Raw genomic sequence first — 144,179 nt, 5'->3', positions numbered from 1 at the left:
CTATCTATAAGACAAAAAGGCCACCAACAGATTTGGAAAAGGTCTTTACCAATTCTAAATCAGATAGGGTACTAATATCCAATATATATATATATATATATATATATATATATATATATATATATATATATATATATATAAAGAACTCAAGAAGATGGACTCCAGAAAATCGAATAACCCCATTAAAAAATGGGGCTGAGAGCTAAAAAAAGAATTCTCACCTGAGGAATACCGAATGGCTGAGAAGCACCTGAAAAAAATGTTCAGCATCCTTAATCATCAGGGAAATGCAAATCAAAACAACCCTGAGATTCCACCTCACACCAGTCAGAATGGCTAAGGTAAAAAAAAAAAAAATCAGGTGACAGCAGATGCTGTCAAGAATGTGGAGAAAGAGGAACACTCCTCCATTGTTGGTGGAATTGCAAGCTTATACAACCACTCTGGAAATCAGTCTGGCAGTTCTTCAGAAAATTGGATATAGTACGATGGGAGGATCCCGCAATACCCCTCCTGGGCATATATCCAGAAGATGTTCCAACTGGTAAGAAGGACACATGCTCCACTATATTCATAGCTGCCTTATTTATAATAGCCAGAAGCTGGAAAGAACCCAGATGACACTCAACAGAGGAATGGATACAAAAAATGTGGTACATTTACACAATGGAGTACTACTCAGCTATTAAAAAAATGAATTTATGTAAATCCTAGGCAAATGGATGGACCAGGAGGGCATCATCCAGAGTGAGGTAACCCAATCACAAAAGAACTCACATGATATGTACTCACTGATAAGTGGATATTAGCCCATAAACTTAGAATACCCAAAATACAAAATACAATTTGCAAAACACATGAAACTCAAGAAGAATGAAGACCAAAACGTGGACAATTTTCCCCTTCTTAGAAGTGGGAACAAAACACCCATGGAAGGACTTACAGAGACAAAGTTTGGAGCTGACATGAAAGGATGGACCATCTAGAGACTGCTATATCCAGGGATCCATCCCATAATCAGCTTCCAAATGCTGACACCATTGCATACACCAGCAAGATTTTGCTGAAAGGACCCTGATATAGCTGTCTCTTGTGAGGCTATGCTGGGGCCTAGCAAACACAGAAGTGGATATTCACAGTCAGCTATTGGATGGAACACAGGGCCCCCAAAGGAGGAGCTAGAGAAAGCACCCAAGGAGCTAAAGATGTCTGCAACCCTACACGTGGAACAACAATATGATCTAACCGGTACCCATGGAGCTCATGTCTCTAGCTGCATATGAATCAGAAGATGGCCTAGTTGGCCATCATTGGGAAGAGAAGCCACTTGGTCTTGCAAACTTTATATGTCTCAGTATGGGGGAACGCCAAGGCCAAGAAGTGGGGTGGGTGGGTAAGGGAAGTGGGGTGGGAGGTGGATCTGGGGGACTTTTGGGATAGCATTTAAAATGTAAATGAAGAAAATATCTAATTAAAAAATTAAAAAAAAAAGATTTTGTAGAACGACTTCTGAGTTGCCGTGTAAGGGGAGGCTGGGTTGTTGTAGACAGAAGCCAAACAAGTGGAGGAGAATTAGGAGATTTCTTTTTTGGAGAACCAGCACTTCCTTGAGTGGAATTTGAAGAAGAGAATGTTGTCATCAGATAGTGAAGGAACAGGCCACTATTTTTGTTGTTGTTGTTTTCTTCTTCTGTTTGCTCCCCAACCCAACCATTCCTGCTTCCTGGACCTGGCATTCCCCTGTACTGGGGCATATGATCTTCGCAATACCAAGGGTCTCTCCTGTATTGATGGCCAACTAGGCCATCTTCAAGTGCTTCTCAGCCATTAGAGATTCCTCTGTTGTAAATTCTCTGTTTAGCTCTGTACCATATTTTTTGGGATAGCATTTGAATGTAAATGAAGAAAATATCTAATAAAAATGCCTTAAAAAGAAATGTTCAACATCCTAAGTCAATAGAGAAATGCAAATCAAAGTGGCTCTGAAATTTCATCATACACCTGTCAGAATGGCTAAGATAAAATCTCAAGTGATTGTTCATGCTGAAGAGGATGTGGAACAAAGGGAACACTCTTCAATTTCAGGTGTGGGGGAAAACTTGTGCAATCACTCTGGAAATCAATTTGCTGGTTTCTCAGAAACGTCAAGACCTAGCTATTCCACCCCTGGGTATATACACAAAAGATATCCCACTACAAACAAGGACACTTGCTCAACTATGTATATTGCAGCTCTATTCATAATATCCAGGAACTGGAAACAACCTGGATGATCCTCTTCTGAACAACGGATAAAGAAAATGTGGTATATCTAACACAATGGAATACTACTCAGCTATTAAAACAGGGATATTATGAAATTTGCAGGCATACAGATGGAATTAGAAAATAAATCCTGTGTAAGTTAACTAAACACCAGAAAGTCACACATAGTATGTACTCACTTATAAGTGTGTATTAGCCACAAAATACAGAATAGCTACAATCCAGTACTCAAAGAAGCTACGTAACATGGAGGGCCTAAGGGAGGATTTTGAATCGTTCTCAGAATAGGAAATAAAATAGATATTGGATAGTATATTGAAGGTTATATCTTTCTCCTCATACTGGTCCCACACTCTTAATACCGGGCCACCAAATACTAGGGAGTATCCAGTACAAACTCTCACCACTATTGATTAACCACACGTTGCTCACTCTTGGAGACTAAACCAAATAAGCTTTTCCTCCTTAAGGATTATGTTTACTTTGTCCACAGTAGTTTGGAACTAACTAGTAGAAATTATGTTTTACCCTACAGATGTATGAGAAAATCTTTCCACTACTCCCACTCATTCTCTTTTCCTGCTCCCCTTCTTCCTCACAGTTCTCAGAGAAAAAGCTGATAATTAGCCCACATATTTATCGGGAGAAATCAACAAGTTGAATTTGAGGAAATATGACCTCGTCACCAATTCAATTTTAATATTACACTGTCTTACCAATTTTCTATAAATTGCAGAATTAGCACTTTGTTATTGTATGCAAGAATATGTATCAAACTGTGATAGTTTGTATATGCTCAGCCCAAGAAGTGGCACTATTAGAATGTGTGGCTCTGTTGTAGTGTGTCACTGTGGGTGTGGGCTTTAAGAACCTCACCCTAGCTGCCTGGCAGCCAGTATTCTGCTAGCCATCTTCAAATGAAGATGTAAAACTCTCAGCTCCTCCTGTACCATGACTGCCTGGATGTTGCTATGCTAATGCCTTGATCATACTGGGTGAATCTCTGAACTTATAAGCAAGCCCCAATTAAATGTTGTCCTTATAAGAATTGCCTTGGTCATGGTATCTGTTCACATCAGTAATACCCTAACTAAGACAGAAATTTGTACCTGCGACTAGTGTATTGCTGTGATAGGTCTGACCATGTGTTTGTTTGGAAGAATAGGGACTTGGGGACTTTGGATTTAGAAAGTCATCGAATATTTAACATGGGGATTAATGAACTATCCTAGTAGGAATATGGAAGACTTTGTTGCTGTGAGTGATCTGAACTATGCAGACCTGGCCTAAGAGGTTTCAGTGGAAAAGAACTTCAGTATGTGGCCTAGAGACAGTTTTTGTGGTATTTTGAAAAAGATTGTGGCTACTTTTCGCCATTGTTTGAAGAGTCTGAGACTAAGGTGAAGAGACTCAGATTAAATGCATTGACAAACGAAGTCTCAGAACCACCCATCATAAACTTTGTTCTCTGGTTAAATTTCATAAAGAACATTTTAAACAAGTATAGCAAACTGAGAAAAGTAAAATGTAAAATATATGGTTTGAGTATTAAAGGGGCATCAGGAAGTTAATTGGAAAGTAACTCTGAGTCAATGGGAAGCCATTGTGAAGGTGCAGCCTCAGTTGCAGTTGATGGCCCAGGACTGAAGGGGTCATACAAAGGAGTTGAAGCTTGGCCCCATAAAGAGAGCAGATAAGAGACTACTGGTGAAGCTAGTTGCAGTAGAAGAATCCAGTATATTGGAGATGCCAGTACCATTGGATAGATCACCAAGAACAGCAGTGGCAGTAAAGTTGATCAACCTGGGCTTAGACTGCTACAGAGGGAAGAGCTGGAGAAATGACCCCAACCCTTTGGCAGAGCCCAGAACATCATGTATGGATCACAGACATTGAAACAGGAAGCTGTAACATTGAAGTTGCCTTGGAGACCCCAAGATGTTCAAGATTCCAGAGCCATCAAGCCATTGACTTTCTGCTGAGGAAATCTGCTAGTAGGGAGTGAAACCAGCCCAGGAGAAAGAAGTTTATTGCAGTCAACAAAGATGAAAAAGGAGTTGGAGATCTGAAGACTGCTTTGACATCAGCCATGGAGATGTAGAGTCTGGAGTGTGCCCAGATGACCTCCTGTCTTGCTTTGGGGATTACAGATATGTGATTGTATGAATCTCAGAAAAGACTTTTAACTTTTAACATTGTTCAGACTATTATAGACTCTGGGGACTTTAGAAGTTGGACTAAATGTATTTTGAATTGTGCTATGTTTAGGTATGGCTCTTATAGACTAATATGTTTGGATAAACCTATGGGGTTCAAGAAGTGGAATGTGATGGTTTCTATATGCTCAGTCAATGGATTGGCATTATTAGAAGGTGTAGCCCTGTTGTAGAAAGTCACTGTGGGTATGGGCTTTAAGACCCTCACCCTAGTTGCTTGGCACCCACTATTCTGCTAGCAGCCTTCAGATGAAGATGTAGAACTTTCAGCTCCTGCACCATGCCTGCCTGGATGTTTCTAAGCTACCATCTTGAGGATAATGGATTGTACCTCTGAACCTGCAAGCCAGTCCCAATTAGACACTGTCCTTATAAGAATTGCCTTGGTCATGGTATGTTTTCACAGCAGTAAAACCCTAACTAAGACACAAACATTTCATTATTTTGGGATATACTGATAGAAGCAAGGATCAACAGAAATCAACTCCAAAAATAACTATCTCTCTAAAAGTAATATGTTCAGTAGTTTATTTTGACCACCTAGAACCCATCTTATAAAGATTCTAAAACCTTCCAAAAGAGTGTCATAATCTAGAAAAAGCATACATAAAGCATAAGCATGACGAGGTAATTTCATATAAAAGAAATGGGACCCGAGATCCCACACATTGGGCACACACTCTATGACATAAATGTCTCAGACTAACTTCGTCACCTCTTACACTAAGACCCATTAGTAGCACCATGTTCTCATAATCAATTTTCAAGCACAAGGCCTTCTGGCAGATACTTAGTCAATTCATACCTTTTTTATGTAGCCAGCAATAGCTCATGTTTATCTCATAATGTAAAATGTTTTTATTCTAATGCAAAACACCTCCAAAATCATGATTATTTTACATTACCCCAAGATTCAATTATGAAATCTCCAATACTGAATGCTCTGTACGTCTTAGCCATGAACATAATAAAATGAATCTATACATGATACTAGTCATGGAGAGTGTTACAGACCCTTTACTCTGGTAGCCTCATAGAGTGGCTTAGCTATTTCAGCAAAGCTGGGGATCCAGAGTATTCAGAAACCACCTGATGCCAAGAATTCTCACACTAGGCATTGAGTCTTTGTCAGGATGTCTAGGATGGTACCCTTACAGACTTGGGGCAGGGTTCTTTGCCCCCAACCCTTGAATTGAACCCTAAGTAGATTACTTCAGTTATGCAAAAATGTGTTCTTTCAGTTGAGACTCTATATCCCAATCATAGTGTAATTTTTAAGAGGACTTTAGTTGCCTTCATGTGAGAGTCTGTATCAGTGGCAGTCAGAAAAAAATCATTTACATATTGAAGTAAATATGGGGCATGGCCTGTCAATACTCACATAAGTCCTGATGGAGAGCTTTGTCAAAGATGGTGGGCAAGTTCTTAAATCCTTGCAGAAGTCTTGTCCAGATTAGCTGTACAGTGAACCTGTTTTCCATATCTTGCTACTTGAAGGTGAAAAGTGGTTGGCTGTTTTATCTAGGGGAATATTAAAGAAGGTGCCATTTAAGTCCAAGTCTTTGTAAATTTGCCTGTTGGGTGGTGTATTAGTCAGGGTTCTCTAGAGTCACAGAACTTATGGATAGTCTCTAGATAGTAAAGGAATTTATTGATGACTTACAGTCGGCAGCCCAATTCCTAACAATAGTTCAGTCGCAGCTGTGAATGGAAGTCCAAGGATCTAGCAGTTACTTAGTCTCACGCAGCAAGCAGGCAAAGGAGCAAGAGCAAGAGGTAGACTCCCTTCTTCCAATGTCCTTATATTGTCTCCAGAAGGTGTCGCCCAGATTAAAGGTGTGTTCCACCACAGCTTTAATCCCAGATGAAAGGTATAGCCCAGATTAAAGTTGTGTTCCTTAAACTCGGAGATTCAATCTTCTGGAATCCATAGCCACTATGGCTCAAGATCTCCAAACCAAGATCCAGATAAGGATCTCCAAGCCTCCAGATAAGGGTCACTGGTGAGCCTTCCAATTCTGGATTGTAGTTCATTCCAAATATAGTCAAGTTGACTACCAGGAATAGCCACTAGAGGTGGTAAGGAACTCAGAAGTGAACAAGGATTCAGGACTGTTGGATGAATGTCTCCTACCATCTTATTCACCTACCTCAGGTCTTGCTTGATCTACAGTCTTTCCCTCCATGCTTTTTTCACCCCTTTTTAAAGTTTTTTTTATTATGTATTTTCCTCAATTACATTTCCAATGCTATCCCAAAATTCCCTCATACCCTCCGCCGACTGCCCTACCCACCCATTCCCACTTTTTGGCCCTGGCGTTCCCCTGTACTGGGGCATATAAATTTTGCATGTCCAATCTGCCTCTCTTTCCAGTGATGGCCGACTAGGTCATCTTTAGATACATATGCAGCTAGAGTCAAGTGCTCTGCGGTACTGCTTAGTTCATAATGTTGTTGCACCTACAGGGTTGAAGATCTCTTTTGCTCCTTGGATACTTTCTCTAGCTCCTCCACTGGGGGCCCTGTGATCCATCCAATAGCTGACTGTGAGGATCCACTTATGTGTTTGCTAAGCCCCGGCCTAGTTTCACAAGAGACATCTATATCAGGGGTATATTCTATAAGACTGACATGGAATGAGGATTCTACACTCTTGAAGTCAATTAATAAGGGGCTAGAAACCCTGAAGGGCTTCCAGTGAACAAAGGTACTAGCTTATTCTTACAGAGGTATCATAACATTCAAATATACCACAACTGGGCATAGGTGAGAAGCTAGGTTAGAGGTATCAGGGCAATATATTATTCTGGGGGGGATGGCAAAGGGCTCCATTACTTTTCTTTGGCCGCTGCAGGTATTCATTCTTCAAAGAAAAGACACAGAACAGAGGTGGGTTTTCCTGGTGCATTTTCTTGCCTCCAGGATAAAAGTGAATTTGAGCTCCCGTTTTAGTCAGGAGGTTTCTCACTAACAGGGGATAAGTGCATTCCAGAATCACCAGGAAAAGTGAATAATAGTCTTTTTGCCCAAGTCTACACACTGCTTGATAGTGTAGGTACCCATAGAACCTTGATTGAGGGTAGTTTGGGTCATCATGAGTCACAGAGGCCTCTAGAAGACTGGACATTGAGACTCAGTATCCAACAGAGTGTTCACTGGGCACTGTCATCTTTCTAAGTTTACCTTGGGCTATGGAGGGGATTTCAACTCCCAATTCTACTAGTCAGAGAGTACCAGAATAGGCTTTAACTCCTAGAAGTTCACAGGATTCTGGTGGCATTGATCCTTCCAGTGCCCCATTTACTTGCAGGATACACATTGGTCTCTAAGGATCCTTGAATGTGGTGAATAACCAGGCTTATTTGAGCTGACCTAGTGTCAGTAGAAGCCTTTCCCCATCCTCCCTGTTGTCCCTTGGCTGCCACCCACATCCATGACAATTTCTTAGCTTACTTGTCCACTGGACATCCCCAGTTGTTAACGTCTTTTGAACAATCTCCATGATTTCAGACAAACTCTTACCTTTAAAGCTTTAAATCTTCTAGATCTTCTTGTGGATATCTGGAACCAAGTTACCTACAAAGTCCACATTGATGGCCTGTTGATTATATGTCACATCTGGGTCAATCAATGTGTAAGTTCTGTAGGCATCCATGAGTCACTCCAGGAAGTTGACTGGGGGCTCTGTACTATTTCACCCACCTTTAATAAATTTGTAGGGGGCCTGGCTGTCACCTGGATAACTCTCATAAGAATCTTGTTAAAACTTTTAAGTGCTTCCTTACCTTCAGCTGAATTGGAGTCCCAGGCAAGAATGGTCTTAGAGAAGGCAGCATCAACTTCCTACTAGATTCTTGGAACATCTGCTGTCCTTTTCTGGGACCAACTTGTGAGTCCCACCCAATGTGATCCTGTTTCTCTGTAGTAAACAGCATCTGAAGGAATTGTTAGATGCCCTCCCAAGAAGGATGGTGAGTGAGAAATATAGTCTCAAGAAGAGAAATAGAACCTGAGGTTTCTCAGAAAAAGTGGGATTATCAGCCTTCCAGTTATGAATATCACAGGTGGAGAAGGACTGGTAGACCATAAAAGGTCTCTCATGTGAAGCAGAGGGAAGTGCTATGATGTGCAGGGAAGGTGCTTCCACTGAGGGATGGAAGGAAGTGCCTGACCTAGTATGGAAGGAGACAGTCAAGTGAGGAAGGGAAGGGAGAGCTGAGGGAAGAGGAGTGGCTTGGCAGAGGTGTGAAGCTTCTTAGAGTACTCAGTAAGGAGGAGGCATGGGATCTTTGTCACCCAATAGGGTTAGGATTGGAGAACCTCATTTGATGCAGTCTTGGACAGCCTCCTTAATGGCTTAGATAATCGTCATTGTCTGTCCAATCTGGTCTTGAAAATTCCCAGAAAGTGCAGATGCCTTCTCCTCCTCTGTGGGTCAAAGAGAAGAAAATGCCAGGCCATGACATAGTTGATCTGATCAGGGTCTCCCGGCGTGGTGGAGAACTAGAGCTTGTATGGTAAGAAAAAGAGCAGAGTCAAATCAGCCCTCTGGGGGACAACCAGTACAAGAGATGGCCATTTGAGCTCATAGAGAGTATGGAGCCTCCCAGGAAAAACTTGGGTATCTAAAAGAGCAATGACCTTTTGAAAATTTTTGAAATGGCCCAGAAAAGCTTCAACAAGGATGTCAGGAGTTGAGGAAGACTGGCCCATAATGAGGAGTGAAGAAGAATAGCAGGATGAAGAAGAGATTGAAAAATGAATTAGTGAATAACAGGACTAAGAAACAATGGCAAAGCAAGGCAGAAGCTGTGGCAGAAATGGGAGTTAAACAAAGGACCTGGTCGGGTTTCCCTCCCAAGTGCAAAGATGGAGATGGAGATCTGAGCCCTTCTACCTAATGGAGAATTAAGGCATCCCAATATTGCTTTCAGTTTCTCTTCTTTAATCCAACAAAGGGTATAAATCACTAGAAAAAAACCAATCCCCTCCTGCCAAAAAAAAAAAAAAAAATTCACCTACCTAGGTTCAGAAGGGCCAACTGGCTTGTCGGTGCTCATTGATACTGACTGAGGGGTAGTAGATGGTTTGACACTTTTCTGGACAACACATCACCAAATGCTGAGTGAGGTTCAGCATTAGTCCCACTTATGACCCAGGCAATGATCTCAGTCAGATATGTTTCGTTTATTGAACACATATTCAAGACAGATTAATCAATGACACAGCCAGGAATAGGGAACAAGATGAACCATTGGCAGTTACTTATCAGGGCCAGTTTTTACATAGGAAAATTATAAACAGGTACATTTGCAACATTTAAGCTATCTAAACAAAGTAGTGTTATCTGCCATTAAAGCTGATTGGGTGGGTCTAGAGGTGGTGAGGATAAGAAATTTCCAGAGTCCACCAGGCTCTGTGACAAAGAACAACAATAAGACTTTATGGTCAGGACAGGAAACATTAGGACACGTTAAGATCATAAGCTACAACATGAAGGTTGAGGCAATATATTAGAATTATTGTCAGGTATTAAGATTTTACACTAACATACATTTACAGAACATTGCTTCCAAACACATAATTATATGCCCTCATTTCTGTAACACATAGTTCTTTCTCTAAACTTGGTCACATAGTCTTGACTCAAAGCAGGAACCAACAGACACAAGAACATTGAAATAACCCCATGCATCCCACTGGACCACCATAGATTAAATCCAGATTTAAACAACAGAAACAACAGGGAGCTTAAAAACTAATGGAAACTCAACACACCTTTATTGAATGAAAAAAATATTTCAAGACAGGGAGAAAGAAATTAAAGACTTACTAGAATTTAAGAAAAAATGATAAACAGTACTTACAAACTTGTGGGACACAAAGCAGTGCTAAGAGGGAAGTTCGTAGTAATGAGTGACTACATTAAGAAAATGGGGGAGACTATCAATTCTATGCTAACAACAAACATGAAACCTGTCGGCTTAGAGTTTTCAAAGGCTACTTTAAAGCATGGTTCTTTAACACTTCAATCTGCCTTCTATCCCACCACCTAAAAGAGGTAGGTAAAAAGAACTAATGGTTAATAGGAAACTGGTTATGGGGCTGCTTAGAAATATTTTGGGGAGGCAATTCCAATCTTTACTGTCAGCACTCCAGTCCATTTGACAAGCACAAACAAACAAACAAACAAACAAAAACAAATAAATGCCAAGATCTTGATCGAGAAAAAAACTGAAAGCCTCAGAAAATCAGCAAGAGTCCACATACATACCAAGCAGCAGCAAAAATACCACCAGAAGTTCCTTCGGTGCATTTCTCTCTACCAAGTCACAGTAAGTGAAGATCAGGAAAGAAAGCAAGGAGAACCAATGCAAGAGTGTTGTCAGGGGAAAACAGCATTATAAAAGAGGAATAATAACCAGCAACAAGATCCAAGATGAACCAATGAAAGATCTTAACACAGTGTCTGTTGGGTTATACTTACACTCTTTCCAAGCATCATGCACTCCTCAGGTGTCCACTCCAGCAAAACAAACATTCCCTTTCACCAGACAACATCTAGAAAAATACCATGTGTCTGTTCATATCAAAACAAGGCAAAAGAAAAGGGGTGCTCTCTATAACCAGAGAGGGCCCCATAGCTGAAAAGAAAAAATACACATTCACTGATATTTTAGAAGTTGGGTGAATGGCAACATGAAGCCTTCACCAATACATTGTACAGCCTTTGCAATATAAAGAAATTCCTGATGCATAGGACACTGTAAGAGAAACCTAGAGACAAAAACAACAACAAAACCCTTAACCTAAACCCTGTCATCCATACAAAATGTTCTAGGGCAATGGGAGCAATGAACTTGTGTGAGTAGGCAATGAACTTCTGATTTGTACAGGAAAATTAATGTTACTACAAAAAAATAATTCTGAGTGAGGTAATGAAAATGCAGAAATACACCTTTGGAATATATGTACTACAATCACTAGATCCTGAGAAGCTGGGTGAAAAAGAGGGGTCTAGATGGAGGAACACATGTGTCTCTTGGGTATACAGAAATAAAGTGAATTGTAAAGGTATAAAGGGGTGGATGGGAATGAAAATGATGGTTGAGATGATAGGGGATAATTGGTGGTGAAGAAATTGTAGGAAGTGAACACAGGTACAGAGAGGCTATTATGGGTGTGATATGGGAACCCACTAAGGGAAAACTTCCTCAAATCTATGAAGGGCATCCAAATAAGGGCTTCTAGTATTGGGGGTTATACCGTCTTATACCATTTTTTCTGCTAGTAAGACTACCAGAGGCAAATATTCCTAAAATTCTGTTGAGATTTTGGCTCTATGTCCCATGTAGATTAATAAAACCAGGCTGTTGCTAAGACAAAGGGGTGCTCTCTATCACCAGACAAGGCCCCATTGCTGAAGATAACATCAACACATTCACTGAACATCGAGAAGTTGGGTGGATGGCAACATGGAGACTTCACCAATACATTCTAATGCCCTTGCTATGCTAAGTGACTCCTGATGCATAGGACACTGAAAGAGAAACCTAGAAACCAGCAGAACAAGAAAAACGTTGACTTACAATCTCTTGTCCCTACAAAATATTCTAGGGCAATGGGAACAATGAACTTGTGTGAGTTGGCAATGACCCTCTGATTTGAACTTAATGAACTTTCTGAACTTAAGGCTCACTCCACAAGAGGGAATCTATAGTCAACATTGCTAAGGTAACCGAGAATGGGAAACTATATAGCCTATAGACATAGGGTAAAACAAAATACCTGGTCATTTAACAAAAATATATATCAAGGAAAAGACTCCTGACAATATTCTGCTATACTTCTTAGTTGAGTGCCTTATCCTGCCACCACCAGATGCTTTCTCTTGAAGCAGTTGAGCTGACAGCCAGGCATTATGGGAGACAAAATCTAAAGGATAGGTCTCCATCAAATGCCTTCATTGATAGCTGACTGAAGACCACAGTTGCAGAGATGATATGAATGCACAAGTCAGACAATGTGGAAAACAATACACAAGGTACTCTAAATCAAATAAAGAAGTTCCAACAATATGAACTAACCTGTACCCCCCAGAGCTCATTTCTCTAGCTGAATTTTTAGCAGAAGATGACCTAGTTGGCCATTATTGTGAAGAAAGGCCCCTTGGTCTTGCAAACTTTATATGCCCCAGTACAGGGGAAACACCAGGGTCAAGAAGTGGGAGGAGGTGGGTCAGGTAGCAGGGGGAGGTGAGTTTTCCTCACATCCTGTAATGGAGTTACCAAAGCAAGGACTAAATTTCAATATATATATATAAACAAGTCAAGAAACTGGATTTCAAATGGTCAAGTCATCCAATTTCAAAATTGCGTACGTATCTGAACAAAATACTCAATAGAGGAAATTCAAAGGTTGAGAAACACTTATAGAAATGTTGCACATCCTTAATCATCAGGGAAATGCAAATCAAAACCACTTTGAGTTACCATCTTCAACATGTTTGAATGCCTAAGATCAGTAACACAACAAATCATCCTGGCGAGTATGTGGAGCAGAGCTGAACATTCCCTTTCTAGTGAGTATGCAAACTTGTACAGCAACTATTAAAATTAAAAAGGCAGTTCCACAGTAACTTAAAGTTGATCTACCTACAGATCCAAGCATACCACTCTTGGGTATATACCCAATGAATGATCGTTTCAACAACAAGGAGAGTCATGCTAACACACTGGAGTCATACTGTGCTATTACAAAAATAAATATTATGCAATGTGCAGGGAAATGAATGGAACTAGGAAAAAACAGATCCTGAGGGAGGTAATGAAAAACCATGAATTCACCTGTGGAATGCATGTTCTAAAATCAATAGATCCTGAAAAGTTGGGTAAAGAAGAGGGGTCCAGACAGAGGAACACATGAGTCTCTTGGTTATACAGTAACAGAGTAGATTCTAAAGGCATAAAGGGATGGATGGGAATGAAAATGATGGTTGAGATAGTAGGGAATATGGGGTGGATGAAGAGAGTGTAGGAAGTGAACACAGGTACAGAGAGGCTATTATGGGTGTGATATGGGAACTCACTCAAGGGAAACTTCCTCAAATCTATGAAGGGCATCCAAATAAGGACTTCTAGTAATGGGGGTATAAAGTCTTATCACATTTCTTGTCCTGGTAAGACTTCCAGTGGTAAAATTTCATAAATTTCTGTTGATGTTTTGGCCATAAGTCAAATGTAGATCTACAAAACCAGGCTGTTTCTTAGAGAAAAGTGTGCTGTCTATAAGCAGAGAAGGCCCCATTGCTGAAAATAACATTCACACCCTCACTGTACATCTAGAAGTTGGGTGGATGGCAACATGGAGACTTCACCAATACATTCCAGTGCCCTTGCAATGCTAAGGGAATCCTTATGCATAGGACACTGAAAGAGAATCATGGAAACCAGAACAACCAAAAAACCCTTGACCTACAACCTGTTGACCCTACAAAATGTTCTAGGGCAATGGAAATAATGAGCTTGTGGGAGTAGGCAATGAACTTCTGATTTGACTTAAGACTTACTCTACAAGAATGAATCTTTAGTCAACAATGCTTCTGTAACCAAGAACCAGAAACTAGATAGCTTATAGACCCAGGGTAAAACAAACAAACAAAAAAACTGTTCATTTGACAAAAATATATATCAATGAAATGACTCCTGATAATATTCTGCTATATTTCTTAGTTGAGTGCTTTAAACTGCCACCATGAGAGTCTTTCACTGAAAACAGTTGAGCTAACAGCCAGACATTAAGGGAGAGGAAGTCCAAAGGATAGGTCTCCATCAAATGCCTTCCCTCAGAGCTCAGTGAAGTTGACAGTTGCAAAGGTGATATGCATACACAAGTCAGACTGTGTGGAAGACAAGTAAACAAGCTAATCTGAATCAAATAAAGAAGTTCCACAATTCTTAAATGGTATCTCATATAACTGAAAAGCTTCTCTAAGGAAGGGAACATGTCAACTGGAAAAAGCTAAAGCTTACAGGATGCAAAAAGAGTTTTCCTCCCTCCATATCCTGTAATATGGTTACAAAAGAAAGGACTAAATTTTAAAATTATATATAAACATTCAAGAAATTGGATTTCAAATGGTCAAATCATCCAATGTCAAAATTGTGTACATATCTGAACAAAAGAATAGAGCAAATTCAAAAAGTTTAGAAACACTTACAGAAATGTTGCATATCCTTAGTCATCAGGGAAATGAAAATCAAAACCACTTTGAGTTACCATCTTCAACATGTTACAATGCCTAAGATCAGTAAAACAACAAATCATGCTGGCGAGGATGTGGAGCGGAGGAAAGACTCCATTTCTACCGAGTATGCTAACTTGTACAGCCACTATTGAAATTAAAAAGATAGTTCCAAAGTACGTTGAAGCTGATTTACCTGCACATCCAGGCATACCACTCTTGGTCAAATACCGAAATGGATGACGCATCCAACAAGGACAGTCATGCTAGCACAGTGGAGTCATGCTCAGCTATTACAATAATATATATTATGCAATGTGCAGGAAAATGTATGGAACTAGAAAAAACCAATCCATCCTGAGTGATGTAATGAAAACCCATAAAGACACCTGTGGAAGGCATGTACTACAATCAGGAGATCCTGAGAAGCTGGGTAATGAAGAGGGGTCCAGATGGAGGAACACATGTGTCTCTTGGTTGTACAGTAACAGAGTAGATTCTAAAGGTATAAAGTGTTGTTTGGGAATGGAAATTATGGTTGAGATGGTAGATTCGGATATGGGATAGATGAGGAGAGTGCAGGAAGTGAACACAGGTACAGGGAGGCTATTTTGGGTGTGATATGAGAACCCACTGAGGGGGACATTCCACAAATTGATCAAGGGCATCTAAATAAGGCCTTCTATTAATGGTGGGTATAAAGTCTTATCCCATTTCTTGTGCTGGTAAGACGTCAAACGGCAAAACTTCACAAAATTCTGTTGAGGTTTTGGCCATATGTCCCATGTAGTTCAACAAACCAGGCTGTTACTTAGACAAAAGGGTGCTATCTATCACCAGAGAAGGCCCCATGGCTGAAGATAACATCCACACACACACTGAACATCAAGAGTTTGGGTGGGTGGCAACATGGAGCCTTCACCAATACATTTTAGTGCCCTTGCAATGCTTAGGGACTCCTGATGCATAGGACACTGAAAGAGAAACATGGAAACCAGTAACAAAAAAACCCTTGGCCTACAACCTGTCATCCCTACAAAATGTTCTAGGGCAATGGAAACAATGACCTTGTGGAAGTAGGCAATTAACTTCTGATTTGACTTAAGACTTACTCCACAAGAATGAATCTATAGTCAACAATGCTTGTGTAACCAAGAACTGGAAACTAAATAGCCTATAGACATAGGGTAAAACAAAAAACCTGCTCATTTAACCAAAGTATATATCAATTAAATGACTCCTGATAATATTCTGCTATACTTCTTAGTTGAGTGCCTTAACCTTCCACCATCAGAGAAATTCTTAGAAAGCAGTTGAGGTAACAGCCAGACATCATGTGAGAGGAATTCTAAAGGGTAGGTCTCCATCAGATGCCTTCCCTCAGATCTAAGTGAAGCACACAGTTGAGCAGGTGAAATGAATATATGAGGCAGGTGGTGTGGTAGACAAGTAAACAAGCTCCTCTGAATAAAAAAAAATAAAAAATAAAAGTTCTTCCCAGCTGAGAGACACTAAAATGGTAGGCACAGTCCTTACATATGTCTGGAACAGGTCCTTTGCATATATATCATCTCAATATTAGTTTAGTATTTTTATGGGAACAGTAGCTATGAGGACAAGTAGGTCTCTTTTTTTGATGACTGCACGTGGGCCTCTTTTACTCCTATCAGTTAGCCATATTATACTTTGAAATGATAGATTTCCTCCTTCTCAGTATATTTTTATTTGGTTCTGTTTGTTTGTTGTCCTTGTAAAGCCTGTTCTTTCCTAATGAAAGATGCAAACTGAAGGGAAACTGAGGAGTGAGGGGTTGGGAATGAGCAAGAATGTAGAGGTGAATGAATCTAAAATCAGGATACATTCTAAAAGGGAAAAGTAAATGAATCAGTGTACAAAATTTTAAATGAATAAACAGAAACTATGAGATTAAAAAGTACAAGTTACATTCTCTCTCTGTATCTACTCGTCTTTTCTCACGGTGTGCATGTGTTTCTTGTGTTTCTCTTTCTGTTTCCTTCTTCCTCTCCATCCTTTTCTCCATCTATCTCTTCTCTCAATCTGCTTAATTTCAGAGTCCTGGCAATACTCATCTTGAGTCTACAGTGCTACAGAAGGACAATGCTTTTTCCCTGTGCCATCTACAACCAGGAGCATACTTTCAAGCATGATCTTGGCAAATGTGTCAAATTATTTAACAGCTGACAGAAGAGGAGTGAATCTCATTTCTGACCTCATGTGGAAAATGAGATTCTCACTGCAGAAATTTGTCCAGAACTAAACAACTTTCCACTGTCTATATGGAGGGACATTTGTACAGAACTAGACATGCAGCTGCATGAAACAGCACTAGCTCAGAGTAAAAGCCCCTGAGTAAACATTCTAGAACCTCATGTGACTGCTGGAGGATAGTTAAAATGGCTCTAATATAATTTTTAATAAAAAACTAATCAACACTGTTGTATTAGTTAATGCTTTGTGAGACAGATAGAGTACAAAATGTGTATAAATTCATATTAGACATATGTCAAATAACAGTCTATGAACTTACCAGGGAGTGACAAAAATGGGAGGTGCAACATAGGATAAAATGAAGAAAGACAGAGAATTCTCTGTGTATCAACAAAATACCAGGTGCATTCCTGTGCATGAAGGTACCTGAGATGGTGAAAAGGTTGGTTCTTTATTGAAAAATAAACCAAAATACCTACATTACTTTCTTTTTCCATTTAGTCCAACACCCTGTACAAACTAAGGCCTTCTTTGTTCTCTACCTGTTCCACTGTCTCTGCCTTAGGCGGATCTCAGATCCAAGAAGGACAGACAATGCTAGAAGCCCAAGATTCTACAGAGTCTGTTGCAAGGAGGAAGAAGCTAAACTAACTGCCACTCTCCTTTTAAGACACCCAGACTTGGTAGCTCACAATCATGATTCCACAGAGAGAAAGCCATGGACATAAAGAATGTCCATGAGTCTGAGCCTGGAGGGAGATACACAGTCAGTTCCAAAACAACATGAGTTAAAGAGAAAAACCTGTTTCTGGAAAATGAAAGAAGAGTAGAGAAAATATCCAGGGGAAGCAGAATGTGGGCAGGAGAACAGCAACAAATGCTGAAAGAGGGAACACATGCAGTCAGCCTCATCATCAGTCCTTCTGTTGTTTGCTGATAAGTGCAGAACCCATGTTACATGCATCTGCCAGACAAAATCAAGACTAGTGTGTCGGGAAATTTACTGTGCTCTCACACTCTAGTGTAAGGATGCAGGAGCAAGCTGGTCCAAGGATCAAAGGCTACAAAGCAGGGATGAAAAGGAGAGAACCGGGATCTGAGTCCAACCTAGGCCAGAATAGACAAATAAAAAATTAAAAAAAAAAAAGATTCCTGGACAAGAAACCAGAAAAGAGCCACAGTCTTGGGATTCAAATCTCCTACAAGGTGCTTTCAATACACTCAGCCCTGCCCTTCAACATAGACACAAAGGAGCCCTTTGATCTCTTCCTTTGTTCATGGACAGATGCAGACAGCTCACAACTCAAAGACAGTTTCTCAACCTAGTTGCTTCAACCTAGGTGACCCTCTCCTTCCTTCCCAAGGCTACTGTCCCTATGTTTAATGTGCGTTGATGGGATACAGTTTGTTGGAATGTGACAGATCATATGCACATTATTAATACCAGTCCATGAATCTGGTAAGAAACGCTGATATGATTTCCTAAGCTAAAAGGCAAGGCAAAAGGAACAGCCACATGAAGATTACCTCCTTTCACCAGCACATATCTCAGCATTCAGGGCTACTATTTCTCTATTATCTTGCCCAATCAATCCTTTCTTGCAGCTCAGAATCTGTCCTTCCCATTGGCTGCTGACTGATTTATGACATCATTCTCCTTCTTAGCCTACCAGCACCTAGTAGAATCCTGGGGTTTCCATGGTACTGCCTGTAAACAAATTTGGATCATTACAGGTACCCTGTGACCAGTGACCAGTGAGCTCTGTTTGATACTGGACACACTTGCGGGTTTGGTCAGCATATCAGACAAAGACTACCATTTATCTGGCTCAATTGTGGGGTGGAGTACTGTTACTCCCCATACAGAGCCCCCCCCAAACATGTCAGGTAAGGAAAGCAACTTTCAAATATTTTTGATCACAACTCTCCTAATTTTTTGAATATGTTCAAATCTTTAGAATACCAGGGATGACATGGATATAGATATCTCACGTTGAAAGTCATACTAACTTTTCTTCTTACTGAGAATGTGACTTTAGAGACACAGTTTACTCTCAACGGATTCTTTATCCACCTCAGAGAGATTACAGTGTTACTATGGTCTGTGTTCTTTGCTGTTGAATCTTAAAAGAGAAGGAATGTGGGAGAGACTAAGAGGGGGCTAGACTCTGCGAAGGTAGTTCTTCTAGTGAAAGAAATGTTGAAACTGTAACATGAAAGACAGATTCACAAGAACTGGGGGACAAAAAAATCCAAAGTTTAAAGATGAAGGGCTAGTAAACAGAGAAATAGAAGGAGTCAAACCTGCAGAGATGATCTTAAAAGAACACAAAGATAGTTTGGGACAGAATGTTGCAGAGAATCACACATTTCAAATCAAAAGTCTCAAGGCATTTTCATTTCCCAAGCCTTGTTCACGCAACCATATTGTTAAGATTCCTCTCGGCACAAGTTCACTGTCATATATAGAGAATATTATCCCACTCTGGTTCACAGATTTTACCACATCTTGTGCAGAGTTTTTTAATTCTTGTATGCATTCGTTGTGTTGGATACTATCAGTTGGGGCTGAGAACTCCATACTCAGTTGTTCTTTGTACAACACTAACTGACACAGGTGGGAAATCTTCACAAGGCTTCCCCTGTACAAAAGTTTCATGCAATTAACAGGAACAGAGGAAGAGTAAATGTTATTCAGGGATCAACCTTCTAATAGGTTACCAAATCCCAAAGGGTCAGCCGTAAATACAAGTACAAACCATGAAATGTGACCAGTGGGTTGTATATATAAAGTCATAAACGCACAGGTGTTTAAGAGTTATATAAGATATCATCAGTTACAGGAGTGAGAGGGACAAAGGAGGAGGTAGCAAAGTAAATTAAGTAAATAGAATATTCATATACAAACTCCCTGACATGTAATTTTTAAAAAACAAAAATACCCACAGAGTATAGATAAGCTCGGTGGTCCTGGTACTCAACTATAATAGCAGCATGTCAGATCCAGAGGCAGGTTGGTTTTTGTGATTTCAAGTCCAGCCTACTCTTAAGTAAAGAGTCCATGTCTCTCTACATAGATGTGCACAGGACAGGGAAAAGGCAGTAGCTTGAGAAGCTATCTAAGGCTCTCCTACCTCTAAACACAGCTACTGTAGGACAGAGTTTGGAGGCAATGTTACAGCAGGTATGAGAGCAAGACAAAGCAGGGCAAAGAAGGAAAATGTCTAAGTTGGAGCAAAGGTTGAACCAGATCAACCAGGAATTCCATGCCCACAGAGAAGGATCAGGTAGCTCATCAAAGGAGTGTCATTATGGCTAGAGCCAAGAATCAACCTGAGCACTTGCAATTGGGATGCTGGAAGAAACTTCAGTCTTAGTCAGTCACAGCTAGTACACACTGGATATAGCACTGCTCCCCACAGTAACCTAGAAAACATCAACCTCACCATTTTCCCACTGTCCTCTTCCTCTCTACAGAAAATTCCCAAAGTTCACCTTTCTTTGGGACAGAAAGCACTCTGCACCCTTCTCTACCTTTGCTGAGCAACTCCATACAGCCTGCAGGATCGGTGTGCAACTTTTCCAGGGTCTCCACCCCAGATGTGAGTTCAGCATGGCTTCTACCATCAGCATCCAGCACTACTCTCCAGCCGCTCATGGGTAATGCCTATCTTAACCCACATGCTGGCTCAACCATGCTGACAGTGCTAACAGAGCAGGGCCAGATTTCCACCTCGGCACCCTCCTATCCAGGTGCTCTCAAGTGGGATTGCACTGGAAGCACTCATGGAAGGGAAGATGCACTCCAGGAATTCAATATGACCCTCATTGACCAGGACACTACACTCTCCTCCCTGGCTGTGACAAACCAGTATGATAAAATTTTAGATCCCAATGTCATAGTTCCTTTTTATCCAACACTGCCTGCCAGCTTTGTCCAGGTCACACCACCACAGATGCCAAGTCAAGAATACAGCCTGGCACCTTCCTTCCAGGAAGGCAGCCAGGTCTATTACTATGAGCACAACAACCTGGGCCCTCTGATAGCTGGAGAATTTGGGCAGTGTTTACAGCCCCATGGCTCTGTGTCCTACCCTGGGAGTCAGACCTCTGCGCTCCAACCAGAGATGGTGATGGTGCTAAAGGAGATTCAGCCAAGGAATATCCAAATACCACTTTTTACCTCTGCCTTCTCCTATTCCACATCTGCTCAAACCATGCCAGACAATGGTCTTCCCGGTGAGTACAGATCCAGGAGGGAAGTAGTGGGATCAGCACTCCAAAGAAACTGACCTCTACCTTTTAGTAGTGGACAGTCCACACAGAGGGAGAATAAGTCTCCTGACAGGTTAAGTACAGCTCTGACTTTCCACCACCAACTTCAGACTCTATCAAAAGAGAGAATGCAAGGCCACAGTGAGTAGCATCCATCCTTTATTAAATGATATCCGTGGAGCACACCATAGTCACACATGTAACTAACTACACAGAATAATCAGTCCTATCCACCAATACACTGCAATAGACCCCTTCCTGACCTATCATTGACCTTGTGTCTAGAAGACACTGAGGAAATGTTTTGGTAACATGGGATTTTCCATGAGTTGAAATCCTCCAGAGCAATGTAGCTCAGAATCTGTCCTGGAGGAAGAATTCCTCCCAGATTCTCAGCACCTGTTCTGGAAATTTCTGACACTTAAAATTATAGAGAGTATGGCATAGTCAAAGTACCATTTCTAATTTGGCTAAGCCTGCTCATTTTTTATTTGTTTGTTTGTTTTGTTTTGTTTTTCTTTTGCTGTAGAATGGCAAAGGTAACCCATGTCCAAGAACATAACATCATGTAGACATGTTCTCTACTACTGAATGTCACCCAAGCCCAACACTTTTAAATTCTCATTCCATTTTCCATTCCACTTATAAGATTGTGAGACATGGGGTGGGAGAAAATCGTTGGTTGTTTAAATGCTTGCCTTGCAGGAGTGCCTAGGTGGGTTTGGATACCTAAACCTACATTAAAAAAAAACAAGATTCTGGGTTCATGTGAGTAAGGACACTATTCAAAGGGTCAGGTAAGTTTTTGGAAATTATGGACCAGACAACCTACCTAGTAGCAAAGTTCCACGAAAATGAGAGGCACTCTTAATAAAGACAAAGGGGAAGGAAAGTGAGGAGCACACGTCCAGGTAATTTGGTAACTGACCTACTAAGGGTTTTCCTCCACAAACCACAAAAACAGGAAGGAAAATAAAAATCTCTGAGAAAGCATGACATGCAATGGTCTGCAGAAACAGAGCAGTCACCATCGGTCTGCCCACAGAGGTAGCATCCAAGCTCTTCATCAAGAGCTCATAGGAATGTCCTCCCACTGCTGCAGGGGCCAAATGCTGTGGTCTATGAAATGGGGTTGGGGGTGGGGAGCATCTCATTTACCCGAGGAACTGACTTCTTCCTTCACTCTTTTCCAGTGGTTCAAATGGAGTCGTCCCTGGGATTGCCACCTTCAGGCCAGACACACTATCAGCTGCAGAGTCCAGAACTCTACAACACCAGTGTCCAGGTTTCCCAGATAAGGCCACCAGCTGTCAACGGGGACAGGGCATTAACAGCCCCCATCTACAGTCCTTCACAGTTCCTGGCCTTGCCTACAGCTCCAAGCCTGGAACAACCAGAGGACAAAACCATCCCTGAGATAAAAGAGGGCACAAAAGAAAACCAAGACACACCAATCGTGACTTTGGAACACCCTGACTTGCAGCAGCCTCTGCACTGCACTGACACTGAGAGCCTCAGGCAGAAGCCTGATTCTGATAATGCCCATTTGGGATGCATCTTCATGGGTCTGAAAGAGCTTGTGGGGCTAGAGAAGGAGATTGGATCCAGCTTCGACTTTAAAGACATCACTAGGTTTGGGGCAGACATTCAACTTCCCCAACTCCTAAACACCCTCACAGACATAGACAAAGATCAGTCCTGTGAAAACTGGAGAGTCACCAGTGGCCCCTCTGACCAGGTGAGGAAGAACAAACATAAATCCTTTGATTTGCTTGAGGGGGCTCCTCAGGCCAAAATCCAGCACCAGGACCTGGTGGAGGGAGAGGGGGCTGTGAGTGTTGCTGGGGCCAGTGACAGGGCTATTGACAACATGGCAAAGCACCCAGAGGGCAAAGCTCCCAAAGGGCCCCCAAGCAAGAACAGAAGAGCTAGAAAACAGGGGCAAGAAAGAGCAAGTTGGCCAGAGAACACATCCAAGAAAACAGAGGAGCTTAAGCAGTCAAGGAACAGAGTCAAAGCAGAAGAGAAGCCCACCATCCCCAAGACCAAGAGGAAGAGGAACCCCCCTGAGCTCAGTCAAAACAGCTTCAAGAAGCCTCGAACCAACCTTGCAATGCACATGCTGGAGTCCGTGCAGGTCTTCCACCCACTGGGGAAAAAGAGTGAGAAGAAAACTGGCATCTCCTCTTTCAGAGGTCTGCGAACCTTCACCAGCAACAAAGATTCAGGTCCAGACTCAGTTACTACAACAGTGTTAAACCTGCCATGTGAGGGCCAGGGTCCACCCAAAAGCCCAGGGAAGGTTCAGAGAGCAGAGAGCAGTGTTGACAAAGATTGTCTATCTCCATCCCAGTATGAGCTGCCCCCAGCTGGGAAGGTCAAGTTAGTTCCTCTGCCTTTTCCAACTCTGGACAAGTCTCAATCCAGACCTGCTTCTAGAAAGCCACTTTCCCTGGCTTTATGCAGGCCCACTACAGTTTACCCTGTGCAGTCTCACTCTCACTCAGCTCAACCTACCACTCTCAGGCCAGCCCAACCACCTCCTGTGAGCTCATCTTTGATAGCCTCTGCCAAGCCAGCTCCTCCAATTTCCTCCAGTTCCCCTGGACCTAATGTAACCAACCCCAACCAGTCTAGTGCTATGAACCAGTTGGCCACTTCGAGGCCTGTACCCTACAGAGCATCATCTCACACATCATTCCAGAGAGAGCTTGTTTCTGCTGCCAGGAACAAGGCACCATCACCTCCCAAACCTCAAACCCAATATCTGCTGCATGACTTCAGCCGCCAACCCATTCCATGGAAGAAAGTCGACATTCTGGGACCAGTTGTCTCTCAACCCATCACAAAAGAGCAGAGGCCAGAGAGGGAGGCCATGAAGAGGCGTGCTCAACAAGAGCGTGAGAATGCTGTCAAGAACCCCTCAACTGGGAAACTGCAGATTTTCCTTCAGAGGGAGAGGGATATGGAAATTTCTCAATATTATGGCTATGCAATGTAACAGCTTGCCAGATTATTGCAACAAAGTGCTTTCCAACATTTACTTGAAGAGATATAGTCACTGATACAGATGTATAAAAGTAAAGAAAAAATATAAATATGTATATACACAAGTACATGTGCAGGAATATAGAAGACTAAGTATATAGATAGATAGAAAAAAAAACATACCCACATGAAATTTAATATTTAGTAAAATTGCCATATAATGTTAAGTTGGCTAGTTTATTCTGTTTCTCTTAACTGTGATGAATTTATTTTTATTATATTCTATCCGAACATATCTTAAGAAATAGGTATTTAACATTAAATCAATTGAGAAAATTCTACACTTGTGCTAAAATTATTTTCGAGTTTTTCATTCACTGGACATGGTATATCTTGAATTACATACTGAATATTGAGCACACACTCCTTCCATTTCCACAAAACTGTACATTTCTCACCTCTCAACACAGCTCATATTCATTTTTATGCTACAGGGATTTTTTTCAATTTTATGCATCATATACATGCAGTATTTCACTTATAGAAGTATGGTCTAGGACACATACATGGAAGAAAATATAACGAATTGAGCCTGGTTAAGACATGGTAGTCTCCACTAAATTGTTTTCCTGTCCACAACATAATTTCATTTTTATGAATAAATTTCCCATCGTGTTTACACATCACATTTCCTTTATACTCTTTTCTGTTGTTGACACTAAGGCTATTTCCCTATTTGCTTGCTTGTCCTTGCACTTGCTTTCCAGTTCATTCCTCTACTGGCATTACAGCCTCATTCTTCAGGATTCCAGACAATGTATACTGAAGACCAGCTCAAATAGCTGAGGACCATGGTAATATCTGTTTTTGGTGTTAACCTGACTACATCTCTAATTAATTAAAACTCAATTTATTGGGTATACCTGTGAGGGGTTTTCTTAATTAAAAGTTATTAACTCATTTGAAGTGCAAATACTGAATATTAATCTGGATCTTCTATGGTGGGAAGATATACCTTTAATTTGGGCCAAACTTCCTTGTGTCAGTCTATATAAAGAATGTGGATTAGGAAGCATTTTGTTCTTTGCTTGCTTGTCCTTGCACTTGCTTTCCAGTTCATTCCTCTATTGGCATTACAGCCTCATTCTTCAGGATTCCAGACAATGTATACTGAAGACCAGCTCAAATAGCCACATGGATTGAATAACTACAGGACTGGTCTTAGACAGCCATTATTGTACTATTACTGCCCTAGCAAGACCACAGCCTGCAAGTCATTCATATAAATAGATAGATAGATAGATAGATAGATAGATAGATAGATAGATAGATAGATAGATAGATAGATAGATAAATGATGGATGGATGGATAGATAGATAGATAGATAGATAGATAGATAGATAGATAGATAGATAGATTCTCCATAGATATTCATTGTATCAATTTTGTTCCTCTAGGGAACTATAACTAGATATTCTGGCTATGCAAAGTGAGAGCCAAGTACAAGTGTACTACAATCAACACTGAAGGCAAATATGTCTCTAATATAGTGAATTGAATTCCTTTTTATAAATACCCAGGGGTGGTATTACCTGGGCCATATGTTAGATTCATTTTTAATTTTTTGAAGAGCCTCCCCTCCATTATGTTTCTGTTGTGTAGTAATTCTAGCAAACACTCATGCACATTTTTTTTTGCTTTTTGAGACAGGGTTGCTCTGTATAGCCCTGGCTGTCCTGGAACTCACTTTGTAGAGCAGGCTGACCTCGAACTCAGAAATCTGCCTGCCTCTGCCTCCTGAGTGCTGGGATTAAAGGTGTGTGCCACCATGCCTGGCTTTCATGGACACTTATAATGGTCAATAGAGAGTCTGTACTTCTGGTCAGCAGCTCAATCAAGAACTTATGGAAATCATGTAGCCCTGAGTCACACTACCTTTGGACAATTCCTTAAAGATTTGTTTATTTTATGTATGTGAGTATGCTATCTGCATGTACATCGGCATACCAGAAGAAGGTATCAAATCCCATTATAGATGGTTTTGAGCCTCCATAATATGCTGGGAATTGAACTCAGGACCTTTGGAAGATCACCCAGTGCTCTTAACCACTGAGCCATCTTTCTAGCCTGACTTGGAGTTTTAAGCACAAAAACTATATCTTGAGCTGACACATTTCAGTTATCATTAAGAGTTATCAAGACGCAGAACTATAGAAGCAAAAAGGCAAGGATAGGACATTTAGGGGCTTTTCCTGGATCCAGGAACTATGTCCTAGGTGTTTGATGGTTAAGACTTTCTTGTCATTTTTGGCAGGTGTAGGGGTCTACATGCTGGATTCTAAGGTCAGCATGGTGTTTCCAGTATAGTCTCAGTTGTGCTAAGATCTGGGGCCTGTTACAACTCCTATACACGATGTAAAATCTTATATCCTTACCAGTAATACAGAAGATTTTTCTCCAAACTTGACAGTGTTTGTCATTTCTTGACTCAATTAGTGCCATTGATCACTTGTTCTTTAGTTGGTGGTAGTAATTGGGATGGCTACATAATCTTCAGGAAACACAGCCTTCCTAGCAGAAGTAGATAATTAGAAGTGTCCTTTAAAGTTATAGTCTAGAAATGGTTCTGGCCTTTCTGTTTCCAGGTCAGCCATGACATGAGAAGCCACTGCTATACACCACACTGCTATTAACTGTGCCATTCCACCATGCCTGCCCTGCTGTGATACACTACAAATCTCTGAACATGAGCACAAACAAACCTCCCCTTCTTGTTTCTGCCAGGTATTGTGTCACAGCAGCAAGAAAGAAACTAAAAGGCTGGAGAGAGTGTTCAGTGGATGCTGTCTAGTTTTGTGTCAACTTTAGCTTTGAAACAAGCTAAAGACATCTGAGCCCAGGGAATCTCAATTGAGAAAATGCCTCCAGAAAATCAGGCTGAAAGCAAAACTTCAGGGCATTTTCTTAATAAGTCATTGAGATGGGAGGACCCATTCCATTCTACATGGTGCCATTCCTAGGCCGGTGGACCTAGAGCCCCGAAGAAAATTGGTTGAGTGTGGCTGGAGAGATGGCTCATTGGTTAGGAGCACTGGCTATTCTTCTAAAAGTCCTGAGTTCAATTCCCAGAAACCAAATGGTGGCTCACAACCATCTATAATGAGATCTGATTTCATTTTCTGATGTGCATTTAAAAAACCATTCGCCAGGACCAGGAAGCAGGAGTGGGTGGGCTGGGGAGCAGGGCGGGGGTAGGGTATAGGGGGCTTTGGGGATAGCATTTGAAATGTAAATGAAGAAAATATGTAATAAAAAACGCATTCACATATATATAATACATGCATAAATCGTTTTAAAAAATAAGCTTAGGAACCAGTGTACATCACTCATCCATGGCCTCTGCATCAGGTCCTGCCTCCAGATCGCTTCCCATTTTTAGTCCTTGTCTTGGTTTCCCTCAATGGACTGTGACTCAGGATATTTAAGAGTAATCAATAAAGCTTTTTCTTCCCAGGTTGCTTTTGGTCATGGTGTTTAATTAGTGACATAAACACTCTAAGTAAAATAATGGTGAATGTGCTTATGGTCAGACCTGATGACAATGATTGTGGCAGAGGCCAACAAACACACAACTGTAAAAGGCATAAGAGAAAGTAACTAATTCAAATCATGTTCTGATTTTCAGATACTCATTGTTTAATAACTGAAGCTTATTCTTGAATTTCTGTATGAAAATATTCTTCAGTCTTCCATAAGACAGCTTGAAGACTTCAAGGCAGCAAACAAAAGAAACCTTCTCAAATGTAGCAAGATGTTAGCTCTAAAAGCACACTGGCATTGACTGAAGTAGGCAACTATGTGTGTGAGTGTTGGCACACAAAACCCACAGCATGAGTGGGAAGTTCAGAGGTCAACTCTCTGAAGTTAGTCCTTCTGTGTCACAGTTAAATTTGGTGATGGAATACAGGAGGTCAGATTTTGGTGTCAAACAGCTTTACCTGCTGAGCCATCTTGCCAGTCCTTCAAGTTTTCCATAACATGTTGCCAAAGGTACGTGGAGTAACCACTGTGTCACTGAACTTTAAATTCTGAAACAACTTTCATAGATTCACTCATGGAAAAATGCATTTCCAAGTTGCAAAGTTTACTGTACATTGCTATTAACAAGGAAAAAAATAAGATGTCATTCTCGTCAAATAATTTTTGAAGTAACCAAAAAGATATTTCCCCATCCATTTGTAAAAACTTTCAATATATTTGCATGTTTTCTGTATATATTTGGGTTTTTTTACTAATATTTCTATAACCATCTTAAAAACTAAGACTATCTAACCTGTAAGTAGACCCCACTTATATAAGAACACCTCACCTGAGAACATCTCTTAAGAATACAGGTTCTGACAACATTTTCTGCAGGAGTTTTCCTCTTCTGTGGTTATCCAGGCCCACCTTCCTTATTATGAAATAAAGCAGCTTCGGATACACGGTAATTATCTGCAAAAAGAGGGGATTCCAGCATGAGATAATCAGCGATATATTCTGTTTTCAAGCAGACCATGTTCTTGGCAGTAGCCTCAACAACGAATTGAGTTTAGTGCGCTTACCTAAAATGCATAGATTTCAAGTCCCAGAAGTGCACTGGAAAATTTTCAGCTACAACCTGAACATTGCTGTGATGCGTTTGTGTAGCAGTTTAAAAGCATACAGCTGAAGGACTTTGCTTCAGATTCTAATGATCCTGTAAACTGGATGCCTTTAACCTGAATTTGAATCGCTGGCTTTTGACTGTTCATAATAAAAACTTAACTTGTTTGTCAAGCCACAGAGTACATAAGGACTTTTCTTGTAAGAATATTGGGAAAGGATCTTTACCTCTCCTAAATCAGATAGGGGACTAATATCCAATATATATAAAGAACTCAAGAAGGTGGACTCCAGAAAATCAAATAACCCCATTAAAAAATAGGGCTCAGAGCTAAACAAAGAATTCTCACCTGAGGAATAACGAATGGCTGTGAAGCACCTGAAAAAATGCTCAGTATCCTTAATCATCAGAGAAATGCAAATCAAAAGAAACCTGAGATTCCTTCTCACACAAGTCAGAATGGCTAAGATCAAAAATTCAGGTGACAACAGATGCTGGCAAGGATGTGGAGAAAGAGGAACACTCCTCCATTGTTGGTGGGATTGCAAGCTTGTACAACCACTCTGGAAAACAGTCTGGCGGTTCCTCAGAAAATTGGACATAGTACTATTGGAGGATCCCGCAATACCTCTCCTGGGCATATATCCAGAAGATGTCCCAACCAGTAAGAAGGACACATGCTCCACTATGTTCATAGCAGCCTTATTTATAATAGCCAGAAGCTGGAAAGAACCCAGATGCCCCTCAACAGAGGAATGGATACAAAAAATGTGGTACATTTACACAATGGAGTACTACTCAGCTATTAAAAAGAATGAATTTATGAAATTCCTAGGCAAATGGATGGACCTGAAGGGCATCATCCTGAGTGAGGTAACACAATCACAAAAGAACTCAAATGATATGTACTCACTGATAAGTGGATATTAGCCCAGAAACTTAGTATACCCGAGATATAAGATACAATTTTCAAAACACATGAAACTGAAGAAGAATGAAGACCAAAGTGTGGACACTTTGCCCCTTCTTAGAATTGGAAACAATAACCCATGGAAGGAGTTACAGAGACAAAGTTTGGAGTTGAGACAAAAGGATGGACCATCTAGAGAATGCCATATCCAGGAATCCATCCCATAATTAGCCTCCAAACGATGACACCATTGCATACACTAGCAAGCGTTGGCTGAAAGGACCCTGATATAGCTGTCTCTTGTGAGACTATGCCGGGGCCCAGCAAACACATAAATGGATCCTCACAGTCAGCTATTGGATGGATCACAGGGCCCCCAATAGAGGAGCTAGAAAAAGTATCCAAGGAGCTAAAGAGATCTGCAACCCTGTAGGTGCAACAACATTATGAACTAACCAGTACCCCGGAGCTCTTGACTCTAGCTGCATATGTATCAAAAGATGGCCTAGTTGGCCATCACTGGAAAGAGAGGCCCATTGGACATGCAAACTTTATTTGCCCCAGTACAGGGGAATGCCAGGGCCAAAAAATGGGTATGGGTGGGTACAGAAGTGGGGGGGGATGGTATGGGGGACTTTTGGGATAGCACTCTAAATGTAATTGAGGAAAATATGTAATAATAAAAAATATAAAAAAAGAATATGAGGCTGTAGTAGCTTAACAAGGAGATTTGCTTCAAAAAGGTTGTAGTTCATAAAAGCAAAAGTTATACATTAGGGTTATTTCATTTTTCCCTAAATCTTATATATGTATACTTGCCATTTAACCTCTTTTTGACAGAGAGTTTAACAATGAAGCTCGGGCTCCAATCTTAAAAGATGTAGATATGTAAGTGTGTGTATGTATAAACTTCTAGCATTTACCAAACTTGGGCATTAAAACTTTAAGAGATATAGGGAATAAAAAATAGAAACACACACACAAAAAAATACAGGTTCTGGGTTTAGGGAGATGTTTCAGGGATCAAGAGCACGGGTTGCTTTTCCAGAGGTTCCAGCTCCCACACTGGGTGGCTCCAAACCTGTAACTTCAGATCCAATGGAGTTCTCTTCCGCCCTCTATGGATACTTACACACACACACACACACACACACACACACACACACACACACACACATACACACACACACAAACACATACACTCACACACTTTTAAAATCTTTTTTAAAAACATGTAGATTCCTGGAGCTGGAGATATGGTTCAGTGAATAAAGACCTCTGGCTCCTCTTTCAGAGAACCAAAGTTAATTTCCCAGCACCCACATGACAGTTCACATCTATCTGTAAATCAAGGGCTAGGGCTTGTGACATCTTACACATGCATCACACATGAAGCCAGAACATCAATGAACATAAAAATAAATTAAAATGTGTAGATTCTGGGGAACCTTCTCCAAGATAACTCTCTTAACAGATGCCAAAAATCAAAAAATTTGAACCTTTTCTTTGTCAGCTTTTCCAGATAGGGTCTTGATGTGTATGCTAAGAGGGCCTCAGGCTTTCTATCCTCCTGAGTGCTGAGGTTATATTATATATTCTATTGTCCATGTGATAAACTTAATTTACCAAATGCAAAAACATATACTTCATTTGCTAAGTCCCTCTGTGTCAAATATTGTTCTCAGTACTTTTTTAGCAAACAAGAATCGCAATTCATACACTGCTTTCTGAAGCTGAAAAACTGAGTGTATCCTCAGCAAAAAGCAAAATTTCAGTTATCAGGCAACTGTCGTATCACTGTTGCTCTGAGGAACCCACCATCATACTGTAATCTGAGAATCACAGGAAACACTGGCAGATAACCAAGGTCATGCTACATATTTGAAGAGAGACAATTAAGAGACTCCTAATAAGTGAAATAGACTTAGCTTCTGACTGGGCTGGGCCTTTGTGTCCCAGACCTTCAGCCCCAGGAATCATTTTTGTCTTTTATCACAGTGATAGAACCCAATTTTCCAAATGCCTAGAGTGCTTTCTGGATTGGATGCAATAAGAGAGACTATAAATGCCAATGCTCCAGAAGCTCAGACAGGAATGTTACACTTTCAAGCTCACCCTAGACTTCACAGCAAGTATCTGGGAGACATAGGGAGACTGTCTTCAGAGAGAAAATAATAAATCAAATCAAAAAACAAAAAACAAAACAAAATAAAACAAACAAACAAACAAACAAACAAACAAAACCAAAGGCTCCAAGACCACCAGAGAAAGCAGTATTGAACATAGTTTAAAAACAATGTAAAACAACAACAACAACAACAAAAAACATAGAACAGCTTAGGCAAGGAACTCCACAACACCCAAGGCTACATCTGATAACCAGAACCCAGAAACATCACTGGAGATAACCAGATACATCCTAGACCTCCAGGATGCCCACTGGACAGTTTATAACTAAAGACCAAAATGTGCTCTTCCCTGCAATGCTGGAAAGATATACCACCTTGATCTGCACTGCATCTGGAGTGTCTTCCCCCAAGATTAAAATCCTTCTATTAGAGACTGGACCTGACCTTCAGCTAAGCTAAATCACATGGGTTAGTATCCTTCAGGAGGTACAACTAGTACTGCAGTTAGGAATTTAGGGTAGGAACCTTGTGTAATGATCTTCAGCATAATAAAATAAAATTTTTAAAAGTTACTATACTAATTACCCATACCTAGATTCTTGCTTCAATGCCAGCTAAACATATATGTGTTTTACTTATAAGAAAGAAAGCCTTAAATGAGGTCATAAAAGTACTTAGTAGCAGAAATAGAAGTAAATCCTGGTCCATCATAAAGGATTTGACTAATAAACTGGGGAATGAATTCTAGGCCACACAAGGCCACCCAGTGAGCCCCTTATGCAAAAACAAAAACAACAAAAAATAAATAAACAAGCCCAGAATGCAAAAGGAATCCTACAGCCATTACTGCCAATATCACCAGCCCACTTGTACCCTCCCTAGTCCCCAATCTCCCTGTTGTCCTCTCTATGCCACCTTGCCTCCTCCCTATACTTCATTAATCCTGACCTGCAAAGTAACGGGGCCTCAGAAAAAAGTTGCCACTCGACAGAGTGCAGGCCTGCATAGCCCGCCCTCCTTCAGGTCTGAAGCTAACCCTAAGGTGCATGTGCTGTCAGAAACGCACACATTGACGATGTCTGGATAGCATGACTCCCAGGTACCATATTTGAAATCTGGTTGTGTTCCATTGAGGCTGGCTAGTGTAAGTCTATGTACTGTGTTTATGTTATTTCTTGAGCATAAGAGATTTTCCCCCAGTGGAAATTTATATAAGAAAAAGTTCTTGTGGGTGAAAGCTGCCAAAGAAGGCTAAGAAAGGGAAAAGAATGAGTGAGTCCTGGAGGAGACATCGTCAGAGTTCTCCAGAAGCTGGCCGACAATGAAGGGTAACTGGGATGAGAGACACCAGAATTAAGCCAAAATGAAAGTACAGAGGAAACGGGCCTGGAAGCTGGTTTGTGAAATGAATCAGGGATCCCAAGACAACTTTCAGGAAACTGACTCAGTACACAAAATAAATCAAGGCCCAGAGTCTGAATTGGCCAACTCAGTGTCTTAGCCAGTCAAAATGGTGAAGATAAAAACCTCAGGTGACAGCAGATGCTGGAGAGGATGTGGAGAAAGAAGAAAACTCCTCTATTGCTGGTGGGATTCCAAGCTGGTAAAACCAGTCTGGAAATTAGTCTGGTGGGTTCTCAGAAAATTGGACATAGTACTACCTGAGGACCCAACTATACCACTCCTAGGCATACACCCAGAAGATGCTGCAATGTGTAATAAGGAAACATGCTCCACTATGTTCATAGAAGCCTTATTTATAATAGCCAGAAGCTGGAAAGAACCCAGATGTCTCTCAACAGAGGAATGGATACAAAAAATATGCTACATTTACACAATGGAGTTCTACTCAGCTATTAAAAACGACCAATTGGTGAAGTTCTCAGGCAAGTGAATGGAACTAGAAAACACCATCCTGAGTGAGGTAACCCAATCACAAAAGAACACAAATAGTGTGTACTTACTGATAAATGGTATTAGCCCAGAAGCTCAGAATACCCAAGATACAATTCAAAGACCACATGAAGCTCAAGAAGAAAAAAGACCAAAATCTGGATGCTTCAGTCCTTCTTAGAAGAGGTGAACAAAATACCCATGGGAAGAGATAAACAGACAAAGTGTAGAGCAGAAACTGAAGGAAAGACCATCCATGGACTGCCCCCCACCTGGGGATCCATCCCAAAGAGTGTCACCAAACTCAGACACTATTGTGGATGCCAACAAGTGATTGCAGAAAGGAGCTTAAAATCACACCAGCACACATTAATAGTGAGGGACTTCAACACCCCACTCTTAACATTTAACAGGTTATCATGAAAACAAAGTCAACAAAGAATAATGAAGGTAACAGGTTATGATCATGTGAACCTAACAGATATTTATAGAACATTTTACCCGAGTACAAAACAATGTACCTTATTCTCAGCACCTCATGGATCCTTCTCCAAGACTGACAACATAGTTAGTCATAAAGCAAGCCTTTGTCAACAGATAAAGAAGATTGAAATAATCCCTTATATCATATTAGATCACCATGGATTAAAGCTGGACTTCAACAAGAAAAGAAACAGCAGAAAGCCTACAAACTCATGGAAACTGAACAACTTTCTACTCGGTGACCACTGGGACAGGAAGAAGTAAAGAAAACATTAAAGAGTTCCTAAAATTCAATGAATATGAAGGCACAACATAACCAAGAGGAAAGCTATAGCACCAAGTGCTCTCAAAGTGAAAGAGACTTGTAGCAGGGAGGACTACCTGTGAAAGGACAATCATACCAACCCACTGACAAAACATCTGACCCAAAATTTTTCCTGCATACAAAAAGTATAGGGACAAAGATGGAGCAGAGAGTGCAGTAATGGCCAGTCTATGATTGGCCCAACTTGCAATCCATGTTATGAGGAACAACCAGTCCCCAATGCAGAGAGAGAGAGAAGGGACTGAAGGAGTTGAAGACTTTTGAAACCCCACTGGAAGAACAACAACATCAACCAACCAGACCCCCCGAAATCCCAGGGACTAAGCCATCAACAAAGGAGTACACATGGGTCCAGCTGAATATGTAGCAGAGGATGGCCTTGTCATGCATAAATGGAAGAAGAGGTCCTTTGTCCTATGAAGGCTTGATAGATGACCCAGTGCAAAGGAATCAAGGGTGAGGAGGTGGGTGGTTGGAGGAACACCTGCATAGAAGCAGGGGAAGGGACGATGTGATAGGGTGTTTCCAGGAGGAAGAGAAACCAGGAAAAGGGATAACATTTGAAATGTAAATAAAGAAAATATCCAATAAAAAATAACTTTAGCATTTAAAAAAATAAAATAAAGAAATAAAAATGCAGAAAAATACTGTGCTATGCTTGTAGAGAATAACCTAGAATAATTGCTTTCTAAGAGACTCCATTCATTAGTTGATGGAACAGACACAAAACCCAACAGCCAAACATTAGAGGGAGCATGGGAAATCTTGTGAAAGAGTTGGTTGGGGGAGGGATGGAGGAATCCAAAGGGCATATGGACTCGGTAAGAAGACCAACAAAGTCAATTACTTGGACCCTTTGGGGCTCCCAGGGACTGACCTAGTGGTTCAAAGGGCATACAAGAGCTGGAGCTGGAAAAAAATAAACTAGAGAGATCTCATAATAGCAAATCTGAATGCCATAGAACAAAAGGAATCAAGCACAGGCAAAAGGAGTAGATAGCGCAAAATAATCAAACTCGGGACTTAAATCAATATATTAGAAACAAAAACAACAATTCAAAGAAGCAACAAAACCAACAGCTGGATCCTTGAGAAAAAAAGCAAATGAACAAACCATTAGCCAAACTAGCTAAAAGGCAGAGAGACAATAACCAAATTAACAAAATCCAAAAGGCAAAACATATCAACAGAGACTTAGGAAATTCAAAGTATCACTATGTCTTTCTCAAAACCTGGACTCCACAAAACTGGAAAATGAAATGTACAATTTTCTGGAATGATTCTACTTACCAAAGTTAAATTAAGACCAGGTAAATAATCTGAACAGTTTTATAATCCCTACAATAATAGAAGCAGTCAATAAAAGTCTCCTAATCAAAAAAAGTCGAATCGCTTCTCGGCCTTTTGGCTAAGATCAAGTGTAAAAAAAGTCGAGACCCTGATGGTTTTGGTGCAGAATTACCCCAGACTTTCAAGAAAGACCTAACATTAATACTCATCACCTATTCCAGAAAATAGAAACAGAAGAAACATTGCAAAACCCTTTCTATGGGGCCACGGTCAGCCTGATACTAAATCACACAAGGATTCAACAAAGAAAAATAATTTCAGGTCAATTTCTCTTATGAACATTGATGCAAATATATTTAATAAAATATGAGCAAACCAAATCCGAGCACACACAAAAACATCATCCAACATGTTCAAGTTGGCTTCATCTCAGGAATACAGGGATTGTTCAATATACATAAGACCATCAATATAACCTACTATATAAACAAAAAGAAAGAAATACAAGTGTTTGAGCACCTTAGTGATGCTGACACAACCTTTGATTTATGACTCCTTTCCTGTCATCAGTTAAGCATGTTCAACTTGGAAATATCAGATTTGCTTCATCTCAGTATTTTTTTTTGAAGCCTGAGGAGCATTTACAGTAAATTCCAGAACAACTTGAGCTACAGAGGCAAACGTATCTCAGGTAAATGAAAGAGGAGAGTAAAATTCCAGAGGTAATAGAATATTGACAGGAGAACAGCAACAAATGCTGAAAGAGGGGATGCATGCAGACCTTTTGTTGTTTACTTGTAAGGGCAGAACCCACTTTACACACATGTGCTTAATGAAATGAAGACTACTGCTTGTGGATGTTCACAGTGATATCACCCACTAGTGTAAGGGTGCAGGGTCAAGTTGGTTCAAGGATCAAAGACTAGAAAGAGTGGATAAAAATAAGAGAGATGGACGGTCCAATATGATCCAGAACAGTGGAAAAAAGGACCTCTGGAGAAGAAACCAGAAAAGAAGAGATGGCATTCATAATTTCTCACAAGGTGCATTTAATGCCCTCAGTCCTACATTTCAACACAGTCACAATGTTGGTCCTTTATTCCTTCCTATGGGCGTCGTTTGTATTCACAGCAGTAAAACTGTAAGACAGTGAGCACTGATGTGGTGCAATCTGTTGGAATGTGATACATGATACACACATCATAAATAGCCTCATCAATGACCCTTATAAAAGTCACTGCCATGATCTCCTGGGCTAAAGTTCCTGGAAAGGGGGTCAGATATGCCAAGATTAATTTTCTTCATTAGCACATACACGGACTTTCATGGCTGCTGTTGGTCTTATGGTATCTTGTTCATCCACTATTATCAGATTCTTATGTAGCTCATAATCTGACCTTAAAGTTGGCTATTGCTTGATTGATTACATAACTCTTCCAATCACCCTATCACCTCCTGAGAATCCTGGGGTTTCCATGGTACTGCCAAAAAAAATTTGTATCATCATTGGTTACCAGTGACCAGTGACCAGTGAGCATTGTCTGATATTGAACACACTGCATGGTTTGGTCAGCAGATCAGACAAAGTTGACCATCTACCTGCTCCATTCTCCAGTGGATTATTGTTACTCCCACAACCACCAACTGTGCCAGATAGGAACCAAACTTTAAAACATTTGTTTTGATCACATCTTTCCTTAGTTTTAGTATGTTTAAATCTTGCCTATCTGTGGAACACAGCTTCTTTGTGCTCTCAAAAAACACTTCCTAGAAGATTTTACCTCAGTGACACTGGTCTCTTCTTAATCACTGCTAATTTCATAGCTCCAGCTAACCAGCATCAATTGTCCCAGTACGCTCCTTTCTCCCAAAAGCTGCCAGAAACGACCAAAGCTGCTGAATTCTGCTGCTTCCTGGTGCTGTAGCTTACCCACTCTTGGGATATTACATTATCATCAGCTTTCTATTTTCAGACTCTTTCTGTCCTGGAACTTTCTCTGTAGACTTTCTTTGAACTCAGAGATCTGCATGCCTGTCTCATGGGATTAAAGGTGTGTGCCACCACACCTGGATCTAAACTTAGCTGAGCATACTGCAAAGTCCCACTCTCTTAATCTGCTATCTCCTAGAACACAGGATAAGGCTCCATCTCACTTCCTTGTGCCCCTTTAATACTTGAACCATACATTTTGTATTTTTCCTTCCTCAGCTTGCTACACTTGTTTAAAATGCACTCCACAGGACTTAATCCGAGAACAAAGTCTATGATGAGCATTTCTGAGACTTGCTTTGTCAATGAAATTAATCTGAGTCTTTTCTCCTTAGCCTCAGGTACACTTTTCAGACAAGTTACAAAAAGTAGCCACATTCTTTACCAAAATATTATAGAGCAGTCTCTAGGCTGAAACCTCTTGGGCCAGGTCTGCAAAATTCAAGTCATTCTCTGTAACAAAGTATTCCATATTCCTACTAGGATAGCCCACTAAACCCCATTTAAAATATTCTACTGCTTCCCAAATCTAGGTCCCAAAATCCACAGTCTTCCAAACAAAAGCATGGTCAAGCCTATAAAAGCAATATCCCACTCCTGATACCAACTTCTGGCTTAGTTAGGGTTCTACTGCTGTGAATAGACACCATGACTAGTGCAACTCTTCTAAAGACAACATTTAATTGGGGCTGGTTTACAGGTTCAGAGGTTCAGTCTATTATTATCAAGGTGGGAGTAGGACAGCATCTAGGCAGGCATGATGCAGGTAGAGCCAAGAGTTCTACATCGTCACCTGAAGGCTCTTAGTGGAATACAGCCTTCCAAGCAGCTAGGGTGAGGGTCTTAAGCCCAAACCCACAGTGACACACCTACTCCAACAAGGTCATACCTCCTAATAATGCCACTCCCTGGGCCAATCATATATAAACCATCATGAGTGGCTAGAAAACTGAAAAATATTCTTAGACAATCCCAGACAGTACAAACTGGAGATAGCACTACTCCCCACAGGAAGCTAGAAAGCATCAATCTCACCATTTCCTACTGCCCTCTTCCTGCCTATAGAGAATTTCCAAAGCACAGCTTTCTTTGGAATAGAAAGTGCCATGCAATCCCCCATGCCTGTGCTGAGCAACTCCATGCACACAGCAGGAAAGTGTGAATCTTCACCAGGGTCTCCATCCCAGTTTTGAGTTCAGCATGGCTCCTGCCATCAGCCACAAGCACTCTTCTCCCACTGCTCACTGACAGTGCCTACCTCATTCTACATGTTGGCACAGCCATTAAACAATGCTGACTGACTATGGACAGAACTCCATCTTAGCACTCTCCTATGCAGGCACTCCCAAGTGGGATCTTACAAGAAGCACAGACATGAGAAAATACACTTCTGGAATTCAATGTGACGATCATTGACCAGGACACTGTACTCTCCTCCCTGTCTGTGACATCCCAGTGTGATAAAATGTTAGATCACTATATCATATCCCCTTTCTATCAAATGCTGTCATCCAGCTTCATCCAGGCCACACCATGACAGGTGCAAAGGGAAGCCAGGTTTATTACTATGAGCACAATGTTCTGGGCCCTCTGAGAGCTGCAGAACTCAGACAGTGCCAGTGCCTGCAGGTCTGTGGCTCTGTCCCCAACCCTGTGAGTCAGACCTCTGCTTCCCAACCAGAGATGGTGATGGTGCTAAAGGTGATTAACTCAAGGAATATCCAAATGCCACTCCCCACATCTGTCTTCTCCTATTCTGCATCTGCTTAAGCTATGTCAGACACCAGCCTTCCCAGTAAGTACAGAGCCAGGAAGAAAGGAGTGGGATAAGCATTTTAAGGAGACTGAAGTCTTTCAATAGTAGACACAAGGGTAGAATGAGAGTCTTGACTGGTTAGGTCCAGCTCTGGCTTTCCATCACTACCTTCAGACTCTGTCATGAGAAAGGTTAATGTGAGTGGTATCCATCCTGAATTAAATGATATCCATGGAGGACACAACAGACATGCATGTAATTAATTACCCAAGATAATCAGTTCTGTGCACCAACACACTGGATTTATTGCTCTTGGGGATAGAAGACAATAATGGCTTTTTGTTTTAGTTAACACTGGATTTTCCAAGAGGTAAAATCTTTCTCCAGAGCAATGCAACTCTTAATCTGTCCTGGAAGAAGTACTTTTCCCAGATCCCCAGTGCCTGTTCTAGAATTTTCTTAATCTTAAAACTTTACAAGGGGAGTCTGGTGCAGTCCAGGTACCATTGTTATGTTGGCTAAAGCTGCTCATCTTTTTTTATTCTTTCATTTGTTTTGGTACTTCAGAGATAACCAAGGACATAAGATCATATAGACATGGTTTTTACTACTGATTCACACCTGAGTCAAAATATTTTGATTTCTTAAATCAGTTTTCATATCACTTATAAGGAATCTGTGAAACATGGGCTGGAGAAAAGCCTCAGTTGTTGAAAAGCCTGACTTGCAGGAGAACCAAACTGTGGATGCCTAAACCCACATCAAAAGTCAGGGATCTAGACCTTGTGAGTAATGCCTTAAACTGAAAGAAGTTGGCAGTGGCAGGTAAGCTCCTGGAAATTATGGACCAGACAACCTGCCTAAGAGTAAACTTTCTAGGAAATGAGAGGTACTGTATCACAGACAAACAGTAAGGCAATGAAGAGAAGACATTGAGAAAATTCTGTAACTTAACCATGGAGGCTATGCCCCCACGCACCACACAAACCCAAAGAACACAAAAGTATCTGAGAAAACATCACATAGCATGGCCAGCAGAAACAGAGCAGTCACCATCTGTCTGCCAACAGAGGTGCTTCCCTGTTGCTCAAGCAGGGCTCATACGAATGCCCTCCCACTGATGCAGGTGCTGACTGCTGTGGTGCTATAAGAATTGTGGTAGGGGAGCATCTCACAGTGCAGGCGCTGACTGCCTTAACTGTCCTTGACTCTGAGATGTGGAAATGGAGAAGTCCCTGGGATTGCCACCTTCAAGCCAGACACTGTTGTCTGATGCAGAGTTTAGAACAGTCCAACATCCTTTCCCAGGTTTACCAGATGAGACCCAACCTGTCGATGGGGACTGGTTATCAACAGCCCCTACCCACTGTCCTTCAGAAATCTTGGCCTTGCCTTAAGCTCCAGGACTGGAACAAAGAGAGAATGAAACCATGCTTGAGAGGAAAGCTGAGCTGTCAATGCCATGGGATGCCTATGAGGGCACTAAAAAAAAACCAAGACCCATCACTTCTCCCTTTAGCACACTGTGCCATGATGAAGATTCTTCACCTCACTGATACTGGGAGCCGAAGGTAGAAGTCAGCTTCTCGAAATGCCAGTTTGGGAACCATCGGGCTGCATCTAGAAGAGGTAGGGGAGATACAGAACAAGATGGGATTCAGCATCATTTTGAGGACATCACTACAGTGGAGGCAGATATTCACATTTCCCAACTTGTCAATACCCTCACAGTCATAGAACAGAATCAGTGCCATGAAAACTGGAGACTCATTAGTGGTCACCCTGGCAAAGTGAGGAAGAATGACCTTAAAGCCTCTAAGCTGCTTGATGGAGCCCCTCAGCTCAAAATCCATTACGAGGATTGGGGAATGGTGAAGGAGCTGTGGGATTTAGGGCAGGTGAGATGGCTATCAACAACATCACAATGCACCTGAAAGGTAAAGTTCCCAAAGAAACACCCGGAAGGCACAGTAGACTTAGAGGAAAGGGGCAAGAAAGACCAAGTGGACCAGAGAACAACTCCAAGAAAACAAAGAAATGTAAGCAGTCAAAGAACAGAGTCAAAACAAAAGAGAAGCCCACCATCCCCAAGACCAACATCGACCTGAGCTCAGCCACAACAACTGTAAAAAGCCTCAAATCCCCCTTGGCAAGCATATGCTGGATTCCATGAAGGGCTTTCACTCACTGGGGAAGAAGAGTGAGAAGAAAACGGGCATCTCCTCTTTCAGGGGTCTCTGAACGTTCATTAGTCACAAAGATCCTAGGCCAGACCCAGCCACCCCAGCCTTAATGACTGCACTGTACAGAACATCATCTCATACTTCATTCCAGAGGGAGCTTTTTTCTGCTACCAAAAACAAGATGTCATCACCTTCCAATCCACAAACCTAATAATCTGCAGTAAGACTTTAGATGTCAACCCATCCTATGGAGGAAAGTTGACATTCTGAGACCAGTCACCACATAGCTCATCACAAGAGAGCAGAAGCCAGAGAGGGAGGTCATGAAGAGGCAGGCTCAATAGGAGCAAGAGAATGCCACCATGTGTACCTCTCCTAGGAAACTGCAGCTTTTCCTTCAGGAGGAGAAGGATATGGAAATCTCTCAATATTATGGCTATGCAAGGCAAGAGCTGGCTACGTCTTTGCAAGAAAGTGCTGTCAGTGTGGACAAGGAAAGAGATAATCACTGATGTATGCAAATCCATATATAAATTTGCATATACATAAGTACAAGTGTAGGAATATAGAAGATTAAAGTATTTATAGAATGACAGACAAAATATATCCACATATAGTTGAATAGTTAGTAAACTACTAAAAACTGTTAAGTTGGTTATTTTATTTGTGGCTAATATAATTGTATTCTGATGTTTCTGTTAACATTGATAATCTAATTTTATCCTATTATATATGAAATAGAACTTGAGAAATATACTTAATAGTAAATCAATTGAAAATATGCTACACTTGTATTGAAATAATTGTTAAGTTTTTCATTCACTGGACAGGATATATCTTGAAGTACATACTGAATATTGGGCACACTTTCCCTCCATTTTCATAGATCTGCATATTTCTTATCACTCATCACAGCCCTTATCAATCATTTTTCTGCTACAAAGATTTCTGTTCAAGTTCGCAAAACACATACAACCAGGATTCCATTTTTCAAGTGTAATCTAGGACCCACTTAATAAGGAAAATGTAGTTAACTTTAGCCAACTTAATTCATATGCTAATCTCCACTGTTTTTGTTTTCCTGAAAACAGCATAGTTTTATTTTTATGAATAAATAATTTCCCATTATGTTTACACATCCCATTTTCTTTCTCCCCTTCTATGTTGTTGACACACATGCTATTTCCCTAATGTAGCTGCAGTGAACTGTTGCAATGGCTATTTTTGGTGTCAACCAGGCTACACCTGGAATTAACTAAAATCTAATTTATTGGGTACACCAGTGAGGGATTTTTTAAAATTAAAATATATTAAACTATTTAAAGTAGAAATAGCCAACATTAATCTAGATCTTTTCAGGTAGGAAGGTCTGCTTTTAATTTGGGCTAACCCATCTGGTGGTAGCTTATATAAAGAATGTGGAAGAAGAGAGCACTATGCTCTTTGATTGCTCTCCTTCGCTCTTGCTGGCAAGTCCATGCCTTCACTGATATTAGAGACCATTTCTTTTGGAATCTAGACAGAGTACATCAGATACCAGCTGAGACAGCCTGATGGATTAAACAACTACTGGACTCTTGGAATGTCTGGTGCTAGACAGCCATTTTTGGACAAGCTAAGCCATAGCTTGGTAGTCCAATCTAATCATCCTCCTTTCTATAGACAGACAGACAGACACACATTCTATCATTCATTCATTCTATCAGTTCTATTCCTCTAGAAAACCCTGAATAGATTCTGGTTATGCAATATGAGAGTCAAGTACAGGTGTGCTACAATCAACACTGACAGGCAAATAAGTCTCTAATATAGTGAATTAAAATCCTTTTTGTAAATAAATACCCAGGAGTGGTATTACCTAGGTCAAATGGTAGATTCAATTTTAGTTGTTTGAAGAACCACGATTATGATTCTACCGTGTGATAATTCTAGCAATGAAAACACATGGTCTCTCTTAAAGGTGAATAAAAACTATACTACTAACCAGCTGCTGCATGGGGAACTTGTGCAAATGGTGCATCACTGAATCTCACTGTCTTTAGACTTTTAAGTACAACAGCTATATCCTGAGTGACACTTCAGTTAGCTAGAACAGTTATCAAGAAGCAGAGCTATAGAAGCCGAAAGGCAAGGCTGGCACATTCAGGTACTTTCCTGGATCCTGGAACTGTGGACTGGGTGTTTAACAGGTTAGGTCTTTGCTGCCATTTTGCAGGTGTTGGGGGGCCTACTTGCCGGGTTCTAAGGTTCACATGGGGTCCAGCATGGAATCAGGTATGTAAATGTCTGAGGACTTGTTTGAACATCTATACATGATGAAAATGCTTATATCCTCAGCAGTGATGCAGGAGGTTTTTCTTCAGTTTATTTTCTTGACAGAATTTGCCATGTCTTCATTTAAGTAGTGCCATTCTGACTTGGGTAAAATGAATCTCGATTTAGCCTTTATTTGTACTTCTTTGATGAACAGTGAGGTTGAACATGCTTTTCTTTTTCTTTTGGCCAGGTGATTTTCATCTTTCTTGAACAAGCTTTTAATTGGTGATCCCAGTTACTAATTAGGTTATTATTTGTTACTGTTTTAGTTCCTTCCACTCTAGATATTAATCCTCTCTATCAGATGTAACAATATATGGTCTTTCTTCCATTCTGTGGCCAGCCACTTCACTGATATTTCTCTTGCTTGGCAGAAGCTTTTTGAGTTCATGAGATTGCATTTGTTAATGGCTGGCATCATCTCCTGAATGCAGGAGGTCCTTTCAGTCTTTGCTTTGCTCTATATTTGAAGAGCTTCCTTCAATTTTTTTTCTTCAACAGTTTCAAGTATTATATTAAAATCTTAGGTGCATTTGTATTTGAACATTATACTCGGTGAGGGACAGAAATCTACTTTATAATATTTAGAAGTTCATTTTCTAGCTTAATATTCTGAAGGTTCTATTTCCAGGTTATGTGGCCCTGCACTTTGTGTTTATGATAGGTGTGCAGAGTGGCAGAGACAGAAGGCACTGCTTACCTCATAGGTCATTCCCCCAGCAGTGCCCTCCCAACAAGCCTTTAACATGGGGCTTAGAGGGCCATTTAAGACCAGGTCATTGCACCTGAACATTCAGCATTCCCATCCACTTCCCAACCAGCTGTCAAAACATTGCTTGTATCCCTTCAACCTATAAGGATTTCTCATGAAAGTGACAATTCCTCAAGCCTCTCTTAGACGAGGGGGGGAGGGAGAGAGAGGAGGGAGAGAGAGAACCACAATTGGTCAGCACTCAGATTAAACCCTGTTGCTACCTTTAATGTTGAACTATCTCTGACTTTGTATACTTGATACTTCAATTCAATTGTCACCTCTCAACTTTTTTTTCTCACAATGAGGACAAAATGTAGGGCTTGGGCAAGAAAAGGCACACTGGGTGTTTGGAAGGGTGGCTTCCTTCTGAAACAGAAGGGGCAGTGGCTGCTGTCAGCTCTGCTTTCATTTTCTTGTCATTAGAGCCCTAAAAACATAAATGGGCATTCATGTGTCATTGGGGAATGTCAGGTATAGCATGGTTGCAAATGCAACTGCATGGCACAGTGTTTGCTGCTGGAGCACCGTCAACCTGAATAATGCATCTCTGTCTTTCTGGTGAAAGACCGTGTTGCTCTGTCTTGTATGCTTGTTTGTTTGGCCTTTTTCTTTACCATATTTCTCCTCAAATACAACTCTGGTAAAAATGTCTGGGAAAGGGATTGAGGGTGTTCTGAGAAAGGAAATGGCTCCGACGTCTATAAAGAACAGACTTATTTGGTGCTGGCCATTCAAGCAGTCAACCCAGGCATATCGGGACAAGCAGCCCTGGATGCTGAGGCTGACTGTGTTAAATGTTCTCTGTGAAACTTCAGCCAACTCATGATGATTGTATAGTTTCCAGGAAATATCTGAAGCAGGAAATGTTTTTTAAGAAATCTGAAGCTTTAGTAATTTAGAAAATTGAACATCGAAAATGAAAGAAAATGAACATTGGGCCTTGCCACTAAGGACAGGGATGTCCACAGAAATTGCAAGGCACAAGATAGAAGAAGGAATAGCTGGGTCTCCTGAAATAGTGAGCAATGGTGAGAACCCCGACAAGGAGTGATCTCTAATAACAGAAAGTATGATCCAGAAATATTGGGGAAAATGGGAAGATATATGTATGATAGATGGATAAAAGGGTTTAGACCCTGCACAGGAGCTGTTGGATTAGGGAACTGACCTTCCTGGAAAGATGAGAACACAATGATTTGAACCCCTGGCATCCCCTGCCTAAGGAAATTAGGGTGCAAGTTCTAAGAGATTGAATTCAGTCTTGTGAGGAACCCTGGGGGAAGCTGCCAGAGGAATTAACATTGAACATGGAAAAGAGTTTGAAAAGCACTGTACAAATAGATATTTGGATGAGCTTAACAAACTGGCAGGAGAGATTTAGCAAATTTAGACATGCTAAAAATATGAATATTTCTCTGAACTGTTTAGCACCTTTCTGTTTTCATGCCAGTGCCGTAATGGCAGGTTTATGCCCAGATGATCTATGATTTGCAGGCTTTTCTGAGAATTAAAGTTAATGAACAAATTGCTTTTGCAGACACTGAACTATGAATTTATGTATGCACTGTGCTTTCTGGTGACATATTTACATAGGGATTTTTTGGGAAAAAGTATTTTAAAAGCCTTTTGATTTTATTTTATAACAAGGAAGTGTGTCATCAATAAAAGACTGAGGTGAACTCAGAGAGAAAACCTGAAAGCTGTCTCCAAGCACAGCTTCAGAACAATGAGTCCCCTGTCAACATGCACCTGCATCGTTGCCCAAAACTACGATGTCACACTGATCCAAATAGATTCCCCCAAAATGACTGAGGCTGGTCCTCAGCAGGGGAGCAATTTTTAAACATCAGTGTTCAGCGACAAGCTACCAGGGATGAGTGCCCACTTCAGTATCTGTTAACTAGATAGGTAAAAGAAAAAATCTCCTGGACACCTGTTAATGACGTGTCTGCCTTAGATTTCACACTGTGATCCATCACACAGCTTTATCCCTTCCTAATAGTGCCTATCACAGAGCTCATATACTAAAAAATAATATCACCCATTGAAATCCAGGAATATGGTCAACAAGGCATAACTTTTTCTACTCAATGGTACTCATCAGTTATCTAATTAAAGAGAACAGCCTCTCTGATCATCAGAATGAATTTCTGTGCAGCACTCGTACCCCTTGAGGATGGTTCTCTGCTTGACATTCATCAATAACAGTGGACACCTTGAAAGAACAGTGAGAAATTCGTGTGTACTATGCGACTCCAGAAGCGAGTGCTTGCATCTCCAGGGAAGGGAGGGAAACACTCTGAAAAGTACAGTGCTTGGAACAGAGAACTCAGCCAAGAGCAAACAGAACTCAGCAGGCCTGCCTCAGTCTGGCAAGTGAAAGAGGCCATTTTAAGGAGGTGGTAAGCAGGGGTGAGCTCCCCACACTGTGTCCCCACACACACACACACTGCCTTCCTGCAGCCCTTTAAGGATACACTTGGTGGGCAGAGTCCAGTCCACTGGCACCACTGCCAAAATGAAAGGAAATAAACAACTTGTCCCTAGTTAGATCCAGCTGAGCTAAGTCAAGCCCCCATGTACTGACCTAGTCAGAGGGGATGCTAACTCATCTACAGTTAAGAGGGAAGAAGTGGGAGCAGCATATGGAGTTAGTCTTGTTGTCGACCAATTTGCATCTTTACCAACTCCCTTATTCCCCTTCACATTCAGACTCTTTCACTGACACAGACTACAGATTTGCCTTTTGATATGGCAGGGTTTATTTATTACCCTCTCCAGATACATTTGCTTTTCAGAATAGAGACCTGAAGAAAGCCTGGTAATTCTCCTGATGAAAGGAATCTCCTCTGTGCTGTTGGAATCTTGGATCCTGCAATTCCCTGACACCATAGCTTACTTGTCAACACACTGATAAAGACATGGAATCTAGCACTGTATGTTGTTCCCTGGAAGTGCACCACTTAGGAAGCTACCTGAGCTTGGGCCAGCTGCTCAGTCATTGCATGAACACAGGCCCCTGCATCAGCACTGAGGGGCCTCAGACATCCCTCCTGCCTTAATCCCCTCTTACACAAACTTGTCTCCCATGATGATGAGGAGGGAAGACTGCAATCACAGCCTAGATGGCACCAAGAAATGTCATTATACAGGCACTAAGTGCCAAAATAGAAAAATCATCTCAGTTTGGTATCAATGTCCCTAAATGACTTCAGTTCCCTCTGTCTGATCTGTCGGCCTGTTATGGGATAACGACACTTGCTGTTTAAATTCATGAACTCATGGTCATATACAGTGCTCAATGGTAAACACACATACTGTTCAATGCAAAGATGCTGCAGATATGAATATCTCTCCATGACAACAACAAAGTCACTGGGCAGAAAATTCTATTATAGAAAAGGGGGGAAGGTTCCCTTCAAAAATAAAAAAATAATAAAATAAACAAGACAAAGAGAGAGTGACAAGCCAATTCCCTTACATTCATAGGAGCAGCCCCATGTTGGAAATATACCTGCCATCCTGTCCTCTAGGAGGGGTAAACTCCTGCCTTTCTACCCCCTTGAGCAGCCACCAGTTCATGAGTATCATCTGCAACCATGCCTCTTCTCCTTTCTCTCTTCTCTTAACCTCTGTCTCCTAGAAGCTACCTGGCTCTGTTGAGGTGGTAAATCCCAATCCAGCTTCATTGTTTACAGAGAAATAGCTGATCCTGACTGCTCTGGGTTCCTACTCACAAGGACCAGCTGGGATCCTCAGACATCCTGGGGAAACCTGATTTTTACCAGGCAGAGAGGGAAATCACTCCCTGACTCTGGAAGACCCAGCTCTATTTCATTCCTGAAGCTCACTGACATCTAGTGGACACCTAACTGCAGAAGACTCCTGCAGTATTGATTGCTGGTATTTTTCCAAGCTGACCACTTCCATGTCCAAGATCTCCAGGGAGAGATCTCAGAGCATGCCGAATTGTTGCTAGGCCTGATGGTACAAACCTGTTGTCTCACTAGAGAAGGTGAGCCAGGGAGATCACAGCTTCAAAGCTAGCCTAGGCAAGGGGCCCTGGGCTCAAAATAAAAACACACACACATAAAAAAAGGAAGGTACGATCTGGGTGTCGTGGCGTACACCTTTAATCCCAGCACTTGGAGGCAGAGGCGGGCGGATTTCTGAGTTCCAGACCAGCCTGGTGTACAGAGTGAGTTTCAGGACAGCTAGTGCTACACAGAGAAACCCTGTCTTGAAAAACCAAAAAAAAAAAAAGGTACAAATAGATCACAGTTGCAGAACACTTGCCTAGCAGGTGTAAGCTGTAGTGTGTCTGTGATTTTGAGGTGGATTTATGTTTGCTAATTATTACTGTGTTAACTTTACACACTCAGCACCATCATGAACAATGAGCAGTCTAGCATTTTTGTGTATCAGTAGTTCATTTATTCAATCCAACTTTTCCTCTAATCTACTTTATGTATTTGTCATAGTATCTTATGGTTCTTTCTTCCAGGTCAGGTATCTGGTCTACAGAGTGAGTTTCAGGAGAGCCAGGGCTACAGAGAGAAACCCTGTCTCGAAAAAAAAAAGAATGTCTGGATTGATCTCAGTTGCAGAACAGTTGCCTAGCAGGTGTTCACACAAGTGAGGACATCCACAGCTCTGCCCTCTCCTGGCCTCACATGCAGTTTCCTGTGTCTGATGGGTCTATTCTCTCCTGGTCTCACCTGCAGCTTCATGCTTCTGCATATTTTCCTTCTACATTTCTTTTGCACATATTCTTCTATACTGTGTTTAAATTTTTAAGCTGCATGTTGCACATTAAAGGACAGATGAGGCAGGAGAAGCTAAAAGTATTTTCACCTCTCACAAAGCACACGCCTTTTACACTGTTGGAAGCAGCTATGCTGGAGGGGGCTCTCTTCTTCACAGGACTAGGCTTAACTAGCCCCAGGTCCATGGCGGCTGGAAAGGAAGCCTCTTCTCTTCCTCTAACCAGGGCTTAGGACACCATCAACACAGCCAAACTCTACGTTTTGCTTGCACTTCTCTCTCACTTCCCAGAATTATAAACCAGCATGGAAGCTGCACAGGGAAATCTGAGAACCACAGTCAGCAGCTCTGAGATTGGATTTCTCAGAAAGGGGAGTGCAAGTGTGAACTGAGTGAGTGCCCATGCAGCCTACAGAGAGGGCCTTAGAAACCCCTCCAGGGTCTCGAATCCCTCCCAATCCAAACAAGCTCAAATTGATGTGAACCTATAATAGGTAGATAGATAGATAGATAGATAGATAGATAGATAGATAGATAGATAGATAGATAGATAGATAGATAGATAGATTCTGTTGTGGATTGTCCTGGTGCTCTGTGTATTTTGATGCTAATTCTGTGTCCCCAAGAGGGGCTGCCTCAGAACAGAAGTGACTTCATGTGAACCTTCTCCCCATTTTACTTGTAAAATAAAGGCTAAAGCTGGTGATTGGGCAGTGGAAGGGAAAGGTGAAGCAAAAAGTTTTAGAGAGAGAGAGGGAGAGAAAGGAGGAGGAGGGAGAGACAAGGAGAGGAAAACTGAAGACAAGAAGATGGAAGGGAAATGGAGCAGAAGCAGGTAGTCTAGAGAAAAGTCAAGTTATAAGGGATCTCATAGCTCGGGAACAGTGCAGTGGTAAATCTGCCCAATCTAGGTGCCCAGCTTACATTCATATTAATTGAGTTGTGTTTTCATTGCATTGGCTTATGGGACTTGGAGCTTTACCGCAACAAATTGGCACCCATCATATTAATTAGAACTCAACTAACCTGAGATAAAAGCTCACTGACCCCCAACCCCACCCCTGAATACAGAGCTGGAGCAGCGATCTAGGCTGCAACAGTGTGTGGATTGAAAGCTGACTGGGTCTGTCTGAGGGGCCTACAGAGAACTGCAGAGAGGCTCTTTACCCTAACCCCCAGGCAGAGAGCTAGGGCCAGGAGCAGCACCCCAGGCTGGAACTGGACCTAGGCACTGCCCTGTAAGAATCGCAGGGAGGGACAGGAGTCCCTTCGGCTTAACTACCTGGGAGGTAGTTTGGGGACAGACACAGTGAACTGATGGGGGCATCTATGCCCGGGAGAGTCTTCCTTTGTTCAATTCCCCTACCCACCCACCTACCCAGTCTACACAGGAAACGGACAGCCAGACTGGATCTCCCGACTGCTTGTTTGACCTGCAGGCTTCCTGAGATCCAAACACAAGCACACGCTGCCAGCTGCAATCCAAACAGAAGCACAGAAGCCTCAGTCTTTCTACAGTCAGCCCCTCCCTGTGAATAAAAGAATTAGACAGAACTGCACTGTTCCAAATTGAACAGCAGAGGGAGACACTGGTACAAAGCGCTAAAGATCAGGTAATACATTGATAATAAAGAGAGAAATATAACTTTTTTGATACTTAAAGATGAGAAACACAATAAATAACTTTTATGGGATGATATTTTGAATGATTTGACATGGACAAATTTAAAAGAAATAGGTATCTTGTCATATACCGGTATTGCAATATATATTCTCTTGATTTACTATGTCTTCTCAAAAGATAGGGCCCTAGATAAGAAATTCTTTGCCTTGGAAAAGAGATTACAGGTAACACCAGAACTAAAGGTTCAGGATTTTATAGGTGAAAGTAAGCAAAGTCTAGAGGATAATTTACTAAACCTAGCAAATCAAACTAAGGCAGATGCTGCAATATCAGAATGACAGCATAAAGAGGAGTAAGATTATGGAACAGAAAACACAGGAAATTATAGAGCAGTATGAACAACAGAAAGAGAAATTTAAGACTTGGAAATGTTGCCTAGAGGAAACACTAGAGTTGAAGACACAGGAAATTATGGATCAGAATAAGAGATAGAAAGAAGAAGATGAAGGTGGGAGACAGGAGCTGGAAAAGATGCTAGAACAAAAGATACAACAGCTCGAAGATCAGACTGAGAATCAAAGGGAAGATAATAAGGATTGGAAGCAAAACTTGGAGAACAACCTTTTAAAATTAATCAATCAAAATAAAATGGACAGCAGAGAATCAGAATTGCAATATAAAGACAAAATCAAAATGTGGAGGCAGAACCTTGAGCAGAGAATACAGGAGCTCAAGGAACAGGAGGAGACAAAGGGAGAGCTATGAAGCATGTGCACAGACCTTAAGGGGAGAATATGAAACTTCAATTAAGGAAAATACTCAGGTAGAAATAGAAGATAAATTTAGAGAAAGCCAACCAAAGGCTGTTAGAAAGCAAACTTTAGTCTATCCAGTTCATGTACAACAACGACCTCCAGACAATGATCAGCCACAGGTTTATCAGGAATTTGAATGGCAACCTGTGGGTCTGTTAGAACTGAGGAAATCTAAGGAAAGTGTCACTACTTTTGGAATGCATTTGCCAACTGTAAAACAAATCCTGACTTCTTGGACTATTAAAAATAGACTAATCCCCCAAGACTGGGAAGATATGGCAAGAGCAATATTACAACCTGCCACACATTTTCAATGGTTCTCCTGGTGGAGAGAAGAGGCGAGGAAGAGAGCATGACAAAATAGAGAGATTTCCACAGACCAGCTACTCGGTGAAGGATTCTGCCTCAACTACATCAAAGCTGCTTCTTTTAAAGACTTGCTTCCAGAACTTTTCTAAAGCAGCTAGCTTGCCTATCCAGCCTTTCAGACTGTCATAGTCAGGATGCCACCTAAGCAATTAACTTTCTCAGCACAGAGCAACTGGAAGACAAATGATGCCAGCGAGCTCTCCTTGGACAAAGCCAACTTTCCTATTTCCCTTTGAGCCCCCAGAAAAAGATTCTTCTCCCCAATTCAGCTGGAAGCAGACAAAAGCAGATTGTTGTCCCACTTCCTTATGTTGGGGGGCATGGTTCTGCCTTTTTTATGAATTATAGATATGTTGTCCTTTTAAGGGGTACTTTATAAATGTAGATTTGGACAGGGAGGGAACTAGAGAGCTTAAAATCAGGGATTTCTACCTTTCCTTTCCTCTTCTCTATCCTTCCTTCTCAGGTAAAGGGGAAGTGGATAGAAGAGAAAAGGGGAATAGAGAAATGTCATCGAAGTTAGAGAAATAGACAAATAAGGATAGGTTATCAAATTTACTCTTAAAACATTACATACCTATATCTTACATTGGTAGAAATCTTTATAATTGATAGAAAGTTGAAGTTTATAATCTCTTTCCATTGGTATACAATTTATTTGACACAAATGTAAGGTTTTCAATGGTATGAATTTATTGACATAAAAATTGGGATTAATAGTGTGACTCTCATGTAGGCATTGTGCTGTACAACACATAGCTGGGTAATATAGTAGTATAGTGATAGATCTACCCAATCTATTTGTACAGCTTGAACTCATATTAATTGAGTAGTGTTTTATTGCATGGGCTTATTGGGGTTGAAGCTTTAACAAAACATTCCTCAATGAGGTCAGCCCACAGCAAGACAATTCAGTTATCCTAAAGAACCTACTGAAAACCCGGAATGTGGTTCACATCTTTAATCCCAGCACTCAAAAGTTAGAGGCAGACGTAACTCTAGGAGGTCAAGACCAGCATGGTCTACATAGTGAGTTCCAGGACATCCAGAGGTACAGAGCCCCTGTCCTGGAAAAGAAAATTTACTAAAGTGTTACTGTATAGAGCACAGGGTGAAAATAGCCTTCAAGAGTAATTTTCATAGGTTGAAAGGTTCAGGATTACAATTGAAAAACTGATGTTGGGCTATACATGTATGTGTCAAGGTCTTTACTGTTGACAATTCTAAGTATTAAACTATGGTGCCACCTCTGGAGCATGGGTGCACATGTGATCAGTCCTGCAATTTCTACTGACAATGTATCTGCTTATTCAATGTGGGAAAGGGGTTCCTAGGAAAAATCCCCAGTGTTGAGCTGGGGCAAGTTCCACAGTGGAACTGTTGATTAGTAAGTGGGAAACCTGGGATCTATCCCCACCATTGTGGAACATAACAACACAAATGGAGGGATTTAAGGTCTGGTGATAGTCTCTTGATTTTCTTGTGGCTTCGGGAGACACTGTTAAGGTGAAGAATGGGGCAAGCAAAATGGATCAGTGAGTCAAGGACCTGGCTCTCAAGCCTGACAACCTGAATTCAATATTCTAAACTCACATAATTTCCATGATGTAGCTACTGTTGTCCTCTGACATACACACACATGGCATGTTGAACACACACACGTGCATACACACAAACACAACACATAGTCAACCAACCTGAGGAATGCTGGCTCCACCGAGTCCATGTTCTCCTCTACCCAAGACCTCCAACTCCACTTGCAAGGCCTCTCTACTTAGACCAGGATTGCATCAAGTGCAAAGCAGCTCAAGGAAGTTCATACTCTTGGGTGTTGTACTTTTGAGGACATTAGGATTGCAGGGTATCTTCTGTCAAGCAGTGCTGTCTCTGAGTACTCCAAGCCAACCTATGGAGCAAGCACAGAATACCCAGTCCAACATACAAAGTAACCCAGAGTCTAAAATATCTTGAAAATCATTTATATTTCATATCAATTTCCAGCTTTAAGTTTTCAGATTAGGATTGTCCAATCAAAAAATCCATGCTGATATTCAAAGCATCTAGAAGACTCCGAAGTGCGAGACACTTCTTGTTCCATACATTTTGAATGAGAAATACTCCTATGCTGTTGTTCAAAAGCTGTTACACACAAGGCTTTCTTGAATGAAGACACAAAAAGGCCTCCTCTCTCTCTCTCTCTCTCTCTCTCTCTCTCTCTCTCTCTCTCTCTCTCTCTCTCTCTCTCTCTCTCTCTCTCTCTCACACACACATACATATACATACAACCATTAAACAGAATGGGGTATAGTGGTGATGATTTATTGCCTGTTAGTAGGCAGGCTGAGGCATGAGTATGCACGTGTATATATCCATATTTCATATAAGCAACGAAATAAAAGAGGAGTAAAATTTAGTAGACTACAATTCTCATGATAACAAGGCATTCTGATTATTATTGCATGCTTGGAGATAATTTCTTTTAAATACTGAATTTTTTTAAAGTCTAGACCAGGAATCCCGAAAAAATGATTTTTCTTGTCCAAAAGTGAAAAGTGGGCTTCTGAAAGTAACGTGCACTGTCAGTAGTGACATTAGGAGTCATTAGATAAATTGACCTCACTCACTTATGGAGCCCATGGTTTGAATCTGCAATGTCTCCCAGAGGCTGCTGTTTTGAACAACTGTTCCCTAGCTGGTGATGCTATTTGGGAATACTATGGACACTTTAGGAATTGTCCTCCCTGACAGAAGTGGATAATTAGGAGTGGCCTTTTAGGTTATAGTCCAGACATGGTTCTCCCCATTCTGTTTTTCCTGGTCAGCCATGATATGAGCACCCACTGCCACACACCAAGCTACCACCAACTCAACTCAGTAGTGCCTGCCTGCTGCTATACACTGCAGATCTCTGAACACCAGTCAAAATATTCCTTTCCTCACTTGTCTCTTCCAGGTATGGTGTCTCAGCAGCAAGAGAAAAACTAAGGGGCTGGCAAAATGGTTCTGTGGCTATGTGTGCTAGTTTTGTATCAACTTGAAACAAGCTGAAGTCATCTGAGAGCAGGGAGTCTCAATTGAGTAAATGCCTCCAGAAGATCCACCTGAAGGAAAACCTCCAGGGCATTTTCTTAATTAGTGATTGATATTGGAGGGCCCAGTCCATTTTAGATGGTCCAGTCCCTGGGCAGGTGGAACTAGGGTCTATAAGAAAACAGGCTGAACTTGGCTGGAGAGATGGCTCAGCAGTTAAGAGCACTGGCTGCTCTTCCAGAGATCCTGAGCTAAGATCTCAGCCATATGGTGGCTCACAACAATCTGTAATGGGATCTGATGCCCTCCTCTGGTGTGTCTGAAGAGACTGACAGTGTACCTCATATACATAAAATAAACATATCTTTTTTTAAAAGCACTCAAATATAAAATATATATATAAATAACTCTTTTAATAAGAATAGAAAATGGGCTAGGAAAGCAGTGGTCTCTACATCAGCTCTTGCCTCCAGATTCCTTCCCAATTTTGAGTCCCTGCATTGGATTCCTTGCATAAACTGTGACTCAGGATACTTAAGAGTAATAAATCCCTTTCTCCCTATGTTGTGTTTGGTCATGGTGTTTCATCACAGCACAGAAACCTTAACTAAAACAGTGGGTAAATGTGCTTGCGCCCAGGCCTGACTACAAGGGTTCAGTATCAGGGACACACATTGTAAAGGGAGAGAACTTGCACAAATATACCAACATGTTAGATCTAGAAGCATACTCCTACTGACTGGAGTGGGCATGCATGTGTAAATGCTGGCACACACATGCTACAGCATGAGTCTGGAGGTCGGAGGTCAACTCTCTGAAGTCAGCCCTTCTCTGTCACGGTGGAACGAGGTGATGAGATTCAGGTGGTCAGATTTGGGTGGCAAACACCATTACCTGCTGAGCCATCTCACCAAATGCTATTTCAAGTTTTCCATAGATAAGTTAATAGACATAGGTGGAGTCACCACTGTGTCATTTTACTTCAAATTATCAAAAAACTTTCAGATTCACTCATAGAAAAATACATGCATTTCATGATGTGAAGTTTACTGTTGATTGCTATAAAAAAAAATTGAGGTGTAATTGTCATCAAAAAGTTTTGTTTTTAAATAAGCAAAACAAAATTATTTCCCCACCCATTTGTAAAAGCTTTTAATGTATTTGCATATTTTTCTATTCAAATTTGAGTTCCTTTACTAATATTTTTATAATCATCCTATAAATTGTGACTACCTAACATGTAAGGGGACCCAAAAATTACATAAAAACACCTCACCTGAGAACATTCTTCAAAACATTGTTACTTTATCTGCCTGATTTTATAATTGTTTTCCTTGGTTTGTTAGTGTCTAATTTCTTGAGGTCTTTACATAATTTAGATATAATAAGAGATATATAGATATATTCCTCTTTAGTATATTGGGTTGGTAAAGATCTTTTCCCATTCTATAGGCTTCTCAACAAAGAAATCCTAATGGCCAAGAAGCACTTAAAGAAACTTTCAATGCCCTTAGTCATCAGCTGCAAATCAAAACCACTCTGACTCAAGTGACAACGCATGATGTTGAGGGCGTAGAACAAGGGGAACACTTGTTCATTTCTGGTGAGAGTGGATACTAGTACAAACACTTGGGAAATTAATTTGGTGGTTTCTCAGAAAATTGGGAAGAGTTCTAACCTCAAGACCCAAATATACTACTCCTGGGAATATACCCAACAGATGCTCCATATCACATGGACACTTGCTCTCCTATGCTCGTAGCAACATTACTCATAATATCCAGACACTGGGAACGACCTAGATGTCCATCAAATGAAGAATGAATAGAGAAAATGGGGTAAATTTAAAAAATGAAATTCTACTCAGCTATTAAAAACAAAGACATCATGAAAGTTGCAGGTAAATGGATAGAACTAGGAACTTCCATCTTGAATGAGGTAACCCAGAGACAGAAAGATACACATGGTATCACTTCTAAGTAAATATTAGCCACAAAGTACAGGATAATCATGCTGAAATCCACAGAACCAGAGAAACTTGGAAATAAGAAGGACCCAAGGGAGGATGTGGAGTCTCACTCAAAAGTGGAATTAAAATAGAATTCAGATGTGTATGGAGGGAGGAGATTGGGTAGGAGGCGAGTGTGCAGGGGAATAGGGATGGGGATAAGATATGGGAATGGAGAGGGAGAGGGCCAGGAGAGAGAACAGATATTGATGGGGGACATCTGTGGGACTATCTGGAGACATGGGAAAAGGGAGAAACAGGGAGTTTATGAGGTTGACTCTAGCTGAGACTCCTACCAGTGAGGTATAGGGAGACTGAAGTGGCCACATCCTGTAGACAGGCAGGACTTCCAGTGAAGAGAGTGGGACTCCAATATAATCACAAAACCTTGAACCCAAAATTTGTACTACCTACAAGATGTTCAGGGATAAAGATGGAGCAGAGAATGAGGGAATGGCCAACCATTGGCTGGCTCAACCTGAGCCAATTCCATGGGAGAAAGCCAACCCCCGACATTATTAATGATACTCTGCTATGCTTGTGGACAGGAACCTAGCATAACTGCTTCCTAAGAGACTTCATCCATCAGTGGATGAAAACAGATGTAGAAACCCACAGCCAAACATCAGGCAGAGCTTAGGGAGTCTTGTGGGAAAGTTGTGAATGGGCTTGAGCAAGCTGGAGGGGTCAAGGACACCACAAAAATACCAACAGAGTTAACAACCTAGGCCCATGGGGACTGACAGAGACTAAACCAACAAAAGAACACACAGGGGATGGACGTAGGCCCTCTACACATTTGTAGCAGTTGTGTAGCTTGGTCTTCATGTGGGTCCCCTAGCAATTGGAGTGGAGGCTGTCTCTGACACTGTTGACTGCCACTGGAAGTGCCCCCCACCCTGTCCCTTAGCTGGACTGCCTGGCTGGGCCTTAGTGGGAGAGAATACACTTAGTCCTGCTGTGGCTTGATGTCCCAGGGCAGGCAGGGTAGGGGAGTGGGGAGGGGCTTTGCCTCTGCTGAGAAGAAGACAGGGTGATAAGGGAGGGATATATGAGGGTGAGACTGGGAAAGGAGAGGGGGAGCAGCAGACAGGATTTAAAGTGAATAAATAAATGAAAAATGTGATATGATTAAAAAAATAGATTCTGGGAGCTGGGAAGATGTTCAGGTATCAAGAGCGCTTGTTGCATTTCCAAAGTTTCCAGCTCCCACACTAGGTGGCTCCTAACTACCAATAACTTCAGGTCCAATGGAGTTCTCTTCTGATGTCTATGGATAATTCATTACACACAGAGGTGGGGGGGAAGAAAGGGAGAGGTACATTAAAGAAATCTTTTGAAAAAATAGATAGATAGATAGATAGATAGATAGATAGATAGATAGATAGATAGATAGATAGATAGATTCTTGGGGCTGGAAGGACTCACCGGGGAAGAGCACCTGCTACTGCTACTCTTCCAGAGAACCTGTGTTCTATCTCCCACCACCCACATGGCAGTTCACACCTGTCTGCAACTCCCCTTACAGGGCTTCTTGACACCTCACATTGACATAACTGCAGGGAAAACACCAATAAACATAAACTAAAATTTAAAAGTATAGAGATTCTGGGCACCCTTCTGCTAGGTAACTCTGATTTTTGAAACCCTTCACTTGTCTGCTTATTCAGACAAGGTCCCCATGTGTATGCTAAGAGGGCCTCAACCTCTCTATCCTCTGGTCCCAGCCTGCTGACTGTGCACTCTTGTGATAAACTTAATTGACCAAATAAATCAGTACACACTTCATTTGCTCAGTCGATCACTGTCAACTACTCCCCCCAGTACTTTACTATCATAAACAACAATCACAAAAACTCTAGTAGGTATCTTTTTTCATGTGGTTTTCTGAGGCTGACAAAGTTAGAATTGCTCCTTCTTAAAAAGAAAAAAAATTAGTAAGCATGCCATCTGTGGTGTCACTGTTACTCTGAAAAAACAAAACACAAAAAACAAAAAACAATAAAACCCCACACCCTACTGTAATCTGAGAATCACAGAATCTGAGAAAAACAATAAAACCCCACACCCTACTGTAATCTGAGAATCACACTGGCATATATCCAAAGCTATGCTAGATATTTGAAATGTTCAAAGTCCTTAGTCATCAGGGAAATATTAATCAAATGACCCTGAGATTCTACCTTACACCACATGTCCCTCAACTGAAGAATGGATACAGAAAACGTGGTTCATTTACACAATGGAATACCACTACACCAATAAGAACAAGGACATCATGAATTTTTCTGACAAATGGAACTAGAAAATATTGTGAATGAGGTAACCCAGATCCAAAAGGACATCCACTCACTTATAAATGGATATAACCCATAAATACAGGATACCTGCATTACACTCCACAGATTCAAAAACAGATAAACAGGAAGGAAGGCCCAAGTAAGGATGCTGAAAATTATCTTAGAAAAGATGTAGAGACCTGGGTAGGAGCGGTAAGGAGAATGGGACCTGTGTGGGGTTCGGGGTCCAAAACTGACCATATCACAAAGCAAGCCTCACCAGATACAAGATATTTGAAACAACTCCTTGCATCTTATATGATCACCATTAATTAAAACTGAACTTCAACAATAGAGAAAAGAGAAAGCCTACAAACTCTTGAAAACCAAACAATTGGCTACTCAATGAATGACTACTGGGCCAGAAAGGAATAAAGAAAGAAACTAAAGACTTTCTAATATTGGATGAAAATGAAGGCACAACATATGTAGTGGAAACAATGAAAGCACTACTAAGAGGAAAGATCATAGTGTGAGTGCATTCATAAAGAAACTAGAAAGATCTTTGCCAGAAAGGATTCAAAAAAGAAAGAATTTCAGACCAATTTCCCTTATAAACATTGATGCAAAAATAATCAATAAACTGTTCCAAACCAAATCAACTAGTATATCAAAAACAAAATTCCACCATGATCAAGTAGACTTCAGCTCAGGGCTGCAGTGATGGTTCAATATACAAAAATCTATCAATGTAATCCACCATATAAGCAAACTGGTACAAAACATTCAATCAACTCAGTGGATGCTAAAAAAAAAAAAAAAAAAAAAAAAGCTTTGAGTTTTGGATCTTTTCCTCCCATCAGTAACCATCGTCAACTTGGAAATGAGAGATTTGCTTCATCTCAGTTTATTTTCTTTGGAATTGTTTGGTTGTTGTCTCTTAGAAGTATGTTCTTTTCCACTGAAAGACAGGGAATGGATACTGATGACAGGGGGATTGGGGATGGGCAAGACAGACGAGAGGGAGGGGAAACAAACATCATGATATATTCTATGAAAACATAATCTAGTTTCAATAAAAAGTAAATAAATTAATTGAAAAATACTAAAACAATATACAGAAACTATGGGATTACAAAAGAAAATACAAATAATAGTCTATTTTTTCTGTCTCTCCTCCCTCTCTCTCTCTCTCTCTCTCTCTCTCTCTCTCTCTCTCCTTCTCTTTCTTTCTTTCTTTCACCAAAAAAGGGAAAAGATTGGATCTTTATTCACAAATGAACAAAAATACCTACACTATTTTTTTTTCATGTAACCCAACATCCTGTACCAATTAAGGACTTCTTTCTTTTTCCACCTCTTTCTTTCTCCTCTCCCTCTCTATTTATATGGGTCTCAGACTCAAGCATGGCAGAAACCAGAATTCTACACAGGCTGTTACAAGAAGGAAGAAGGTACAGGAACTGTCACACTCCTTTCAGGTGGGGACAAAGAGAGAAGGCAGCCAGCTTGGGTAGCTCACAACCATGATACCAAAAACAGGGAGACAAAGACAACAAGAATGTCCATTGAGTCTGAGGGCAGACAGTGATGTACAGAGAGATCCAGAACATGAGCTAGAGAGGAAATCCTAACTTGGGAAAACAAAAGAAGAGGAGAGAAAAATACCCAGAAATAGCAGAAAATGGGCAGAAGAGCACGAAAGTCTGAATAAGGGAACACATGCAGCCAGCCTTACCTTTGGCTCCTCTGTTCTTTACTTATAAGGGCAGAACCCACTTTACAAGCATTTGCCAGATGAAATGAAGACCACTGCTTCTGGAAGTTCAGTGCTATCACCCACTAATGTAAGAATGCAGGATCAAGCTGGTCCAAGGATCAAAGCCTACAGAGGAGAGAAGAGAGATGTGAGGTCAACCAGGGTCAGCACAACAGAAGAAAGGACTCCTGGAGAAGAAACTGAAGCATTCATAATCTCTACAACCCTGCCCTTCAACACAGCTAAAATGGAGCTCTTGATCTCTTCCTTTGGTCACAGAGAGATGCTAATAGATCACAACTCAGATTAACTGAAATGGTTTCTCAACTAAGTTGCCCCAACCTATATGCTCCTCTCCTTCCTGCTGAAGGGTTCTGTCTGAGTATACAATGGGCACTGAAGGGATAAAATCTTTTGGAATGTTTTATATCATATGTACATTAGAAAGACCTTCATCAATGAGCCTTATCAAAAGCACTACCATAATCTCAGAGGCTAAAAGTCATGTCAAGAGGGGTTGCCATGCCAAGATTAACTCTTTGATCAGCACACATCTCAGGCTTCATGGATGAAGCTGGTCTTCTGGCATGCATCTTCTCCACCCAATCCTGTCTTGGAGCTCAGAATATGACCTTCCAATTGGCTACTGCTTGATTTATGACATCATTCTCCCTCCCAGCCTACCAGCACCTAGTAGAATCCTGGGGTTTCCATGGAGCTGCCTGTAAACAAATTTGGATCATCACAGGTAACCTGTGACCAGTGACCAGTGAGCTGTCTGATACTGAACACTCTCTCTGGTTTGGTCAGCAGATCAGACAAAAACAACCATTTTTTTCTGATTGGTTCACCTGTGTATTACTGTTACTCTCCATCATACATCATGTCAGGTAAGTAACAAAACTTTAAAATTGGTTTTGATCCAACTTTCGTGATTTTTAAATATATGTTTAAAATCCATACAGGACTAGTGAGGGATACCATAGGTATTGATATTCATACAAATTGAATGTCAATTTGAATGAATATCTCAAATTGAATGTTTAGCTTTGGTTTTTACTAAGAATGTGTCTCTGGACACAACAGTTTACTCTCAAGTGCTTCTTCATCCATCTCAGGGGGATTAGAGTGTCACTATGCTCGGGGCTCTAAACTGTTGAGTCTTAAGAGGCAAGTAAATGTGGGAGAGACTAAGAGGGGACTTGATTCTGAGGAAACAGTTACTGTAGAACTTTGAGGCTGTTACATGAAGGACAGAGCCATGGGAACTGGGAAGAGGAAAAAAATCCAAAATATAAAGATGAGGGGCTAGAAAGTAAAGAAATAAAGGAAGTCAAAAGTGTACAGTTGATCCTAAAGGAACACACAGGTAGTTTAGGACCGAATGCTGCAGAGAGGCACAGATTTCACATCTAAGGGCCTAAGGATTTGTCCTTTCCTGAGCCTTATTTTGGCAACTACACTGTTGAAATTTGTCTGGGCACAGGTTCCCTGTCATAAACAGAGGGCACTACCCCACTCTGAACCATGACTCGTACAATCTGTCACATTCATCTTGTGCAGAGTTCCTTGATTCTTTTTTTTAAAGAATAAAAATCAAATACATTTCTATTCCTAATTATAAAATCATGTATTAAAAATAGCTTTTATTACATTTATACATTTTAATATTTATTCCAATTCACTGGATATGTTGAGAGTGTCTTGAGGCCAAGTCTTTGAAGTAGCAGTTTAATGTCTACATTCAGTTCAGAGTGGCTTGGCTGAGACTGCCACGTCAGAGCTGTGAGTTATACATGGTTATCCATCTGTACAGACATTGCTGGACTTCTACAGTCAATGTAATGCATGAGAAAGAAATCACAGATGCATACTGGTAGCCGGCAGTTCATAATCCAGAATCAAAAATCACTACTAACTTAAACGATTACAAGAGACATTTCCCCCTTGAAAACCTAGCAGGAAAGTACTCATGGGAACACCTGGCACACATATGTCACTACCTTGCCTGTGGTGTGCGGAGGGCAGTGTTCATCCAGGTCCTCAAGAAGATCAAACCAAGGACTGTATTCATTGATCAGCATTCGAATGTCTTGCATATCATTTTGTTGTTTCTGTTGGTATTTAAGACCAGCCTGACTCCACGGTGATCTTATAGGGTGTATGGGATTATTTCAATCTTCTTGTATTTGTTGAGGCCTGTTTTGTGACCCATTATATGGTCAATTTTGGAGAAGGTAACATCCTTTTGTTGAAAAGAAGGTATATCCTTTTGTTTTAGAATGAAATGTTCTATGGATATCTGTTAAATCCATTTGATGTTTCATAACTTCTGTTAGTTTCACTTTGTCTCTGTTTAGTTTCTGTTTTCAGAATCTATCCATTGATGAGAGTGGGCTGTTGAAATCTCCCACTATTATTATGTAGGTACAATGTGTGCTTTGAGCTTTAGTAAAGTTTCTTTTATGAATGTGGTTTACCTTGCACTTGGAGCATAGATGTTGATAATTGAGAGTTCATCTTAGTAGATTTTTCCTTTGACCAATATGAAGTGTTCGTCCTTATCTTTTTTGAGAACTTTAGGTTGAAACTCAATTTTATTCGATATTAGAATGACTATTCCAGCTTTTTTCTTGGGACCATTTGATTGGAAAATTTTTGTCTAACCTTTCACTCTGAGGTAGTGTTTGTCTTTGTCATTGAGGCACATTTCCTGTATGCAGCAAAATGCTGGGTCCATTCTGTTAGTCTATGTCTTTTGGGAATTGAGTCTATTGATGTTAAGAGATATTAAGGAAAACTGATTGTTTTCTGTTATTTTGGTTGTTAGAGGTGGAATTCTGTTTGTGTGGCTATCTTCTTTTAGGTTTGTGGACAGATTACTTTCTTGATTGTTTCTGAAGTATAGTTTTCCTCCTTGTGTTGGTCTTTTCCATCTACTTTCTTTTGTAAGGCTGGATTTTATGGAAATATATTGTGTAAATTTGGCTTTGTCATGGAATATCTTGGTTTCTCCATCTGTGGTAATTGAGAGTTTTGCTAGGTATAATAGCCTAGGCTGGCATTTGTGTTCTCTTAAGGTCCTTATGATGTCTGCCTAGAATCTTCTAACTTTCATAGTCTTTGGTGAAAAGTCTGGTATAATTCTGATAGGTCTGTTTTTATTTGTTACTTGACCAATTTCCCTTACTGCTTTTAATATTCTTTCTTTGTTTAGTGCATTTGTTATTTTGATTATTAGGTGACAGGAGGAATTTCTTTTCTGGTCCAGCCTATTTGGAGTTCCGTAGACTTCTTGTATGTTCATGGGCATCTCTTTCTTTAGGTTAGGAGAGTTTTCTTCTGTAATTTTGTTGAAGATATTTACTGGCCCTTTAAGTTGAAAATCTTCATTCTCATCTATACCTATTTTCCTTAGGTTTGTTTTTCTCATTGTGTCCTAGATTTCCTGGATGTTTTGAGTTAGGATCTTTTGCATTTTGCTTTTCTTTGAGTGTTGTGTCAATGTTTGCTATGGTATCTTCTGCACCTGAGATTCTCTCTTCTATCTCTTGTATTCTGTTGGTGATGCCTTGCATCTATGACTCCTGATCTCTTTCCTAGGTTTTCTAACTCCAGGGCTGTCTCCCTTTGTGATTTCTTTACTGTTTCTATTTCCATTTTTAGATCTTGGATGATTTTGCTCATTTCCTTCTCCTGTTTGATTGAGGTTTCCTGTAATTCTTTAAGGGATTTTTGTGTTTTCTTTTTAAGGGCTTCTAGCTGTTTACTTGTGTTATCCTGTATTTCTTTAAGGGAGTTATTTATGTCCTTCTCAAAGTCCTCTATCATCATTATGAGAAGTGATTTTAGATCAGAATCTTGCTTTTTTCCAGTGTGATGGTGTACCCAGGACATGCTATGGTCTGAGAATTAGGTTCTGATAATGCCATGTATCCTTGGATTCTGTTGCATACACACACACACACACACACACACACACACACACACACACACACACACATACAATTTGTTTGTTTTTCGAGACAAGGTTTCTCTGTGTCTCCCTGGCTCTCCTGGAACTCACTTTGTAGACCAGGCTGGCCTCGAACACAGAAATCCACCTGCCTCTGCCTCCAGAGTGCTGGGATTGCCTCCCACCATCTGGTTATCTCTAGAACTACCTGCACTCACTATATCTGACTGGAACCTATCTTTCCTGTGTTCTTGGATGTGTCAGAACTCCTCAGAGTTCAGCTGTCTCTGTGGTCCTGTGATTCTGTGATCCTGTGATTCTGTGATCCTGTGATCCTAAGATCCTGGGTGTTTCAGAGCTCATGGAAGTCAAGCTGCTTCTGGAACCCTGAGATCCTGTTGTGTCCAAGCTCCTAGGATCCTGGGATCCTGGGATCCTGGGATCCTGGGACCCTGGGACCCTGGGATCTTGTAGTCCAGGGTGTGTTACAGCACCTGGGAGTGGAGCTTCTTCTGAGTGTTGTGGTTCTGGCTGCAGAGTTCACACCCAAGGTCTGCTCAGGGCACTGGCCCAGACAGGAAAGAGTTCCTTGGTTCTTGTATACACTGGCTATGTTGGATATTATCAAGGCTCCCACTCTATAAGAGTTACAATTAACAAAGGGAAGTACAATCTTATTCATGGAAAAGCAAGGCTCCCATTATGTTAGATTTAAAATTAACAAACGTTACAAAGGTAGAAACAATCTTATTCATGAAAAAGCCTTCTATTAAGTTTGCAAATCCTAATAGTCAGGCCTAAATATGTACAAGCTACATGAAAATTTATCACCAGGTAGTATTTATAAAGTGATATAAAAATAATACTTAAGACTTATACTTAAATCATAAGAAGGCATCAATTATAAAAGAAATGGGAGGGCCAAGGAGGATCTAGAAGAGTAAAGAATTAGTTAAATAACAGTATTCATACACAAAATTCTGTATGCATCATTTTCTACTTGATATTTTATTTATTTACATTTCAAATGTTATCTCCTTTCCCAATCCCCCCCAGAAACACCCTATCCCACCCCTCTCCTCCTGTTTCTATAATGGTGTGCCCCAACTACCCACCCACTCCTGTACCCTTGCATTCTCCTTTACTGGGGCACTAAGATTTCATGGGACCAAGGGCCTCTTCTCCCATTGATGCCTGACAAGGCCATCCTCTGCTAAATATGCAGTTGGAGCCATGGATCCCTCCATGTGTACTCCTTGTTTGGTGGTTTAGAACCTGGAAGCTCTGGTTGTTTGACATTGTACTTCCAATGGGGTTGCAAACTTTCTTTCTTTCTTCCTTTCTTCCTTTCTTTCTTTCTTTCTTTCTTTCTCTCTTTCTTTCTTTCTTTCTTTCTTTCTTTCTTTCTCTCTCTCTCTCTCTCTCTCTCTCTCTCTCTCTCTCTCTTTCCTTCCTTCCTTCCTTCCTTCCTTCCTTCCTTCCTTCCTTCCTTCTTTTGTTTTTTCAAGACAGGGTTTTTTTGTGTAGCCTGGGCTGTATTGGAACTCACTCTGGAGACCAGGCTGACCTCGAACTCAGAAATCCTCCTGCCTTTGACCCCCAAGCCCTGGGCTTAAAGGCATGTGACACCACTGCCCCGCCATTAATTTTTAATCATAGAATATAGACAATCCTGGTGGAGCTGGCACTCACTTAAGAGAGCAGCACTCCATAGGCAGACCCAGGTCCATCTGTATATATTAGAGAGACTCTGTCTCTCTACAGAGAGTGAGATCTGCATAGGACAGTGCAAAGCAAGAGGCCTAAGCTGTCTATGGCTCTCTTCCCTCTAAACATTTCTGCTCTGGGACAGAGTAACGAGATAGTATCATAGTTATGGGAGCAAGACAAACCAGGACAAAGAAGGACTGTGCCTAGATTGGAGCAAAAGTTGAATGAGATCAATTAGGAATTCTCTGCCTACAGAGAAAGAACACAGAGCTCATCAAATGAGTGTCATCCTGAAGAGTACCAAGAATCAAGTACTATTGATTCATTTGCAATTTGGGATGTTGGAGAGAAATTCAGTCTTAGACAATCCCAGCCAGTACAAACTGGAGACAGCATTGCTCCCCACAGGAACCTAGAAAGCATCAACCTCACTATTTTCCTGCTGTCCTCTTCCTCCCTACAGAAAATTTCCAAAGTTCACCTTTCTTTGGGACAGAAAGTGCTCTTCAGCCCTCTCTCCCTGTGATGAGCAACTCTACACACTCAGGAAGGTTGTGCAACACCTCGAGTGTCTCCACCCCAGCTGTGAGTTTAGCATGGATCCTGCCACCAAGCACCAACACTTCTGTACAGCTGATCACAGGCAGAGCCTACCTTAACCCACATGCTGGCATCACCGTGCTGGTGGAGCTGACTGACCAGAGCCAGAACTCAACCTCTGCACTCTTCTATCCAGGTGTTCTCAAGTGGGATCTCACAGAAAGCAAAGATAGGGGAGATGCAATCCAGGAATTCAATATGACCATCACTGACCAGGACACTGCACTCTCTTCCCTGTCTGTGACATCCCAGTGTGATAAAATTTTAGATCCCATTACCATAGCCCCTTTCCATCCATCACTTTTAACCAGTTTTGTCCAAGTTACACCACCACAGGTAACAGATCAAGGATACAGCCTGGCACCTTCCTACCAGGATTGCAGCCAGGTGTACTACTACAACCACAACAGCCTGGACCGTCTGATACCTGGAGAACTAGGACAGTGTCTGCAGTCCTACAGCTCAATGTCCTACCCTGTGAGCGAGGAGTCTGCCCCTCAACCAGAGATGCTGATGGTTGGAAAGGAGATTCAGCCAAGGAATGCCCTAATACCAATCTCCCCCTCTGGCTTCTCCTATTCCACATCTGGTCAAAATATGCCAGACATCAGTCTTCCGGGTAAGTACAAACTCAGGAGGGAAAGGCACGTGATCAAGAGACCAAGGATGCTCAAGTCTACTTTTCGGTAGTGGATATTCCACACAGCCAGAGATTTTGAGTCTTTACTGGTTAAATAGAGCTCTGCTTTTCATCCCAATCTTCAGACTGAATAATGATAGAGAATGCAAGGGCACAGTGAGTGGTGTCCATCCTGCATTCAGTGGTGTCAGGAACACACCACACTCACACATGTGACAGCACAAGTTAGTCACTATCACATCCCTGCACACTGTTACTGACACCTTCAACTACTGCTCTGGGGTATAGATGACAATGAGGACTTTTTGTTTTGGAAACTTGGGATTTTTCTGTCAGTTGAAAACTCTCTCCAGAGCAATGCAACTCAAAAGCTGTCCTGGAGGAAGAATTCCTCTTATATCCCAGCACCTCTCCTGGCATTTTCTTACACTTAAAATTATAGAGAGAGTAGGGTGCAGAACATGTACCATTGCTAAGGCAGCCAAGGCTAATTTCCTTATTTTTCCTTCTGATGCAGTACTTCAGAGGTGACCCATTGAGAACAATATAAGATCATGTAGATGTTTTCTCTAATGGAGAATCATAACCAAGCCAAAATATTTCATTTTCTTACATCAATTTGCATGTTGCTTACAGGAGGTCTGTAAGATACAGGGCTGGAAGAAAGATCTTTTGTTCAAATGCTTGTCTCAAAGGAGGGCCCAGCTAGTTTTGGATGCCTAAACCCACATAAAAAGCCAGGCTTCTGGGGTTTTGAGTAATGCCTTAAACTGAAAGAAGTTGTCAGAGTCAGGTAGTTTCTTTAAAATTATGGCCCAGACAACCTACCTAATAACAAAGCCCTAAAAATGGGAATTACTGTATCATTGGAAAAGGGAAGACAAGTGAGGAGCATATATCAAGAAAATTTTGTAGCCTAACCATAGACTCTAAGCCTCAAGAACCACACAAACCTGAAGAAACACAAAAGTATCTGAGAAAACATGACATGGCATGGTCAGCAAAAACAGAGCAGTCACCATCTGTCTGTCAAAAGAGCTGCTATCTGGGATGCTCAAGCACAGATCATAGGAATAGCCTCCCCTCCTGCAGAGGCTGAGTGCTGTAGTGCTATGAAATGTGGGTAGGGTAGGGAGCATCTCACTCATCAGCACTGACTCCTTCCTTGACTCTTTTCCAGTGGTGCACATGGAGACGACCCAAGGATTGCTACCCTCGGGCCAGACAGTCAGTCTGTTGCAGAGTCCAGAACTCTGCAATATTTCCACTGAGGTTTTCCAGATGAGCACACCACCTGTAAATGGGGACAGGTTATTAACAGCCCCCGTGTACAGTTCTTTGGAATTCCTGACCTTGCCTCTAGCTCCAAGCCTGGAAGAAAGAGAGAATGAAAACATGCTTGAGATGAAAGGTGAGCTGTCAATGCCTCCGGATGCCTATGAGGGCACTAAAGAAAACCAAGGACCATCACGCCTTTCTTTAGTGCACCCTTACTGCACTGATACAAGAAGTCTAAGACCAAAGTCTGCTTCTGACAATGCCACCATGGAAGGCATCAGTATAGGTCTGGAAGAGCAAGAGAAGCTCGAGAATGAGACTGGATCCAGAAACAACTTTGACGACATCACTACACTGGGAGCAGGTGATCACCTACCCCAATTCTTCAAAACTCTCAAAGACCTAGACTGGGGCCCTCCCCTTCAGAGCTGGAGAGTCATGAGCAGCTCCTCTGAAAAGGTGACAAAGAATGACCTAAAAGCCTCTGACCTGCTCGATGGAGCTCCTCAGGCTAAAATCCAGCACCAGAACCTGGTCAGGAGAGAGAGGAGTGGGGGCTGTGCAAAGGACAAGGAAAGATCTATTGACAACATCTCAAAGCATCTGGAGGGCAAAGATCCCAAAGAGGCACCCAGCAGGCACAGCAGAGCTAGAAAACAGGGGCAAGAAAGACCAAGTGGGCCAGAGAACAACTCCAAGAAAACACAGGAGCTTAAGCAGTCAAGGAACAGAGTCAAAGCAGAAGAGAAGCCCTCCATCCCCAAGACCAAGAGGAAGATGAACCCACCTGAGCTCAGTCAAAACAGCTTCAAGAAGCCTCGAACCCACCTTGGCATGCACATGCTGGAGTCCGTGCAGGTCTTCCACCCTCTCGGGAAGAAGATTGAGAAGAAAACTGGCATCTCTTCCTTCGGGGGTCTGCGAACCTCCAACAACAACAAAGATCGAGGCCCAGGCCCAGCCACCCCAGCACTGCTAGATATGCCACCTGAGGGCCGGGGTCCTGACAGAATCCCAGGCAAAGCTCAGAGAGCAAAGATCAGTGCTCACAAGGACTGTACATCTCCACCCCCGTATGAGCTGCCCCCGCCTGGGAAGGTCAAGTTAGTACCTTTGCCTTTCCCAAAGCTGGACCAGCCTCAAGCCAGACCTGCTTCTAGAAAGCCTCTCCCCCTGGCTTCACACAGGCCCACTGCAGCTTACCCTGTGAGGCTTCATCCCCACTCAGCTCATCCATCCCAACCAGCTCCTGTCAGCACATCTCTGATGGCCTCTGCCAATTCAGCTCCTCCAATTTCCACCAGTGCTACACAACCTAATGTAGCCAACACCAGTGAGTCTAATGCTATGCCTCAGTTGTCCTACATGAGGCTTGTACCCTACAGAGCATCCTCTCACACTTCATTCCAGAGAGAGCTTATTTCTTCTGCCAGGAACAAGGCACCATCACCTCTGAAACCTCAAACCCAACATCGACTGCAAGACTTCAGCTGCCAATCAATTCCATGGAGGAAAGTCGACATTCTGGGACCAGTCATCTCACAGCCCATCACAAAAGAGCAGAGGCCAGAGAGGGAGGCCATGAAGAGGCGCGCTCAACAGGAGCGTGAGAATGCTGCCAAGTGTAGCTCTCCTGGGAAACTACAGATTTTCCTTCACAGGGAAACCGATATGGAAATTTCTCAATATTATGGCTATGCAATGTAGGAGCTGGCCAGATCTTTGTAACATAGTACTTGTGATGTGTATAATGACAGGTACACAGATACAGATATATACATAGAACATCAAGGGTCATATAAGTGTGTAGATGCATAAGTAAATATGTAGCTATGTAGATGAATATGTAGATGTTTGTGCTTATATAAATGAACAGACAAATTTTCTATAACAATTGTAAATATTTCAAGTCAGTAAAACTAACTGGAGTAATTTAAGTCAGTTCTTTAATCCATAGCATATACAGAGGCCTTTGTTATTTAAGTCAGTTCTTTAATCCATAGTACATAAGGAGGCCTTTGTTATTTAAGTCAGTTTTTAATCCATAGCATATACAGAGTCCTTTGTTATTTAAGTCAGTTCTTTCATCCATAGCATATACAGAGGCCTTTGTTATTTAAGTCAGTTCTTTAATCCATAGCATATACAGAGGCCTCTGTTATTTAAGTCAGTTCTTTCCTCCAGAGCATATACAGAGGCCTTTGTTATTTAAGTCAGTTCTTTAATCCTTAGCATATACAGAGGCCTTTGTTATTTAAGTCAGTTCTTTAATCCATAGCATATACAAAAGCCTTTGTTATTTAAGTCAGTTCTTTAATCCATAGCATATACAGTGGCCTTTGTTATTTAAGTCAGTTCTTTATTCCTTAGCATATACAGGGCTTTGTTATTTAAGTCAGTTATTTAATCCATAGCATATACAGAGGCTTTTGTTATTTATGTCAGTTCTTTAATCCATAGTATATACAGGAGAAGTCTTTATTATTGTTCTCAAAACTTTAATATTGCTAATTTTGATTGACAAAATAGTATATGTTACATAACTACATCATATTATGTAAACTCTAGTAATACATATTTACTATTAAAGCAATTCATCATAGCTCTGGTGGTAATAAAATTATTCTCCTTGGCTTTTAATTTCTCTGTACTGGTCACTGATTATGGGCTGTTTCCTAAAGGATTTCCTGTCAACTTAACACACTAGCACTCTTACCATGGTTCTTCCCATTTCAAACCTCTCACCCCAGCCCTTAATTATAATTTGCATGGGACAGAGCACTTCCTAATGTTTCATGAAAGGAAAAACAGGCTTTCATGTACACATGTATACATACATGATCTAGAACCTAGATATGACAGAGAACACATCAGGATGACTAACTTTCTGAGATGTTTTTAATTTCATTAGTATGCCTATCTCACGTTGGATCCATTTCAGAAAACATCCATTTAATATTTATTTTGCATGTATGTCTCCCCTGTATACATTCTGGAACAACACGTGTGTGCAGTGCCCACACAAGACAGAGGATGACATCAGACATGTGGGTCTGGAATTGAGGAACATTGACAAGCGGCTAGAAACTCAGCCTGAGGACTCTGTAAGAACAAGTGTTCTCTATGGAGCTATCTCACCTGGCCCAGGATGAGTGCAGGTCCTGTAACAGCATAGCTTCACTTTCTTTATGACTTATGCTTTCCTCCCTATGTCCATCACGTTTTTCTCACCCATGACAATGATGTTGGATACCACCTTGGTTCCCTAATGTACTGGAGACACTGCTATAATCAACACTGATGGCAAGGGTCTTTCTAATATGTCCAGTTTTGGAATGGTTTGCTTGAGCCATGTGGTAGGCCAGGTTTTGGCTTTAGGAGGTCCCATTATTGGGACACCCAAATGGGCAGAAACATGTCACACCCCACCATCAGAGCACAGAATTCCATCTTGTGACCTCCCACAGAGATGCTTGTCATTCCTTCTCTGATTGACTTTGGCATCTCCTGAAGTTTCACTACGCATTGCTCCAACTCCTAGATCCACATGCTTTTTTAATGCATTCGTGCTCTGTATTAAAACTTTGAGGACTGCCATTTTATTTATCAATTACAAACTGGGTTGTCTTGTTTCACATGACTTAGATATTTTGTTTAATTGCAAATAACCTACATATTAATCCATCTGCAGTAATAACAGCAATGACTGCCTCTTGTTCATTAAGCCGTACCCTCAAGTAACTGCTTCCTTTGCTGGGAAGGACCACTTTGCTTACCTGAGAAGCCATTTGTCAACTTCTGCCAGGATGCCTTGGGTGGCTCTATATATTTGCCTATCCCTGTACCTTGAACTGTATGTGATAATCTGTTATGAGAGTTTCAAGTTTGTCACACCTAGGTCCCTAAGTGGACATATGGCATAGGTAAACTAAAATATGCATTGATTTCTTTGCTTGATTTTGTGTCTCTGTGTGTGTGTGTGTGTGTGTGTGTGTGTGTGTGTGTGTGTGTGTGTGTGTGTGTACCCTTTAGTGTCTTGACACAGGGTCTCACTACATAGCCCTGGTTGTCGTAGATCTAACACTATAGACTGAGATATCCTTGAACTCACAGGGATCTGCCTCCATCTGTCCCTGCCTCTCCTTCTGTGCCTCTCTTCATCTCTATCTCTACTTTTCTCCCTCTCTGCCCCTCTGAGCCTCTGTCCCACTGCTCTTCTTTCTCTGTTCTCTATTTCTGCCTGTGCTCATGCTTCTGTCCCCCCCCTCCCCAGCCACCACCACCACCTCTGCCTCCCAGCGCCCCTTCCCTCATCCTACTCCGTTTCTTAGTCAGGGTTTTACTGCTGTGAACAAACACCATGACCAAAGCAAGTCTGATAAAAACAACATTTAATTGGGACTGGCTTACAGGTTCAGAGGTTCAGTCCTTTATAATCAAGGTGGGAGCATGGCAGCATCCAGGGAGGCATGGTGCAGGAGGAGCTGAGAGTTCTATGTCTTCATCTAAAGGCTGCTAATGGAAGATTCACTCCTAGTCAACTAGTGTGAGGATATTAAGCCCACACCCACAGAGGCATACCTACTCTAACTTGGTCACACCTCCAAATAGTGCCACTCCCAGGCCCAAGAATATACAAACCATCACATTCCACTCCCTGGCCCCAATAGACTTGTTCAAGCACATGAATCTATGGGTGGGGGTGGGGGGCATACTTAAACATAGCATAATGCAAAATGCATTTAGTCAAACTTTTAAAGTCCTCATAGTCTATAGTATTCTCAACAATGTTAAAAAATCCAAAGTTCAAGGTCTCTTCTGAGATTCATCCAACTAATTAACTGTAATCCCCAAAGCAAGGCAAGAAACCAGCTGGGCAAATTCCAAACTCTACATCACCATGGCTGATATCAAAGTGGTCTCCATTCATTTTTCATCTTCGTTGACTGCAACAAACTGCTTTCTCCTGGGCTAGTTCCACTTCCTGTTAGCAGCTTTCCTCAGCATGCCATGGCTCTAGCATCTTTAACGTCTTTGAGTCTCCAAAGCAATTTCAATGTTACAAATTCTTGTTTCAGTGTCTGGGATTCCACTTAATCTTTTGGACTCTTCCTAAGGGCTGGCATCACTTCTCCATCTCTGCCCTCTGTAGAACTCTATGCTCAGGTTGATCCACTCCACTATGGCTGCTGTTCTTGGTGATCATCCCATGGTACTAACATCACCAATACACTGGGGTATTCCACTCAAACTAGGCTTCACCAATAGCCTCTCATAGGCTCTCTTCATGGTGCCAAGCCTAAAATCCTTTACATGACCGCTTCAGTCCTGGGCCATCACCTACAGCTGAGGCTATACCTTCTCCAATGGCCTTCCATGACCCCTCACAGTGCCAAGCCTCAGCTGTTCTTCATGACACCTTCATGCCTTCAAAACCAGTACCACCTGGGTGATTCTTACACATTACCAAGGCCAGCTTGCAGGAGGTACAACCTTGGCTCTCTCTGGAACACAGCTTCTTTTTGCTCCCAGAAAACATTTCCCAGAAGATATCACCTCAGTGATGCTGGTTTCTTCATAATCACTCCTAAATTCTTAGCTCCAGCTAACCAGCATCAATTGTTCCAATAGTTCTTTCCATTCTTAACTCTAGAGTCAGAGCCCCTTGGATGAAGCTGCGGAGGAGTTCTGCTGTTGGCAGGAATTAGAACATGACCCCCTTCTACTATTACATTGTCACTGGCTTCCTGTTTTCCAAATCCTTCACTGCCTAAGCGTGGCTATCCTGGGTCTTGCTCTGTAGATTGGCCTTGAACGCAGAGATCAGCATGCCTGTCTCCTGGGATTAAAGGTGTGTACCACCATGCCTGGATCTAAATTTAACTGGGTAGGATCTTTCCCCAAGGTCCTACTCCCTTAATCCTTTTATCTCTTAGAACACAGGATTTTGCTCATTTCACTTCCTGGTACCCCTTTAATATTCAAACCATATATTTTATATTTTTCCTTTCTAAGCTTGCTATGCTTGTTCAAACTTCTCTTGTCTGAGTTTTGGGAGTACAAGCATACTCTGCTACCCCAGGTGGAATCAAGTTTCTTTCTCTACATAAAGATATCTAGGTTTCCCCATGTCATCTGATGAATAGGCCATGATTTAGTGAGGGTACATTCTTAATCTTTCTAAACCCCAGTGGGACTTAACTGCATATATTTTTTAACTGGAACTCAATTCAGATTCAATTATCTAAAAGTCTGTTTAGTGACAGAAGTAGGCTATTCTAGACTATAGTAGGCAATATGGCTGTGAATCACTAACCTCATATGAGGTGTGTTTAAGCTATACAGAATATTTTGTGCTTCCTAAGTAATGTTAAGATGCATTTCTACTTTTGAAAGGAATGAAAACCCCTTTTCATGGGGTTTTGTTGGATGATAGACTCCATCTTGCAGATAGATATTCATGGTATAGACCAACATCTAGCAAGAGTCAATAATCTCCACCCTAACAAGGGCTATTTGCTGCCCAGGGTCACCCATCTAGACAAAGCTAACAAGGCCAGCATGAAATATCCCAACCCCTGAATCAAATGAACCACAAAAGGACGAGCTAGTACGAGGAAATGCCATGAAGCAGTAGCTGATGGAGCTCTCTAGTCATAGCACTTCCCATGGGCTACATTAACTCCAGAGAGAAGCATGGGCATGGGACCATTGCCATCACTTTCCATCCTAGGAGTGACATGAAAGAGTTGGATGCATAGCTCTTCATTTTGATATTCTTGATTAAATTTTTATGTTTCCAAATTAAGAACCACAGACTAATGTAACATAAAATGAAGTTTAGCAAAAGAATTTTCATTACTAAACAATTAACAAAACTTTATTCTCATATTACAATTATGTTCATTGATTTTAATTCTCATTGAACTATATTGGATACTGAGCACACTAACTCTGTTACCAAGACCTGTCCATTTCTCACCTCTCACCACAACCCTGAGTCATCTTTCTTCTACAAAATGTTGCCTACAAATCAGAAATAGCTCTATATATATTATGGAGGATCAACATATGGCAGAAAACATAAGTTTTTTTTCTGGGCCTAGATACATTTGGCCACAATATTATTGTCTCCATTTACACACAATCTCCTGCAAACAATGTGACTTTCTTCACCTTTTTAGCTGAAAATAGTTCCCATGTTGTAGATACCACATATTTCTCATCACCTCTTTCTTCTCTTGTTGGGCATCAACATCTAGCTTTAACACAGATATTGCTGACAATACTACAGTCTACACTGATGTGCAAATCACTAATTCATACAATTAGAAAAGTATGCATTGGATATGTAATAGTCATCGTTTTCTTATTTAAAAAAACTCCATATGAGGGCTGGAGAGATGGCTCAGCGGTTAAGAGCACTTACTGCTCTTCCAGAGGTCCTGAGTTCAATTCCCAGCCACTATATGATGGCTCCCAACCATCTATAATGGGATCTGATTCCCTCTTCTGGTGTGTCTGAAGACAGCTACAGTATACTCATATAAATAAAATAAATCAATCTTTAAAAGGAAAAAACTCCAAAGTGCAGACAGGGAAGAGTACTTTACTACTTGATGAAAGTGGTACATGGGAGTCCCCTACTTTCAGTTAAAGCTCCACTTCTTATATTCTCTAGCATCTAGGAACGTCATGTACTATGAGGGTCTGAATTGAATAAAGGCTGGGATGCAAAGTCAAAGTTTCAGGCCTCTCCATGGCTCCTTGGAATCTGGACTGTTATGTCCACTGCCATAGACCTAGCCATTACTGCACAGTCCTGCTCAATTACTTCTTACAGTCTCCATTCATCCAAGGTATCTGCTGCTAAAATATGTCAGAGGGCTGTCTATTGTATTATGGAGTAGAAACGCTAAGCTATAGTACTGTATGCCTTTGCTCCAATTCTCACCATCTTTGGCAATCTGCATTGCCTGACCATCCCTGAGTCTTGCAAGGACTGATTTGGGCATAGTTCATTTCTGGGTAATAGGCTGCCCTCTCACCACAACAACAGCCACTGAGTCTTAGCAGCCTGAACAATTGCAACTCTCTCCATCAGCAAAGAACACCACTGGAAGGACGTGTCCACCCAGTAGGCAGACTGAAGCAGTTACAGCAGCACTAACATCTGCACTAATATGGGCATAAACACAGTGTTTAGAAGGGAATGGAGAGGCCCATTCCTTTTGTTCCATGCAGCTTGTTCTATGACATCCATGTCTGTGGTATCCATTCCCCAACAGGACTGCCTTTTCTGGCCTCAGTGGGAGAGGATGCACCTAATTTGGCAAAGACAAGACAGGGTTTCTCTGTGTATCCCTGGCTGTCCTGGAACTCACTCTGTAAACCAGGTCAGCAATACCTCTCCTGGGCATATACCCAGAAGAAGTTCCAACTTGTAATAAAGACACATGCTCGAATATGTTCATAACAGCCTTATTTATAATAACCAGAAGCTGGAAAGAATCCAGATGTCCCTCAACAGTGGAATAGACACAGAAATTGTGGTACATTTTCACAATGGATTACTACTCAGATATTAAAAACAATGAATTTATGAAATTCTTAGGCAAATAGATGGATCAGGAGGATATCATTCTGAGTGAGGTAACCCAATCACAATAAAATTCACATGGTATGCACTCACTGATAAGTGGATATTAGCCCAGAAACTTAGAATTACCAAGATATAACTTGCAAAACACATGAAACTCAAGAAGAAGGAAGACCAAAATGTGGAAACTTAATTCCTCCTTAGAATGAGGAACAAAATACCCATGGAGGGAGTTACAGAGTCAATGTTTGAAGCTGAGACGGAAAGAGGGACCATCCAGAGACTGCCCTACTCAGGAATTCACCCCATAAACAACCCAGTCACTAGGCAGATGCCAACAAGAGACTGCTGACAGGAACCTATATAGCTGTCTCCTGCAAGGCTCTGCCAGTGCCCGGAAAATACAGAAAATACATTGGATGGAGTACAAGGTCCCCAGTGAAGGAGCCAGAAAAATACCCAGGGAGCTGAAGGGGACTGAAGCCCCATAGGAAGAACATTAATATGAACTAACCAGTACTCCCAGAGCTCCTTAGAACTATATCACCAATCATAGATAACACATGGTGGAACTTTTAGAGCTAGGTGCATATGTAGCAGTGGACGGCCTAGTTGGTCATCAGTGGGAGGAGAGGCCCTTGGTCCTGTGAATGTTCTATGCGCTAGTATTGGGGAATGCCAGAACCAGGAATGGGAGTGGGTGGGTTGGTTAGGCAGAAGGAGGGGGAGGGTTAGGGGTTTTTCAGAGGGAAAACTAGAAAAGGGGATAACATTTAAAATGTAAATAAAGAAAATATCTAATAAAAAATAAAACCCAGGAAAAACAACAAACAAAACTTGGAATAAATCCCTGAAATCACAAAGCCTGGAAGGTGAAAAAAAAAATACAGTTCAAGACCTAACACAGGAAAGAGAGCAAATGAAGAGCTGGCAACCTGACTCTAGCCAGCCTCCATCAAGACTGCTGAGCAAGGAACCTCTTAGGCCTCAGCGTTCCATCTAGGCCTCGTGCTGGCTCATTTTCTCTGTCACCTTGGCACAGGCTGGAGTTATCACAGTGAAATGAAGCTTTCTTGAGGAAATGCCTCCATGAGATCCAGCTGTAAGGCATTTTCTCAATTAGAGATCAAAGGTGGGAGAGTCAATTGTACGGTGTGCCATCCCTGAGCTGGTAGTCCTGGGTTCTATAAGAAAGCAGGCTGAGCAAGCCAGTAAGTAACATCTCTCCATGGCCTCTGCATCAGCTCCTGCTTCCTGACCTGCTTGAGTTCCAGTCCTGACATCCTTTGGTGATGAATAGCAATGTGAAAGTATAAGCTGAATAAACCCTTTCCTCCCCAAATGCCTCTTGGTCATGATGTTTGTGCAGGAATAGAAACCTTAACTAGGGCTGGAGAGATGGCTCAGCGGTTAAACACACTGACTGTTCTTCTGAAGGTCCTGACTTCAAATCCCGGCAACCACATGGTGGCTCATAACTATCTGTAAGGAGATCTAGCATCCTTTTCTGGAGTGTCTGAAGACAGCTACAGTGTACTTAAATACAATAAGTATATAAATTTAAAAAAAAAATAAAGAAACCTTAACTAAGACAGGCCTTAGTATTTTACCTAGGCCTTTACACTAGTTAAGACTACCAGATCTCTTATCAAAAAGAGACATCTTTGACTTGCTAGCAGGCTTCATGATAAAATATCCACAACTTTCAGCGGGAAACTTTTGAAGATGTAACCTTTTTCTACTCCCTTTCCAAAAAATCAGTTTTCAATGACTGTTCTCCAATGGTCAACCACTTATGTCCCATGGCAAATGATTAAATAAAAATGACAGAAACTTCAGGCAAGGTCTGAGGATATAAGCTTAAGTTGTAAATATATAAAAAAATTATTTGAGAGACTAGAAAGATGTTTTGAAATCAGTAATCATAACATATAAAGCTTGGAGGGCATACACATTTGGATGATGATAGAAAATAATTTAAGATAAAAATGCTTCAGATTTCTTCCCCTCAATATGCTACTGTTATATCAAAACTTCAAGAGTTCAGATTATTTACAGTAATCATTGTAATTCTGATAATTTAGCCTAACTCTAATAAATATACCACTATACAATCCACTTTCCTAATCACAAGTTCAAAATTTGAGTTTCCTTTGGTTTTCTTTAGCTATAGACTTAAGGTATTCTCATGCTAAATCTATATGGTCAACTATCATATTCACAAATTCAAATATGTGAGTTCCCCTTAATTATCCTTTAAATATAAACATAAAAATGTTTCTCATTATACTATAATTATGTACATTATATAATTCAGTCTTCTGGATAGAAAAAAAAGCCCTCTTTGCCCCTTCTTCACTACAAAAGGGTTTGTGTCTTCCATAAACTCACCTTAAAGACTTCATGCTGTTAAAAAAATTATCTCTTTCGTAAACTTAAAAAGATTCTTATGAGCTCCAGAAAGCCCACTCAAATCTACCTCATGGACCAAATACATTCCAAGAGAATAACTATCCCTGCCACCCATTTGCTGCCTATTCCAGAGGGTGGGATTCCTCTCCGGTTCCCTGGTTTGGAAACTCCCCTCCCCGCAACCACAAAGATCTAAGATTTCAAATGTACACCAGAAAAAGTTTTTCTCCAAAGTCTACTTAACTGCCTCTAATGTGTGTGTGTGTGTGTGTGTGTGTGTGTGTGTGTGTGTGTGTGTGTGTGTGTGTGTGTGTTTCAGCATCTTGCCAATTCCAGGTATTTACTCCAGCCTATATCCAGGACAGCAGCTCCGGTCTACTCTCACAGATGCTTCTATTGGACCAGTGCTTTCCTACCAGCAGATTGTTCCACAGACCCAGGACAGCAATGAAAGAGCCAGCTTTCCCAGAACTTGACCAGCATCCCCATCCCAATCTTCTTAGGTTCCTCAAAGATAAAACCATTGCCCCAAGGAGCTTAAAGAAGAGAAGACTTCATTCCTGCCTCACCAGCACCTCTTCATAGTCTCCCTCCCTCTCTCTCTCTCTCTCTCTCTCTCTCTCTCTCTCTCTCTCTCTCTCTCTCTCTCTCTCTCTCTCTCTCTCTCTCTTTCTCTCTTCCTCTCCTCTCTCCACTCCCTCTTTGCTCTCTGTCTTTGACTTCAATTTTTTAAAAACATATTTTGAATTTCTTTTTTTTAAAACATACTTTTAATACGAGTTCTCAAATGTGTCAAATCCCCTGTTAACCCACCTTGCAAATGTAGGGGAGAAAAGATGGTATATAGGATGAGGGATGTGCAAATGTTAGTAGTTCTTCCAAATATATATATGTATAAATTATTAAATATATATATAAATTATTTAAACACATACATACATAGCTGGGCATGGTGGCGCCAGCCTTTAATCCCAGCACTCAGGAGGAAGAGGCAGGTGGATTTCTGAACCTGGTCTACAAACTGCATTCCAGGACAGCCAGGCTACACAAAGAAATCCTGTCTCGAAAAACCATTTAAAAAATTAAAAAGCAGTAGTTCTTTGGGGTGATTCCAATCTCTCTTTGTCAGGAAACTGAGAGTCCAGTTCAGCAGTGTCAGGATAACAAAAAACAAATCAGCAGTGGTGCCATGATGCAGCAGAAACAGCCTCCACTGAGGTGACATGAGTAAGCAGAAGAGGCCAGGACCAGCCTGGACACCAGGAGAAGTTCTCTTCCATACTTCTCTCAATGAAGAGAAGATCAGTGAAGACGAAGACTTGAGACAAGGCATTGCAAAGCTAGCTATGCAAGCATCCATCACTGTCCTTTGAGTTCAGTTACGCTCTGTCTGAACATCACATGTCTCCCATAGGTCAACAAAACAACATGTGAGTTTGCCTTAGCAATACTAGGTGAATCTGTGTCACATGGCACATCTGCCTCTATTCCCTTACCCAGAGCCCCCTACAATATCCCAAATAAACTTTACTTCATAATAGACCTGTCCTACGGCTGATACCTCAGAGAGGATGCCTCTGCATGGGCCTCGTAAGGCATCCCCTCCCCCTGCGACACTCTGCTATTTTATAAATCATATCCCTTTGTGACTCCAGAAGAGAGTGTGTGCATTTCCAGGGAAGGGAGGGAAACACTCTGAAAAGTACAGTGCTTGGAACAGAGAACTCAGCTAAGAGCAGACAGAACTCAGCATGCCTGCCTCAGTCTGGCAAGTGAAAGAGGCCATTTCATGGAGGTGGTAAGCAGGGAGGAGCTCCCCACACTGTGTCCCCCCCCCCACTGCCTTCCTGCAGCCCTTTAAGGACACCCGTGGTGGGCAGAGTCCAGTCCACTGGCACCATTGCCAAAATGAAAGGAAATAAACAACTTGTCCCTAGTTAGATCCAGCTGAGCTAAGTCAAGCCCCCATGTACTGACCTAGTCAGAGGGGATGCTAACTCATCTACAATTAAGAGGGAAGAAGTGGGAGCAACATATGGAGTTAGTCTAGTTGTCGACCAATTTGCAAAGTCAATGGGCAGAAAATTCTATTATAGAAAAGGGGGGAGGGTTCCCTTTAAAAATAAAAAAATAAGCTCTTCCGCCCCACTCGAGCACCGGGGTACCATGCCAGCGGAGTCGCCCGACACACGCAAGGGCCCACACAGGATTCCCCACGGGATCCTAAGACCTCTAGTGAGTGGAACACAACTTTTGCCACGAGGCAGGTTCGAACACCAGATATCTGGGTACCTTAATGCAAGAAGAGAGCTTGCCTGCAGAGAATACTCTGCCCACTGAAACTAAGGAGAGAGCTAGCCTCCCAGGTCTGCTTATAGAGGCTAACAGAGTCACCTGAAGAACAAGCTCTTACCAGAGACAACTATAACAGCTAGCTTCAGGGATTACCAGATGGCGAAAGGCAAACGAAAGAATCCTACTAGCAGAAATCAAGACCACTCACCATCATCAGAACGCAGCACTCCCACCCCACCTAGTCCTGGGCACCCCAACACAACCGAAAATCTAGACCCAGATTTAAAAACATTTCTCATGATGATGATAGAGGACATCAAGAAGGACTTTTATAAGTCACTTAAAGAATTACAGGAGAGCACTGCTAAAGAGTTACAGGCCCTTAAAGAAAAGCAGGAAAACACAACCAAACAGGTAGAAGTCCTTAAAGAAAAACAGGAAAACACATCCAAACAGGTGATGGAAATGAACAAAACCATACTAGAACTAAAAAGGGAAGTAGACACAATAAAGAAAACCCAAAATGAGGCAACGCTGGAGATAGAAAACCTAGGAAAGAGATCTGGAACCATAGATGCAAGCATCAGCAACAGAATACAAGAAAGGGAAGAGAGAATCTCAGGTGCAGAAGATTCCATAGAGAACATCGACACAACAGTCAAAGAAAATACAAAATGCAAAAGGATCCTAACTCAAAACATCCAGGAAATCCAGATCAATGAGAAGACCAAACCTACGGATAACAGGAGTTGATGAGAATGAAGATTTTCAACTTAAAGGGCCAGCTAATATCTTCAACAAAATAATAGAAGAAAACTTCCCAAACATAAAGAAAGTGATGCCCATGAGCATACAAGAAGCCTACAGAACTCCAAATAGACTGGACCAGAAAAGAAATTCCTCCAGACACATAATAATCAGAACAACAAATGCACTAAATAAAGATAGAATATTAAAAGAAGTAAGGGAGAAAGGTCAAGTAACATATAAAGGAAGGCCTATCAAAATTACACCAGACTTTTCACCAGAGACTATGAAAGCCAGAAGAGCCTGGACAGATGTTATACAGACACTAAGAGAACACAAATGCCAGCCCAGGCTACTATATCCGGCCAAACTCTCAATTACCATAGACGGAGAAACCAAAGTATTCCACGACAAAACCAAATTAACACATTATCTTTCCACGAATCCAGCCCTTCAAAGGATAATAACAGAAAAGAAGCAATACAAGGACGGAAATCACGCCCTAGAACAAGCAAGAAAGTAATCCCTCAACAAAACAAAAAGAAGACAGCCACAAGAACAGAATGCCAACTCAAAAACAAAATAAAAGGAAGAAACAATTACTTTTCCTTAATATCTCTTAATATCAATGGACTCAATTCCCCAATAAAAAGACATAGACTAACAGACTGGCTACACAAACAGGACCCAACATTCTGCTGCTTACAGGAAACCCATTTCAGGGAAAAAGACAGACACTACCTCAGAGTGAAAGGCTGGAAAACAATTTTCCAAGGAAATGGTCTGAAGAAACAAGCTGGAGTAGCCATTCTAATATCAGATAAAATCGACTTCCAACCCAAAGTTATCAAAAAAGACAAGGAGGGACACTTCATACTCATCAAAGGTAAAATCCTCTAAGAGGAACTCTCAATTCAGAACATCTACGTTCCAAATGCAAGGGCAGCCACATTCATTAAAGAAACTTTAGTAAAGCTCAAAGCACACATTGCCCATCACACAATAAGAGTGGGAGACTTCAACAAACCACTTTCATCAATGGACAGATCGTGGAAACAGAAACTAAACAGGGACACAGTGAAACTAAAAGAAGTTATGAAACAAATGGACCTGACAGATATCTACAGAACATTTTATCCTAAAACAAAAGGATATACCTTCTTCTCAGCACCTCACGGGACCTTCTCCAAAATTGACCATATATTTGGTCACAAAACAGGCCTCAATAAATACAAAAATATTGAAATTGTCCCATGTATCCTATCAGATCACCATGCACTAAGGCTGATCTTCAATAACAACATAAATAATGGAAAGCCAACATTCACGTGGAAACTAAACAACACTCTTCTCAATGATACCTTGGTCAAGGAAGGAATAAAGAAAGAAATTAAAGACTTTTTAGAGTTTAATGAAAATGAAGCCACATTGTACCCAAACCTTTGGGACACAATGAAAGCATTTCTAAGAGGGAAACTCATAGCTCTGAGTGCCTCCAAGAAGAAATGGGAGAGAGCACATACTAGCTGCTTGACAACACATCTAAAAGCTCTAGAAAAAAAGGAAGCAAATTCACCCAAGAGGAGTAGACGGCAGGAAATAATCAAACTCAGGGGTGAAATCAACCAAGTGGAAACAAGAAGAACTATTCAAAGAATTACCAAACGAGGAGTTGGTTCTTTGAAAAAATCAACAAGATAGATAAACCCTTAGCTAGACTCACTAGAGGGCACAGGGACAAAATCCTAATGAACAAAATCAGAAATGAAAGAGACATAACAACAGATCCTGAAGAAATCTAAAACACCATCAGATCCTTCTACAAAAGGCTATACTCAACAAAACTGGAAAACCTGGACGAAACGGACAAATTTCTGGACAGATACCAGGTACCAAAGTTGAATCAGGATCAAGTTGACCATCTAAACAGTCCCATATCCCCTAAAGAAATAGAAGCAGTTATTAATAGTCTCCCAGCCAAAAAAGGCCCAGTACCAGATGGGTTTAGTGCAGAGTTCTATCAGACCTTCAAAGAAGATCTAATTCCAGTTCTGCACAAACTTTTTCACAAAATAGAAGTAGAAGGTACTCTACCCAACTAATTTTATGAAGCCACTACTACTCTGATACCTAAACCACAGAAAGATCCAACAAAGATAGAGAACTTCAGACCAATTTCTCTTATGAATATTGACGCAAAAATCCTCAATAAAATTCTCGCTAGCCGAATCCAAGAACACATTAAAGCAATCATCCATCAGACCAAGTAGGTTTTATTCCAGGGATGCAGGGATGGTTTAATATACGAAAATCCATCAATGTAATCCATTATATAAACAAACTCAAAGACAAAAACCACATGATCATCTCGTTAGATGCAGAAAAAGCATTTGACAAGATCCAACACCCATTCATGATAAAAGTCTTGGAAAGATCAGGAATTCAAGGCCCATACCTAAACATGATAAAAGTAATCTACAGCAAACCAGTAGCCAACATCAAAGTAAATGGAGAGAAGCTGAAAGCAATCCCACTAAAATCAGGGACTAGACAAGGCTGCCCACTTTCTCCCTACCTTTTCAACATAGTACTTGAAGTATTAGACAGAGCAATTCGACAACAAAAGGAGATCAAGGGGATACAAATTGGAAAAGAGGAAGTCAAAATATCACTTTTTGCAGATGATATGATAGTATATATAAGTGACCCTAAAAATTCCACCAGAGAACTCCTAAACCTGATAAACAGCTTCGGTGAAGTAGCTGGATATAAAATTAACTCAAACAAGTCAATGGCCTTTCTCTACACAAAGAATAAACAGGCTGAGAAAGAAATTAGGGAAACAACACCCTTCTCAATAGTCACAAATAATATAAAATACCTTGGCGTGACTCTAACTAAGGAAGTGAAAGATCCGTATGAAAAAAACTTCAAGTCTCTGAAGAAAGAAATTAAAGAAGATCTCAGAAGATGGAAAGATCTCCCATGCTCATGGATTGACAGGAGCAATATTGTAAAAATGGCTATCTTGCCAAAAGCAATCTACAGATTCAATGCAATCCCAATCAAAATTCCAACTCAATTCTTCAACGAATTAGAAGGAGCAATCTTCAAATTCATCTGGAATAACAAAAAACCTAGGATAGCAAAAACTCTTCTCAAGGATAAAAGAACCGCTGGTGGAATCACCATGCCAGACCTAAAGCTTTACTACAGAGCAATTGTGATAAAACCTGCATGGTACAGGTATACTGACAGAAAAGTAGACCAATGGAATAGAATTGAAGACCCAGAAATGAACTCACACACCTATGGTCACTTGATCTTTGATAAGGGAGCAAAAACCATCCAGTGGAAGAAAAACAGCATTTTCAACAATTGGTGCTGGCACAACTGGTTGTTATCATGTAGAAGAATGCGAATCGATCCATACTTATCTCCTTGTACTAAGGTCAAATCTAAGTGGATCAAAGAACTTCACATAAAACCAGAGACACTGAAACTTATACAGGAGAAAGTGGGGAAAAGCCTTGAAGATATGGGCACAGGGGAAAAATTCCTGAACAGAACAGCAATGGCTTGTGCTGTAAGATCGAGAATTGACAAATGGGACCTCATGAAACTCCAAAGCTTCTGCAAGGCAAAAGACACCGTCAATAAGACACAAAGACTACCAACAGATTGGGAAAGTATCTTTACCTATCCTAAATCAGATAGGGGAATAATATCCAACATATATAAAGAACTCAAGAAGGTGTACTTCAGAAAATCAAATAACACCATTAAAAAATGGGGCTCAGAAGTGAACAAAGAATTCTCAACTGAGGAATACCGAATGGCAGAGAAGCACCTGAAAAAATGTTCAACATCCTTAATCATCAGGGAAATGCAAATCAAAAAAACACTGAGATTCCACCTCACACCATTCAGAATGCCTAAGATCAAAAATTCAGGTGACAGCAGATGCTGGAGAGGATGTGGAGAAAGAGGAACACTCCTCCATTGTTGGTGGGATTGCAGGCTTGTACAACCACTCTGTAAATCATTCTGGCGGTTCCTCAGAAAATTGGACATAGTACTACCGGAGGATCCAGCAATACCTCTCCTGGGCATATATCCAGAAGATGCCCCAACTGGTAAGAAGGACACATGCTCCACTATGTTCATAGCAGCCTTATTTATAATAGCCAGAAGCTGGAAAGAACCCAGATGCCCCTCAACAGAGAAATGGATACAGAAAATGTGGTACATCTACACAATGGAGTACTACTCAGCTATTAAAAAAATGAATTCATGAAATTCCTAGGCAAATGGATGGACCTGGAGGGCATCATCCTGAGTGAGGTAACACATTCACAAAGGAACTCACACAATATGTACTCACTGATAAGTGGATATTAGCCCAAAACCTAGGATACCCAAGATATAAGATACAATTTCCTAAACATATGAAACTCAAGAAAAATGAAGACTGAAGTGTGGACACTATGCCCCTCCTTAGAAGTGGGAACAAAACACCCATGGAAGGAGTTACAGAGACAAAGTTTGGAGCTGAGATTAAAGGATGGACCATGTAGAGACTGCCATATCCAGGGATCCTCCCCATAATCAGCATCCAAACGCTGACACCATTGCATACACTAGCAAGATTTTATCGAAAGGACCCAGATGTAACTGTTTCTTGTGAGACTATACCAGGGCCTAGCAAACACAGAAGTGGATGCTCACAGTCAGCTAATGGATGGATCACAGGGCTCCCAATGGAGGAGCTAGAGAAAGTACCCAAGGAGGTAAAGGGATCTGCAACCCTATAGGTGGAACAACATTATGAACTAACCAGTACCCCGGAGCTCTTGACTTTAGCTGCATATGTATCAAGAGATGGCCTAGTCGGCCATCACTGGAAAGAGAGGCCCATTGGACACGCAAACTTTATATGCCCCAGTAAAGGGGAACGCCAGGTCCAAAAAGGGGGAGTGGGTGGGTAGGGGAGTAGGGGTGGGTGGGTATGGGGGACTTTTGGTATAGAATTGGAAATGTAAATGCGCTAAAAACCTAATAAAAAATGGAAAAAAATAAATAAACAAGACAAAGACAGAGTGACAAGCCAATTCCATTAAATTCATAGGAGCAGCCCCCTGTTGGAAATATACCTGCCATCCTGTCCTCTAGGAGGGGTAAACTCCTGCCTTTCTACCCCCTTGAGCAGCCACCAGTTCATGAGTATCATCTGCAACCATGCTTCTTCTCCTCCTTTCTCTCTTCTCTTAACTTCTGTCTCCTTGAAGCTACCTGGCTCTGTTGAGGTGGTAAATCCCATTCCAGCTTCATTGTTTACAGAGAAATAACTGATCCTGACTGCTCTGGGTTCCTACTAACAAAGACCAGCTGGGATCCTCAGACATCCTGAGGAAACCCGATTTTTACCAGGCAAAGAGGGAAAACATTCCCTGACTCTGGAAGACCTAGCTCTATTTCATTCCTGAAGCTCACTGACATCTAGTGGACACCTAACTGCAGAAGACTCCTGCAGTATTGAGTGCTGGTATTTTTCCAAGCTGACCACTTCCATGTCCAAGATCTCCAGGGAGAGATCTCAGAGCATGCAGAATTGTTGCTAGGGCTCATGGTGCAAACCTTTTGTCCTACTACAGAAGCTAAGCCAGGGAGAACACAGCTTCAAAGCTAGCCTCAGCAAGGGGCCCTGGGCTCAAAATAAAACACACACACATAAAAAAGGAAGGTACGGGCCCGGCATGGTGGCACAGGCCTTGAATCCCAGCACTTGATAGGCAGATTTCTGAGTTTGAGTCCAGTCTGGTCTACAAAGTAAGTTCCAGGACAACCAGGGCTACAGAGAAACCTCGGTACGGATTGATCTCGGTTGCAGAACACTTGCCTAGCAGGTGTAAGCAGTATTGTGTCTGTGATCTTGAGGTAGATTTATGCTTGCTAATTATTACTGTGTTAACTTTACACACTCAGCCACCATCATGAACAATGAGCAGTCTTTAGCATTTTTCTGTATCAGTTGTTCATTTATTCAATCCATCTTTTCGTCTAAGCTACTTTATGTATTTGTCATAGTATCTGATGGCTCTTTCTTCCAGTTTAGGTGTCTGGGACATCCACAGCTCTGTCCCCTCCTGGCCTCACATGCAGTTTCCTGTGTCTGATGGGTCTGTTCTCTCCTGTTCTCACCTGCAGTTTCTTGCTTCTGCATATTTTCCTTCTACATTTCTTTTGCATATATTCCTCTATACTGTTTTTAAATTTTGAGCTGCATGCTGCACACTAAAGGACAAATGAGGCAGGACAAGCTAAAAGTATTTCCACCTCTCAGAAGTTACATGCCTTTTAATAAACTGTTGTAAGCAGCTATGCTGGGGGAGGGGGCACTTTTCTTCAAAGAACTAGACTTAAGTAGCCCCATGTCCATGGTGGCTTGAATGGAAGGCTAGTCTCTTCCTTCTGACCAGGGCTAGGACACTATCAACACAGCCAAACTCTACGTTTTGACTTAACTTCTCTCTCACTTCCCAGCGTTATAAACCAGCATGGAAGCTGCACAGGGAAATCTGGGACCTAAGCTAGCAGCTACTCTGAGACTGGATTTCTCAGAAAGAGGAGTACAAGTGTGAACTGAGTGAGTGCCCATGCAGCCTACAGAGACAGCCTTGGAAACCCCTCCAGGGTCTAGAATCCCTCCCAATCCAAACAGGCTCAAATTCGTGTGACCCCCTACACATACATACACACACACACACACACACACACACACACACACACACAACCAAGCTTTACTCAAGGGGGTCAGCTCACAGCAAGACAGTTCTGCTAACTTAAAGAACCTACTGACAACCTGGTATAGTGGTTCACGCCTTTAATCACATCACTTAAGAGAAGGCACGAGGATCTCTTTGAGTATAAGAGAAGTCTGATCTACATGACTTTCAGGACAGTCAGACCTAGAGTGAGACCCTGTCCTTGAAAAGAGAATGTATTGAAGCTCTACTGTATACAACATGGAGTCAAAATATCCTTCAATAGTGACTTTCACAGGTTGAAAGACTAGGGAATTGAACTTAAAAAAACTGATGCTGGGCTACACGTGACATGTGTCATAGCTTCTACTGATACTCAAAATATTATAGTACAGTGCCACCTCCTGAGTAGGAGGATGAATTTGATCAGACGTGAAATTTCTATTGCCTATGTGTTTATTTATTCAATATGGGAAAGGGTTTGCCCAGCAGAAATGCCCAACATTTAACTTTGGGAGAGCTCAGTAGTAGAGCTGTTGCCTAGCAAATAGTAAATCTGGGTTCTAACCTCAGCATTGTGTGGCATAACAAAATATATATAGATAAGTAAGGTCCAGTGTTAGTCTTTTGATTCTCTTGTGCCTTCAGGAGACACTATTAAGTGGAAGAATGTGGCCATCAAAATGGATCAGTGAGTAAAGGAGCTTGCTCTCAAGTCTGACAACATGAGTTCAGTGTTCTAAGCTCACATAATGGAAGTAACTATGTAACTACTGTAAGTTGTCTTCTGACCTCCACATACACGGCATGGTGAACATACATATGCATACACACAAACACTATAAATTACCAACCAACCTGAGGAATGCTGGCACCACAGTGTCCATGTTCTCCTCTATCCAAGACCTCCAGCTCCACTTGCCAGGCCTCTCTACTAAGGCCAGGATTGCATCAAGTGTAAAGCAGGTCCAGGAAGTTCACACTGTTGGGCCTTGTACTTTTGCGGGCATTAGGAAAGCAGGGTATCTTCTGTCAAGCAGTGCTGTCTCCAAGCCAACCTATGGAGCAAGCACAGAATACCCAGTCCAACATACAAAGTAGCCCAGACCCTAAAATATCTTGCAAAACCTTTATATTTCAGATCAATTTCCAGATTTAAGTTTTCAGATTAAGATTATCCTATCATCAAATTCATTCCTAAGTATCCTCAAAGTATAGGAAATGCCAAAGTATGCAACACTTCTGGTCCAAACTATTTTGGATAAGCAATACTCACCTGTTGTTATTCTCAAGCTGTTACACACAAGGCTTTCTTGAGTGAAAGCACAAAAATGCCTGTCTCTCTCACATACATTTCTCTCACATACATACCACCATTTAAAAGAAACAGAATGCAGAATGGGGCATGCTGGTGAGGATCTGTTGCCTGTCACTGGGCAGCCTGAGGCACATGTATGCATGTGTGTATACATATTTCATAGAAAAGATGAAATAATAAAGTAATGAAGTGTAGCAGATTATAATTCTGATGATTAACAATGCATTCTCGTTGTTATTGCATGCTTGGAGAGAATTTCAAACACACACATATATGTGTGTGTATGTGAGTGTATGTATGTGTATGTATATGTATATGTATATGTATATGTATATGTATATGTATATGTATATGTATATGTATATGTATATGTATATGTATATGTATATGTATATGTATATGTATATGTATATGTATATGTATATGTATGTGTATATGTATAGCAGTGACAAAGAATCCAGTAAATGTTTTCCTTATGCAAAAATGAAGGAATAGTGATACAGAAAGTTACTCCCACCATCACCAGGAGACATTACATGAATGGATCTCATTCACTACGGGAACACATGGTTTGAATCTACAATGTTCCCTAGAGGAGCGTGTATAGTACACTTGTTCCCTAGTTAGTGGTGCTATTTAGGAAGGCTTGCGGAAACTTTATAAAGAACGGCTGTCCTGATAAAAGTGGATAATTAGGAGTGGCCTTTAAGGTTCCAGATGTGATTACAGCCATTCTGTTTTGCCTGGTCAGTCATGACATGAGCAGTCACTCTCACATACAACACTGCCATCGAGTGAGCAGCTCCACCATGCCTGGTGTGCTATGATACACTGCAGATCTCTGAACATGAGTCAAAATAAACCTTTGCTCCATTTTTTTCTGCCAGACATTGAGTCACAGGAGCAAGAAATAAACTAAGGGGCTGGCAAGATGTTTCAGTGAGCTTTCTGGCTACATTTGTGTCAACTTGGGACAAGCTGAAAGTCTTCTGAGAGCAGGGAATCTCAACTGAGAGAATGCCTGAATGAGATTGGGCTGAAGGCAAACTTGCAATGTATTTATTAATTAGTGATTGATGTGGTGGCCCAGCCCATTGTAGGTGGTGCCACTCCTGAGCTGATGGACCTAGGGTCTATAATCAAACAGGCTGAGCTTGGCTGGTGACGTGGCTCCATGGTTAAGAGGACTTCCACAGGTCCTAGGTTCAGATCCCAGTAACCATATAGTGGTTCATAACGATCTGTAATGGGATATGATTCCTTCTTCTCATGTGCATTAAGGAAGAACACTCACACACATAAAATATATAACTAAAACTTTAAAAAGAAAAGAGTATGAAAAAAGCAATGGGCTCTGTATCCACTACTACCTCCAGATTCTTTTCCAGTTTGAGTCCCTGCCTTGGCTTCCGTCAAAGGACTGTGACTCAGGATATGTGAGAGGGATACTTTTCTCCCCAGGTTGCTTTTGGTCGTGGTGCTTCATCACAGTACAGAAACCCTAGCTAAAGCAGTGGGCAAATGTGCTTCCTGGCAGGCCTAATGACAAAAGCTCAGGTTCAAGGGCATACATACTGAAGAGAGAGCATCGACTGCTACAGCTGTCCTTAGACCTTCACACATGTGCTGTGATACACACAGGCCTACAGACTCCCATAATAACTAGAGAAGCAATAAACTAATCCAAGTTATCTGTTACTCTGCCATACTTGCACACAGGCACCTGGCATAACTGTCTCCTGAGAGGCTTCATTCAGCAGTTGACAGAAACAGATGTAGAGACCACAGCCAAACATCAGGCAGAGTTCAAGGAGTCTTGTGGAAGTCAGGGGTAGGACAAAGCAAGCTGGAGATGTCAAGTATACCACAAGAACACCAACCTGGATCCATCAGGACTAACAGAGACTGAACCATCAACCAAAGAGTATATACAGGCTGGACCTAGCCCCTCCCCTACACATTTGTAGCAAATGTGAGCTTGGACTTCATGTGGGTTCCCTAACAATTGGAACAGGGCTGTCTCTGACTCTGTTGCCTACCATTGCATCCCTTCCCTCTAGCTAGACTGCCTGATCAGACCTCGATGAGGAGGATCTACTTAGCACTGCTTGGACCTGATGTTCCAGAGCAGGCTGATATCCCAGGGAGGCTTTGCCTTATCTGAGGAAAAGAGGAGGTTATAATGGTGGGAGGGATTTGTGAGGGTGGGGCTGGGAGGAGGGGAGAAAGGGGACCTGAGACCAAGATGTAAAATAAATAAATAAATAAATAAATAAATGAAAAATTAAGTGAGTAAAAAATAGAGGTCCTGGGGGCTGAGGAGATGGTTCAAGTGCCAAGTGAACCTGTTTTTCCAAAGGTGCCAGCCCCTACACTGGGTGGTACCAAACCACCTGTAACTTCAGATCCAACTGAGTTCTCTTTTGACCTCTATGGATACGTGACACACACATGTGCGCTCAAACACACATACACACACAGACACACACTCAAAGAAAACCATTTCTGAGGCTGGAAAGACTTGGAGTTTAAGAATGCTGGTTACTTTCCCACAGGACCCAGGTTCTATTTCCCAGAACTCACATGGCAGTTCACACTTGTGTAACCCCAGCTCCAGAGAGTCTGACTCCTTATAAATATATACATGCAGGCAAAACACCAAAGGACATAAAATAAATTTTAAAAATATGTAGATTCTGGGGACTCTTATGCTAGGTAACTCTCCTAAGAGATGCCTAGGAATCAAAAATTTGAAATCTTTCATTTGTCTGCCTTTTCAGACAGGGTCTTGATGTGGATGCTAAGAGGGCCTCAAATTGTCATCCTGTACAAGCCTCATGAGTCCTAGATTATAGGTGTGCACACTATCACCCTCACGATTAATTTATCAAATAAATCAGTGCATACTTCATTTGCTCAGTTTATCTCTGTCAAATATTGTTCCCAGTACTTTGCTCTCATACACAAGAATCACAAAAATTCTAATAGGTGTCTTTCTTCATACACTGATTTTTGGGAATGACAAAGTGAGCCTGTATCCTTGTTAAAAAGCAAAGATTTTAGCAAACAGGAAACTGTGGTGTCACTATTGCTCTAAAGAACCCATCTGAGAATCACAGAGAACACTGACTGATACCCAAAGCTAAGCTAGATATTTTAAAAGGGTCCAATAATTTCTTTTTGGAGGCACTCAGAGCTATGAGTTTTCCTCTTAGAAATGCTTTCATTGAGTCCCATAAGCTTGGGTATATTGTGGCTTCATTTTCATTAAACTCCCAAAAGTACTTAATTTCTTTCTTTATTCCTTCCTTGACCAAAGTATCATTGAGAAGAGTGTTGTTCAGTTTCCACGTGAATGTTGGCTTTCTATTATTTATTTTGTTGTTGAAGATCAGCCTTAGTCCATGGAGATCTGATAGGATGCATGGGACATTTTCAATATTTTTCTATATGTTGAGGCTTGTTTTGTGACCAATTATGTGGTCAATTTTGGAGAAGGTACCATGAGGTGCTGTGAAGAAGGTATATCCTTTTGTTTTAGGATAAAATGTTCTGTAGATATCTGTTAGATCCATTTGTTTCCTAACTTCTGTTACTTTCACTGTGTCCCTGTTTAGTTTCTGTTTCCATGATCTGTCCATTGGTGAAAGTGGCGTGTTGAAGTCTCCCACTATTTTTGTGTGATGGGCAATGTGTGCTTTGAGCTTTACTAAAGTTTCTTTAATGAATGTGGCTGCCCTTGGAATTGGAGCATAGATATTCAGAATTGAGAGTTCCTCTTGGAAGATTTTACCTTTGATGAGTATGAAGTCCCCCTCTTGTCTAAAAATATGGAACGCTTCACGAATTTGCATGTCATCCTAGCACAGAGGCCATGCTAATCTTCTCTTTATCGTTCCAGTTTTAGTATATGTGCGGCCGAAGCGAGAACGGAATATTACACTTTCAAGCTCAGCCTTGACTACATAGCAGGTTTGGGGGTGACACAAGGAGACTTTGTCTTTAGAGTGAAAAAAAAATAAATTTAGAAGAGCTGGGACCATCAATGCCACCTGTAGTGAGCACTGTAAAATAAATGCCTTTTAGACATTTGAAAACAGTTTAGTCAAGGACTCCCATTGCACACAACTATGGCTGAAACTATTAACCAGTACCCAGTTTCATCACTCACTCAAGGTAACAAGACACATTCCTAGAATCCCATGACACCCACTGGACAGTATATAAGCAGAGACCAAGATATGCTCTGCTTTGCATATCTGGAGAGATGCCACCTTGATCTGCCCTGAAACTGGAGAATCTCCCTCAGGATCCTGACACTTGAGTCAAAGACTTCTACTAGAGTCAGGACCTGACCTTCAGCTAAGATAAATGATACCGCTGGCAAGTAGCCTTGGAGAGATGGGCTTAGGATGGTAGTTAAGAATTTAGGGTGTAAACCTTGTGTAAAGACCCTCAGCATAAAAAAATAAACTTTTACTAGCTACACTAACAATCCACATCTGGCTAGCAACACCAACTAAACCTACTCTTTCTTTTTACCGTTGAAAAGTAAACTTTAAAGGAAATCATAAAAAGTATTTAGTAGCAGAAATAGAACTAAATCCCACTCCACCATAACAGAGTATGAATAATAATTTCGGAGTAAATTCTAGGACACCCAGAGTCACACTCTTGCTCAGGAAAAAAAAAAGAATCCTAAGACCTCACTACAGCCGTTACTGCCCATATCGCAGGCCCACTTGTGCCCTCCTTCGTCCCCATCTCCCTTGCGTCCTCCCTATGCCAGCTCGCCTCACTATACTTAATTATTTCTGACCTGCAGCCCTTGTGCTCCAGCAATAGACAGTTGCAAACTGCCCACATAGAACAGCCGCAACTCGTCAAAGCGCAGGTCTCTATCAGCTCCGGAGGTAACCTCAAGGCGCATGTGCTGCCAGAGACAGACACACATTGATGGCGTCATGTCAGTGGCGTCAGTAAGGCACCATATCTGAAATCCAGTCGCAATTCATTGATGCTGGCTGAAGCAAGTCAGTGTGCTGTGCTTAACTTGTTTCTTGGGCATATTGGATTTTTTCCAAAGGAAATGTAAACAAGAAAGTTGTTGAACAAAGCAAAGAAAGGGGGAGGGGAACAAAAAAAAAAAAAAAACGAGCGAGCCTTGAAAAAGACAGATACCATCAGGGTACTCCAGAAGCTAGCCAATAACGAAGGATAAATGGGATGAGAGATTCGGAATGGGCCTAGATGAGAGTATAGAGTGATGGGAACTGGAAGCTGATCTGTGAAATGGATCAGAGATACCTGTCTCAACATAGTCTCAAGACAACTTCCACAGGACTTTTGGGATAGCATTTGAACTGTAAATGAAGAAAATACCTAATTTTTAAAATATATATAAAAAATAAATAAATAAAAAATAAATAAATAAAAAGTAAAAAAAAAAAGTACAGAAAAGAAATCAAGGATCAGAGTGTGTAGGAAATGACAGACTATGCCCACCTGAAGCCACGTCTTGATGCTGCTTCTCTGTTCTTCTCACTACCATCCCATTTCATAAATGGATGTTACAAATTCTATTTGGATTTTTCAGCTATGCTTTGTCAGTTGGGAAGAGCCTTCACCTGTGGCTCATAAAGACAACATATTCTTGAAATCCAATTTTTAAATGGCCACTTTCATCTTTAAATTTACTTCCCCATAAATGATAGAACACGTATATATTTTTTTTTTAAATTGTCCTGATATCAATGATGGTTCCTTTAGCCATCTGTGCTTTTAAACTACCACAAAGACTGTGTTCTGTATTTGGATTCACTTATATTATCACAGAGAAGGTATTTGTCCACTATTGATACATTACCCTAAAGTTGGCAGTTAGACTCAGACTTGTGTTTATTATCTGGATAGTGCAAAAAGAACCCAGAAAATGGCCCAGGGAAGAGACTGGGCCTCAGGAAAGAGGGCTGCAGCAGATGAAGGACAAGTGAGGTACCTGTTGCCCAGTGAGGTACCTGCTCCTACTCAAGAGGAAGGGAAACTAGAGAGTTTTCAGGACAGGATGCAACTGTGAAGTGTTTTTGCCCAGTCTTCCCTAGAAATCCAGGTAACTTGACATTGCTGTGTCTGTTGCTGAAAGTGAGTAGCTCCCAAGATAAACTTCACACTTTTTGCCTACAAATGGGGTTGGGCAGACCTCTCCAAGAGTAGTCACACAGAGTCCACAGGGCTGAAAACCAAGAAAAGAGGACTTTGAAGCTCACTGCCAGAATTCCTCCTCAAAGGACTTGACTTTCCTGGAAACCCCCTTTCCTCTAGTTCTGGAGTGTCTCATTTCCCTAAGAACTCCAGCTCCCTTCCCCTTTAAGCTGGTCATGACTGATTAAATAACCCCTATCATCCATATCTCAAGCTTCCTTCCAACAAGGCTTAGAAAAATCTTGCATTACAAATGATTTTGAATCCTCAGTAGAGGATCCTTAAAGAAGCAGGACAAGATGTCAGTGTTTGACCTGGCTGCAGTGTGGGACACTGTCACAATTAGCATGTGAGTGTTTCTTTTACATCTTGTCAGTTGGGTATAGCAAACACTTGGCAGAAGAGACTTGAGAGCCTCAGTAGGTAGAGAGATGAATCATCAAAAATAGTGGCTCTCTGGAATGGAATATGAGGGCCCTGATCTAAGAGCAGAACTGTGAGCCACACTACCACATCTCTTAGCAGGAACTGGGAATATAGCAGGCTGGGCCCTTTGTGTGATCATTCCTGAAGCAGCATACTGGAATGGAGCCAACAAGACTGTAAAGCCATATGCAGCACAAGGATATGATCTTGCAACTTTTTTACTTGCCAGAAGCCAATGCAGAAGAAAAAATCCAAAGCCCTCTCTGCCAGAAGAGAGACATGCGGATCTTTGACATTAAAGCAGAGCAACAGAGGTATGGCCATCTTTCCCAAAGGTATTGCCATCCCCCATTGCGTAGTCTTCCTGATCAGAATGTGGACTGGGGAGTCCAGGACTCACTGCACATCCATGGCTACTTAATCTCAGGGGCTCTGCCTTCTGCCACAAAAGAGCAGCCTCTCCCTACCAATTGCCTTGTATCTGGTCTTGGCCTCTAAAAGGCAGACATTGGTAGGACTAAGGACTCTAATCATTTAGCATCTGTCCTAGCCTTTAAAAATACGTGAATCTGTTGCCCATAGCAACAGGCTATTTTTCTTATAGGTTTCTAGAAAAGAGGAAATTATACCCTCCCCCATTTCTAATCTCGAAACTATATATATATATATATTTCCTTATTTACATTCCAAATGTTGCCTCACTTTGCAGTGTCCCATTCTTCACCCCATTCCCCTTCCCTTTGCCTATGAGGGAGTACTTACCCACTCACCTACTCACCCATCAACTCTCACCTAACCCACATCTACATCCCTCTTCCCTGGGGCATCAAGTCTCTGCAGGATTGGGTGCATCCTCTCCCACTGAGGCCAGACAAGGCAGTCCTCTGCTACATATGTGACTGGAGCCATGGAACAGCCATGTATGCTCTTGGTTGGTGGCTTATCTTCTGGGAGCTCTGAGGGTTATATGTGTTAGTTGATACTGTTGGTCTTCCTATGAGGCTGCCATTCCCTTCAGCTCCTTAAATCCTTCCCCTAACTCTTCCATAGGGGTCTCTGATTTCAGTTTAATTCTTGGTTGTAAGCATCTGTCTTGGTCAAATGCTGGTAGAAGCTCTCAGCCATGCTAGGCTCCTGTCTGCAAGTACAACATGGCATCAGTAACAGTGTCGGGTTGGGTAACGGCCAATAGGATGGATCCTAAGTTGGACCTGTCTCACTGGACGTTCTTTCTTTCAATCTCTGCTCCATTTTTGTTCCTGCATTTCTTTTAGACAGGAACAATTCTGGGTTCAAAATTTGAAGGTAGCATCTCTCCACTTGGGGGCATTGTCTATGGATTGGAGGTGGTCCCTTCAGGTTCCATCTCCCCTCTGTTGGGCATTTTGGCTAAGGTCATCCTCATTGAGTCCTAAAAGCCTCTCACATTCCAATTATCTGGCACATTCTAGAGGTTCCCTCTGCACCCCAAGTCCCGAAGCTGCATATTTCCATTCATTCTCTTGGCCCTCTGGGATTCTTTCCTGTATATTCCCATACCTGACCCTGCCCCCTTTCTACTCCCCCTCACTTCTCCCAGCCAGGTCCCTCCCTTGCTCTGAGTATTTTGTTTCTCATTCTAAGTTGATGGAAGATTCCTCACTGGGGCCTTCCCCTTCTTGTTAAACTTTTTACAGTCTGAAAATGTTATCATAATTATTCTGTAATTTTTGGCTAATATCCACTATCAATGAGTACATACTATGCATGTCCTCTTAGGGCTGGGTTACTTCATTCAGGATGATATTCTAGTTCCATCCATTTGCCTGCAAAATTCCTGATGTCCTCCTTTGTAATAGCTGAATAGTATTTCCTTATGTAAATGAGCCACATTTCTGCATCTATTCTTTGTTTGAGGGACATCTAAGTTCTTTCATACTTTTTGCTATTATGAATCCGGGTATTATGAACATAGTTGAGCATGTGTCCTTGTGGTTTGGTGGAATATCTTTTGGGTATATGCCCAGAAGCTCTATAGCTGGTTCTTCAGATAGAACTATTTTCCATTTTCTGAGGAGGTACCTGATTGATATCCAGAGTGGTTGTACCAGTTTGCAATCCCACTACCAATGAAGAAGTGTTCCTCTTTCTCCACATCCTTACCAGCATGTGCTGTCACTTGAGTTTATCTTAGCCATTCTGATTGGTTTAAGGTAGAATCTCATGGTCATTTTGATTTGCATTACCCTGATGGATAAGGATGTTGGACATGTCTCTAAATGCATCTTGGCCATTTCCTGAGATCCTATTTGTTAAATGTTGATCTTAGAGCATGAGCTAATGGTGTTCTGTTCAGGAAATTTCCCCCTATGCCAATGCGTTCAAGGATATTTCCCATTTTCTTTCTATTAGATTCAGTGTATCTGGTTTTATAGTTAGGCCCTTGATCTACCTGAGCTTTGGACACGGTGATTAATATGGATCAATTTGCATTCTCCTACAAGCAGACTGCCAGACAGACCAGCCTCATTTGTTGAAGATACTGTCTTTTTTTTTTTCCTCTATGTGGTTTGGATTCTTTGTCAAAGATAAAGTGTCCATAGGAGTGTGGGTTTATTTCTAGGTCTTCAATTCTATTTCATTGATTGACTTATCTGTCTCTACACAAATATCATGAGGTTTTATCACTATTGCTCTGTAGTACAGCTTAAGGTCAGGGAGAGTGAGTGCCCCCAGAAGTTCTTTTATTGTTGAGTTTTTTTGGTTTTTTGTTGTTTTTTTTTTTTTTTGCTACCCTGGGTTTTTAAATTTTCCATACAAAGTTGAGAATTGATCTTTCTATGTCTGTGAAGAATTGTCTTGGAATTTTGATAGAGATTGCATTGAAGAGGTAAGAGGGCCATTTTTACTATGTTAATTCTGCCAATTTATAAGCATGGGAGATTCTTCCACCTTCTGAGGTCTCCCTCAATTTCTTAAGGGGCTCAGAAGTTCTTGTCATACAGAACTTTCACTTGCTTAATTAGAGTTGCACCAAGATATTTTATATTATTTGAGTCTATAGTCAAGGGTATTGTTTCCCTAATTTCTTAGCCCATTTGTCAATGGTATAAAGGGAGGCTTCTGATTTGTTTGAGTTAATTTTACTTTTTTAAGCATCTAAAACAATCTTTATTCTCCCAGCAGTGAGGAACAGTTCTTTCCCTGTTTACAATAAGCAAATTAAAGCGATTGGGCAGATTACATCACATCTCCATGCTTATACAGAATACTCCATTTGTTAGCTTATGCAAAAGGCATGAAAAATAGACATCAAGTCAGTGTACTACAAATATACATGTGAAAAGTTATAAAATGCTTGTTTGTCTAAGGCTTAAATCGAGTAAAACATTGGATAAAGGGTACAGCTGATAACCTGAAAGATCCAGAAATTGAATGTTTAGACCAAAACAGTGCTGTTAAGATTTGTCTCCATTTGGAAACAGCAGATGCTAATGGAATGCAAGGCACATTACTTAACGTTCGCTCACATCACACATTCAATTAGAGCAAGAAGAACATAACATGTGGTGCTGGACTAAGACATAAACATGTTTTGCTTGAACATAATGACTGTGTAGCACATGGGACATTTGTCTACCGCTTCAGCACACTGTTTACAGGTGACCAGATGTCCACAAAGAACAAAAATGACAGCAATATCCATACAGATTTTGCAAAGCTTCTCCCCTCGTAGGCACCTTACCTGTTCTTCAGTACTAATGTCTTTCTGCAATGAAGTTTCACTTGACTCATCCTGCGTAAATTAAATTAAATAAAGCCAGGGGTGGAAAATGTCGGAAAGCTTGGCTGAAGAGGAAATAAAAACTGAGCAGGAGGTGGTGGAGGGAATGGATATCCCTATTCACTCCAAAGATCCTGTCTCTACAAAGAAAGCCCCAAAATGGAAGTTCCCCAGCCTTCCACATTCCTCCAATGGCTACTCACTCCAAGGCTCATCTGCAAGCCCCATTAAAAAGAAAAAGACACCCGGCTTACTGAACAGTAGCAATAAGGAACAGTCAGAGCTAAGACATGGTCCGTTTTACTGTATGAAGCAGCCACTCCCCATAGACCCTGTTGATGTTGTACCGCAGGCCAGATGGAATGACTTCTATAGCTGGGTTTGTCACCAGGAAGGACAAGTTCTTTGCTGTGAGCTCTGTCTCAGGGTTTATCACACTAAGTGTCTGAGACAGACATTACAACCAGAGGGGGACTGGTTTTTGTCTGGAATGTGAGAAGATTGCAGTAGCAGAAAGCATCGAGACGCAGAGCAAAGCCATGGCCATGCTAACCATTGGACAGCTGTCCTACCTGCTCAAGTTTGCCATTCAGAAAATGAAGCAGCCAGGGATGGATGCATTTCAGAAGTCCGTTCCATTGAAGCAGCATCCCGACTATGCAGAATATATTTTTCACCCCATGGATCTTTGTATATCGGAAACGAATGCAAAAATGAAGATGCTCAGCTATACAGAAGCCTTCCTGGCTGATGCCAAGTGGAGCCTGCATAACTGCATTATTAATAATGGGGGAAACATAAGTTGATGCAAATAGCAAAACCATAAGTTGATGCAAATAGCAAAAGTTGTCATCAAAATCTGAGAGCAAGAGATGAATGAAATTGAAGTATGTCTAGAATGTTATCTTGAAGCTTGCCAAAAAAATGAGATAACTGGTTTTGTGAGCCCTGTAGCAATCTGCACCTTTTGGTCTTGGCGAAACTGAAATTGTTTTCATTCTTTCCAGCGAAAGCTCCGAGAGACAAAGATGGGCAGGTTGATGCCCGTTTCTTTGCACAACATGACAGAGCCTGGGTTCCAGTCAATAATTGCTACCTCATGTCTAAAGAAATCCCCTTTTCTGTGAAAAAGACTAAAAGTATCTTCAACAGCACCATTCGAGAGATGGAAGTTTACTTGGAGAACATACAGAGGAAGTTTGGGGTTTTTAATTACTCTCTGTTCAGGACGCCTTACATGCCCAATAACCAGGACCAAACGCTGCTTGATCCCAGCAACCCCAGCGTCGGCACTGTCAAGACAGACAAGCAGGAGAAGGTGAAGCTCAATTTTGACATGCCAGCGTCCCCTAAGATCATTCTGAGCAGGTCTCTTCTGAGCGGGGGTGGGGCATCAGTCTCAAGATCTCCCTGTCTGACTTGCCTCTCACTTGCACTCTTCTGTGCACATGGGCTCTGATGTGGAGCATGGCCCCAAGAAGGAGGCCCCATCCAACCACTTCAGTGCAAGAGTCTATGGACTTCCTTGATAAGAGCAGAGCTTCTCCAGGCTCCTCCAAGACTGAGCAAGCAGGGAGTTTGTCTGGCAGCCCAAAGCCTTTCTCTCCACAAGTGCCAAACCTGGATCGAAGCAAAGCTGAGATGGACCTGAAGGAGCTGAGTGAGTCAGTCCTACAGCAGTCAGTCCCTGTGCCCCTCATCTCTCCCAAGCAGCAGGTTCGAAGCCAGTTCCAGCTCAGCCTGGTAAATATCATAGAGTTGCAAAGCACAGCTATGCATAAATGAGATCTCAGAGGATGTTTACACAGCCGTGGAGCACAGTGATTCCGAGGGTTCCAAAAAGTCAGAGAGCAGTGACAGCGAGTACTCCAGCGATGAGGAACAGAAGCCCAAGAATGAGCCAGAGGCCCCCGAGGACAAAGAAGGGAGTTTGGTGGACAAAGAGGCCCCTGCCATCAAAAGGAAGCCCAAGCCCACAAACCAAGTGGAGGTCAAAGAGGATGTAAAGAGTAACTTGCCTGTCAGTGAGAATGTAGACCTTACACCCACCAAGGACGGGGCTAGTCCCGAGCCTGAGAAGGACTTTGGAGAGAAAGCAAATCCATTACTTCATCCCACAAAGGACAAACTAACGGGAAAGGATGAAACAGTTTCTCCCACAGTGCACTTGGGCTTGATTTCAGACTCAGAGAACAAACTTGTCATAGACTTAGGAGAAGATCCTTCTGGGCAGGAGGCTCAAAAAACAAAACATAACAAAAAACCCAAACTAAAATAAAAAACAAAACAAACAAACCAAAAGAAAAAACAAAAACAGGAAAGAGTCCAAGGTGCTGTCGCATAAGCAAGATGCCACCTTCCACTTTGGCAGGCAACCAGCCTCCCCCAGAGTGGATGGTACTCACCCACTGAGCCACACAAGCACCTGCAGCTGGGGTTACCGTGGCAGCCACCAGCAGCATGATGTCTACCATCACAGTCACAGAGCTGGGTTCTGCCTTCACAGGAAGCCCAGTGAAGAAGCAGAGATTGCTCTTACTGAAGGAGACTGTCCCAGCTGTGCAGCGGGTCATGTGGAATGCACCAACTGTTCAGGAGAAGGAGATCAGCTCATTCACATCCACTATCGTGCTGGTGACCAGCTGGTGACAAGCACACCGCCGGCAGGCCTTGTCAGCAGTTGGGGCTTTGCAAGCACCCTAGCATCGGGGATCAATGCCAACCTGCTGCACATTGTCACCTGTTAGGAGCAGGTGTGGCGGCAGTCCTAAAGGCGCCAGGGACTGCAGCTAAGTCATATGACTTGCACCTGACTTCCTCATATAAGACACAAACATCTTGAGTGCTGCGCAGGTGTACCAGGATTCAGGTGAATCCAATTTGGTGGAGATTTGCCCCTGCTGCCCTGATTAGCTGAAGCTGCGTGCCTGGTGAGGTGGCGTGGCCTGCTGTGCGTGGATGGGAACTGAGAGTATATAAGAGTGAGAGGCCCGGGTTAGAGGGAGGATTATTATTCGAGGGGGAGATATAAAAACAAGAGAGATATAAACAAGGGAGATATAAAAACAAGGGAGATATAAAAACAAGGGAGATATAAACAGGGGAGATATAAACAAGGGAGATATAAACAAGAAGAAATAGGACTGAATAAACGTGTGCAGAAGGATCCTGCTGTGGCGTCGTTCTTGCTGGCGAGTTGGGGGCGCGCTCGAGAAGTTGGTGCCGAAACCCGGGACAAGAAACATCTTCAGGCACGAGCGAAGACCCCCTGCTACAGGGAGGATTCAGAACTGCATCACGGGGAAGGAGTGGTTAATAAAAGTTCCTGTAAAACAGACTGTTGAGAAGGATCCGGTGTGGATTCAGAACTCTTCAGCTGGGGAACGGTACTGATGAAGAGAAAGAAGAAAGATGAGGACTGAATAAACTGCTGTTAGAAGGACTGGTGGTCGTGTCGTTCTTGCTGGTCGAGAGCAGGCGCGACAATTGGTGGCCCGTACGGGGAACCGACTCCCCCACCGAGTTCAGAACTTTCAGCAGTCAGTGGTTGCCAGCAGGGTAAGTTCACGGTGAGTGAAACTTGTGACCCCAGGAGTTTGGGAAGGACCTCGGATAAAATAGAGGGGAATATAAAGTTGCCAGGAAGCAGGCACAAGGTAACGAAAGGTTCCTGGCTTTGGGACAAGTTAAGGTTCCTGGTTTGGGGACAAGTTAAGGAACTATGATAACCTCAGTGTAGTGATCAATAGATCCTCGCTGTGTAGTTATGCTTTTTTCTCCCATTGACCCTTTGTGGGTAGGTCTGATAGTTTTGGTCTTGTTTGTTCTGATATATGGACTCTGTTAATGTTTGAAACTGTGTGTAGAGGCAGTCAAGACAGGTCAGAAAATCCTTACAGAGCAACAAGAAAGTATGTCGGAAAAGGAGAAGGGCTTAAAAAGAAAAAGGAAAAAGAAAGGAGACACAGTGTTATCAGGTGGACAGAAAGGACAAAATAAAAGAGCTGAGGCGGAGGAGGAAGGCGAATTAGCTTCTGCGTCCTTTCCCTATGCCTCCTCAGCAGCCACCTGTAGGTGGACCTTCTGTCTGGATATTTGGAGAAGATCGACCAGATCCAGTGTTGACGTGGGTGAGAGGGTCTGTTTGTGTGTTTCCACAGGACCAGACGGAACCTCTTTGGGTGCCGGAGAGATTGATGAGACGCTGCAAGAATGAGGCTCCTGATCCAGTTGCCCCTGTGGATGTGGTGGATGATCCCACAAGCACAAAGGATGGAGCCGAGATGGGAGATCCTTTCGGTATTCCAGAAGCCGATACCAGCTCAACATGACGTTCAAATTTTTCCATGCTTTTTGATCCCTGAATTCCCCTTAAAGAGATAGCCCCGCTGGCTATCTATCCCTTGCTTCAGGGAAGATGAGCGGGGATGAGAGCCCTGGGATGTATGCTTGTTATAGTGTGTGTGTGTTTTGTGTTTGGCACATGTGTTAGGTGCAGAGTGTGCAACCCGCACTTTCGCCATGGTAGCGTAGGCTTTTGCTGCAGTGGAGGCGGGACAATCTCCTCAGATTCGGTTTGCCGCTCTAAAAGAAATTATGCTGCGTTATGCCGTGGGGTGCGAGGCTAAGCACTGCACAGAGGATAGCTTGCTGTTGGCATCCTGTGGAAGGCATGTCTGATTGCATGAAGGTTCAGTGTCCTAGTTCCCTTCCCCCAGGAAAAACGACACGGGAGCTGGCCAAGACCTCTCTGGGTGATGAGCCTAAGGGATGGTTTTGTGTAGGGCCCCTATGCTTGCACACTGGGGATCAGACCTCTACCTTCACCCATGAGGCTTGCTTGCAGCAATTAAGATCTGGCCATAGATTATCAACATCCTGGCCTTTTGATGCACCTGCCACAAGCAAAACACAATCTCCCCAGGTGTGGCTTGGCATAATAGAGAGGTAGTCAGTGATAAGACTCCCTGGGCATGTCACCAACCTAAGACAGGGATCAAACCAATGCTGTTTGTCTCCCAAGGACGGGTAAGGGGCATGGTTGCGAGGGGCTATCTACAGACATTCTCTCTGCCAAAAAAGAAAAAAGGGGGAATTGTTAGGAGCAGGTGTGGCGGCAGTCCTAAAGGCGCCAGGGACTGCAGCTAAGTCATATGACTTGCACCTGACTTCCTCATATAAGACACAAACATCTTGAGTGCTGCGCAGGTGTACCAGGATTCAGGTGAATCCAATTTGGTGGAGATTTGCCCCTGCTGCCCTGATTAGCTGAAGCTGCGTGCCTGGTGAGGTGGCGTGGCCTGCTGTGCGTGGATGGGAACTGAGAGTATATAAGAGTGAGAGGCCCGGGTTAGAGGGAGGATTATTATTCAAGGGGGAGATATAAAAACAAGAGAGATATAAACAAGGGAGATATAAAAACAAGGGAGATATAAAAACAAGGGAGATATAAACAGGGGAGATATAAACAAGGGAGATATAAACAAGAAGAAATAGGACTGAATAAACGTGTGCAGAAGGATCCTGCTGTGGCGTCGTTCTTGCTGGCGAGTTGGGGGCGCGCTCGAGAGTCACCGCCTCAGCCAATGTGGTTGCACATTGCCAAGTACACTAGCAAAATGATGGACACCATAAAGGGGACGATGACAGAAATCTACAATGATCTCCCCAAGAACACCACTGGGAGCACAATAGCTGAGATTCGAAGGCTGAGGATTGGGATTGAGAAGCGGCAGTGGCAGTACCAGCAGGAGCTCCACAAGATGAAGCACGACTTGGAGTTGACCATGGCTGAGATGTGGCAGAGCCTGGAACAGGAACGGGATCGGCTCATCGCTAAGGTGAAGAAGCAGCTGAAGCTGGAGAACCAAGAAGCAGTGGTGTGGCAACTGCCAGAAGGAGGCCGTTTCCACTGGCTACTGTGACTACACCTGTCAGCAGGTCCACTGGCCCGAGCACATGAAGTCCTGTACCCAGTCTGCTACGGTTGGTTACTGTCCTTCAGCAGGAAGCACATGCCGAGGCAAGCACAGAAACAGGAAATAAGTCATCGCAGGGCAGCTCCTCCAACACACAGTCAGGACCTTCAGAACAGGCCAGCGCCCCCAAAGAGAAAGGAGTCAGCAATGAAGAACAAGGACTGTAACTAGACCTTTTGACCTTTCTGGCTCCTGAGAGATGCCCTCCTCCATGATCTTAGGCTCTAACCAAGACTTTGTTAGCAAGAGGTGTGACAAACAGCCTGTCTAGACCCCAACCACTACAGACCACCAGCCTCACCCCAACTACCCAGACCAGAAATTCCATTCCACGGAGCAGCAAGGAATGTTTGTGGAGCATCAGCGAGGAGGAGCGAGGGTCATCTAGGTCTGAACACAGTGCAGAGACCAGCAGGAAAAACATCATGCCCAAAGGGTCCCAGGAGTCTCTACCACCTTTCGAATTCCCAACACTCAGACTCTGCCTGTGGGCTTGGCTGCAGGACAGCAACTTGACTCATCCCAGCTCCTGCCTATGAGCCAAACACTTTAGGTGTAAGTAGGTACACTTTCTGATGTCACTGACCTAGCATACTTTTCCTTTTCATATCTATATGGACCTTAACTTATTAATAAAACAGAAAAGCAAGACTATATATATATGGAATGCTTTGATAATCCAGGGGCTGGATAGTGAGACCACTGGCCTCACTGTGGTGGCAGGACTGGGCCCTGGGGTTGCTATTCTCACATAGGCCCTTGTCATCAGATAACCAGGGGAGGGACTCACTGTTGCACACTATGATCGGGGCTGTTAGGCTGTGCTGTCCTGGACCAGCCACAACAAGCCATCCATCTACCTCTCAGCTATCCACCCCTCACAGATCCTATAATACAATGTTCTAAAACACAAGCTAGCTGGGCTCGAAAGACACAGAAACAAGTGTGTGTGTGTTTGTGTGTGTGTGTTTATGTGTGTGTGTCTGTACACGTGTGTGTGTGTGTGTGTGTGTGTGTGTGTGTGCGTGTGTGATTTGTTTCCAGTTATGGTTCCGTTAACACTACATCTGCTGTAGTTCCATTTTGTATGTTGTGTAAAATGAGCATCAATTGAGGCAAAAGGTGAGGTGTGTATATCAGAAAAAATATTAATTGTATATCAGAAAAAATATTAATTGTATATCATTCCAGTACATTCCATTGTACATTTTAGTCTCCTTTTACTTTCTTTTCATTGTTCATAAGAGAATTTAAGATGCACATTGTCCAGCTACTTTACCCCTACTAGAGAAGAAAGGAAGAAACACTAGAAGAAAACAGGAGAGAGAGGGAGAAGGAGGGGGAGGGGAGGGGGAGAGGGAGAAAGGGAAAGAGGGAGAGAGGGAGAGAGGGAGAGAGGGACAGAAAGAGGGACAGAGAGAGACACAGTGAGTAAGAGAATTTGTGAATGTGAATTGTGGTTGTCAAAAAAACAAAACAAAACAACAACAGCAAAAACAATCTAGCCTTGCTGGCCTTATTTGGGAAGTATAACTGATTTTAACATATGGGAGTATTGTTTTCACATTTTCTTTGTATAAAATTTATATTAAACTTAAATATCTTTTTAAAAAGAGAATAGAATGGAAAAATAGTGGTAATTGTTAGACTGTTTTTAAGTATACATGGAAAAATGTAGAAATCCAGGCTTTTGATCACAATTGTAGGAAACCAAGTGTAGAGATAGAGAAAAACCCTATCTCAATGAATAATATTAATTGTTTTAAATTGCTTTAAAGCAATATTAATCTCCATAGAAGGGAGGAATAACGAAAAACTACATTGTTTTAAGGATACAAGGGAGAAATAATGCTAATTGTTTAAGTGTTTTGGAATATATATGGAAGAATAAAGAAAACCAGGCCTTTGGTTCCTAATGTAGAAAACAAAGGCAAGGAGATAAAGAGAAAGAAACAGTAACAATTGCTTGAAATGTTTTAAGTGTTTTTGAGTTATTTTAATTACCCAATGAAGGTGGTTATAAGTTTGGTGGTATTGATAACATTACTATTACTTTGGGAGAAAGGTCAGAGTAGAGCAGGCCCTAAGAAAAATGAGACTGCTAAATTGCACCAGTCCATGCTGGGTTACCAGACCAAGGATGTGGTATTTTGGGAGAGAGGTTTGTATTTGTGTAACAGAAAAGGAGCAACGGCTTCAGACGCCTTCCACACTAATATGGATCAAATATGATAGGGGCACAAGATCCCCTGAAGATCTTGGCAACAGACAGGAAAGACTTCAAAAAGACCAAACAGACATGAATGAAGATGTTTTACAATTGTTGTTGATTGAACTAATTCATAAAAAAGACAGTTGTCTGTTACCTGCTCAAATAAGAAAGAATTCATCCTTAACTGACCTATGCAGCTTGCATAACCCATACAAATATCTTTATAGAACTAAAAATTTGGTTGTAAGATTAATATATTATAGAAGGAAACACCAAAATAGAAATGAAACTTGGTTATTTGGCCATTTTCATCTCCTTTTTTCTTGATATGTTTCTCCCATTTCCTCTCCTACCTCTCCTTATATGGCCCAGCTCATGGTCATAAATGCTCATCTGGACACTCCCAGAGGTCCTTGCCTCTGTATACATTCTCTTTTATCTCTTCCACCATTCCTAGGAAGAGTCATGTCCTTTCATTTTTCTCTTTTTCTTTTTTTAAATTTAATTTTATTTTTAATTTGCTTCACACTCTGTATTCCATTCCCCAGCCCCCCATCTACCTGTGAACTGTTCCACATCCTATATCTCCTCCCTACCCACCCCATCTCCATGTGGATGCCTCTACTCCCCACCCCACCTAACCTATAAACTCCCTGGGGCTTCCAGTCTTTTGAGGGTTAGGTGCATCATCTCTTAATGAACACAGACCTGGAAGACCTCTACTGTATGTGAGTTGGGGGCCTCATATCAGCTGGTGTATGCTGTCTATTTGGTGGTTCAGTGTTTGAGAGATCTCAGGGGTCCAGATTAATTGAGATTCATTAACATAATCCACTATATTAACAAACTCAAAGAAAAAAATCACATGATCATCTCCTTACATGCAGAAAAGGCATTTGACAAAATACAATACCCCTTCATGTTAAAAGTATTGGAGACATCAGGAATTCAAGGCCCATACCTAAAGGTAATTTAAGCAATTTACTGCAAAACAACAGCCAATATCAAATTAAATGGAGACATACTTGAAGCAATCCCACTGAAATCGGGGACAAGACAAGGATGCCCACTCTCCCCATATCTATTCAATATAGTACTCAAAGTGTTAGCTAGAACAATAAGGCACCAAAAGGAGATCAAGGGGGTACAAATTTGCAAAGAAGAAATAAAGGTATCACTATTTGCAGATAATATGATAGTATACATAATGTACCCAAAAAATTCTACCAGAGAACTTTTTATTTTTAATTTTTTTGTTCTTTACATACATTAAATCTGGACTACAGGTTCCCATACCTCCAATTATCCCAGTTACCCTTCTAAATTCCCCCTCTCCTAGATCAACTCCTCTTCCATTTACCTTCAACAACAACAACAACAACAACTACATAGCAGGCCTCACAGAGATAGGCATCAATAAACAATGACATAACAATTTATAATAAAACTGTTTGCAGCCATGTCAAGCCTGGACAAGGTAATAGAAAAACTAAGAGGAAAAAGATCCCAAGCACATGCAAAAGAGTCAGAGTTACCCCCTATTCCTGCTGTTGGGGATGGGTCTCATAAGAGCACACAAGAATTCCAGTCATATTTGGTTTATCCTGGGTCTCTCAGCTGACTAACCTCTGGATCCTGGTCAACCACATAGTATGGGTAGTCATCCCCATGCAACCATAACACATATGCAGAGTAACTAGCTCAGACCTATGCAGTTTCCTGATTGTCACTTCAGTCTCTATGAGCAACTATGAGCTCTGCTTAGTTGATTCTGTAGGTTGTGTTCTCATGGTGTTCTCTACCCTTTTAACTCCTAGATTCCTTTCTTCTCATCTTCTTCAGGGTTTCCCTGGCATCACTTACTGTTTGGCTGTGGGTCTTTGCATCTAGTTAGCTCAGTTGCTGAACTACACTTCTTTGATGACAACTGGGCTAGGCAGAGTATCAATAGGAATCATTTCATTGAAAAATATTTCAAGTCCTATTTGGTTCTACCTTGAGTCTCTGGACTGACTAGCCTCTGGTTCCTGGGGATCCACACAATGTCAGGTGTGGACTCCCTTTCTTGACTTGGGCCACAAGTTGGACCAGTCACTGGTTGGCCACTCCCAAAAGTTTGGTGCCTCTCTTAGCCCAGCACAGGCATGGCAAACTGTTAGTTGAAGGTTTTGTGGTTGTGTTGATGTCCTAGTACCACTGATGTTAGCATTGCCTGATTATAGAAGATGAACAGTTTCAGCTCCATACCCACTATGAAGATTTGAAAATAAGAGATTTTCTAGGATCACTCTCATGGATTCTGGGGAAATTCTACTGCACTAGGTTTCTACATAACCCTCTAAATGAATCCAGATTCCAGTTGCCTTCACATTACTCTCTCCCCTTATTCCCCTGCTTGAGCCCTTCTGTTCCCATCCCCATGTGTCCATAGTCTTCTTTCCAGAGAGATCAATGCTGAGCAAGTGTCTTTGTAGGCAGATAGGGGATCCTTTGAGCATTGCAGGACCTTGAGTTAGATCAACTTCCATTTTTCTGAGTAACCTCCATATTGATTTCCATAGTGACTGTGTAAGTTTGCACTCCCATCAGCAGTGGGGAAGTGTTCCCCTTGCTCCATATAATTTCCTGCATTAGCTGTCACTTGTATTATTGATCTTAGCCATTTTGATATGTAGAAGATGGAGCTCCAAAGTAGTTTTGACTTGCATTTCCCTGATGGCTAAGGATGATGAAATTTTCTTTTTAGTATTTCTCAGCCATTTGAGATTCTCACATCAAGAGTTCTCTGTTCAGATCTGTATCCAACTTTTATTGGGTTATCTGGCTTGCTTGTGTCTAATTTCTTGAGTTGTTTATATATTTTGGATATTAGTCCTCTGTTGGATATAAGGATGGCAAAGGAATTTTTCCATTCTGAAGACTGCCTTTTTGTCCTGTTGATAGTGTCTTTTGTCTTACATAGTGGTTCACTTTCAAGAAGGTCCAATTTAGTAATTGATGATTTTAGTGCCTGAACTTTCAGTGTTCTGTTGAGGACATTGTCTCCTGTACAATGCTTTCAAATCTACTTTTAAATTTCTCTTCTATCAGGTTATGTCTATCCCATTTTATGTTGAAGTTTTTTATCCACTTGGACTTAAGTTTGGGGCAGGGTGATAGATATGGGTCCATTTGTATTCTTCTATATGCAGACATCCAGTTAGATGGGTACAATTTGTTGAAGATGCTTTCTTTTTTCCATTTTCTTAGTCAAAAAATCAAGTGTCCTTAGGTGTGTACATTTATTTTATGGTCTTCTATTTGATTCCATTGATCAATCTGTCTGTTTCTATACCAATACCATGAAGGTTTTATTTTTATTACTATAGCTCTGTAGCATAGATTGAAATCAGGGGTGGTGATACCTTTGGGTGTTCTTTTATTATACAAAATTGTTTTAGCTAGTCTGGGATTTGTTTTTCCATATCATATTGAATATTATCTTTTCAAGGTCTGTACTATCATATTTGTATCATATCCAAATAACAAGACTTTGAATTCTTCATTTACAGTTTGGATCATCTTGATCCTTTTCAGTATCTTATTGCTCCAGCTACCACTTCAATTATGATGTAGAATAGATATGAAGAAAGTGCACAGCTTTGTCTTCTTCCTGATTTTAGTGGAATTATATTGAGTTTCTCTCCATTTACTTTGGTTTTGGCTATTGACTTACTGTAAACTGCCTTTACTACATTGCAGTATGTTGCCTTTACCCTTAATTTCTCTGAAACTTTTATCACAAAGGAGGTTTGGGGACTGTCACATTTTGGGCACTGAGAGAGATGAACACTTCTTTTTTTCAGTTTGTTTATATGGTGGATTATATTGATGGTTTTTTGTTTATTGAATCATCGCTGCATCACTGGAAGGTAACCTGTGTGATCATGGTGGATGCTGTCTTCTTAGATTCAGTTTGCAAATATTTTATTTAGTACTTTTGCATCAATATTCATATGTGTAATTGGCCTGAAATTCTCTTCACTGAGTCTTTGTGTGTTTTAGGTGGCAAGGTAGTTGTGGCATCTTAGAATGAGTTTGGCAGTGTTCCTTCTGTTTCTATTTTGTGAAATAGTTTGAGGAGTATTAGCCTTAGTGTTTATTCAAAAGTCTGGTAAAATTTTGCACTAAAACCATCTGTTCCAGGGGGTTTTTTGGTTGGTAGACGTTTAATGACTGCTTCTACTTCCTTGGAGATGATAGGACTATTCAGATAGGTTACCTGATCTTAATTTAGCTTTGGTAGTTGGAATCTGTCTAGAAAATCATCTATTTTATTTAGATATTCCAATTTTGTGGAGTATAGGCTTATAAAGTAAGACAATGATTTTTGAACTACCTTAGTGTCTGTTGTTATATCTCCTTTTTTTCATTTGCGATTTTGTTGTGTACTACCTGATTGTTAGTTTGGCTAAAGGTTTGTCTATCTTGTTGATTTTTTCTAAGAACCATCTCTTACTTTTGTTGATTCAATTTATTATTCTCTGTGTTTCTAATTGACTTATTTCACCCCGATACTGATTATTTCCTGATGTCTATTCCTCATGGGTGTGTTTTCTTTCTTTTTTGTCTAGAGTCATCATATGGACTTTTGCTAGTTTGAGAAGTCCCAATCTCTTTATGACGGCACTTAGTGCTATAAACTTTCCTCTTAGGATTGTTTTCATAGTGTCCTGGAGTAGAAACTTAAGGGTTCTTTGGAAAGGCAGTTGTATTTGATGGTGTTTTCTTGGAGCAAACATGAAGGAGTGTTTTTGTGAAGTGGACACAGGTGAAAGGCTAAGACAGACTTGTGAAAGAATGTTTCATTGAAGCAGGTACAGGAAAAATGATGTTCTGCTAAAGCAAGAACATGAAAGGACAGGTGATCAAGGATTCTTCACTAATAGGAGGCATATATTGGTCCACCCTGCACTGAGTAGTTAAGCTCTATTTGTTGGGACTCCATAGAAAGGAACATATCAAAAAACTTCTGGTTATGTGGTGCAGTTCATTGCCACTTCTGTGGACTTGGGCTGATTGGCAGAGTGATGTCAAGTGATTCTAAGACAGGCTCACATGATGAGGCAAGACGCATGAAGGACACATGATGTTTAGAGGGAGTATAAAAAGAACTAGATAGACAGTGATCGAGGCTGAGCTAGTTTTGCTTATAGAGCTAGTTGTGGAATGCTTGTTGGTCTCACATCTTTTCAGGTCTGTGATTTTCTGAGAGAGGCAAACTTCTTCTGGAGTTCTTGCTGTCCCTCCTGCTGCCTTGTGCTGAGGCTGAGAGGTGTGGTTGTCTCTGTTAGGTTGTGCTACCCTTATTGATTCATGTTTGCTATCCAAAACCTACTGAACTGGATTGCTGTTATATCCATGAAGTGTTTACAAGTGGATCAAGCTGTGCTGCTAACCTGTGAACTGAACTGCTGATTTACAGACAACAGAGATGGGACTTGCTCCAAAGCACCATTTCTAAACAAGTTCACTTCCTCCATATCCTTCCTTTTCTACTAGTAATCCTTTCTCAGAGGTCATAGGCTAAAAGGGATTTTTTCATGAATTTGTGAGATTTCTGTTATTGTTGATGTCAGCTTTAATCCATGGTAATCTTATTTTTTTTAATTTTTTATTAGGTATTTTCTTCATTTACATTTCCAATGCTATCCCAAAAATCACCCATACCCACCCCCCACTCTCCTAACCACCCACTCCCCCTTTTTGGCCCTGGCGTTCCCCTGTACTGGGGCATATAGTTTGCAAGTCCAATGGGCCTCTCTTTCCAGTGATGGCCGACTAGGCCATCTTTTGATACATATGCAGCTAGAGACAAGAGCTCCGGGGTACTGGTTAGTTCATATTGTTGTTCTGCCTATAGGGTTGCAGTTCCCTTTAGCTCCTTGGGTACTTTCTCTAGCTCCTCCATTGGGGGCCCTGTGATCCATCCAATAGCTGACTCTGAGCATCCACTTCTGTGTTTGCTAGGCCCTGGCATATCCTCACAAGAGACAGCTATATCTGTGTCCTTTCAGCAAAATCTTGCTAGTATATGCAATGGTGTCTGCATTTGGAAGCTGATTATAGGATAGATCCATGGATATGGCAATTACTAGATGGTCCATCCTTTCGTCACAACTCCAAATTTTGTCTCTGTAACTCCTTCCATGGGTGTTTTGTTCCCAATTCTAAGAAGGGGCAAAGTATCCACACTTTGGTCTTCGTTCTTCTTGAGTTTCATGCGTTTACAAATTGTATCTTATATCTTGGGTATTCTAAGATTCTGGGCTAATATCCACTTATCAGTGAGTAAATATTTTGTGAGTTCCTTTCTGATTGGGTTTCCTCACTAAGGATGATACCCTCCAGGTCCATCCATTTGCCTAGGAATTTCATAAATTCATTCTTTTTAATAGCTGAGAAGTACTCCATTGTAGATGCATGGGGTTATTTCAGTCTTCTTGTATCTGTTGGGATTTGCTTTGTGACCAATTATATGGTTAATTTTGGAGAAAAGCTCCATGAGGTGCTGAGAAGGTGCATTCTTTTGTGTTAGGATAAAGTATTCAATAGATACTTCTTAGGTCTATTTGAATCATAATGCTGTTAGTTTCTCTATTTCTCTGTTTAGTTTCTGTCTTGTTGACCTGTCCATTGGTAAGAGTATGGTGTTGTGGTCCTCCACTATTAATGTGTGTGGTTTCATGTGTAATTTAAGCTTTAGTAATGTTTCTTTATGAATGTTGATGTAATTGCTTTTGGGACACAGATGTTCAGAATTAAGATGTCCTCTTGGTAGATTTTTCCTTTGATGAATATTAAGTGTTCTTCCCTGTCTCTCTTGGTTGCTTTCAGTTGAAAGTCTACTTAGTTCGATATTAGAATGGCTACTCCAGGTTATTTCTTGGGTCTATTTCCTTGGAAAAGCTTTGCCTAGCCCTTTATACTGAGATAATGATCATCTTTGTTGGTGAGATATGTCTCTTATACACAACAGAATGATGGATTCTTTTTATGTAATCATGTAATTATTCTATTAGCCTGTGTGTTGGGAAATTGAGTCCCTTGATGTTGAGAGACATTAATGACCAATGATTTTTAATTCCTGTTATTTTGATGTTAGTCTTGGTTGAGTGTATATGTGAGTGCATGCGCATGTGTGTGATTTTGTCTTCTATTGGGTTTAATGGTGTGAAATTATTTATTTCTTGTGTTTTCTTGAGTTTAGTTAACCTCATTGCATTGGATTTTTTTTCTGGTATCGTCTGCAGGACTGGGTTAGTGGAAAGGCATTTAAATCTGGTTTTGTCATGGAATATCTTGGTTTGTCCATCTACGTTGACTGAGAGCTTTGCTGGATATTGTAGTCTGGGCTGATAGCTCTGGTTTTTTGCGGCATGCAAAAGAACTGTGCCCAGGACATCTTTAGTAATGAACTTTATAAAAAACATTGCCATGATCTTTTAGGGAAAATGTCATAGGAAGAGGAACACCTATGCCAAAATATTACTTCCTTTAGCCAGCTAACACCTCAGCCTTCATAGCTTCTACCCAATCTTGTCTTTTACCTCAGATCCTTACCTTGTCATTGGCTACTCCCTGGTTTATGACATCATTTTCTCTCCTACCCTACCAGCATCTGGTAGAATCTTGGGGGTTCCATGGAGCTACCTGTAAACAAATTGGATCACAGGCAACCTATGACCAGTGAGAAATGTCTGCTAGTGGACAGAGGGACCAGTTTGGTGAGAAGATCAGTCAAGGACAACCATTTATCCTGCTCCATTGTAACATGAATTACTGCTATTCCCTCCCACCCTTGCCTTGACAATGTCAGGTAAGGAATGAAGCTTTAAAATGTTGATCATACCTTTCCTTATCTTTAGTATAAATTTAAATCCTCAGAAGACTATGGATACTAAAGATACAAATATCTCAAGTTGAATAGCACATTTAGTTTTGGTTCTTAATAAGAATATGATTTTGGACTGACTATTTAGTCTCAACTGTTTCTTCATCTGCTTCAGGGAGATACAGTGTATGCTCTAAGCATAGTATAGTTGTGTCTTAAGAGGCAAGGAAACAGGAAAAAATTTCAGGTAATTATTGATGTTGTTAAATTTAACAGAAACATAAAGTAGAAAAGTGTGAAGAATCTAACAGTCCATACCATGATTGGGATGGTCTCCCTCCACTACTGCTTCCCTGTTACTGTTCAAATTCAGTGCTTTTCTAAATGTATCTTTCACACAGGTATGGTGGCACACCTACATTCGTATTTTATGTGGGTACTATAAACAGATTCATCAATGAACACAGTATGTAGTGGTTGAAATAATGAAGATCAGATTAAGTCTACCTTGGACTACAGTAGCCCTGCCTTGACACAAACAAAATAAAAAATACAGGATGAGAGTGAATACCATGTCTAGAGAACTCAATCTATCTTAGTTAAAAAGAGAATGTGGGAGAATCTAAGAGGGGACTGGAATCTGTGAAGTCAGTAAATGCAGTGAAAGAAATCTTGAGGCTGTTATATGAAAGACAGACCCACAGGAAATGGAGAGAGCGAAACAGTCCAAAGTATAAAGATGAGGGGCTAGAAAACATAGATATCAAATAAGTCAAAACTCAGAGAATATCCTAAAGGAACACCAAGATAATTAAAGACCAAATATTTCAAAGAACCACAGATTCAAAATGAAAAAGAATCAAGGCATTGCAATGTCCCAAGTCTTGTCTAGGCAAGCACACTGTTGAGGTTTGTCTGGGTGCTGGTTCCATGTTATATATAGAGGACACAATCCCGCTCTGTTCCCTTGTTCCTACTATCTATCACATCTTGTGAAGAGTTTGCTAAGATTTGTGTACACAGGTTTTGTTGGATAATATCAGTTGGGGCTGGCAACATCACAGTCACTTGTTCTCTGTATAACGCTAACTGACACAGAACCTGGAATTCTCACAATGCTGCCCCTCCAGAAGAGTCATAGGTAAGTAACAGTAACAGAGGAAGAATCAGTCTTATTTGGGGTTGAATTTCTAATATGTTAGCAATTCTCAATGTGTCAGCCCTAAACACACAAAAGTACCCTGAAATATTATCAACAAGTCATATAAATGTCTAGCAGGTATACTTAAATGATAAGAAGTCATGAATTATAGAAGGAGTTGTAGTGGCACAGGAGGACTTAGAAGGGGTAAGGGATAATTAAGAAACCCAGAATTCACTTATGAAATTCCATGATATATATTTTTTAAGATCAGAATAAAAGTTAGGCTGGTGGATTTGGTAGACATCCATGATAGTACAATTCTAGAAGCAGAGTCAGGCCAAGACCAGTCTTTCTGATTCTAAGGCAAGCCATATCTAAGTAGAGAGACCTGTCTCTTTACATAAAGTAAGATATGCACAAAACAGGGCAAAGTTAGGGGCATGAGAAGTTGTCTCAGGCTCTCCTACCCCTGAACACTTTTGTTACAGTACCCAGATATGAGGTTATATCAGAGTAGGTATGAGAGCAAGATAAAGCAGGTGAAAACGAACTGTGTTTAGAATAGAGCAAAGGTTACCAAGTCAACTAGGCACTGATTGCCCACACAGGAAGAACAGATATCAAGTGAGTGTCATCATGTCCAGTACCAAGAATTAGTCTGAACATTTGGAAATATTCGAGGGAACACTGGTCTAGAACCACTCTCCCAGACAGTAGGACCTGGAGCTAGCTCCCCAAATGTCACTAGAAAACATCCATCTCATTTTCCCACTGTCCTCTTCCTTCCCTACAGAAAATTTCCAAGGCACACCTATTTTTGATACAGAAAGCACTCTACAGCTCTCTCTGCCTGTGCTGAACAATTCCACACCCTCAGGAATAGTGTGCAACTACGCCAGTGCCTCCTTCCCACCTGTGAGTTCAGCATGGCTCCTGCCATCAGCATCCAGAACTTCTCTCCAGCCACTCATGGGCACTGACTACCTTAACCCAAATTCTAGCATGACTATGCTGACAATGCTGAGTGACCAGAGCCAGGTCTCCAACTCCACACTCTCCTGTCCAGGTATTCTTGAGTGGAATATCACAGGAAGCACAGACTGGAGGGCACCTGCACCCTAGGAATTCAATGTTTCCTGGACACCACAATGTCCTTATCTACATCAGTCTAGTGTAATAAAATTTTAGATCGAAATGCCATAGCACTTTCTATACAACATTGTCTGCTAGCTTTATTCAGGCCACACTACCTGTGGTGCTAAATCAAGAATATAGCCTGGTACATTCATACCAGGAGGGTAGCCAGATATATTACTATGAGCACAACAGCCTGGGACCTCTGATACCTGGGGAACTCAGACAATGCCTTCAGGACTATGGCTCTGCTTCTTCCCCTGAGAGTCAGGCCTCTGCCCCATCACCAGAGATGGTGATGGTGCTAAAGAAATGTCCAAACACCTCTCTCTACCTCTGCCACCATGTATTGCACATTTGCTCAAGCCATGCTGTACAACAGTCTTCCTAGTAAGTAGTGAGTCAGGAGGGGAAGGAGTGGGATCTGCAATCCACCTTTCAGTAATGGATGTCCCACACAGAGGGAGAATGTGGGTCCTTCCAGGTTAAGTACAGCTGTGGCTTTCCATCCTCACCTTCAGGCTCTATCATGAGAGAGCGTGCAAGGCATAATGAGTAGTATCCACACTAAGTTAAGTTATGCCCACAGAGCACACCACACTCATACATCACTGCCCAATGTGATCAGTCTCATGTCCCAACAACACTGTAATCAACTCTTTCCTGGTATGTTGCTCAGAGCTATAGTAGACACCAAAGAATTGTGTGTGTGTGTGTGTGTGTGTGTGTGTGTGTGTGTGTGTGTGTAAGTATGTGTGACTGGATCATCCATAAGTTAAAATTTTTCTGCAGATTAACACAGCAAAGAACCATGCTAGAGAACATATTCCTCCCAGATCCCAAACACTTGTCCTGGAATTCTCTTACGCTTAAAATAATATAGTGAGTTAGATGCAGTGCATGTACCACTGCTGAAATTGCCATTCTGTGACTTCTTTTTTTTTCTTTTGCTGTGTACTTCAGAGGAGACCCATGACAAAAAATTTAAGATCATGTAGACATGTTCTCTAATACTGAGACACACGCAAACCCAAGGATTTCAGTTTCTTATATCAATTTTCATGCCACTTGTAAGAAGCTTGTGAAACATGGGACTGGAGGAAAGCCTCTGTTGTTGAAATTCTTGTCTGGACTGGATTTGGATATCTAAACCCATGTAAACATCCAGGCTTCTGAGAGTATCTGTGTAATGCTGTTGGCACAAGTTCACAGAGACAAGTTCTCAGAAGTTATTGACCAGATAACCCACCTAATAGTAAAGCTCCAAGGAAATGAGAGGCAATTTATCTTTTTATACAGAGGGGAAGGGAAGTAAGGACCACACGCCAAAGGAATTCTGCAACCTTACCATGTTGGCTATGCATCCACACATCACACAAACTCAAAGGAACACAAAATCATCTGAGAAATCCTGACATGGCATGGATACCAGAAACAACAGAGCAGTCACCATCTTTCTGCAAACATAGCAGGCAGCTCATAGAAATGCCTTTCCCATGGCTGCAGAGGCCAAATTGCTGTTCACCACCAAAGAAGGTCAGGACAGGAACTCAAGCAGGTCACGATACAGGAGCCAATGCTAAGGCCATGGAGGGATATTTCTTAATGGCTTTCTCAGTTTGCTCCCATATAGAAATCAAGACTGCCAGCCCAGGGATGGCACCACCCACAATGGGCCCTCCCCCTTTGATCATCAGCTAAGAAAATGCTCCACAGTTGGATTTCATGGAGGCACTTCCACAACTCAAGCTCCTTTCTCTGTGATAACTCCAGCCTGTGTCAAGTTGACACACAAAACCAGCCAGTACAAATGACCCTTGTCAACTTGACACACAAACTTCACTATTAAGTTTCAACCCTTACTTTCTTATTCATCTCCAAGATCCAAATAACTTTAAAAGTCCCAAGGTCTTTACATATTAAAAGTTCAATCCTTTTAAAATTGCCAATATCTTTTAAAACCAAAGTCTTTTAAAAATTCAAAGTCTCTTAACTGTGGGCTCCACTTAAAACACTTTCTTCCTTCAAGAGGGAAAAATGTCAGGGCACAGTCACAATCAAAAGCAAAATCAAACTCTAACCGTCCGATGTCTGGGATCCACTCATGATCTTCTGGGCTCCTCCAAAGGCTTGGAACACTGCTCCAGCTCTGCTCTTTGTAGCACACACCTTTTTTTCTAGGCTCCAGATGCCTATATTCCACTGCTGCTGCTGTGCTTGGTGGCCATTTCATGGTGCTGGTATCTCCAAAACTCTGCTGTCTTCCACTGCAACTAGTCCTCATAAATAGCTTCTCATAGGGTCTCATCATAGTGGCAAGCCTCAATTCCTTTGCAGGACTCCTTCAGTTCTTGGCCATCAATTGCAACTGAGGCTGCACTTTCACCAATGGCCTTCTGTAGCCTCAGATGCTCTTAATGCCTTCAACACCAGTACCACCTGGGTGACTCTTACACATTACCAAGTCCAGCTACAACACAAGGTACAAACTTGCCTATCTTCCTAGAAGATTTCACCTCACAATGTTGGTCTCCTTTTAATCACCGATAATTTCTTAGCTCCAGCTAACCAGCATCAATAGTCCCACTAACACAAAGATTCACTTTAGTGGTTCTGGTATCTTGTTCATCACAGCTGATTCTTCAGCCCCAGCTAATCAAAACTGATATTTCACAAGTCAGGCCTCCATCTTCTGCATTGATCTCAACCATGTCTTCCAAGCTCCTACACAACATCCCACAGAGCATTTAACACCGAATGGATCTTTTAGCCCAAAGTTCCAAAGTCCTTTCACAAACAAGGTCAGATTATCACAGGGATACCCCACTATGCTGGTACCAATTTCCCTGTAGTGCTACAAAAGGAGAAAATCTTATTTACCATGTACTGACTTCTTCCTTGACTCTTTTGCAGTGGTGGAACTGGATACATCCCTGGGATTGTCGCCTTCAGGCCAAACACTTTCTCTGCTACAGAGTCCAGAATTATACATCACTTGCACCACAGTTTCCCAGAGGAAGACACCATCTGTTGATGGGGACCGGCCATTAACAACCCCTATCCCTAGCCATGCAGAATTCCTCGCCTTGCCTGCAGCTCCAAGATCTGAACAAACAGAGATTAAAAACATGCATGAGATGGAAGTTGAGCACTTGATGCCTCGGGATGCCTATGAGGATACTAAAGAAAATCAAGACCCATCATTCCTCCCTTTATCACACCCTGACTTGCAGCAGACTCTGCACTGCACTGACACTGGGAGAATAAGACAGACATCTGCTTCTGACAATGCCAGCTTGGGAGGCATCCGCCTAGGTCTGGAAGAGAAAGGAACACTGAACAGTTTGATGGTGTCTACTATTGACTTTGCAAATATCACTACATTGGTGGCAGATATTGACCTTCCCCAACTCTTCAACTTCCTCACAGGCCTAGATCAATACAAAGATACAAACAGCAATTGAATCCAAAAACTCCACAGTCATCTGGAGGGATCAGGCCCAAGAAAATTCCAGAGTCATCAGTGGGTCCTCTGACCAGGTGAGAAAGAAAGACCATGACGCCTCTGAGTTGATTGATGGAGCTCCTCAGGCCAAAATCCAAAACTTGGATCTGGTGGAGGGAGAAGGGGCTATGGCCAGTGTTGGGGTCAGTGGCAGGGCTATTGACAACATGGCTAAGGACTTGGAGGACAAAGCTCCCAAAGTGCCACCCATCATGCCCTGCAGAGCTAGGGGACAAGGGCAAGACAAGACCAAATGGACCAGAGAAAATAATTCCAAGAAAACAGAGGAGCTCAAGAAGTCAAGGACAGAGTCAAAGCTGAAGAGAAGCCCACCATCCCCAAGCCAAGATAAAGAGGGATCTACCCGAGCTTAGCCACAGCAGCTTCAAAAAGCCTAGAACCCACCTTGGCATGCACATGCTGAAGTCTGTGCAGGTCTTCCACCCTCTGGGGATGAAGAGTGAGAAGAAAGCTGCCACCACTTCTTCCCGGGCTCTGGAAACTTTTAGCAACAACAAGTATCCCGGGCCAGGCCCAGCCACAATAGTACTACAGGATATGCCACATGAGTGCCAGGGCCCTGACAAAACTCCAGGCAAGGTTCAGAGAGCAGAGAGCAGTGCTCTCAAGGAGTGTCCATCTTAGTCTCAGTATGAGCTGCCCCCAGCTGGGAAGGTCAGGTTAGTAGCTCTGCCTTTCCCAACCCAGGACCATCCTCAAGCCAGACCTGTTTCTAGAAAGCCCCTCAATCTGGCTTCACACAGGCCCACTACAGCTTACTCTGAGAGGTGTCATTTTCTCTCAGCTCAGCTTACCACACTCAAGCCATCCCAACCACCTTCTATCAGCAAATCTTTGATGGCTTCTGCCAAGCCAGCTCTGCCAATTTCTTCCAGTTCCACACGATCTAATGTAACCAACATCATCTACATTAGCACTGTGCCTCAGTCAGGCACCTTGAGGCCTACATCCTATAGAGAACCATCTCAGACTTCCCTCCAGATGGAGCTTCTTTCTGCTGCCAAGAACAAGGTTCCAGCACCTCTTGAACCTCAAACTCAATATCTGTTGCAAGACTTCAGCTGCCAACCCATTCCATGGAGAAAAGTTGACATTCTGGGACCAGTTGTCTCACAGCCCATCACAAAAGAGCAGAGGCCAGGGAGGGAGGCCATGAAGAGGAGGGCTCAACAGGAGTGAGAGAATGCTGCCAAGTATACCTCTCCTGGGAAACTGCAGCTTTTTCTCCAGAGGGAAAAAGATATGGAAATTTCCCCATATTATGGCTATGCAATGTAAGAGCTGCCCAGATCTTTCAGTGTGGACAAGGATAAATATAGACACTGATACATACGTATACATGAGTAGTATATGAATGTGTAGTAGTGACATGGGTACATCTGTGTTATGTAAATGTTTGTTTATAAAAATTGACAGACAAATTTTCTATCATACTTGTAAATATTTGACTGGAGAAATTTAAGTCAATCCTTTAATTCATGGTATATAGTGGATTTGTTTTTATTCTCATGACTGATTTTTAAAAATCTAGGTTGCTCAAGTGATATATGTTACATAAATATATCATATGATATAAAATTCTGATAATATTTATTATTAAAGCAATTCATCAATAGCTATAGTGGTAATAAATTTATTCTCCTTGATATTTTCATTGTACTAGTCACTGAACATGGTGTGTTCCCTAAAATTTATACTGTAATCTGAAGACACTCGAGCTGTTACCAGTTCCTCTCACCCCAGCTCTTACTCATTATTCTGTAACAGAACTTTTCCTGCAATTTGTGAGATGAAATACAGGCTTTCATGTATATACAACCTAGCACTCATACACGAGAAAAACATTATCAGGATGAATATGTTTCTGAAATGGATTGAATTAGATAAATGTATTTGTCTCAAGTTGTATCCATTTCTGAAAATAATTTATTTTAAAGTGTGTGTCTCCTCTGTATATATTCTTTGGCAACATGTGTGTGTACTTCCAACAAAACAAGATAAGGGTGTCAGAACTCTGGTTCTGGAATTGAGGAAGGCTGAAAGGCACCATGAGAGAGCTAGTAACTCAGACTGGGGTCTCTCCAAGAACAATATGCTGTTGTGTATGCTGAGACATCTCACCTGGCCCAGGCAGAATGCAGATTTGTGTAAATAACATGATTTCATTTTCTTTATGGCTGAAAATACATCTTTATCTATGTCCAACATGTTTTCCTCACCCATGATGAGGCTTTTGAACACCAAGCTTGTTTTTTTTTTTAATTTTGCAATTTATTGCAGAAATGGCTGCAATCACCACTAATGCACAAGGGTCTCTCCAGGACACCAAGCTTGGTTCCCTAATTTATTGCAGATATGGCTACAGTCAGCACTGATGCACAAGGATCTCTCCAATATGCTGAGTTCTTTGGAATGGTATACTTTAACCATGTGGTAGTCCAGGTTTTGGCTTTTGGAGAACCCTCCAAATTGACATCCAAACAGGCTGGAATACTTCACATCACCACCAACAGTTCATAGCTTCCTGTGCATTCCCTCAGAGATTTTTGTCTTTCCTTTTCTGACTGACTTTGGATGACATTTCCTGAAGTTTCACTGTACAATTCTGATTCTTCCTGAGTCTGGGGAAATTATTTGTTTTCAACAAACTGAGTTGCCTTTCTTCTTATGATGCTGATATTTTTCTAATTATAAATAATCTAGATACTTATCTTCTAAGATATCTATAGAAAATATTTGCCTCTGTTCTTGAGGCCATATCAACTCCTTTCTTAGCTGGGAAGGATCCATTTACTTACCCTGAGGAACAGTTTGTGAACTGTCAGGATTTCTTGCATGGCTGGGGTTTTTCTACATCCTTGCGTATCCCTGTGCCTATCTATGTGCTACTCTGTGCTCTGACAGTTTCACACTTGTTACACTTAGGGCTCTGATGCATATGGCATTGGCCTTTTCCAGGGTGATATTTCATCAAGCTAATTATGCCTATACTTTTATTTTGATTTCCTTTTAGTTTCTTGAAATATGGTATCTCTCCATTGCACTAGATGTCCTAGAACTAACTATGTAGACCAGGATAGTATTGAACTTAGAGGAATCTGTCTCCTCCTGTACCTAACACAGCCTGTACTCCTATCTCCAGAGGGCTGGAGCTAAAGGAATACTCCACCATGCCATGCAGAATCACGTTTCTTTCTTTATATAAGAATATCCAATTTTCACATCATTTGATGAAGAGGTAATATTTTAGCCAAGGTGCATTTTTGTTATCTATCTACAAACATAGGAGATTTAACTAATGTGTTTACAACTGGAAGTCAACTCAGACGCATTTATCTAAAATCTCTTTTATGCCATTAGTAGGCTGTACTACTTACCACGGCAGTGACAAAATGACTTCAAATGGGGTGCCATTTTTATATCCAGGTTATTTTGTACTTTCTATTAATGCTAAGATTGCTTTTCTTCTGGGAAAAAAAACATTGGAATGTTACTGGCTGATTGTATCCAGACTTAGATAGATTTTCATAGATTAGGTATTTTCAAAATATCAAATTGACAACATCTGTGAATACCCAATACTGTCCAGTCTAACAAGGGCTATTTGCTGTCCAAAGCAACCCTTGGAGAGAACATTAACAAGGAAAACATTAAAGATCCCACCACTTGAATCACATTATCCTCATAAGCGAAAATTTTGGTAGAAGGAAAAGATGGAAAGACATAAATTAGGGAGATCTTTAATTATATCATTTCTTATGTGCTGCTTTAACTCCAGATATGGGCACTGGCATGGTACCCCTGTACTTTTGATGTAAGAGCACATAATTCTTTGAATTTCCTCAGTGTTATGTCTCCCTTTTCATTTGAATTTATTTGAATAGTGTCCCTCTGTCTTTTGGTTAGGGTTTATCTATCTTGTTGATTTTCTCAAAGACAAGCTCTTGGTTTCATTGATTCTTTGTATTGTTTTATTCCTAACTGATTTCAGCCCTGAGTTTGGTTACTCCCTGCCTTCTATTTTTCTTTAGTGTAATTGCTTTTTTCTCTCTCTAGAGATTCCAGGTTTACATTTAAATTGCTGGTATGAAACTTTCTCATCTCTTTTTGGTTTCCTCATAGCACTGCTTTCATTGTGTCCCAAAAATTTGGGTACCTTATCCTTCATTTTCACTGAACTACATAACGTATTTAATTTCTTTATTTCTTCCTTCCTATGCTTATTGAGGAGAGAGTTGTTTAATTTCCATGACTGTTTCCAGGACTGATGTTTTGTTTTTGTTGAAGTCCAGCGTTAATCCATGGGAGTCTGAAAAGATACAAGGTCTTATTTCAATTTTCTTGTGTCTGTTGAGGTTTGTGACCAAATACATGATCAGTTTTAGAGAAGAATCCATAAGGTGCTGAGAAGAAGGCACATTTGTGTGTGTGTGTGTGTTTAGGTGAAATATTCTGTAAATGTTTGTTAGGTTCAGTTGATTCATAATGACTGTTAGTTCCATTATTTCTATTTAGATTTGCCTAGATGATCTGTCAATTGGTGAGAGTGGGGTGTTGAAGTCCCCCATTATTGTGTTGGGTTTGATGTATAGTTTAAGATTTAGCAATGTTTCTTTTACAAATGTGGGTTGACTTATGTTTGAGGCATAGATATTTAGAATTGAGATATCATCCTGGTATACTTTTTCTTTGATGAGTACAATGTGTGCATCCCTACCTCTCTTTGATTAACTTTGGTTGAAAGTCTAGAGTGGTAACTCCAGCTTGCTTCTTTTGTTTGTTTGCTTGTAAAACTTTTTTCTAGTCCTTTTCTCTGAGGCAATGTTTATGTCTATTGCTGAGATGTGTTTCTTGTATGCAGCAAAATAATGGATCCTGTTTTTTCATCCATTTTGTCAGCCTATATCTTTTTATTGGGGAATTGAGTCTATTGATGTTGAGAAATATTAATGTCCATTGTGATTTCCTGTTATTTTGAGGGTGGTGGTGTTAGTGTGTATGTGTGTGTGACTCCATATTGTAACAAAGGTTGTCTTAACACCTATTTTACATATTTGAGTTAAAATTTGATTTAAGGTCATTTTCTTGTGCTTTGTTAGTGTTAGGATATTCAGGGCTTGCCATAGTAGGGTAGCTAGGCTCTGAAGATATCATGTTGCTCTGGCTTTTACTGATTATATTCTTTCAAGGGCCTTTAATCATCTGGATGGCTTTGATCCCTGAACGTTTCTGTTGTAGTAGATACTGGAATGACCCAGAATTCACTTCTCAAAACTTATCTAAATCCTTTAACATATCTTGACATCCCCAGTACCCAGTAAAGGCACAACAAACTGTCTGCTTCTTAAAAAAAATCCTTGTCGAACTATCCTAAGAACTTCACTCTAGTTGGGTAAACCTGCTGCTGGCTCTTCTCAGGCCATGTGCTCTCACCATTTGATCTCTTTCCATCTCAAGATAATTTCCCTACTCCCTTATGTTTCAGAGGACACCAAGATCAAACACCTTTTCCCCAGTTCCAGAAGAATGAGGCTTTACTCTATCAGCTATGCTCAACTCTACTGGATTGGCCATAGATTTACCCCTTGTTTGCATCTGTCTAGGGTGACTGTTACATATTAAGATCTGAGGTTTGAAAAACACTCACTCATAGTAAAAAGACCTTCCAAATAGGTCCTGGGATGTTTTCTATAGAACAATTAGAATTCCCATCATTCCTGTATCCATGCCCCTTCCTTAATTTAATGACTTTTCTGTCTTTGTCCTCTATGACCAGACAAATGGTTATTGTAAAGAATAGCCAGACAGATGTAGAGGCTTTCCACAGTGGTCTTGTCAATACTATTTGTCACATGTGCATCCTCACTCTGATTCCCTCCTCTGTTGACAAGAGGGTGCTCTCTACCTCTATATCCAAGACTGATACAATCCTAAGTAGGAAACAGGTATTGCTGGTAAACTCTACTGATCAACATCTGGTATCCAGTAAGCATGATCAATATCCAGAGAATATCCTAATTACTCAATCCATGGATATAGGAGTAGAAGGCATAATTATACATTCTGCCAAGGTTATTACCTCTTTAACCCTTTATCATAAATAATATAAACCCATCATTTTGTCTCTTGCTTTTGACTCAGATCTTGGCCTACTGGCTCCTTAATGTCACACAACCTTGCCAATTTGGAGGTTTCTGGCAGTCTGTTCCTCCTGAAACTAGCTCACAACTTTCACTTACAGCTTCTTCTATAACCCTCCAAATTACTTTACCTTACCATTCACCAACTTCCCTGATCCCTATGTTGTCATGACTCCTTACCTTTTTCAATTTATCCTCTTTGGCATGGCAACCTGCTTCAAGGCATTCCAGGCACACTATGTAGGGACATTAAATCTTCTAGACTATATAAAACTTTAACTCTTGATACCTTATTATCCCCAGTGCCCTACAGTCCATAATACCTTGATTCTTATGGTACTCAAGTCTATTATTGCCCTACTAGTTGGTTGCATGCTAGTATTTCTCTTCCCCAAATTAGGGGGTTGGGTACGTGGAGAAGAGCCCCTACCACTTCTGGTCCTGGGCTCAATTGATGCATGATATAATAAAAAGGCAGCTTAAATCTTGCTTCTCCTGGCTGTCATAGAAATAACTGCATGTGTTGTCACATGGACAGCAGGACTGTCAATTTTATGGATCATTTATCATTTGTTTTCTTCTCAGTGCATCTAGGAACTGCAACAGGTGGGCCAAACAATACTCACCTTTCAAGGACAAATCAAATCCCTGGCTACAGAGGTATTCCAAAACTAAAGGGGATTAGATCTTCTCATAGCTGAAAAAGATGGCCTTTGTCTCTTCCTCCCTGAGAAATGCTGCTTCCATGTCAACCAATCAGGTTTAGTAAAAACAAACAAACAAACCTCCAAAAACGTAAGGAACACCTCAATGCCTCCAGCCCCTGGACATTTGAAGACCTTATATGTAAGAGAACACTTCTTTTCCTGTCCCTTCACATTTTTCTGCTTTTACTAATCAAACCATGCTTTAGACATTTTTTCTCTACATTTTCCAATGACAAATTAAAAACAAATCCCTAAACAATCAGTTACGATTATAGAACTACCAAACCCTAGGCAGAGATGGACATAATAGTAACTTTTATTCTCCTGCTGTGTTGTCTGCAAGGATTATTGCTTCTATCAGCTAACCTTGGCCTAGACCTGGAAGCTTCTAGGCTCTGTAAAATCTTATCTAGGCTTAGAACATTTTCAGCTTTTGAGACATTTTGAGCTCTAACTGGCTGGTTCAACTCAGGTGTTCTAGCTCAAAGTCATCTCCCAGCTGAATTATAAATCTGGCCTTTTTTTCTCAGCCTCTGAATTGCCATGCTTGACATCAAACTATTCTAAAAATCTTTTTTTTAAAAATCATTTGGCTCATTCTTTTGCTTGTTCTGTTGTTACCTTTGTCTAGCTTGTTCTCTCTTCAATCTGTCTCCTTAAAACTCTACTGGTAAGACTGCCTTCTTCCTCATCTCTGTGCTGCTCTGTTCTCTACCTCTCAAATCAACTGTTCTTCATGAATTTTACTGTATTCCTCTATTTTACTCTCTTTTCCTGTACTGTATGTTTCTCCCTTAAGTAGCTTCCCTCGTCTCTCTTCCCATGAGAGTTGAGTGTATCCTATTCAATCAACCTTTCACTGATTCATCACTTTTCTGCTATTCACACTTCATTTTCAAATATGGGTACTTCCTTCATTGTTTGGGATTAAAGGTAAGTTCTAAAGGTTTGTGTGTATTCCTGTCAGAGTGACTAAAGTTATGTGCTAAGAGGTAAGCCACACCCTAACTTTTAAATCAGGTTCAAATATCCTCTAACAGCTGGAGGCACATGATTACTGAATTTGTCTTGAATATTCTCTGATGGTGAGTATCAACATTGCCCTGAAGATGACAGCAGGAAGTAGTATAAAGAACACAGCACTCTTATTCCCTGCCTTAACATCACCCCTCTCAGGTTCCACATTTTGTAAAATAATAAACAAAAAGAGGAATGTTAGCAGGCATTTCTACCAGCCTGCCCTCAAGGACCTAATGACAGCAGGATACATTATCACTAGTTGCCAAGATGTGACACATTTTCACTGTCACCATGAGTCATGTATCCTCCCAATCACATGTACTATTCACCTTATAAAAAGCCAGTGCCTCCTTTTCTTGTTCTCTTTTCCTTCTACCCACACTCAGAGACAGCCTCTGCATATCCCATCCCCTGAATGACCCTTCCACATCAGATCTTTTGCATGTGGAATCTGAGGTTTAAATCACAACACCTTCAATTTCAGAAACAACTCACAAAATGATAAAAAATGGGATACATTCCTTAAAAATAAAAATTATCAACAATATCACAGCCTACACAGCTTGTCCAACAGCAGAAAAAAATATGAATTGGTTTCCCAAATTTAGAGTAGGAGCCATGATTCACATACCAACTGCCCTCCCTTTAAAATCGTTAACTTGTAAGCCTGTTTAGGTAGACCAATGACCCTTGACTAACAAGAAATTACATATGTTTGAACAGCTAATAAAAGAACAGTTAGAAGCTAATCATTTTGAGAAAACTTCTAGTCCTTTCAATTCTTCTAAATTTATAATAAAAAAGAAATCTGGAAAATCAAGACTATCAACTGATTTGAGAGCTGTAAACAAAGTAATTCAATCAAGTTGGTCTTTATAGCATGGGATACATTTACTTTCTTTATTACCTAAAGATTTGCCTATTATGGATATTGTTTCATGATTATTTTTTTCACTATCCTTTTAAAGGAACAAGATACAGAGAAATTTGCTTTCATGGTGTTTACTTATACTTATACCCAACATGTAAAACAATTCCAATGGAAAGTCATTTCTAAAAGAATATTAAATAGTGTAGAATCTAAAATAAATTCAAGACCAAACTCTACTAGCAGTCCAAGTGCAGAGCCAGGTAAGGAAACTGACCGGCTAAACAATAATCTCCTCAACATAATTAAGCATAGCTTAAACAAAACAGGGAAAAGGAACAGAATTTTAGAAGAGCCATCATTTGTGGCATGAATTCCAGAGTGATGGCCTATAGGCTTCGAAGTAGCCCTTTTCAGTGATTGTTATTTGAGATTTTATGGAGTTGTCCCTTTGAAGGATTCTCAGAGCCTTTGTATAACTTAGTTTAGAGGCATACCTGGCAAACCAGGAAATCTCATATGCATTAGAATTGTGTAGGTAATGAGTGATTTCTTCAAAAGGAGGGTATGTAGAAACTGACTCACATAGTCTCTTCCTCTTTCTTCCATCCTACCACATAAAGCAGAATACCAGTACCTGGCCACATACTCTGAGAGAGCAAGCAACTCCATACAGATACACAATGTTGAAATAATCCTCTAGATGCTACCAGATCACCACTGATTAAAGCTAGATAGAAACAACAGAAAGTACAGAGAGCTTAAAGTATTATGGAAACTGAACAGTTCTCTACTGAATGAAAAATGGGCCAGGCAAAAAAAGAAATTAAAGACTTTCAATGAAAATGAATAAACAGCATTCTCAAACTTGTGGGACACAATGAAAGAGTACTAAGAGGAAATTTCATAGCACCAAGTGCCTTTATAAATAAAGTAGAACTATTTGATACTAGCAACTTAACAGCACACAAGAAATCTCTACAAGAAAAAGAAGTCACATCCAAGAGGGACTGTAAGAAATAATCACTTTTTGTAATGAAATCAGTGAAACCAATATAAAGAACAAACCAAGAATCAATGAATCACAGGCGATTCATTGAGAAAATTAGCAAGATAAGCAAACACTTGTGCAAACTAAGTAAACAGTGAGGAGAGAATATCAAAACTCACAAAATCAGACACAAGAGTGTGGGTATAAAAAATGATACTGAGTTCTGAGGGGTCCCGGTTAGTTGATACTGTTGTTTTTCCTTTGGGGTTGGCACACCCTTCAGATCCTTCGATCCTTCTCATAACTGTTCCATAAGAGTCCCTGATCTCAGCCCAGTGGTTGGTTTAAAGTCAGCTGCTGGTAGAGCCTTTCAGAGGACAGCCATATTAAGCTCTTACTTGCATGTACACAACAGCATCAGTAATAGTGTCAGGGTTTGGTGCTGGCCCATGAATGGATTCCAGGTAGAGCAGTGACTGGTCACCCTTTCCTTTAGTCTCTGTTCCATTTTTGTTCCTGCATTTCTTTTAGACAGAATAATTCTGGGTCAAAAAATATGAAGGTGGGTTGGTGTTCCCATCTCTCCACTGAGGGCAGTGTCTAACTACTGAAGGTGGTCTCTTCAGGTTACATTCCAACACTGCTGAGCACTTTGGCAAAGGTCATCCCCATTGTGTCCTGGGAGCCTCTCATATCCAAGGACTCTGGGACTTTCTAGAGTTGACCCCTAACCCCCTGAAGCTGCATATTTCCATTAATCCTCCTGGCCTTCTGGGATAAGACAAAGCCACAACCAAAGAACATATACAGGCAGTTCCATGCCCAAGGCACATATGTAGCAGTAGACTGCCTTGCTTGACCTGAGTGGAAGAGGTTGGCCCTAATCTTATAGATACTTGATGCTCAAAGGAATGGGGATGCTGGGCGAGTGAGTTAGCAGTGGATGTGTGAGGGGGTGGGGGAAACACCCTGTCAGAGTCAAAGGAGAGATGTAGGGATGATTCAACATACAAATATATCAATGTAAACACGATATAGACAATCTGAAATAGAAAAAAATTATCATCTCACTAGACGATGATTTTGACTCAATATAATACATGAAGTCTTTGTAAGAGCAATAAGACAACTAGAAGAGATGAAGTGTATACAAACTGGAAAGGAAGGAGTCAAAGTGTTGTTCCTTGCAGAATATGATAGTATGCACAAGTGATCCCAAGAATTCTACCAGGGAAATCCTACAGTTGACAAATACCTTCAGTGCCATATCTGAATACAAAATTCACTAAAAAACAAAACAGTAACTCTCCTATATACAACCAATGAATAGGTTGAGAACAAATTAGGGAAACAACACCCTTCACAATAGCTATAAATAATATGCAGTATCTCTAATAAAGCAAATGAAGATCCAAATGACAAGAACTTTCAAGTTTTGAAGAAAAAAATTGAAGAAGATGGAAAGATCTCCATGCCCAGTGATCAGTAGGATTAAAACAGTAAAAAATGGCCATCTTACCAAAAGCAATGTGCAGATTCAATGCAATTCCAAGCAAAATTTTGACACACTTCTTTACAGACCTTGAAAGAACACTACTTAACTTTATATAGAAAAACAAAAATCACATATAATATCTACAACAACGCTGTACAATAAAAGAACTTATGGAGTTATCATCCTTCCTGACACCAAGCTGTACTACAGAGCAATAGTAATTAAACTACCTAGCATTCACATAAAAACAGACAGGTTGAACAATGGAATTGAATTGAAGGCCAAGAAATAAATCCACACACTTATTTTTGACAAAGTAGCCAAAATTAGACAGTAGAAAATAGGAAAGCATCTTCAACAAATAGTGTTGATCAAACTGGATATCTGCTTGTAGAAGAATGCAAATAGATCTATATTCATCTCCTTTTCCCAAACTAAAATCTCCATAGATTAAAGACTTCAACATAAAACCAGATATACTAAATATGATGAAATAGAAAGTGGGATACACACACACACACACACACACACACACATATATATCCAGAGAGGACAACTTTTTAAACAGAACACCAAGAACTCAAGAATTAAGATCAATAAGAAATCATTTTTAATTCATAATAAATTAACCTCATGGGACCTCATGAAACTAAAAAATCTTTTGTAAGGCACTATCAAAAGACAAAATGGCAGCCTGAAGAATGGGAAAAGATCTACACTAACACTCCATCCAACAGAAGCCTGATATCCAAAATACATAACTCAAAATAAGAATTCAAGGAACTAGACACCAACAAATCAAATAACCCAGTTAAGAAATCGAGCACATATCGAAAGGCTCCATCCAGCAGGCAATGGAAACCAATGCAGAGACACATAACTAAGCATTAGAATAAGCTCACAGAGTCTTGTGGAAGGGTTGGAGGAAGGACTGAGAAGACCCAAGGAGAATGGGAGCTCTATAGGAAGACCAAGAGTCAACTCTCCTAGATACTTGGGGGCTCCCAGAGACTGAACCACCAACCAAAGAGGGAGCATGGGCTAGGCATGGGTCCACCACACATATGTAGCAGATGTGGAGTTTGGTCTTCATGTTGGTCCCCCAACTAGTAAAGCAGGGCCAGCCTTTTAACCTGTTGCTCCCCTTTGGTTCCGATTTCCCTGGCTGGGCTGCCTTGTCTGGCCTAAGTTAGGTAAGATGTGCTTGGTTCTGCAGTGACTTGATGTGCCAGACTGTAGTGGTGCCTTGGATGGAGACAACTCCTTCTTGGAGTAGAGAGTAAGGGGGAAATGGGTAGAGAGGAAAGTAATATTCTGATGTGAAGTGAATAAATAAATGAAAAAAAAAGAAAAAGTTGTATGAAACAACAAGAAAAAATGGGGTATAGATCTAAGCAGAGAATTTTTGACAAAGAAATCTCATATGGGCAAGAAGCAGTTAAATGATCATTCAAAATCCCTAGCAATCAGAACAATGCAAGTCAAACTACTCTGAGATTACATCTTACATTGATAAGATTTGCCACGGTAAAATCTCAAGCAACCGATCTTGCTGTTGAGGATGTGGAACAAAGGGAAAACTCCTACATTGCTGGTGGAAGAGAAAACTTAAAAAGTCACTTTGGAAATCAATTTGGTAGTTTCTCAGGAAATTGGGAATAGATCTACCTCAAGACTCAGTTCTACCACTCCTGGGCATATACCCTAAGGATGCTCCACCATACCTCAAGTACACTTCCTCAACTATGTTCATAGTAGCATTCTTTGTAATAGTCAAAATCTGGAAACAACCTAAATGTTCAGTTGAGGGGAACTGAAAAAAATGGTTAAAGAAAATGTGTTACCCTTTGATGGCTTAGATTTTTCAAAACTGACTTTAGTTAGCGTTCTTAAATGCTTCAAACCTCATTTCTAGCCCATTGGTACACCTATTTAGAAGTACTTGTTTTAGATGATTCCAATCTTCATTGTCAGTATATCAGCAGTACAGTCCTAAATATCAAAGATAGATCAGTAGCAGTGGCCTTGTCCAATAGGCAAAGACCAAATATTTATTAGTAGCAACAGTTTGATCCAGAAGAACCTGCGAGGCTCCACCAAATCACTACTAGTCCATTTCAGTGAAGTAGAATAGAATGCAACTCAAAGTTCTTTTGTGCATTTCTCTCTATGAAGTCATGAGAAATGAAGATCAGCAAAAACCAGCAAAGCTTTGCAAGGCAAACCAATGCAAGAGTACTGTTCAGGGTCTCTTGGGTTGTGCTTACACTCTTTTCAGACATCACACAGCCTCTCATGTGTCTGCCTCAGCAAAACATCCTCATACATGTCTGCCTAGCAAAATATCCTTTCACATGTCACATCTTCTCATAAGACAACTTCCACAAAACAGCATTCCATGTCACAACTTGGTTTCCAAAGAAACCAGAAATTTCTACTTCATCTTTTCAGCAAAGCCACTGGATACAAAATTAACTAAAAAAAAATATCAGTAGCCCTCCTGTATACAAACCATATACAGGCTGAGAAAGAAATTTGTAAAACATCCTTTACAGTAGGAACAACTAACACAAAATACCTTGAGGTAATTCTCACAAAGCATGTGAAAAACCAATATGAAGTCTTTGAAGGAAGAAATTTAGGAAGATATCAAAAGATGGAAAGATCTCTCATGCTCATGGATTGGTAGGAATAACATAGTAAAAAATGGTCATTTTACCAAATGCAATCTACATGTTCAGTACAAATCCATTCAAATTCCAATGTGACTCTTTATAGACCTTGATGGGGCAATTCTCAACTTCCTATGGAAAAACAAAGAGCCCAGGATAGCAAAAACAATCCTGTACAATAAAGGAATACCCAGAAGCATCGCCATCTCTGATTCAAAGCTGTATGCAGAACAGTAGTATTAAAAACTGCATGTTATTGGTATAGAAACAGACAGGTTGATAATAGAATCAAATCAAAGTCAACAAATTAACACACATACATAAGGACACTTGAATTTTGACAAAGAAGCCCAAAACATACAAAGCAAAAAGAAAGCATCTTCAGCAAATGGTAGAAGTCTAACTGGATGTCTACATGTAGAAGAATGCAAATAGATCCATATTTATCACCCTGCACAACACTCACTCAAGTCTAAGTGGACCAAAAACCTCAACATAAAAAGTGGCACACTCAACCTGATAGAAGAGAAATTGGAAAATAGAGATGAATGCATTGGTACAGGAGATAACTTCCTCAACAGAACACCAAAAGCTTAGACACTAAGATCAATAAGGACTAAATTTGACCTCTTGAAACTGAAAAGCCATGTAAAGCAAAGGACACCATCAATAGGACAAAAAGGCAGCCTAAAGATAGGAAAAAAGCCATCAGCCCTATGACCAATAGTGGACTAACATCCAAAATATATAACAAACTCAAAAAAATAGACACCACCAAAGCAAATAACCCAACTTAAAATAGGGTACAGAGGGAAAAAGCCTCAAAGATATGGGCACAGGGTAAAAGTTCCTGAATAGAACAGCAACGGCTTGTGCTGTAAGATGGAGAATCGACAAATGGGACCTCATAAAATGACAAAGCTCCTGTAAGGCAAAAGACACTATATATAAGACAAAAAGGCCACCAACAGATTTGGAAAGGGTCTTTACAAATCCTAAATCAGATAGGGGACTAATATCCAATATATATATATATATATATATATATATATATATAAAGAACTCAAGAAGATGGACTCCAGAAAATCGAATAACCCCATTAAAAAATGGGGCTGAGAGCTAAAAAAAGAATTCTCACCTGAGGAATACCGAATGGCTGAGAAGCACCTGAAAAAAATGTTCAGCATCCTTAATCATCAGGGAAATGCAAATCAAAACAACCCTGAGATTCCACCTCACACCAGTCAGAATGGCTAAGGTAAAAAAAAAAAAATCAGGTGACAGCAGATGCTGTCAAGAATGTGGAGAAAGAGGAACACTCCTCCATTGTTGGTGGAATTGCAAGCTTATACAACCACTCTGGAAATCAGTCTGGCAGTTCTTCAGAAAATTGGATATAGTACGACGGGAGGATCCCGCAATACCCCTCCTGGGCATATATCCAGAAGATGTTCCAACTGGTAAGAAGGACACATGCTCCACTATATTCATAGCTGCCTTATTTATAATAGCCAGAAGCTGGAAAGAACCCAGATGACACTCAACAGAGGAATGGATACAAAAATGTGGTACATTTACACAATGGAGTACTACTCAGCTATTAAAAAAATGAATTTATGTAAATCCTAGGCAAATGGATGGACCAGGAGGGCATCATCCAGAGTGAGGTAACCCAATCACAAAAGAACTCACATGATATGTATTCACTGATAAGTGGATATTAGCCCATAAACTTAGAATACCCAAAATACAAAATACAATTTGCAAAACACATGAAACTCAAGAAGAATGAAGACCAAAACGTGGACAATTTTCCCCTTCTTAGAAGTGGGAACAAAACACCCATGGAAGGACTTACAGAGACAAAGTTTGGAGCTGACATGAAAGGATGGACCATCTAGAGACTGCTATATCCAGGGATCCATCCCATAATCAGCTTCCAAATGCTGACACCATTGCATACACCAGCAAGATTTTGCTGAAAGGACCCTGATATAGCTGTCTCTTGTGAGGCTATGCTGGGGCCTAGCAAACACAGAAGTGGATATTCACAGTCAGCTATTGGATGGAACACAGGGCCCCCAAAGGAGGAGCTAGAGAAAGCACCCAAGGAGCTAAAGATGTCTGCAACCCTACACGTGGAACAACAATATGATCTAACCGGTACCCATGGAGCTCATGTCTCTAGCTGCATATGAATCAGAAGATGGCCTAGTTGGCCATCATTGGGAAGAGAAGCCACTTGGTCTTGCAAACTTTATATGTCTCAGTAAGGGGGAACGCCAAGGCCAAGAAGTGGGGTGGGTGGGTAAGGGAAGTGGGGTGGGAGGAGGATCTGGGGGACTTTTGGGATAGCATTTAAAATGTAAATGAAGAAAATATCTAATTAAAAAATTTAAAAAACAGATTTTGTAGAACGACTTCTGAGTTGCCGTGTATGGGGAGGCTGGGTTGTTGTAGACAGAAGCCAAACAAGCGGAGGAGAATTAGGAGATTTCTTTTCTGGAGAACCAGCACTTTCTTGAGTGGAATTTGAAGAAGAGAATGTTGTCATCAGATAGTGAAGGAACAGGCCACTATTTTTGTTGTTGTTGTTTTCTTCTTCTGTTTGCTCCCCAACCCAACCATTCCTGCTTCCTGGACCTGGCATTCCCCTGTACTGGGGCATATGATCTTCGCAATACCAAGGGTCTCTCCTGTATTGATGGCCAACTAGGCCATCTTCAAGTGCTTCTCAGCCATTAGAGATTCCTCTGTTGTAAATTCTCTGTTTAGCTCTGTACCATATTTTTTGGGATAGCATTTGAATGTAAATGAAGAAAATATCTAATAAAAATGCCTTAAAAAGAAATGTTCAACATCCTAAGTCAATAGAGAAATGCAAATAAAAGTGGCTCTGAAATTTCATCATACACCTGTCAGAATGGCTAAGATAAAATCTCAAGTGATTGTTCATGCTGAAGAGGATGTGGAACAAAGGGAACACTCTTCAATTTCAGGTGTGGGGGAAAACTTGTGCAATCACTCTGGAAATCAATTTGCTGGTTTCTCAGAAACGTCAAGACCTAGCTATTCCACCCCTGGGTATATACACAAAAGATATCCCACTACAAACAAGGACACTTGCTCAACTATGTATATTGCAGCTCTATTCATAATATCCAGGAACTGGAAACAACCTGGATGATCCTCTTCTGAACAACGGATAAAGAAAATGTGGTATATCTAACACAATGGAATTCTACTCAGCTATTAAAACAGGGATATTATGAAATTTGCAGGCATACAGATGGAATTAGAAAATAAATCCTGTGTAAGTTAACTAAACACCAGAAAGTCACACATAGTATGTACTCACTTATAAGTGTGTATTAGCCAGAAAATACAGAATAGCTACAATCCAGTACTCAAAGAAGCTACGTAACATGGAGGGCCTAAGGGAGGATTTTGAATCGTTCTCAGAATAGGAAATAAAATAGATATTGGATAGTATATTGAAGGTTATATCTTTCTCCTCATACTGGTCCCACACTCTTAATACCGGTCCACCAAATACTAGGGAGTATCCAGTACAAACTCTCACCACTATTGATTAACCACACGTTGCTCACTCTTGGAGACTAAACCAAATAAGCTTTTCCTCCTTAAGAATTATGTTTACTTTGTCCACAGTAGTTTGGAACTAACTAGTAGAAATTATGTTTTACCCTACAGATGTATGAGAAAATCTTTCCACTACTCCCACTCATTCTCTTTTCCTGCTCCCCTTCTTCCTCACAGTTCTCAGAGAAAAAGCTGATAATTAGCCCACATATTTATCGGGAGAAATCAACAAGTTGAATTTGAGGAAATATGACCTCGTCACCAATTCAATTTTAATATTACACTGTCTTACCAATTTTCTATAAATTGCAGAATTAGCACTTTGTTATTGTATGCAAGAATATGTATCAAACTGTGATAGTTTGTATATGCTCAGCCCAAGAAGTGGCACTATTAGAATGTGTGGCTCTGTTGTAGTGTGTCACTGTGGGTGTGGGCTTTAAAGAACCTCACCCTAGCTGCCTGGCAGCCAGTATTCTGCTAGCCATCTTCAAATGAAGATGTAAAACTCTCAGCTCCTCCTGTACCATGACTGCCTGGATGTTGCTATGCTCATGCCTTGATCATACTGGGTGAATCTCTGAACTTATAAGCAAGCCCCAATTAAATGTTGTCCTTATAAGAATTGCTTTGGTCATGGTATCTGTTCACATCAGTAATACCCTAACTAAGACAGAAATTGGTACCAGCGACTAGTGTATTGCTGTGATAGGTCTGACCATGTGTTTGTTTGGAAGAATAGGGACTTGGGGACTTTGGATTTAGAAAGTCATCGAATATTTAACATGGGGATTAATGAACTATCCTAGTAGGAATATGGAAGACTTTGTTGCTGTGAGTGATTTGAACTATGCAGACCTGGCCTAAGAGGTTTCAGTGGAAAAGAACTTCAGTATGTGGCCTAGAGACAGTTTTTGTGGTATTTTGAAAAAGATTGTGGCTACTTTTCGCCATTGTTTGAAGAGTCTGAGACTAAGGGGAAGAGACTCAGATTAAATGCATTGACAAAGGAAGTCTCAGAACCACCCATCATAAACTTTGTTCTCTGGTTAAATTTCATGAAGAACATTTTAAACAAGTATAGCAAACTGAGAAAAGTAAAATGTAAAATATATGGTTTGAGTATTAAAGGGGCATCAGGAAGTTAATTGGAAAGTAACTCTGAGTCAATGGGAAGCCATTGTGAAGGTGCAGCCTCAGTTGCAGTTGATGGCCCAGGACTGAATGGGTCATACAAAGGAGTTGAAGTTTGGCCCCATAAAGAGAGCAGATAAGAGACTACTGGTGAAGCTAGTTGCAGTAGAAGAATCCAGTATATTGGAGATGCCAGTACCATTGGATAGATCACCAAGAACAGCAGTGGCAGTAGAGTAGATCAACCTGGGCTTAGAATGCTACAGAGGGAAGAGCTGGAGAAATGGCCCCAACCCTTTGGCAGAGCCCAGAACATCATGTATGGATCACAGACATTGAAACAGGAAGCTGTAACATTGAAGTTGCCTTGGAGACCCCAAGATGTTTAAGATTCCAGAGCCATCAAGCCATTGACTTTCTGCTGAGGAAATCTGCTAGTAGGGAGTGAAACCAGCCCAGGAGAAAGAAGTTTATTGCAGTCAACAAAGATGAAAAAGGAGTTGGAGATCTGAAGACTGCTTTGACATCAGTCATGGAGATGTAGAGTCTGGAGTGTGCCCAGATGACCTCCTGTCTTGCTTTGGGGATTACAGATATGTGATTGTATGAATCTCAGAAAAGACTTTTAACTTTTAACATTGTTCAGACTATTATAGACTCTGGGGACTTTAGAAGTTGGACTAAATGTATTTTGAATTGTGCTATGTTTAGGTATGGCTCTTATAGACTAATATGTTTGGATAAACCTATGGGGTTCAAGAAGTGGAATGTGATGGTTTCTATATGCTCAGTCAATGGATTGGCATTATTAGAAGGTGTAGCCCTGTTGTAGGAAGTCACTGTGGGTATGGGCTTTAAGACCCTCACCCTAGTTGCTTGGCACCCACTATTCTGCTAGCAGCCTTCAGATGAAGATGTAGAACTTTCAGCTCCTCCTGCACCATGCCTGCCTGGGTGTTTCTAAGCTACCATCTTGAGGATAATGGATTGTACCTCTGAACCTGCAAGCCAGTCCCAATTAGACACTGTCCTTATAAGAATTGCCTTGGTCATGGTATGTTTTCACAGCAGTAAAACCCTAACTAAGACACAAACATTTCATTATTTTGGGATATACTGATAGAAGCAAGGATCAACAGAAATCAACTCCAAAAATAACTATCTCTCTAAAAGTAATATGTTCAGTAGTTTATTTTGACCACCTAGAACCCATCTTATAAAGATTCTAAAACCTTCCAAAAGAGTGTCATAATCTAGAAAAAGCATACATAAAGCATAAGCATGAAGAGGTAATTTCATATAAAAGAAATGGGACCCGAGATCCCACACATTGGGCACATACTCTATGACATAAATGTCTCAGACTAACTTCGTCACCTCTTACACTAAGACCCATTAGTAGCACCATGTTCTCATAATCAATTTTCAAGCACAA

General features: G+C 41.2%; 2 protein-coding genes, 1 long non-coding RNA gene, 1 other non-coding gene and 2 pseudogenes across 6 annotated transcripts; 4 read left to right on the top strand and 2 right to left on the bottom strand.

Annotated features, from left to right (window-relative positions):
• The first annotated feature begins 18,627 nt into the window (after nucleotides 1-18,627).
• Gm21136 (predicted gene, 21136) lies at nucleotides 18,628-24,313 on the top strand. Of its 2 annotated transcripts, none has more exons than XM_006540508.3 (3): nucleotides 18,628-18,840; nucleotides 20,431-20,613; nucleotides 22,422-24,313. In XM_006540508.3, exons 1-3 carry the CDS (start codon nucleotides 18,834-18,836, stop codon nucleotides 24,227-24,229), a joined length of 1,998 nt encoding a protein of 665 aa, XP_006540571.1. In that variant the 5' UTR covers nucleotides 18,628-18,833; the 3' UTR covers nucleotides 24,230-24,313. The 2 variants fall into 2 exon arrangements, with proteins under 2 accessions (XP_006540571.1, XP_003688882.1); XM_003688834.3 differs by having other exon boundaries at nucleotides 20,431-21,192; nucleotides 22,422-24,312.
• A 3,580-nt stretch (nucleotides 24,314-27,893) lies between these two features.
• Nucleotides 27,894-96,765, bottom strand: 1700010N08Rik (RIKEN cDNA 1700010N08 gene). Its single transcript, NR_153826.1, has 7 exons — nucleotides 96,677-96,765; nucleotides 91,398-91,597; nucleotides 61,519-61,665; nucleotides 54,161-54,369; nucleotides 41,187-41,258; nucleotides 28,587-28,711; nucleotides 27,894-28,374 (listed from the first exon to the last, which is right to left on the bottom strand). It is a non-coding gene; the product is annotated as an RIKEN cDNA 1700010N08 gene (long non-coding RNA).
• Gm21129 (predicted gene, 21129) lies at nucleotides 62,160-72,362 on the top strand. The gene is made up of 3 exons (XM_006540507.4): nucleotides 62,160-62,429; nucleotides 67,668-68,423; nucleotides 69,625-72,362. The coding sequence occupies exons 1-3, from the start codon at nucleotides 62,423-62,425 to the stop codon at nucleotides 71,427-71,429; spliced, it is 2,568 nt and encodes an 855-aa protein (XP_006540570.1). The 5' UTR covers nucleotides 62,160-62,422; the 3' UTR covers nucleotides 71,430-72,362.
• Nucleotides 95,682-95,788, bottom strand: Gm24797. The gene has a single exon (XR_003946912.1). It is a non-coding gene; the product is annotated as a U6 spliceosomal RNA (small nuclear RNA).
• Nucleotides 102,378-109,833, top strand: Gm21122 (predicted gene, 21122; annotated as a pseudogene).
• Gm21276 (predicted gene, 21276) lies at nucleotides 118,122-126,020 on the top strand (annotated as a pseudogene). The gene is made up of 3 exons (NR_073038.1): nucleotides 118,122-118,295; nucleotides 120,248-120,520; nucleotides 123,502-126,020. The product of NR_073038.1 is annotated as a predicted gene, 21276 (transcript).
• Nucleotides 126,021-144,179: the final 18,159 nt, after the last annotated feature.

The sequence above is a fragment of the Mus musculus genome, chromosome 7, assembly GCF_000001635.26.
Source record: "Mus musculus strain C57BL/6J chromosome 7, GRCm38.p6 C57BL/6J".
In the NCBI taxonomy this organism is placed as follows: Eukaryota; Metazoa; Chordata; class Mammalia; order Rodentia; family Muridae; genus Mus; species Mus musculus.
Note: the sequence above shows the minus strand (reverse complement) of the source record. Positions and strands in the feature narration are given on the sequence as shown.

Bases quoted from the DNA above. Each gene is read 5' to 3' on its own strand.
- Gm21136 (XM_003688834.3), top strand. The intron at 21,193-22,421 runs GTGAGTACAGAT...ACTCTTTTCCAG, and splicing joins GCCAGACAATGGTCTTCCCG to TGGTTCAAATGGAGTCGTCC.
- Gm21129 (XM_006540507.4), top strand. The intron at 68,424-69,624 runs GTAAGTACAAAC...ACTCTTTTCCAG, and splicing joins GCCAGACATCAGTCTTCCGG to TGGTGCACATGGAGACGACC.